This window comes from Lissotriton helveticus, chromosome 5_1 (assembly GCF_964261635.1).
Source record: "Lissotriton helveticus chromosome 5_1, aLisHel1.1, whole genome shotgun sequence".
Lineage (NCBI taxonomy): Eukaryota > Metazoa > Chordata > Amphibia > Caudata > Salamandridae > Lissotriton > Lissotriton helveticus.
The window spans coordinates 1,571,790,893-1,571,935,071 of NC_136065.1; the positions used below are offsets into that span (position 1 = coordinate 1,571,790,893).

At 44.8% G+C, this 144,179-nt stretch overlaps 1 protein-coding gene across 1 annotated transcript; it reads left to right on the forward strand.

Annotated features, from left to right (window-relative positions):
- Positions 1–12,161: 12,161 nt before the first annotated feature.
- On the forward strand, positions 12,162–118,421 carry LOC144755594 (chitotriosidase-1-like). Its single transcript, XM_078644702.1, has 11 exons — positions 12,162–12,292; positions 38,070–38,099; positions 52,448–52,652; positions 53,508–53,564; positions 56,398–56,563; positions 60,748–60,872; positions 63,403–63,526; positions 98,501–98,683; positions 99,678–99,794; positions 103,831–103,963; positions 117,232–118,421. Exons 1-11 carry the CDS (start codon positions 12,268–12,270, stop codon positions 117,390–117,392), a joined length of 1,326 nt encoding a protein of 441 aa, XP_078500828.1. The 5' UTR covers positions 12,162–12,267; the 3' UTR covers positions 117,393–118,421.
- The last annotated feature ends 25,758 nt before the right edge of the window (positions 118,422–144,179 follow it).

The window sequence follows — 144,179 nt, forward strand, 5'->3', positions numbered from 1 at the left end:
CGTAAAAAGTGGGGAATTAGGATCCAACCAGGCAGACGCGATGCACAGCCTAAGGACAGCCATAGCAATGAATATTAGGGCTCCTCCATTCTTTCTCTCTATCGAGTCTAATGTGCCCAACATTATAGTGGAGGGTGTTAAAAATAAGTTGTGAAGTAGCACCTGTCCCAGGAAGTGTTGTATTTTATTTATTAACGGTCCTAATTTGGCGCATGTAGCAAACATGTGGATTGAGCCGGCCTTATATTCAGCGCAACAAGGACAATATGTTCCTTTACCGGAACCCCATTTTGCAATCTTACAGGGAGTAAAATATAAAAAAAACAAGTTTTTTAAAACTGTGCCTGAAGGTTGGAGGATATAAATCGCTTTGGGCGGACTTAAATGCAAAACAGAAAACATTATTAGTGATGTTCAGTTTCTGTTGCCACTTGGAGGATATTATAGACAGATCATCGGGCATTAAGCTGTTAAAAAAGTTATAAATAATTCCGATGCGTGGAGGTGTATTTCCGCAAAGCTTCTCGATCCGATCACAATTGGTGAAGCCTGAAGGGCCCCCTGTCTTTCGTGAAAAAAAGGATTTGATAGCTAGATATTTAAAAGATTCCCTGTTATCTAATTTATAGAGAAATTGAAGATCTTTAAAACGCAAGACCTCGTCGGATGAGCAGAGATCTCCTAATTTCTTTATTTTTCTATCTATCCAAGTTTGGAAGTAAGATGTACTAAAAATATCCAGTAAGTTAGGATCATTTAAAGTAGGAGTATAGAAGTTCAATCTGCCGATACCAAGAAATTTACGTATAGCTGTAAAAACTTTATACACACCTAGAAGAGTCTTAAATTTGACTCTTTTGTAGTATCACAGTTACAGCTGTCGCCACAAACATCCCCAAGCATCGGGGCCGAGCAAGAGTTCAAAGGGTAAGGGCAAACCAACAGCGGGCGTTGGGGGGGGAGTATTGTAACACTATAGGGTATGATTGTAAGACAGTAGCCCAGTAATATAGTTTTAGGTTGGGCAAAGCCCATCCCCCTCTTTCCCGGGGTAAAGATAAAAATGTAAATGCCCTTCTAGGTTGGGAAAATGCCCATACAAATTGGGAGAATAACTTTTCAAACCTTGAGAGTGTTGGCTTATTAAACTCTAAGGGTATAGCCCTGAATAGATATAGTATTTTTGGAAAAAAAATAATTTTCAGCATATTGCATCGTCCAATGATAGAAAGGTGTAAATTGCTGAGACAGTTCAAGGCTTTCCTTCTCTCTAGAATAAGAGGGTCCGTGTTCTGATTGACTATAAGGTCGTTATCTGCTAACATATCAATACCCAGGTATTTGGCGTTGATCACTATTCTTCCATCATTCCAGGCAATTTTGCTGTTGATTATAATTTGGGGTTTTCCTTTATTTAATTTATATCCAGATAAGGGGCCGAATAGATGAGCCTCAGCTTCAATTTCTGGAATGGCTTTCTTTGGATCCGGCGTGACCAGGGCCAGATCATCGGCATAGGCCATCATTTTGGATTCTAGGCCACATCTACTCACTGCCGGTATAGCCTGGTTTCCTTCTAGTTTTTTAATGAGCGGGTCAATATAGATGGCAAAAACTAATGGGGAACAGGGACAATCTTGACAGGTCCCCCGAGTGATTTTAATTTGTTCGGTCAACCCCCGTTGTTAGACACCGTGGCCATGGGGGTGATCTATAATGCCTAATGGCCTGAATGTTTTTTGACCCAAAGTTCATTCTCTGCAAGATGCCCCAGAGAAAATTCCAGGAGACCCGTTCAAATGCTTTTTCGGCATCTAAGAATATTGCAGCAATCGGGTCTCCCGAAATTTGTGCGGCGTCAAGCAGAGTAATGAGCCTGCGGATGTGTTCTGTGGTACCCTTAGCAGGGATAAATCCATGCTGCCACCTAGATACTAGACCTTCAATTCTAGCAGAAAGCCGTGAGGCAAAGATTTTAGGATATGCTTTTGAATCACCATTAATAAGGGTGATTGGACGATATGAGCCCATTTCCGTTGGGGGTTTATATTTTTTAGGAAAAACTATAATTTTGGCAGTAGACCATGATTGAGGAGGGGAAACACCCAGGCAGATTTGAGTCACTACAGCATTAAGGATATCTTTGATTTGTGGGAGAAAAACCTTATAAAATTCAACTGGGATGCAGTTGGGCCCGGCAGCTTTCTCATCTGGTAGGCTGTGCAGAGCTCTATCAATTTCTTCCCATGATGGAGCGGTTTCAAGTAGCTCTCGCTCTTCTCTGCTAAGTGTTGCCAGTGTTATTGAATCTAGATAAGTATCTAGATGGTTATTAAAGTCAGAATATAAATCCCAGAAGAATTCACAAAAGGCTGTGCGAATTTCTTCGGGGTCGCTGGTTATAACTTCGGCAGATGATTTAATTTTTTTTATTTCGTTACCCGAAACCTGTAGCCTGGTTCTCTTAGCCAACTGCTGGACGATTTTTTCACTGCATTCATATGTTTTTTCTTGTGCTGCAGCCCATTTGGTGGCGGCTTTATCAGCCAGTACCGAACAGATGTCTGCCCTAGCGGCAGCCACAGCCAGTTGTGCTGTATCAATCTCAATCTTGGACTGATTTACTGAGATAAGGTTTTCCTCAGTTTTTGCTAATTTAGCTTGTAATTCCATCAGCTGAGCTTTCTCTTGTTTATTTTTCTTAAGTGAAAATTGTAAGGTTTCCCCAAGAACACAGGCTTTTTTAACTTGTCCCAGACTACCATAGTTGGGGCTGTGCCTAGGATGTTGTCAAGGAAGGTCTTTATCCATTGTTTCATGTGAGTCTGGTAGCCTTCATCCTGTAGAAGTGCTCTTACAAAGCTCCAGGATGAGATTTCTTACGTGTTATCAACCCCTGAATATTGAGGCTTAAGGGAGTATGGTCAGAGAAAATAAGGGGAAGCAATTACATTTCGCTGTAATGAATTAAAGAAGAAGAAACCATAAACAAATCTAAGCGTGCAAGAGATTTGTGAGGTGCAGGAAAAAATGAATATCCAGGTAAGTTTGGGTATAAATAAGACCAAACATCCACCAACTCATGAGTATATAGAAGATTCTTGAGTGCTCGAAGCACTTTGGGTTTGCGGGTGGTCTGATGGCATTGAGAATTAGACCCCCAATTACATGGTAAATAAATATTGAGATCCCCGCCTAGGATGACAGGCAGGGGCCAGTGCGCCAATTCAGCTGAAACCTGGTCAATCACACTAGGGTTATCCGAGACACTCCGATATATAGAGCACAAGGTAAATGAGAATGCAGGGGTTATGCAATATTCGGTAAGCATTCATCTTCCTTCCTTGTCAGATTTAATTTTAGTAGATTGAGGGAGATAATTATAACGTGCTAAGATAGCAACACCCCTGGTGCGAGTCCCTTGTGTAGTACCCCCAATAACTTTATATTGTAAGCTATTTAAAAGATACAATGGAGAGCCTTCTATGTGTGTCTCTTGGAGACAAACTATGTTGGCCCCTGATAGCTGTAAACTCTGAGCTACCTTTTGCCTTTTTCGAATGTCATTTAGCCCACAAAGGTTCAAAGATAGGATCTTAAGATTTGTTGTATTCATCAGTGTTTTGGAAATGGATTCTCCTCGTAGAGAACATTATAAATGGGTGCACATAAAATATATAAGTTGTGTGTGAAAAGACCCTATTAACTTGTTAGACCCACGAGTCAAAAAGCCTGTGTGAAATATACACATAAAAAAAAAAAGCGCCCACTCAGAATGGACCATTGGGATGCGTATGTCAAACTGTAAGACACTCTATATGTACATTTAGTTTAAGGTTGCAAAGAACAGTTAGGAATTAGGCACATTGAAAGCGTAAAAGCAATTATCTTAAATTCAGCCTTCCACTCCTGAGCAGCACCCCCACCCAGCCCAACCCTTGCCCCAACCCTCCCTACCCAGCCTCTCCCCCCGCCGAACATGAGCAATCAGGAAATTCCTTAATGATAGACCCTGTTGTAACACCCCGCCACCTTTGCCTTGCCAAGAAAAATACTTTCAGATTTAGGTATGCAGCTTGTGTGTACCATCACAGAAAGAAACCTACAAAAATAAGAGAAAAAAAAATATATATATATATATTCTGTCCACGAGGTTGTCCTTGAGGATTCGCCACACAGACAGGGGTTACTGCACTCGACGCCCCAGGAGGAAAAGTATCAGCATACCTCCAAGCCTTTAGACTCTGCCATATGCGTTTCGAGCTGTAAAACGCTCCTGTTCACTGGCTCAAATGAATGACGGAAACAGGTGAGTATGGAACAGCTAATTTATTCAATTTTGAAGTCCCGCCCAAGTGGGCGTTTCGTAAGGCATTCTGGATAATATAGTCCGCTGGTATGCCTAATGACTCTGAACAAGTTCCTTCGTGCAAGTGCGCTGTTTCCGCATACACTGTTTAAATATAAGACCCGGTTGGGTAAAAGGCCTCGGCTGCACCGCTGATAACTTCCCCAAATATACACTGAGGTTCAGGCCCCCTGCTTTCATCAACAGTGCCCATGGATAATGAGCACTCCAGACCCGCAGGTACCGCGGCGGGGCAAATCTGCGACCGGACCGGCCGCTATGTATTCTGTCCACGAGGTTGCCCTTGAGGATTCGCCACACAGACAGGGGTTACTGCACTTGACGCCCCAGGAGGAAAAGTATCAGCATACCTCCAAGCCTTTAGACTCTGCCATACGCGTTTCGAGCTGTAAAAAGCTCTTGTTCACTGGCTCAAATGAATGACGGAAACAGGTGAGTAAGGAACAGCTAATTTATTCAATTTTGAAGTCCCGCCCAAGTGGGCGTTTCGTAAGGCATTCTGGATAATATAGTCCGCTGGTATGCCTAATGACTCTGAACAAGTTCCTTCGTGCAAGTGCGCTGTTTCCGCATACACTGTTTAAATATAAGACCCGGCTGGGTAAAAGGTCTCGGCTGCACCGCTGATAACTTCCCCAAATATACACTGAGGTTGAGGCCCCCTGCTTTCATCAACGGTGCCCATGGATTATGAGCACTCCAGAGCAGCAGGTACCGCGGCGGGGCAAATCCACGACCGGACCGGCCGCTATGTATTCTGTCCACGAGGTTGCCCTTGAGGATTCGCCACACAGACAGGGGTTACTGCACTCGACGCCCCAGGAGGAAAAGTATCAGCATACCTTCAAGCTGTACCACCGCCAGCGGCAAGCTGTGTGTCTAACCCCCCGTGTGTGACCTTCCAAATGGGGCAACCTTGGTTTTGGAATTAATTGCGGCCAAGTCCGGTCGCGGAAGGTCCCGCCGCTTCTTCACAGCGGATTTACATTGCTTCACAGCGAGCAGTGAACAGAACGGGGGGCGCCTGAGCCGCTGGTAAATATTGGTGTGACAGCAGGCTTCAAACCAGCTTTATTCTGCCCACTGGGGCTTGACATCTTGACAACAACACTTGCATTGGCTACCACTGGGGTTTCGCACTCAAGTCCAGCGAGGAACTGCAACAGCCATAATGCTCCCTGGCGACGCCCACATGGGCGGGACTCTATTTTGAATAAATTACGTGCGATTACAACTGCCTGAATTGTTTGTTGTTTCCAACCAGTGATCAAGGGCGGAAGGCACGCCCGAAACGCTTATGGTACAAGGAATGAGGCAAGGTGGGCTGCTGTACCACTGCCAGCGGCAAGCTGTGTGTCTAACCCCCCCGTGTGTGACCTTCCAAATGGGGCAACCTTGGTTTTGGAATTAATTGCGGCCAAGTCCGGTCGCGGAAGGTCCCGCCGTTTCTTTACAGCGGATCTACATTGCTTCACAGCGAGCAGTGAACAGAACGGGGGGGGCTGAGCCGCTGGTAAATATTGGTGTGACAGCAGGCTTCAAACCAGCTTTATTCTGCCCACTGGGGCTTGACATTTTGACAACAAAACTTGCATCGGCTACCACTGGGGTTTTGCACTCAAGTCCAGCAAGGTACTGCAACAACCATAATGCTCCCTGGCGACGCCCACATGGGCGGGACTCTATTTTGAATAAATTACGTGCGATTACAACTGCCTGAATTGTTTGTTGTTTCCAACCAGTGATCAAGGGCGGAAGGCACGCCCGAAACGCTTATGGTACAAGGAATGAGGCAAGGTGGGCTGCTGTACCACCGCCAGCGGCAAGCTATGTGTCTAACCCCCCCTGTGTGTGACCTTCCAAATGGGGCAACCTTGGTTTTGGAATTAATTGCGGCCAAGTCCGGTCGCGGAAGGTCCCGCCGCTTCTTCACAGCGGATCTACATTGCTTCACGGCGAGCAGTGAACAGAACGGGGAGGCCTGAGCCGCTGGTAAATATTGGTGTGACAGCAGGCTTCAAACCAGCTTTATTCTGCCCACTGGGGCTTGACATTTTGACAACAACACTTGCATCGGCTACCACTGGGGTTTTGCACTCAAGTCCAGCAAGGAACTGCAACAACCATAATGCTCCCTGGCGACGCCCACATGGGCGGGACTCTATTTTGAATAAATTACGTGCGATTACAACTGCCTGAATTGTTTGTTGTTTCCAACCAGTGATCAAGGGCGGAAGGCACGCCTGAAACGCGTATGGTACAAGGAATGAGGCAAGGTGGGCTGCTGTACCACCGCCAGCGGCAAGCTGTGTGTCTAACCCCCCAGTGTTTGACCTTCCAAATGGGGCAACCTTGGTTTTGGAATATATATATATATATATATATATTACAGCTCTCGTGTTACTGAACACACCACACTCGCGGGGGTTTCTCAAACAGGCGTTTATTGGCAGCAGCGTGCTTGATAGCTCACAGGTCCATGTGAAAGCCTCAGGAGAATTCAAGAGGCCGAAGGTTCGTCTTTATACTTTCCGACGCGTTTCAAAGGTCCATGCCTTCTTCCTCAGGGATAGACGAACTTGACATATGGTCGCAGGTACGAGTTCAATATTAACAGGATGACACGCCCCTCAATGGGCAGTGCTGATGCCGCAGTGTCTTCTGGAACTGGTATGCTGTCTTTAATAAATTGCATATTGCGTTTCTTCATCCAGGTCCTGTGCCGCTGTTAGTAAACACCCTCTGAGCACCCCCTCGCCTGCCACTGGACATCCTGGATTTCGAAGACAGGAGCGGTATATATCCGACATCCAGTGAATCTGAATGATTCCCTTTCACGGCTCCAAACTCCGGCTGTTGCAGTGGCGGTGCTGAGCGTATGCAGTTTTGCTGCGAGGCTCCTGTTTCCACCAAAACGCTCCTTGCACTCTTCGTGGCGGGTGCGGAAATATATATATATATATATATATAGGGAAATATTCTTGATCACATAATTCTATACTTTAAAATAGACTAAGTGCTTTTTAAAGGTTTAGCTGTAACAATCCTGATGCCTATTTTATTTACTTTGGTGTTTTCTTAGTTTTAAGTTCAGTAAAAATCTTGTGTGCTTTGATTTCTGACGTGAAAATTTGTGATGCACCATTCAAGAAAACCTTCAGTTTGGCAGGGTTCATGAGGGAGACCTGGGCTCCCAGCTGTTGGAATGGGGTTATTAGTTGTCGAAGTTGCCATCTTCGCTCCACAGGGATGTGGCAAAAATCTGGCTTGGTAAAAAAGGATATCCCTTCAAAAGATTTCTGGGAGTACTGTCTGGCTTCATTGAAGATTAGCTGCCTTAATAGGAAATTCCCCCCAAAAAACACAGGAACGCTCGTGGTCTTGTAGAATCATTGGTACTGCCTGACTGTCTTCTAAGCATAAGGGGGAGCGATGAGCTCGCTGGATTGCGTCGTCCCAACACCACTCAGACTGATCGGAAAAGGCCCCCCCTTAGAAGCTTTATGATGTAGCGCCGGGGATCTTCCCCCTCAACTCCTTCGGGAATCCCTAGAAGGCGGAGATTGTTTTGGCATTGCCTGTTTTCTTGTTCTTCCAGCTTCTATACAACATCAGACATATGATCGCTTTGGGAAGCACCTTGTTTTTTGAACAGCACAACGTCCGATTCAAGATTTTCGGAACAACCTTCTACCATCGTTACTCTTTCACAAATGTCAGAGCAAGTTTTGTTAAGTTTTTGTATACTCCCTTGAAGTTTTTTAGCAGCACATTTGGCCTGTTGATTACCTGCCCGGTCCTCCTCCTGAAATTGTTTAATAGAGGCCAAGATAGCAGCTAATGATGGCTCATCAGATTGATCTTGTGAAACTTGTGAGATGCAATTCGTTTTGATAGATTCATCATTATGAGAAAAAGAGAGTTGAGTCCCAGAATAGTCCCATTTAAGATGATCCTTTTTATCTTGTTTCTTTCCTTTACTTTTTGCCCCCTGGCCTCTCTGCTTGCAAACCGTGTTTTTCCCTTTGGAGGCGTTGCTATAATTAGATTCCGAAAGGTCGCTATCGCTTGAAGACAAAGAATTGCTTCAACTGGAGAGTTTGACCCATCTGACACCGATAAAAATGCTCCACCATGAAGTCTGGGGAGCCTGGTTTTCATAACCATTGTGTGCTGGTATTTTTGATGTAATTGGAATCTATGGAAATAGGACCCCAGATATTTTGGTCCTGAGTGGCACTTGCGGTTGGGATCAAGTTGGTGTCAGTCTGTGTAAAAGGGACTAAAACTTCCATATTCAAATTAGGATTAATTTTATCAATTATCATGGTCCCTTGAATTTGAACTGGTTAGTTAGCTTCAAGTTCAAGAATATCATTTGGCGGTAAAGAAGGGATCTGTTATAATTCTGGGAGCTCATTTTGAATAGCCGTGCCTAAATTTGTCAAGTCACTTTCTTTGTGGGGATTGTTTGTTGAATTTATCCTGTTACCGGGGCCCATCCCTGCAATAGAAAACAGTTTAGCGACAGAAGGTTGTGAGGAGCTTCCTTCTTTTGAGGGATCCCTGTGGGTAGATTTATTTAACGCCCGTTTAGTGCCCACTCTCTCTCTTTTATTTTTGGGAGTGGGTTCTACTTCGATAGGAATGGGCACAGGGGGTCAGGGTCGCCAAGGTCAGCAGTATTTATCTCTGGGTCCGGTGGGTTTTGCAGGGGACGACGTCGTGCCACCAAAGAAAACAGCTAAACAAAGAGAAAACAACAGAGGACGCCTGGACCAGACCAGTAGCACCAGCTGTTTTGGCGCTCCAGGAACACTATCAACACAATCCGGGCTTCAGGATTTTCACGTCTCAAGGTTGTCTGTTGCCTTCGTAACCTCGGAGGTATCCGCGTTCGCGGTATTCGCGGTAGTCCGAGTGTTGCGAGGGAAATCCGCAGGAGCGCCGGGAGCGGCAACCAGACTCCAACGCCAAACCTGACCGTTCGTGCAGCACGGTCACAAGGTCAGGCCGCATAGCTGATGCCCGAGAAATCCCGTGGCGCAGGCGGCGGTAAGGCAGAGTATCACACAGGAACCATCTTGCTCCTCCGCCAAGAGTTCTCATTCCTAACAGAGCCTGAGTCAGGTCAGTCGCATTCTCTCTCTTTATTAGAGTTGTCTTTCCTACTCACTTTACTTTGAGTTCTGGAGGAGGTAATTACTAGTTAATCCCCACATAATGGGGAATATTGATAGATAACTTTATTTCCGGTCAACCAGCAGTTAAAACATTATTATACAATCAGTTATCAAACGAAAAATGGCCATCATTATATAATTAGTCACAATTAATCAAAGTGGACCTTCTGCGCCACATGCCGTACAAAAAGCGGGAGACCGAAAACACAATGAGGGGGGGATGTATCATATTTTAAAATTCTAACGGCTTGAGCACAATGTTTTAGTCCCAGATTTCTACATGGTGGTACCAGCCAAGCTCTCCGGATTGCGCTATAAGCAGGGCAAAAGAACAAAACATGGGCAATGTCTTCTTTGCTATTTTTGCAGACAGGGCAGATTCCCTCCTCTTGACCTGCCCATTTGCAGGTCAGTGTCCCAAGTGGCAGGCAACCGTGCCTTAATTGTGTATATAGTTTTCTTGCAGGGGGTGGTTCTATTTGGTCCAGAAATGCCTCCCTTCTGGGCACGAGTTTTACCTGCAACAATTCCGAAGACAACCTGCCCATACTTGGAGAGCAGTGCAGCAAACTTAGGTTGTAGTGCCTCAGAGAGGCCAGCAGCTCAGTTCTCCGCACCACTGGACAACTCTCCGCCGGGGTCTCCCATATTTGGGGCATTCCTATTCGATAGGCAATAGTTTTAATGTGGAGCAACCAGGGTATTTTCTTACTCTTCAACGACCCCCAGACAGCAGCGAACTCAGCTCTGTAGTCCGCAAGCTCAGGTACTGTCCAGAGCCTTCTCCAGTACAGGAGGGGTTGGGCCGCTAATAGTTCAGAGATGGGCTCCACACCTAGGTCAAATCTCAAGGGTATGAGCGGGGTGCTTTGGGGTAGACCAATCAAATTCCTCATAAAGGCCCGTTCAACCCTGAGAAGACTTGCTATGCTCGAATGTCCCCAAAGTTCTGCACCGTAAGTTACAGCAGGTCTAGCTTGAACACTGTAGATTTCAAGCGCTGGGGAGACTGACTTAAATTGCGTTGTCCGCTGGAACTTACCTATGCCCCCTAGTATCTGTGAGAGCTTTAGGGTAGATTTGGCTAACTGAGGGCCCCAACCAAAGTCCTCAGTCAAAGTGACCCCCAGGTATACAAAGGTTCTCACCCTTTCAAGCGGGGTGCCGTTTAATGTAGGGCTAGGGCGGGTGCGTTTCGGGGGACCGAAGATCATAAATTTCGTTTTCTCTAAATTAATCTCGAGTCCCCGCGAGGCGCAGAATGAAACAAAACCGTTCAGAACCCGCTGGATGCCTGTTGATGTTCGCGACAACAATAAGGGGAATATTCAATTCAATTCAAGAAATCTTAATTCGGTCATATATGGCCATAAAAGACACGCAAAGAAAACACAAGTACATACAAATAAATAGAAAAGGCACACAGAACCATAAAATGCGCTTGCAGACTAAAAAGGCAAGTCTACCAAAGGTAGGCCTAAAACCAAAAATATATGTGATCCGAGCGCTAGGTAAAACAATAATATTAATAAAATTACAAGCATATAAAGATGAGCCACACGCAAATAAACCACTCCTATTGGCCATGGATTTTCTAAGTCTAACAGCCACTTTGAGAAAGGAGCTAATCCTTTGGGAATAACTTCGTATTCCCTTTTCCGGGGAGATTAATGTTTCTACTTAACACCTACTTGGCAGAGGTAAAGCGTGACAGATGGAAGGGGAGCTATATCCTGGCGGGAAGGGGACAGCATTAGATGGTTGAAGATTTCACCTAGTAAGAATGGGCCCTGAACGCTTGCTCAGAACACCGTTCCAGTGAAAGAAGTGCTGCCAGAACCAGAAACCCTCAGGTTGACACTCTAGGCTAGCTGTCTTCATCACAGATGCCACTATTGTCCTCTCTTGGCACACATTATCAATGCTGGAAGAATTAGAGGCTTGGCACCACACCTGGAATAACTTGCATGTTACAGTTCTCTGTATAAAAAGTATTGATAACAAAGCTGTCTTTCCAAGACTAACTTGGGACCTGCAGGTTACCTACACCTATGTATGTGGTGATTGCATTAACCCAGCAAGCTATCTCGTTAATATTCAAATCTGTGACCAAAGATAACAAATATCTCTGCAACATTTGCATAGGCACTCGAGCTATCTTACTGAAACTGTGAACTGCCAGTGAGATTAGGGATCTTTCCAGAAGGCGCTTTAATCCGGAGAGCTGTCTTCTTGAAAAATGAGCCTAGCTCCAGATGTCATTAAGGGACGCCTGCAGCAGGTGGTTTAACAATATTACTTGAAATGGAGCCGATGGTGGTTGTCAGCTGAGATGCCTGTGGCAGGCACACCAGTGAGTGTCTTGCTAGAAGTGGGACCAGTATCTCGTACATTACGCATGCACCACTGTCCGCAGGGAGTACTTGAGAGCAGCATGTATGTCCTCAAATGACCAGATGTTGTTGCATGATCCAGAGGCGGCCACTTCCCTAAATCGAACTTTCGAAGTGTGTATTGACGCAGCAGCTGTGTTATCTCGGTTTGTGGTGAGTAATGGTTGCAGGCAAAGGATGTGACACTGCTGGGTGTGGCCTTGGAAACCCGTCAAAGAGGAAGAAGGCCCAGATTGAAGGCACAACAAGGTGACGCACGACCACTTAAGAGTGTAGCATCATACCGCGGGGCATAGCGCCTTGACTGCAGAGCACCCTTAACATGGGGACCGGATGCGCGTGGACAGGTGAGTGCCATTAGGGAATGTGTGAGTGTTTTAATTGATGTTAGATGGGGCAGAAAGGGGGTTCTGGGAGGCGCTGGAGAAATTCATGGCCATGTCCGAGTACAGGCTCATTCACAATGCAGGCTCCGGGCTGTGGAGAGGGATCTGCCCTCTGTGCCAGGGGGTTTGAGGACGTGTTGACAGCAATACCTTGGCACGTGACACAGCTGTCGCATGGCTGGCACGTCGGAACCTGGTGTCAGGTGCGTGCGCAAGGGCAGATGCAATCTGAATTCTCTGTGCAATGAAGAAAAGAATGAACATTCAAAGAGCAGACACAGGGAGGCGATGCAAGCATCGGCCGCAGTAAGGCAATGGTCACGGGCAGAGGTCAGGGACCTCGCGCTGCCTGATTTGCATGACAGGCCAAGGCCGGTGCCAGGTGGGGTGATGAGGGGATGAAAGGGGTATATGGCAGCATGAAGCCGGTGTGTGCCTCCTTAACCTGGTGGGCGGGGGGTGGGCGGGGCGTGAGATAGGCATTCTCATGGACATTTGGAGGACAAATTGGCTCAGGTTAGGTCACCACAGGAAAGGCCCATGTGCCGCTAACCCCTGGTCCTACCATGACGAGAATCAGGCCATGAAGGGTGGCCTCAGAGGAGGTGAACCGTGAAGGACACTGGAAGAATTAGGGGCCCTGATAGGCCACAGAATGTTCGATCAAGGAAATGCATCGATGGGAGGTATGGGAGCGGGGAGGCTGCTAGCATAGAATAGAAGGGCGCCACAGGGAGAGAGTGGCTCTGTTTTCCCTCGTGAAATGCGGTGCATAGGAGCAGGGCGACCAGACTCCCACCCCCCGCACCCCCCAGTGATATGGAGCAGAAGGAGAGAGGGTGGAGAGGTTACTCCCCACCTCTGAAAGTTCATGACATACACCAAAGATTAGGGTGAGTGAAACGCTTCATGAGAGGACGGGTTAACGGGGAGAGGGCTCGGCATAGGCCGTCACAATACCAGAGGAGTTTGGCAGCCAGGCAGGGGATCAGAGGGCTGCACCAATGACAAGGACAGTGAAGCAGCAGGCTGGAGATGTGACTAGTGATGACGTCACTTTGGAGTCTGTGAAGGTGCTTGCGTAGGAAGAGTTCGAAGGGTACAAGTGGTGGCAGCTCACAGACAGGCAGACTGGCAGGCCCAAGGCAGGGGTGAGAAGTGTAGCGGTGCCCGAGAGGCCACAAGTTAGAGTGTGTGATGACAACTATAGCCAGAGCGGACGGAGCATCTGAACCACACAAACACTCACACCCAGTCAACAGATCTGGGTTTAATCCATCACCGCCATGGCTTGGCAGTTCGGGCTGGACTGTTCCCATGAGGCAGAGGGTCAGACTGATTTGCATATGGCCATGTCTGAACTGGGGTGGCAGAGTGGTCTAAAGAATGGTGATGGATTAAACCCAGATCTGTTGACTGGGTGTGAGTGTTTGATTGGTTCAGATGCTCCGTCCATCACCACCCCCTTTTGTACCGCTTTGTTCGCCATAAGTTGGCAGGGTATGCTCAGACGTGAGTCCCTTGCTCACTTTGCCACTGGATTTAAGCAAGCCTGGCTGAAGGCGCCTGAAATGCCAGAAACCGGTCCTAGGTAGCTTGTTTCCGGTCCAGGGAAGGCATGGCTTGGCAGTTTGGGCTGGCATGTTCCCATGAGGCCCAGGGTCAGACTGTTTTGCATATGGCCATGTCTGAACTGGGGTGGCAGAGTGGGCTAAAGAACGGTGATGGATTAAACCCAGATCTGTTGACTGGGTGTGAGGGTTTGATTGGTTCAGATGCTCCGTCCATCACCACCCCCTTTTGTACCGCTTTGTTCGCCATAAGTTGGCAGGGTATGCTCAGACGTGAGTCCCTTGCTCACTTTGCCACTGGATTCAATCAAGCCTGGCTGAAGACGGCTGAAATGCCAGAAACCGGTCTTAGGAAGCTTGTTTCCGGTCCAGGGAAGGCATGGCTTGGCAGTTCGGGCTGAACTGTTCCCATGAGGCACAGGGTCAGACTGATTTGCATATGGCCATGTCTGAACTGGGGTGGCAGAGTGGGCTAAAGAACGGTGATGGATTAAACCCAGATCTGTTGACTGGGTGTGAGTGTTTGATTGGTTCAGATGCTCCGTCCATCACCACCCCCTTTTGTACTGCTTAGGGAAGAATTTAAACATGGATTCTGGAATCCATACGAGGACCGAGGTTTGCTTATTGGGTGGAGAGAACCTTCACTTGGTTAAGGACAAAATGGACATGGGACAATAGAAACAGATGAAGTAGATGAGAAAGAACAGAATGACAGCCCCCCTTAAATTCATCCCTTGCCAAGGACGTATTTCACTGTTAGGTGTGGAACCAACAAAATCAAAATGGGAATTTAGATTAATACATTGTCTTTTCGTCCCAAAGGCACCCCAGCCAATGATTTTATTGACCAGCTGAATGCTCAGTAACATATTCTAACATTGACATGCAAGTGGGGTTGGTATGAGCATGTGGAACAAGTGCAGAAGTGTCTACAACTGATATTAAAATGACTTTCCGACTCCTGCAGCTTTACTCAGATTTTGGGTATACAGTTTTAGGGACAAGTGAATGGACAAGGCGTTTCCCACAGCCTGTCCTCTGGCTTCTACTGTATTTGAGACTATGATTACATTTTTGAGGGGTGGGAGAAGGAACAAGGGCAGAGGATGTGCTGATTATCTTGGTGATCTTTTGACGAGTGGGATGGAAAGTGATGTCAGTAAATGTTGCCAACTGATGAGTGTTTTGGAGAGGAAGGCACAACTCTTCGGGGAGTTCCAAGCACTAGAAAAGACTGAAGAACCTCCCATAACTATCACATTCTTTAGCAAAGAGCGGGACTTGTGATATTTATTGAGGCAGGTGGTTGGTCAACAGAAGTGGGACTTGAAAACTTTACAATAGGTTCTAGCTCATCTGAACTTTACATTCGTAAAGTGGTGGCACCTGACAGACTTTTTGTAGGTACATTTATTTATTTATTTAAGAAGTTTTAGATAGCGCTGGCCTGACTCGAGGGTATCGGAGTGCTTTACAACAGGTAAATTGCAGAAAATTACAACAAAGCAACAATTAGCAGTGCAGGTCAGTGGTGGGGAGATCTGTTTTGAAGTTTTGGGGACAAGGGGTCGAAGTAGTGCGCTGCATCTGCTTTCTCGCTCCAACTGCTCCTATCGGTTCCCTAGGGAGCGGTCTAGGAACAGGGTTTTGAGCTGGCTTTTGAATTTTACAAAGGAGGGAATGGTTCTGATGAGGGGGGAATAGAGTTCCAGATTTTAGGTTCACTCCCGGCGAAGGATCGTGTCGCAGTTTTTTGTTTTCGAGTTTTCAGCGGGATGAGTAGGAGGGAGTTTGAGCTTCTGAGGTTCCTGGCCTGACTGGATTTTTGACTTTGGCCGCCAAATATTCGGGTTTGCCGGTTTGCAGGGCTTTGTGTGTGAGGCAGGCTGTTCTGAAGCTAACCCGCATTTTGACTGGGGGATACTTTTTATGGACTGAAGGAGAGTCCAGGGAACCTACCAGCGACCTTGCCTTACAGCTCGACCAGACCCGTGGACACAGGGGCTCGCCTCCCGCTGCCGCACACAACATCTCAGGTGCGGCCGCCGAGTGGAGCGCGGGCCTGCTGGACTCCATTTCCCAGCAGCCCTAGTGCCCGGATACCGCGCCAGGGGCGCATAAATTACAGCGTCTGCCCGGCAGAGCGGGGATACTTTTTATGGACTGAAGGAGAGTCCAGGGAACCTACCAGCGACCTTGCCTTACAGCTCGACCAGACCCGTGGACACAGGGGCTCGCCTCCCGCTGCTGCACACAACATCTCAGGTGCGGCCGCTGAGTGGAGCGCGGCCTGCTGGACTCCATTTCCCAGCAGCCCTAGCGCCCGGATACCGTGCCAGGGGCGCATAAATTACAGCGTCTGCCCCGGCAGAGCGGGGATACTTTTTATGGACTGAAGGAGAGTCCAGGGAACCTACCAGCGACCTTGCCTTACAGCTCGACCAGACCCGTGGACACAGGGGCTCGCCTCCCGCTGCCACACACAACATCTCAGGTGCGGCCGCCGAGTGGAGCGCGGGCCTGCTGGACTCCATTTCCCAGCAGCCCTAGCGCCCGGATACCGCGCCTGGGGCGCATAAATTACAGCGTCTGCCCCCGTGACGCGGGACGCGCGCGGGCGGTAGCCGGGCTAAGCCCGGGCAAAGGGCGGGCCCTCTGTGGCCCTCAGAGGCCTGAAGAGACTGGACTGGGCCATAGACTTTAATCCTGGTGGGGAGAATTACATATATTGAAGTGAGATTTTTTCTTACATATGGTGTCGGTGCATTAGCATATTTGCACGATTTGGTATTCTACTCCTATACTCGAAGACACACTAACTGTATCCATAAGATTTTTAGATGTCTCGGCCTAAAAACAATAATATTGTTTCTGGTTTAGGCACTATGGACAATTACCTAATTAAAAAGGTAAATCAGATCAACCATGATAGAAGGGCATCATTAGGTCGAGGGAGTCCTATTATGGCACAAGAAGATACCCCTCTCATAGTGGTGGATAAAGTTACGCCTACTAAACTTGAAACTGGAGTAAGGAAGGTCATGATGATTGTAGCACAAGTGCATACTGAGAGGAATCAAGACCGGCCTGAGATTGTTACTAAAGTTCTTGAGCATACTTCGTCAGCACCTAAATCGGTGAGAAAATATAGAAAAGCACGTGTGAGACGTGGGGGGAAGTACTGTAAGAAAAGAGTAGATGTAGTTGAACCAAAGAGGGGACCTGCTCTTAACTTAATGACTGGAAAACAATCATCCTTGGGGCAAATAGGGACTATGATGTCGCCAAACTCTACAAATCATGCAGGGGGAAAAATTGGGCTGGTGAATTCTGGAGACTTGGAGGGTAGAGTAGAAATGTTTTCTAAATCTAACATTGATGTTCCTCTGTTGTGTTCGCCCACCATTCCCGATTTGTCCATCCTATGCTCATTCAATAGCATTTGATGACGAAGGTCTATCAAATTCCCCCAGATTTTCTACTCCATCTCCATCCCCTTCCAATACCAGTGAGATTACACCACTTAAGGTGAAAACTAGAAAAAGAGGGGGTGGACCCTTAAAAACTAGGGGAGCTAAAATACAAAAGAAGGCGTTAACCTTAACATCGCTGAACGCGGTTGATTTACTGACTCCAAATAAGTCCCCCTTATTTACAACAAATCGCCATTCTGGGGAGGATGGCCTGCTGGAAAAAATTGAAACTCTGATAAAAACACTTATGCACCCCCTGCTAGAAAAGACTAGGATGATTAACACACACCTAGACTTAATCGATAAAAAAGTAGGACGAAATACAAACCTACTGTCAGATTTGATGAAGGGGCTGACAAATGTAAACACTATAGTAAAGCCCGGGAAAACATTGCCACAAGCAGAGCAAGTCCCAGTACACTCTACCCTCCCTACAAAAGCTTGCCCCGGTGGGGAAAAATCATCCAGCGTCCCCCCAAAAAGGTGCAGACTCTCCTTCTACCAAAGGAGAAGTCAGAAATTATAGCCCAACCCACAATCATAGCGAGTGACCAGACGCCGATCGGGGGGAATAATCTGACTACAAAAGATAAGGTAGAACTCCCGCAAAGTAAGGCTATTAAGGATAATGGGGGTAGGAACACGCAGAATACAAATTGGCAAACACGTAGAATAGTAGATTTACCGCCTGAAGCTGCGCCTTATGTGATTGTCATGGCGGGTGTCCCTGAGCTGTCTATAGTCACTAAGGAAGGTCATGGAGCCTTAAGAAATAAAGTTACCTATTGGTTACGTAACAACAGACCCTTGCCTGCCCATATTAATGGGGAAATTTTAAATGTTAGGCGGTCAATCATGGGTGGGCTCTCGACCAAAAGATAGGAAAGGGGATGTAATCATTATAAACTTTAATGACCACAGAGCTGTCAGGCATATTGGGGATTGGTATGAGTCAAGAAGCAGCGATTCTATTTCTACACACTATCTTAGCTACTTCTATCCATACGTTTCAGCCCAATATCCTAAAACTCATGAATCAGAAAGGCAGTTTTCAAAAAGGTTTGGTTTCAATCATTCTGGATATACTCAGAATCTTTCCTTCCAACCTCAGAGATTACCCAAATTCTATCCCAGGCAGCATTATCCACTAACCCCTAACCTTAATTCTAGGAATAATCATTTGTGGGATAACAGAGGCATAGCTCCATGTGTTTATAACATTCCTGTCCACAATCAGTTTGATGTATTCTCGGGTCTTGACTATGTGGATTGACAAAAACAGGGTATTTCTTCCACCAATATATCAGGATTAAGGGAGAATAGTGATGAACTTAAGGAGAATAGAAGACTTCAGGAGGCAAGGGAGGGCGACGAAAATATTATTCAACCTGCCACAGTACCCACTGTGATTCATGGTCACAATGAGGAGGAAGGTTGCATGATATCCAGTAACCTTGACTTAAAAGATGGGGGGAAGTGCAGAACAGCTTGCCACTCAATAGGATGCAGGGATTTGACTAATGCACCAGTGGGTGATTGCCCAGTAAAAGAGAATAAAACATCCTATACATTTTTATTTTGGAATGTGGCAGGATTGAGGCAGAAGATTAGTAACCCAACCTGGGAAAGCGTCATAAATGGATCAGACATCCTGGCTCTACAAGAAACCTGGACCACTGATCCAGTATTCTTAAATGGGTATAGAACCTTTTTTACTCCGGCCACGGGGGGTCAATTCGGGAGAGCAAAGGGCGGTTTAATCACGTTCCTTTCGAATCGGCTTAAGTACGAGCAGGTACATTTTACGTCCAAATCCAGTTATTATCAAGTAATCAGGTTAAATAATAAGGGAATTAACTTGGTCTTGATAAACTTTTATAATAATATCCCTAAAAACGAAATCATCAGCACTTTAAAAATGCTGAGGGAAGATATACAACATGAACTTGATAAAAAGGACAGGGAAGTAACAATCTTATGGGGGGGATTTTAATTGTCCATTCTGTAAAAAGGGCAAACAGGGCATCTGTGGACTAATGCTAGAACAGGATATTAACTTAACGCATTTTGATCACTCTTTCTTAGGGGATAGTTTAAATGAAATACTGTTCATGTATAATATGGGATATGCTAATGAAATTGCCCAAAAACCAACCCCTTTTGCCCCCACATTTATAGGTAGAGGAGCTTTAACTACAATTGATTTTATCATTTCCTCAAATAGCTATAGTTATAATATTAAGGGGCTAAAGATTATGGAGGTACCTTTAAGTGGCCATCTGCCCCAAATAATGGAGGTTGAAAACCCATTTCTGGAGTAGCATGATGAAATGCATCCTTCATATATAATTCCAGATGTAGTTCTCGGGAGACAAAATGGGTATACTCTAAATTGGGGAAAGGTGGTTCCAGAAACGCTCCTAGAAAAATTGTTGAATGCCTGTTCGGATAGCTTTGTAATATGCTTGAATGAGCAGGCTAATAGCGAACAGATTATAAAGCATTTCAACACTATAGCTACCACAATCAGAAACTGCTTGTGGGTGGAGGCAAAAAACAAGGTGAAGGGTAATAAAAGTTGGTTTGATAAAGCATGTACAAGGGCACTAACTGACTTGAAACATGCTGTTCATAGCACACCCCGAGATCCCCTACAAATAAGAGCCCTTAGGAAAATATATAATGAGGCCCTAAAGAAAAGGAAAGATGTTATAAAGAAGGAGGCCCTAGAAGCGTTATGCGTAGCATCACAGTCAAATGATGTATCTGCTTTTTGGAGGGCCGTAAATGCCCCTCTTCTTTATGACAATTGCAAGGCACGAATAGAGATTGCTATTGCTGAGGAGGACAGTGTGAAACATTTTTCTAACCTTTATAGGTGCCTAGATAACAGTCCTATAATAGGCCCAACTAAAATGGATAATATAGTGCCAGGGGTTGAGAAACTGGTGATAACATTGGAGGAAGTCATGTCGGCCCTGAAAGCAACTAAAGGAGGCAAGGCTGCAGGTCCTGACGGGATCCCAGCAGACCAATACAAAGCTAATTGCGAGATCTGGGGCCCCATGCTGGTACAACTCTTTAATGCGGCACTAGCAAGGGGTCTGAACCCGTCTTGGTTTACTTCGGTCATTGTACCGATCTACAAGAAGGGAGATAGGCAAGATTGTGCTTGCTATAGACCAATCTCCCTCTTGGACTCCTCCATAAAAATCCTTGGCAGAGTCAACCTGGCAAGACTCCAAAGCTGGGCTGAAGAGAATGAGATAATGAGTGATCTACAGTTTGGATTTCAGAAGGGCATAGGGACAATAGAACAATGTTTAAATTTAATGATTGTCCAACACAAATATACAAGGGTTAAGGGCGAACGCTTGTATCTTACGTTTGTTCACCTTACGTCAGCATTCGATTGTGTGTCACATGCGAAACTTTGGGAAATTTTAAAAGGTTTGGGTGTGGAACACTCAATCATTTGCTTTTTAAGAGAATTATATGCGGGTGGTACGGCTTCGGTTCGCTATGGAAAGGGGGGCGAATGTATCAGAAATTTTGGTGTTGAACGAGGAGTACGCCAGGGGTGTGTCCTGGCTCCTTTTTTATTTCTGGTCTACATTAATGGACTTGAGCGTAGCCTGCTTCAGGGGTGCAGGGATGTGCCTAGGGTTGGCCAGAGGCCTATCCCTGCACTCTTGTATGCGGATGATGCAGTCCTGATGGCTCGGTCCCCCTTGGCCCTCCAAAAGTTGATAATAGCCTTTGAAAAGTTCATGATGAGTTTGGACTTGAAAATAAATTGTAGTAAAACCTTCTCCATGGACTGTGGTAAAAGAACTGGAAAGCAAATGAGAAGAATGTATATAAAAAATATTCCCTTGGAAAATACCGCTTCTTTCCCTTATCTTGGCATTTTGTTCCATGAATCAGGGGGTTGGACAAGTGCAGTCAAGGCCAGAACACTCTTGTTCTTAAAAACAATAATGACCTTAAAGAATTTTATAAAAAAATTGGGTAAAAAGCCGATAAGAGAAACTTTAACAATATATAATGCCACGTGTAGATCGGTAGCTTAGTATGGCTCTGCCCTATGGGGATATGCGAACATAAACTCAATCCAAAAAGCCGAAAACAAGTTTATGAGGGATGTACTAGCAGTACCACAAAGTGTGGCGACTTAAATCTGCCACACTGAGCTAGGACAACCTCATATATCGGACATAATTAGAACACAACCCATCCTTTTGTGGCACAGGGTGTGGACAACGAATGAGTGTGTTATGAACCGGGCTATGCTCCAGGATATGTTAAAATTGGAAAATGTGGGTAGGTTTGAGTGGCTAGAGTACGTAAAACGTTTCCTCGTTGAAATTGGTTGCCAACAATATTATGACGATCCACTCAATATGGTTCACATATCTAGGAAATTTTTGAGTAAGCAATGCATGGAATACCTAGAGGAGAGGAGAAGGCGAGATGAAATGAAAAAAAAGACTGTTACCTCGCATCCCCTAGTAATAACTGGTGATAAGATACAGCCGTATTTAACGCTACCGATGTCTAACTATGACCGTTTTCTCTTGACCCGTTTTAGACTAAATATTGTTTTTAGACTCTTGTCCTTCCCAGTAATGAATTCATGGTCTCAAAATTTGCCTATGTGTCCATGTGATGATCTGTCGTGCCAATCTGATATTCATATTTTATTTTTTTGTAAATTTTATATTTTACCTCGTAGAAAATTCCTTATCCCAATTCTTAAAGAAATGAATTTAAATAGATGTCGCCTAGCATTTCAAAAACTTCAGAGAATGGACACTGTTTTAACTGTTGATGTAGTTTTAGGTTTTTTAAAATTCGTTTTTAAATTACGGAAAACAATTGATTTTAATGAAATTTAATGATATGGCTCTTTTAAAAAATTTCCCTGTGTAAATTGTAAATCATGTTGTGAACTTTTATGGTTATTATCTTTTAACCGAATAAAGTACTTTTTGACTTTGACTTTGACTGGGAGCCACTTAAGTTCTCTGAGTCCAGGAGAAATATGATCGAAATTCTTTATTCCGGTGACCATTCTGGCTACCCCATTGAGAATTGTTTTGAGGGGAGCTAGATGTGATTTTGCTATTCCTGAGAGGACAGTGTTCCCATAGTCCAGTCTTGACAACACCAATGCTAGGGTGGCCTGTTTGAGATCACTGGGCAGAATGAGTCGGCCAGGGTGAGGTTCCCGTTGAGCACATGGCATTTGAAAGGAAAGTGTTAACTAAACCCCAGCAAAAGATTATTATTATGGATTGGATCAGGCAGGCTTTTTTGCTTTGGATTAGTTTTTGAGAGTCCTACAAAGAGTGGCCCTTTTGTTGCTGTCTGACTCAATGACCAGGTCAGTGGAGATGTTTTCCAGTGTATCAGGTTCAGGTGGTTTTGGCCTAATGCGTAAGGGGCAATGGTGAGTGAAACAGTGGCTGGAGGTCTGAAGAAAATGAGGCAAAGGAGAAGATTTACTAAAAACTCACACAATGCAGCACAGTAACCAAAGTTTCAGTTTTCTGTGAAAGTGAGAGAGGAGGACAGAGCCATGCCTATAAGGTACGGTACCGAGATGACAGGGTCATATTGTTAGAAAATTGATTATTAGTAGGGGCAAACGTAGATCTGCCTCTGGCAATAAGGCCACTACTACAGTATAGGGCTCAGAATAGGTCTTAGAAAATTATTCCTATGCTCAACCCTTGGTAGCTTGGCTGCGAGCAGGCAGGCTTAACTTCAAAGCCAGGTATGTAAAGCATTTAAAAAATCCAATTCAGTAAATAATTAAGACACAACTCATAATTAAAATCCAACACCAATTTTTAAAAATAGGAAATATTTCTATCTTTAAAATTACACCAAAATGACAAAAATCCAATGTAGGGAACCGGAGATATGAAGTTTTAAAGATTTGGGGCCCGATGTAGGTCGGTCGGTAACGGCCGAAAATCGGTATTTTCGGCCGTTACCGACCGGTATTTAGTAAATGGTATGTAGGGCCCAGAATTTTACAGATTCGGTAAATTTACCGATCGGTAAATTTACCGAATCTGTAAAATACCGAATCGGTATTTATACCTATTCGGTATTTTTGATATGTAGGTGGGACTCTTCTGAGTCCCACAAGCCTTACAGAATCGGTATTTTACCATGAAATCCAACTTCATGGTAAAAAACCGATTCCGGTGTGCATGCACATGTGTGCATGCACACCTGTGCCATATGACAGGCAGACCTGCCCTTAGGGCAGGTATGCCTGCCACATGGCCCCCGAATCTTTTTTGGGGGTGCTAGAGGGTGTCAAAGTGACACCCCCTGCACCCTTGTCAAAATCGGTATTTACCGATTCGGTAAATACCGACCGGTAATGCCCCATTCATTCCTATGGGCTTCAAAGCCCATAGGAATGAATGGGGCATTACCGGTCGGTATTTACCGAATCGGTAAATACAGATATTTACCGATTCGGTAAAAGGAACATCTGGATGTTCCTACATATCCACCCCTTAGATTTACCGATTTTTAATTACCGAATCGGTAGGATTCGGTAATTAAAAATCGGTAAATCTATTTTACCTACATCTGGGCCTTAGCACTATATAGCACATAGAAACGTATAGCGCCTTATTGGGCCATCTGGTCGTGATAGACCGGGTCAAAGTCAAAGTTTCAGGCCAACCGCGATGGAGCCCTGGGTGGCTACCCCTCGCAGTGGGTCTCGGTCAAAGTTTTCACCTTATGACTTAGAAACTTTTCTGGAGCTTTTCTTCCCGGGGTCTCTAGAAGCTCTCAGCCAGTCCGGATTCAGTGAGGGTTCGATCGATTGCCTTGCGACGAACTTCCGTTCAAATATATGGAAGTCTGACTTCCGGAGCATTCTAACGGGACAAACCAAAGACTCAAGCCGACACGTGGTTAAAGGCAGGTGGCTTAGTGTTCGCGGTTCCTCCCAGTCACCTTTTTTTCCATTTGGTCCTAGAAACCTTTACAGAGCTTTTTCTCGCACGGTCCTTTGATGCTCTTCACCTTGCTGGATTCTGTGAGGGTCCACCGGCCTCAGATTTCTTCTACTCCCGGTCAAACTCTGGAAGTAGGTCCTACGGAGTTTTTCAGTGGGACAAACCTGGACAACAGGCCGGCTTGCATTTGTAGTCAGGCGGCTTGGCTTACCAGGTTGAGTCGATCCCCTTCTGGAGCTTTTTTCCGAAACTACTCCAAAGTTTTCCAAACTTTTGTGGACCTTTTTTCCTGAAGTTCTCCAAAGGGTTCCAAAGTGTCTCAAACTCACTGGAAGGGTCTGGAAACTTGAGGATGGTCCTTGAAAGTTGAGGATTTCAGTTCCCACAATCCATTTGGACAAAACCCTTACACATCCCCTGGTACTTTTCCAGGTTGAGGATCCTTGGTGGTGATGTTCCAGGTGAGCTCTGTTAACCTGTAGTTTGCAGGGAGTCCACTCTTTAGTCCTTTTACAGCAAAGTAATCTGCAGGCTGTAGTTTCAGATGGTGCAGAAGTTGCTGTTTTCAGAGTGCAGGCCTTTGGAAATGCACATAAAACGTCCAGCATGGCCGTCTTGCTTTCTTAGATTTCAAGCAGCTGATCTGAGGGGCTCTGTCCTTCTCAAATACTTATTCTAACTTCTCTGGGTCAAGCAGTAGGTCACTCCTGTCAAATGGGCTGCAGGGTACCACCCAAAGGTCTGACCACTTCCTGCAGAGTGTGGTTTTATTTTGTCCTAGAGTGAAACAATCTTTCAAAAGTCATAATGGCTCATTTTCCAGCAGGGAGAGAAGAGCCGGCTAAATACACCCCTTGGATGGCTAATCTCCATGGTCTCTCCACCTTGCATCTGCTCATTTCTTCCTTAACCCTAGCAGCTGGCTGGGGGTCAACAGGATAATGTTGTAAATGACACTGGGGTCCTCCCCTTCCCTTGAAGTCTATTGTTTACCACTCCTCCCCCTGCTCTGGCATTCCTGTGCAACCGGACACTGCCCTACGAGCAGAGCTGTCAAACCACAGGGGCTATTTATCACCTTTTCAAAGAAGCCTGGCTAATCCCCTTAACTCCAACCAATCAGGGCAGACCACTGGAAGGCTGAATTTGGACTCATAATCAAGAAAGTCTTATGCCCTCTTGTATGTACATTTTAGGAGAAATTCTACAATATCATATTGTGGGATTTATTAATACCATTCTGGGAAGTCTTTGAATAGTACTTCTAGCCTTTTCCTATCAAGAGTTATAAGTTATTAACTTTCTCCCATGTTAACCTATGTAGCAGGGGGTTTGCAATAAGAAAAATGACTTGGGACATTTTATCAGCACCAAGACTTATAAAACCATATTTTATAAGTACTCTGCCTATATCCACAGGACACCCACCCCTGGTATACCTAGGGGAGACTTTAGGAATTCTGAATATGTAGAAATATTGCAGATCCTCCCTCCGCAGTGCTCCTACCATCATAGTCAATTTGGGCAGCACTTTATCACAATGTGGGGAGTGAAATGTGCAATTTAACTTTCCCCAGGGCATATAAAACTCATTCTGTAAGAGTCCACCTTATATATACCTGCCCCCTCCCACTCCTGGGACAACTCGGGCCACCCTGGGGGTACCTAATATTTGATTTGATTTTGATTTGATTCAGATTTGTAAAGCGCGTAGCTACCCAATGACGTCCCAGCGCTGATACTCGGCCTGCTTGATCCAGAGAGGGGGTAGTTTATGGGAAAAGCCAGGTTTTCAGTAGCCTACGGAATACCAGTAGGTTGGTTTCCCTTCGGATGGGAGCGGAAGGGCATTCCATAGCTTAGGGGCGTTATATGAGAAGAGGCGTCCCCCTGAGCGTGCTTTTCTTATTCTGGGGACAGTGGCCAAGGAGAGGGAGTCTGATCTCAGCTGTCTATTGGATTTATGGGGTTTGATGAGGGGTCTCAGAATGGGGGGCCTCTGCCATGAAGTATTTTGTGTGAGATACAGAGGGTTTTGAAGGTAATCCTTTCTTGAATTGGGAGCCAGTGTAATGATTTGAGGGCAGGTTTGGCGGAGCATCTGGGCTTTGTCCCAGTGAGGAGCCTTGCGGTGGCATTCTGGGCACATTGTAGTCTGTTGATGACCAATATTGGGGCACCCAGGTACAGGGCGTTTCCGTAGTCCAGTCGTGAGATAATGAGGCCCTGCATTAACAGTTTTCTGGACTGGAAGGGAATTAGGGGGAGGATTTTTCTTGCTGTCCGTATCAGGCCGAAACATGTGCCGGCGGTTTTTCTTGCTTGGACTTTAAAGTTGAGGTCTTAGTCCATCCAGATGCCAAGGCTCTTAATTTCCCTTTTGGGGGTGGGGGAAGTCCCCATGCAGGCTGGCCATAAGAGAGAGGGGGGAAGTTTGCGTGGGTCGCCAAGAAGAAGGATCTCTGACTTCTCTCCGTTGAGTTTAAGGCGAGAGTCGCACATCCATTTTGAAATGTTCTGGAGGCAAGTGGTCAGGTTATCCAGACATTTGGTCGACTGGTTTATGGAGACGACCAGTTGGGTGTCGTCAGCGTACATGACTACCTTTATGCCAAAAGGTGTCACGATGTCTTCTTGGGGGGACATGTATACGCTAAAAAGTGTGGGGCTTAAGGAGGAGCCTTGGGGGACACCACACTGAAGGGGGAGAACTCTGGAGTTGACAGACCCGTCGGCCACCTCGAAGGTTCTGTATTCTAAAAAGGAGTTGAGCCAGGTCAGGGCGGTCCCAGAAATTCCTGCCATGTTGAGACGGTGGATAAGGATGGCGTGGTCCACTGTGTCAAAAGCGGCGCTCAGGTCCAGGAGGACCACTGCCACTGATCCTCCTGCATCTAGGATGGTTCTTGCTTCTTCGATCACGGCCAGGAGAGCGGTGTCCATGCCCTGTCCTGGTCTGAACCCTGTCTGGCAATGACGGAGAAGGTTGTGGGATTCAAGGAAGGTGGAGAGTTGGTGATTTACGATCTTTTCGGCCACTTTGCTAATGCCCGGGAGGAGAGAGATTGGTCTGAAGTTAGCCAGATCAGCGGGCGAGGTGAGGTTTTTTGAGTAGCGTGCGAACTGTTGCTTTTTTCCAGTTGGTGGGGCCAATGCCTTGGGTGAGAGAAGCATTGATTAATTTGGTAAGGGTGGGAGACACCGTGGGGGCAACCAGTTTTAACTTGTTCATGGGGGCTGGATCTGTAGGGGCTCCACTCTTCACGGAATTTAGAGTGGCCAGAAACAGCTCCGCGGATACCGGGGAGAAAGCATTAAGGTGAGGGATATCAGGGCAAGTAGAAGGGGGCTGTGAGTCTAAGAGTGTGCTATGGGTGGGGAGTGTTTTTAGGATATTGTTAATTTTGGAAGAGAAGAACTCGGCTAACTGATTACATCTGAAGCCTGACGGATCTACACTGGGCTGTGGTTCCGGGGCTTTAGTCAGCAGGCGGACAATGCGGTATGTTTCGATATGCCCAAACATCATGGGCTAACCATTTGTAAGTGCCCCAAACACAAAAGTCGAGTTTGGGCACAATTTACTTTTTGAAAGCAGCCCTGCAGCGCAGAGATACATTTAAACTGACCTCAGGCTCAGCAGTGCACACATGCAAGTGCAGAAAAGGACTACTGGTCTCCAAACTACCATGCCCTGTTATATACTATGGACTGGGAGGTAGTTTCAATATCCCTGCCCTATTATGTACTAGGGCCCTATGGGGTAGGTCATGCCAATCACAGGGGTACCCCAACCCTTAGTGTACCCTAGTGTATGTAGATGTTTTTACTATATTCTAAGTGTTTTCAGTATAGCACTCGCCCTGGGCCTGGTTAGACAGAGCCCAGGGCATTCAGAGTTAGTTACCACCAGTACCAGTCAGTAAAAAGTTGGGGGTTCCCAGGGCACAGGATGAATTTGCAACACATATATACCACGCTATGGAGCTGTTCTGCTTGCATCGTGTCTAGCATAGGTCTTGTACTTGAACGGGACCCATACAGCCCCACACATGCAAAGTCAGAAAAGTGTGGAGAAATAAAAATAGTGCCCTCTTTTAACGCCTGCTTTAAAGACATGTTATATTTTGGTGTCCTGTCTATGTGTACTATAATAGGGCTTTACATCAACACGTTTTGTGCTGGAAAGTAAATTCCAGCTAAACATTTTTCAACAGGTTGCTTCACTTTTGTGATACAAACCCAGTGCAAAATGTTAGTAAATAGACTATGCAAATAATATTGCTTGTATAGCATACAATAGAAAAATGTTTCCTCTATCCCGCTGTCCCACATATTTTTGTTTTCCCCAGTGAGATCAATAGTAATGGTAAAATCCTGATCCGCTCCCTTTAACAAACACAAAGTGACCTATAAAGATCCAATAGCTACCAGACCCTGGCCACTGTACGTTATCATATAGAGATCACCTCACATGAGTGCATTAAACCATATCTAGCTGGGATCCACAAGCACAGATTTGACTTTACTGGTGGTTTAGGTTGATGTTCACTGGCAGGTGGAGGTCAAGGGGAATGTGGGGTTGTGCTTACCCTGGCGGTAGAGCAGAGCATGACAGCAAACTGGATGTATTTTCTGGCATGGTTCTGATTGCTGAGAAGCAGAAAGAATTAAAGTAGATTTGCAGCAACTCAATAGTGAAATGAGCCAGTGAGCTTGCATGGATATAGAATAAGAGGCTCAAATTTGGTTTAGAAGATACGTTAGAGGTTAATTGGTTCAGAAAGGGGGAATGATATGAGAACAACCACTGCCTGGCATGTATGAGTTGGAAAATTCAAGGCCCAGACATGACAATTATACATGTGGGTGAGAATGATCTTGTGCAAAGCTCAGGGTTGGATCTGATAGAGATGATTAAGCATTAATAATAACAACAAGTATATGCAGCACTTAGTAACACTGTTGACATTGTAATTTCAAATCAAATCAAATCAAAATAAGCTTTATTCGATATTCACAAAGGATATCATAAAAGCAATCATTACATTTTGTTGAAACACAATCATCATAAAAAATATAAAAAGTACAAAACAGCCAAAAAGTTAAAAACACAAGCGTGCATGGACTATCGTAAAAATTTCCTACATTTAAGCAGCAATTTCAAAAACTGTTCCATAGTGCCTATGACATCTTTATCCTCCAATTGTTGCAGCCGAACAAAGGCATCTCTACAAGTCCTCAAGCCCCATTTCTTCAAAAGAGGTCTCAATAAAGCTTTCCTAGGAACTAGGTAATATGTACAAAATAATATAAAATGAATGTTCGATTGAGGAGAGAGGTCATCGCAAGGGCAGGGGCAGAGATTTCGAGACCAATTGTTACAAGAAGGGAATGTTATTAGGCGGTAAAAGGAGCCCAATCTAAATCTAGTAAGAAGCATTCTGGAAAAATGAGAAAAGTCAGTGGAAAGATACAATTGGAGACCCTTATTTAAGGTAATCGCTTGGAAATCCAAAGTTGTTTTGTTTAGTTTCTGGATATCCCACCTCTTGGCTTCCAAATGGTCCATTAAGATCTTTCTCAAGGTTTTCCTAGAAATGTTCTCCAAGGACATAGGGTCAGTATAAAAATCTCGGCGTCCAATTTCACAAAAAACACTTTTTACATATACCAGCCATTTCGTGTGTTTTGCCCCTTCTAGTTTAAGAATGTCCAAGATTACTTCTCGGTTTAATGCAGCCTCCGGGGTGGACCAGATTTTATGCCACAGAAGCAGTGGCTCAACTTTAATTACATCTGAAATGTAAGGTAGGCCTAACTCTATGTGGGTTATATAAACTGATGTTGATTTCGGTATTGCTAAAAGATACCTTAAAAAATGGTTTTCTACTATTTGGATGGATGTTACATTTTCGATCCCCCACAGACCAGCCCCATAAATTGCCGTTGAGACGCATTTGGCTTTATAGATAGGGATGAGCTGTTTTACTGGTCTCCCCCCTATTTTGCTAGCAAAATCTCGGAGCGCCCCAATTGCTCTGGCAAAAGCAAGTTTCCTAGCTTTAACGGCAGAGTGCCATATCACCTTTCTATGGACACAGATCCCCAGATACGGAAAATGATCGACTGTGTCTATTCTTTGACCTTCAATGAATATGGGACATGGAATTTTCTTTGATCCCTTACTACATACCATTGAAAAAGTTTTGCCAATATTCACTTTCAGACCCCTTTCATACATGAAATTAGAAAAAGCGGTAACTGCTCTTTGTAGGCCCAGCCGTGTTTGAGATAGAATAGCTGCATCGTCGGCATACAACAAAATTGGTACAGCATGTCCTCCCACTTTCGGATAATCACATTCGATGTTTTTCAGGTGATCACCAATGGCATTTATATAGAGAGAGAAAAGCAGGGGGGCTAATATGCACCCCTGCCTCACCCCTCTGGTGATAGTAAACCTTGGAGAGCACTCCCCCCTCAGACCAAACCGCACCCTAGCCCCCGCTTCTCTGTACAAATTCTTGATAAAGTCGAGGATAGATGGATTTATCCCCAGCTGCTCAAGAACCTTCCATAACTGATCATGTACCACACAATCAAAAGCGGAGGTTAGATCTATATATGTTACATAAAGGTTACCCCTTTTTACCTCCACATATTTAGACATTAGGAGGTGTAAGTTGAGGGTCTGTTCCACTGTCCCCCTTCCAGTTCGAAAGCCATATTGTAATCCTGAGAGAACATCATCCTCCTCAGACCAGTTCTGTAAACGTTTTAAAATTATACGACCTGCGACCTTCATTAGAGAATCAAGCAAGGAGATGGGCCGATAGCAAGATGGTAAATGTCTATCTCCTTTTTTATAAATAGGTATCACGATTGCCTCTGTCCAAGTTGGTATTTGGCCATACAAATTTGCTGAGTTCAAGGCAGAGGTTAAGAGTGGGGCCCAAAAGTCTGGCTCCGCCTTGAAAACATCCGCTGGAATAGCATCTGGCCCAGGTGCCTTCCCAGAAGGGCTCTCCCTTATTGCAAGTGTGACCTCCTCACACGTAAAAACAATACTAGAAGTGCCCTTTCTTGAAGCCATTTTAGTTGAGGTTGAGGGAGGAATGGAGTCCGAAGAGGAAGTATTGAAAGAAATAGGTGTACTATATAATTTTTGAAAGTAAGCAGCCCAAGTATCTCCGTCAATAGCAAGGTCCAAATTCCTCACAGGCATATTTACCCATGGCAAAGGGGCATTTACGAATTTCCAAAATGCTGACGAATCACGGTTCCCACAGGTTGTCAGCAAAGTCTGCCAGGCTTCCGCCTTCAAAGTTCTTTTCCTATTTTTTATAGCTAGGCGATATTGAAGTCTAGCCTCACGTATCTCCGTAGGTATCTTTGGGCTTGAGTGTAAGGCTTTCTTCAGTGATTTTTGTGCTCTAGTGCAGGCTTTATCGAACCACCCTTTAGGGATAATAGGACCGGGTTTGAACTGGCGGGTGAGTAACTCTTTTAGACTTTCCGGTATTTTCAGGAAGGCTTCAAGGATTACTTGGGGCTGTTCAACCAGGGACAAACATGTGTGTACCTCCTCCCACCTCAACTTTAAAAGATTTTTAAGAAGGCTCAATGGATTGATTTTTTCCCATTTTAGGGTGTAACCATTTAATGCACCTATTTTGATGGGTTGCTCGTATGTTATTAAGGGATGTTTGTGGCGAAATGTTGGAGGTAATACCACAATAGATAGAGTCAAGGGATAGTGGTCCCCATATAGGTGATCAAGGGTATCCCAGGATGATGTAAGGGGAGCATGTGGCCTTGAAAAGAGAACAAAGTCAATAATAGAATTTGCTCCTCGTCCGTGAAAGGAAGGTTTAAAAGGTCGCGGTGGGGAGCATATATCGTTTGCGAAAGCTAAATTAAAAGAAGCCATAAAGTTGTTTAATGCCTCCCCTGTTTTGGTGTGTATGAAGTGATTTGAAGTGTCGACTTCAAACTCATTTTCCTGTATGGGAGAAAAATCACATGGGCCTCTTGGAGTGTTTTGGCAAATATGGCAATTGAAATCACCCATGAAGGCAGTCGCACACTCACCCCCACACCATTCTTTTATCGAAACCACGACATTGGACAAGTCATTTAGTACTTTCTCCAAACCCTCTGAAGACATGTTATTATAAAAGTTAATTATTAATAGAGTCAAGGAAGGACCCATTTCAAATAGAATTATTTGGGAGGAATCCCTAAGGAGGTGTTTCCGAATCCTTAATCCTAAGCCCACATTAACATATATAGTCAAGCCCCCCCTAGGTCTACCTTGCTTGCTCTCTGTCGCTGGAGAGTGAAAAGTCTTATAGCCCAATAAATGTATCGGGGTCTGTGCCCAGGTTTCCTGAAAACACAGAACAGAACAAGAAGTTACCACATCCAGCCATCCTGGTTGAATCATTTTTGAGGAGATGCCAGCCACATTCCAGCTAAGTATCTGTAGGTTAGAAGAAAGTTTCCGGTTTTCCATCTGGATAGAGGAATTAATTGTGATATTTGGCTGTTGGGCGAGAGATAACATGGTTGTTGGAACAGTAGTAATATCATCGCTTACAAGCCTCCTTTCTCCTTGGTTACTGTACCCCAAAGATCCATTTATGAGTGGTACATTAGAGGATGTGCCAGATGAGGAAAGTCATTCATTTTCGTCCAGGCCACCAAGAGTTTCATAGTGATTGTAACAAGGAAGATTCCAAGTGGGGGTTTTGGGCGCAAAATATTGACCATATCCAGCAAGGTTGTGTGTAGAGGGTGGGGGGCGTAAGTTTTCCATCATACCATGCCTGGAAGGATAAGTGTTATAAAGTGATCTTTGGTGCCGTTTGATGGAAAAAAAGTCATGATGCGATTTAGGGCAATTCGACTTACTAGACATTAGTGCCTCAGGATAGAAGTATGATACCTCTTTAGGTGTAATCGGGCCTCTATTTAGGCCTGTAAACCAGTCCCTTATGTGCGCGATGATTCTAGGGTCTTTAAAAGTGATGATTACTACGTCTCCCTCTATATCTTTGGGACGTATACCGACCCAATTGGTTCTTCGCACCATGATAATATCGCCATTTAAATGAGGTGGCAATGGCCTGTTGTTAAAATGACTTTGTTCTTTAGACTGGTATGGTGTTCATACATTCCTGATGGTAAGGGCAAAACCCCCGTTAGAACAATGACATTTTGTGAGGCTGCCGGGGGTAAGTCCACGTGTCTTTCACTGGTATGTCTTTTAGATTTAAGACCGGCCTTATTCTTATCCTGTCTCGGATTTTTAGGACCTGTTCTGGCTGATTCCATCAGCGAATTTATTTGAACAGAATAGGGCTGGCGATTTAGAGGCAATTTTTCTGGGGCGGCTGGAATGTTGTTAACTAAATTCAATTTTACAGAAGAGGGTTGTACAGTGGAGATATTTGGAACAGGTATAGGTCTGGTTTTAACCTCTTTAGGTGGTTTCTCTGCCTCCTTTGTGTGTGAAGAGTTTACTTGCACCTTGCTAGTTGTAATTTTTATATTTGGACCTTTAATGAGAATGTCCAGTTGATCGCCTAATCTCTTTACTCTCTCAACTATTGGGAGTAGTAGAGCTTTCAATAAGTGCTCAATCGCATCCACAAAATCTTTTATGGAGGGTGGGGTATGAGAAGGAAGTGTTTTTTCAGTTGTGTTTGGCGCCCCTTCCGCTATTTGGAGTAGTTCTTTCTAGGTAATTCCTTAGAGGGCATTTTTTTGCTTGCGAAGATGTCTATTTTTCCCAATCCTCTTTTCCTACGTTTTTTCGGGGGCGAGCGAATAGGTTGCTGTTTCTGTTTTCGGGAATATTTTACCGTCGATATCTTCGGGCCCTTTTGTAGCGAGAAAGGATTTTGAGTCTGTGGTAGATGTTCGACATCCAGGGTCATTGATGCTTCTATAGTACTTAATCTAACAGGTTCCGGGGGTATGAAAGTTTTAGGGGTGACAAGGTCGATAAGATCAATAGTTTGATTTATGCCGGAAGTGGATGGTTCAAGTTGACTGGCGGTGGATGTATAATTTTTAGGGGACGAGCTGACCTGAAAAATCAGAGGGATGTTTTCCGTGTTAAACAGGTCAGCATCGGGGTTTTCCCTAGAGGCGTTGTGCGAGTGCGAGTCAGGGATAGCTTTAAGAGAGGAGTCTAATGCAGTATTTTTAAGTTGCTCGATAGAAAGCCTGCGAGCAGCTCTACGCTCTGCCAGGGCCAGATCCCTATCAATTTCGGCTACAGCTCTTGTGAAGAATTTATCCAGGGGCCCCAAAAAAGAGACACCTACCCTGGTTGGAAGATCGTCATCGGCAGGTGTAGACATTTCAGGGACGATGTAGCGGCGTGTGTAATTAAACAGATCCCAAGTATGTGATGCAAAATGTTAAGGGATCGGCCAAGCCGAGCCTTGTATGGCCTTGGAGGGCCGTAGAGGGCCCGCCCTTTGCCCGGGCTTCGCCCCGCACGCGTCCCGCGTCGCGGAGGGCGTGTTGGCAGTTAAATGCGTGTAGGCGGTGGGCGTGGCCGCCGGGGGAAGAGGCACCAGCTGGGCTGACTGTGGAATGCTGGTCCTCGCAGTCCCCCGGTCGGTGCCCTTACCGCTATTACTTTCCTCAATGCCTCAACCCCGTGGACTCCAGCTGGGAGCGATGACAGGTCTTGCCGATTGCAAGACGCGCTCACACCAGCGAGTCCGCTGCAGCGGGGAGGCTTATTCCAACACAGGGTATGCGGGTTAACAGCAGTTCAATCCCTCAGCAAATCTCAGGATACGGAAAGGACACTGTGAGCGGCAACCGCGGAGTGGGTGTCGCGAAAAGTAATGAAGCCGAAAGGCGGTGGGCGTGGCCGCCGGGGGAAGAGGCACCAGCTGGGCTGACTGTGGAATGCTGGTCCTCGCAGTCCCCCGGTCGGTGCCCTTACCGCTATTACTTTCCTCAATGCCTCAACCCCGTGGACTCCAGCTGGGAGCGATGACAGGTCTTGCCGATTGCAAGACGCGCTCACACCAGCGAGTCCGCTGCAGCGGGGAGGCTTATTCCAACACAGGGTATGCGGGTTAACAGCAGTTCAATCCCTCAGCAAATCTCAGGATACGGAAAGGACACTGTGAGCGACATTGTAATTTAACTGTTAACCATCCACGATTTACTGAGCTATTGAATTTGAAGGGATTACACTCTTTACTATAATAATTCGAGCTGGTTGGACAATCAAATATATTATGAATTATTTAAGTGTTTACCGCATCTGAGTTAACATATGCCATAACTAACTTTCAAGAATAATCTTTGACTGTTAGAATCTCTTTACTGTAAAGGTCAAACCCTACAAAAAAAGGCACTTGGAAATTCATTGAGATTACAGTAGTATCTGGCTTCTGTGTTTCCAAGGTCAAGAGCAATGCTTGTTACAGGAATTGCCAAATTGACATTGAGTACCAAATGCCTCGCAGAACTGTCCTGATACAGATTTTGCACTTTTGTTCATGTATTTTTACCACTTGGTCGCTGGGTTTCACAGCCAGCTATTACAAGGTAAACCCCATTGGTAAGTGAACATGCTAACACTAAAGGAATTGTGATTTTTACTCAGTTACAAGTGGGTGCAACTGGTAAAATGAACAAAAAGTGCATTCCTACCCAATTTCCTTGCTGGTACACAGGAGTGAATTCCCCCAACAACCTTTATGCACAATCTTTGCTTGACCTTGCTCCTTTTCTAACGTGTTTGCTCTGATTTCACTCATTTCTCTTTCTTTCATTTTTACCCTTTCTCACTAATTCCAACATAGGGATGTTTTTTGCAACTAAAACTCCTTTGAACCTTCCCAGAATCTCCATTGAATATTTCAAAGCTCTTGGAGGCCCAGTGATTGCATGCACACATCATGCACTCACTGAGCGATAAGTGGGACTCACTGAATCTCTCAACTCTTCCCTATGGATTTAACAGATCCTGTGAGCTCAAACCAAAGACTTCTGCTTCACAAGACAGCTGAAGTCCTGCAAGAGACTTTGGATGTTTGCAACTCCCATGCTTCTTTTATTGCTCTGAACCATCACGTATCAGCAATCACTTTGTTTTTACAAGTTTCCGAGAAACAAATGGGCATTTTCAATTTCATTCTAGTCCTAAGGGTGGTCCATTTGCTAATACGGGTTGCCAATCGAAAACAGTTTAAATTGTTTCTCTGCAAGAAACTGCACTTTTTAGGCGCAACTGGACTTTAAGAGAAAATCTGAGGTTCTCATGAGGGTCCACAGACACAAAAAATGTGAACTGGTATCAGCCATTCACAAGATGAGGACCCAATAAAATTGCTTGCTTCGTGGGGCTTAACTTTGGTGCTAATTCATTCCCAGAATGAGTAGCCCCCCATTTCTAACATTTTAATTTGGAGACCAAATGGAGATGTAACTGGTGGTCTCAAAAGTCTGTAGGGCCCATGTAATGGACCTGATGATTGCAAGGTGTTACTGATTTGTTTTTTTAAATTTTATTTCACATGGGTCGAAATCCTGGTTCGTTTTTTGGATGGAGACTTTATGCTCATTATAAACTAGTGCTTTGTGATCTTTTTTGCCAAATTCTTAACATCCTGGCTCTAACCTACTGAGTTACTTGCTCTGCAAATAGGGCCTATGATAAAAGGCGACACAATATAGCCACATCCTAGGATACAGGATTTATTGTAATGTTGTGCCTGACATTTTTGTTCCACTATAGATGGCCTGTAAATAAAGCCAAAGTATGAGAAATGAGACCAAATATTTCTAACGATAAATACGAGTCTATAAACCTGATTCGTAGCACACCATTTATAGACAGATGCCCATGTGATCCAGACTGGGGTATCTTTCTGCATTACTTGTATAAAGCTGTTTGGAGTCATACCTCAACCCTAGAAGATGACAGAACCTTCTAGACTACTTTCTTTTGGAAAATATCATATGCCCTACATTTCCGTTTTAAAGCAATTTATTCTAATACGTTACAGTCTTTGTGTGAGATCACAGTGTATCTCATTTCTAGAGTATGTCTTAACTGGTCGACCTGTCAATCCTTGGAGAATTAAGTGAACAAGGGAAGTAACCTTGTTATGCAATCCGAGTGCAACACTACTGTAGTAACCTCCACGTGTGAGGAGAGCTTTTTAGAAAGTTAGGATGAGTGTAGTAGGAGCTTTGGCTTTTTGGATTGCACCTTTGGTTATGGTGTTGTATGTTTTTGGTGTCTGTCTTGTTGATTATAAAATGGATAGTGTTGTATTTTATAGTGTGCGGCCATGCATGAAGTTGCTTCCTCTATCTAAAATAAATAGGGTTTGTCTGAGTGGCGTACCTTCCTTCATGAAGAGTCTTTTCCTCTGGTGTACAAGGGACTTAGTAGAAGCGATAAGTTTATAAGACATGTTGCTGCTGGACAGGAAAACAATCTTCTCGCCAAAGTACAGAAGTGTTTACTTTTGGGTGGGCCCATCGGATGCAACACGTTACTTTCACAGAGCATCTTCGAGTGTAAATGAAAGGCCTTATTTTCTATTACCTTATATTGGCTAACTTAAGCAAAGTCCAGTTTTACAAACAGTAAGTCATCACCAGTGCAAATCAATAAGACAGATGTAACTGTTTTTCTTTGCCTCCCCAGGTTTCTTCATCATGATGATTCTTTCATCTTGTAAGTACTTCGGTTTTTCTTATTTTTCAATGCACAGAGTTAGTCTGAAAACTGTTTTTTTTAAAGTCGAAATGTTCATAAGTGCATTGATAATCACTTGTGTTACAGTGGCTCACTGACAGCTAATGAACAATCATATATTTTATGCTATGTTAGTGCATTGTCAATATCTAATCAGTGACACAGTAAGAGCCTCACACTCTACTGGGAAGGCATGGAAGGTCAACTAATGGTCTGGGTGCCTTCCGAAGTTGTATTTGAGGATTGAGACCGGAGAGGGATTCCGCTAGGTTTGATGGTGAGGCCAGTATTGTGTAGAACTCTATTCCTCTGAAAGGTGATCATGTTATTTTCATTGACTTTTGGGATTATGATTGTGACTCCTGGTTGAATGGTGCTAGAGGGCCCTGCCAAGCTGCTTACAAAGCTAGGTGAACATTAACCAACAGATGGGTAAACCTAACTAGCATTTATTTATGACGTGTGAAGCTGGGTATCACAATAGCCAGCTATTGACATTTTCTATGCTTTGTTGGACGAGTCCTGTTGCAAGTTAAAGTGTAATCAAAAAACAATGTCCCAATAGGTAAGAATATACAGTCAATTAAATATGCATGCACATCGCATTGCCCGCAAGGAGAAAGGAGAACACTCATTGATTTAAGACAAGATATTCAATCATCTTATTTTATGATGCAAATTCATGGTCAGTAGTATACAGTTATAGGCAGCACTGCATAAACTCAATTTGGTGACAACCATATAAAACTTGGTGCTCTACAAAAAATGACTGTGGTGGAAGTGGCGAGGCAAGTGAGAAAGTGAACAGCATGGACGGCGCACTGTGAACAAGGTGCAAGTAATCTACAGTGGGTGGCTCAGATCATGTGACAGAGTGATATCACAGATTAAAGATTTCTTTCCATTGTTTGAACCACATTCGAAAAGTACGCCTTTTAATAAGCTGTAAAGTCGACGGCGTTTCGATCCACGTTAGTAAGGATCGTCATCAGGACTTGGTTGTCTGACTTGGGGCTTGCTGGAGTGGAACTTAGTTTGGAGCGATCAAATGCGATCGTCATAAAAATGAATTTCAAGCCTGCACGGGGGCACGGCAAAGAAGCACTGGGCGGCCGTGTGCAGTCCGCCGAAGGCCGGCACGAGTCCTTAAAGGTCTTCGTGCCGCACAGGACTGAATCCTGTAGTCTGGTGAACAAGTTAAAGTGTGGCATGATGTAGTGGCAATTTATACATTTAGCAATAATTCTCAGCTGAAAAAAGAGGAACCATTTCAAAGCAAACTCTAAATTCCTTCAAAATGCGGAGAACCTGCGTTTAACAGACTGACAAAGTGCTATCCAATTTAATGAAAGAATGATTTAAGCCCAGTGGTGTAGCTAGCCCTTTGGCCGCTCATGGCAGTCACTGTGTTTGCCACCAGGTAAGGAGCGTGGGAGGTGCCTACGATTGCCCCCAGGTAAGTTAAGAGTGGGTGGAGGCCCCGCCACTAATACTCGTGCTGCCCAGTGGAGACCCCCCAATACCCACACTTGCTACACCACTGTTTAAGCCCACTTTTGGACTACCCTTGAGGACTGCATGTCTTTAAGCAATCTATCTATAGATTTTCAGACAAAATTCCACCTTGGGTTGCACAGTTGTTTTACAATAATTGTTTAAAGATCCTACACCCATAGCGCTTTCTAAATGGCTTTGGACTTAGGTTGTCTGGTTGGCCTTAACAAGCGTGCAACTTATTGCCAAATCACTACCATGCTTGTGCTTATGATCATCAAAAGACAGAGGAAAATAGAGCAAGATTGAACCATACTTTGTATTATAAATCCTGCATAATATTTAGATATTTATCATGGACATTTATTAGGATTTTTCATGTGTGGCAATTTTGAAAATTGTCCTAATTTTTAGAGAAATTGTGCCTTATTGTGCATTGATATAACTACACCTGCATGATTTTTAAACTTTTGTCATGTAGAATAACTGTTATTATATATGTTACAAATATTGCTTTTAGAGAGTATCTGATGTTTGAAACAGGTTGAATAGTTGTTGGTAATTTAAGAGGAAAACTTGGTAGTCAAACTGAGTCTGCTGTTTTTAAACATTGATTAATGTGAGTATGGACATTGTATTTTCATTTTTTTTAATTTCTTTATTTTCACTTAGAAATATGTATTTATTTGTTGATTGTATTTGGTGGTTTCATGCTTATCTTTCTTTTGTATTGATGTGTGTGCTGTTTTATGATCTTGAGTTTCAAATACATGCTATATTGTAAAACATGTTGCACAAGCAATGCCAAGATATAAGCAAACAACCCAAAGTCATGAATTCCAAATGGTATAATACAACAGAATCTTTATTTGGCACAATGGAAGCATCATCCTGGGCTACCTTTGAATGTCCTGTACTGGGTACTAGGATGCCACAGCAGGTGGCGTCACTCCCGTACTCCTAACCCTGCCTCACCTGAGCTACTTTTGAATGGGCTGTATGTTGCACTAGAATGTCACAGAGGGTGCTGTTACTCACATGCTCCCACATTTAACCCTACCTCACCCATAGCTACCTTTAAATGTACAGTATATTGTACAAGGAGGCCACAGCGAGCAACAGCACTCCCATACTCCTAATCCTAGCTCACCATATGCCAGCCCAGCGGTTCTTAACCTTTTGCCTTTTGGGGACCTCCAATTAATCATTACTGGGACTCGTGGACCCCCAATTTATCATTATTGGAATCTGGGAAGCCCCACCGACTCATTACTGGAAGTCATATAGGAATCAGCAAGGTTAGCCAATTTTGGCATTTTCTTCCATAAAATGTATAATCCCTTCTATTACCCCACTCCCAAAATTACCAGGTCCAATTCCAATTGGTGGTGGTGATGGGGGTTGGGGGGGGGGGTGAGGCAATAACAGGGATTATTTCGGGTCACTCCTAATAAGGAACAAAATGGTAAAGAGAAATGAAAACAAACATGAGTTTTACACCATTATTTTCATTAGCTCTCCCACAATTCATCTTTATATCTAGGCGCTGTGGAATGGTGAAAGGAGGATTTCACCCGTGAAAGAAATCTGTCTTACTGTAGTTTGCACCCCCTTCTGCCTTCACCACACCATGCTAGACTGACTGGAAGTCTGCATGCCGCTTGTTTGCTATTGGAAGGAATTGTGTAATTCTGTATGTTAACTAATTTCTAAAGTGCACATCATAACCTCATTGTTATTAGGTGCTCACAACCATTGTACAGCTTCACAACAAACTCACGTATACGGCTTAGTTGCACAGAATGAAAATGTCTCATAAATAATAATTAATTATTAAACGCAAGTCCAAAAAAACGTAGTATTTTACATTTTAAGTAGTGAAAAAACTTAAAACGAGCATTTTACAGTATTTTATCACACCTATAAAAAATAGTGCAAATTATGCTACGTTCTAGTTTTGGGAGTTAAAGGTTGGCACACCTTTGATGCAAACTGTGTGTCAAGAGATCATCATGAGTACTGTCGGCAGTGCAAATAGATTTGGCGGGTCAAGAACAATGTATAAAATGAATCACAATTTTAGGGAAAATAGGGTGCCAAAACTTAAAAGTTATTAGGACCGAGGCAATGCTGGTTGTGTGACTTTCAAGCAACAGGAAACAGGACAAAACATCAGTCTGGAACAATATCAGTGTTCCCTTAAACAGGTCTAATGACAGCATTAGTCTCAGCAATACATATGATGCCCAGACATGATGCAAAGTTTTCCCCACTTTGTATGCATGCTGCGCAGTGCAGCACATATGCAAAGTCGGAAAAGAAAGGAGAAATGAAAGCATTTCTCCTTCCATGCACCCACATGAAAAGGGCACAGTTTTCACTTGCTAAACCCAATCTACTTTATTTAGTAAATTGGGTTTAGCGCGAGAAACCTTGGGTGGTTGCATGCGAACACCCATGCTCCACCCTTGGTACGCCCCCATGGCGCAAAGTAATGCAAAGCAGCGCTATATGCCCCCTGTATCTGGATGGGCGCTCTGGAGTTGAATACAGCAGTGCAGAGGCTAGATATGGTCTGCCCGGGCTTGAGGGAGGGATTATTAGTTGAGAGAGAGTAACTAATGCCGTGGGATGAAAAGGGTCATATGCCTGCAGAGTGAACCTACGTTTGAAGTACAAAAAAAGAGATTCAGACTGCAGACACCCCCCAGCATCTGGGATAGTGACAATGTAAGGAATGTCAAACTAAAAAGGTGATTGGAGGAATGCTTGCAATAGATCTAACCACTGGCAAAGGATTAGGTTATCGTTCCAACCCATTGTTCTTTTGTCCACCATGTCACCTCAGTTTGGAGCCGTGCACCATAGAGAAATACTAATATTTTAATTTTTGGTACTCCTGGTTTCTCATAGTGTCTAAAGCACTCGGAAAGGGTCTGGATGTGACTAAATGCAATGGCACTTGGAATGGAAAAATGGTAAAGCTAAACCTTTCTTTTGGACTGAAACAAAATGTGATTGACAGTAGCTGAAGCCAATGTTGAAAGTTATCAGAGCAAATGAAGCTAATGGCTGAAGGGAACTGGCCCAAAGGATACCATAAGTTAACCATGAATTGTGTAAAAAAGGCATAGGCACATGCAAAATAAAGGCCCAGTGCAATGACGTGGACCCTCTGGTGGCCGCAGTGTAATGGCCTATATACGTTATCACCATGCATGCACATGTATGTGCCTTTATCGGCAACCATCTTGAGTGCCTTTTTTTCCAAGAATGAGTGGCCCAGCTGTAGAGTGTAGCTTCCGGGGCCTCTTCCAAAATACATTTAGGAAAACATATGATGGGCCGGGAGGGTGGAAAACCAGTGGATCATGCAAAGGGTTTGGGGAATTTAAAACGTAAATGTTGCCGAGCACCGGTAACAAGAGGGAGTTGGGGGGGAAGCAATGAAAGAGTTGGGTGGGGAATAGAGGAGTTAACAATTTTTTTCCAACAAACACACACACACAAACTGAGCAGGATAGGGAGAGATGCTAGTCTGGACCACAGGTTAGTGGTCAGGGCCAGACTGGGAACACAAACTGGCCCGGGCAATTTTTATTTATATTATTTATTTGAAAAGTTTTATATAGCGTTGGCTAGACCCTGAGGTATCAGAGCGCTTTACATGAGGAAGAACACGGTTTCAGAACATAGTTACAAAGTTACATCAGTTGCTGGAGCGTAGTTACATGAGTTACAAAAGCATAGCATAGGTATACGGATAAATAAGGCAGGCAGGGGGAGAGAAATTCATGGGAGAGAGGAAAGGAATAGGGGAGGTAGACAAAGAATGATGAAGGGAAGAGGTGGGGGAGGGGGTAGGAGACACAGTGTGGAGACAAGGAAGTAACAGTGTCTGACGTACGGCTGGGTAGGTGACGGCTCCCAGCGGTAAAGGGATCATTCCCAGTCCTCCATTATGTGTGATTCCCTTGTCGCAGTAGACTCTCTCAAAGGGGTCTCTGAGACTCCAGGGCATAAATTCTGGATCCCTCCCCAACAAGGGGAGAGCAGTGCTTCGGCCATGGGCACACTCTGAAGAATGAAGGAGGGAAGAGGTGGGGGGGAGGGTAGGAAACCCTACGAAAACACAGTGTCCGACGTCCGGCTGGGTAGGAGACGGCTCCCAGTGGTAAGGGGATCTTTCCCAGTCCTCCACTATGTGTGACTCCCTTATCTCCGTGGACTCTCGCAGATGGGTCTCTGTGACTCCAGGGCATAAATGCTGGATCCATCCCCAACAAGGGGAGTAGGAGTGCTTTGGACAAGGGCACACTTATGGAGGCCATTTTAGGGACAGTCGGGATGGTAGAGAAAGACCCTCACTGTAGAAGGAGAAATGTGAGTTGGGTCATGGGTTAAGTATTTCTGCGTTATTGCTGGCAGGGGGAGAGACGGCCGCCATGATAGGATCAGGCGGGGTGCCTCTACCATCCCTCTTGGTTGCTTGTGACGCTAAACGAGGACTTCCTTTGAGGCCTGAGCTGTTGCTGCTATTTCAAACAATTATGAAGCCTTTAGGCTGTAGAGGCTAAAGGGGCCTCTCTAAGGGTGATTGTTTTTGTCTCCTGGCGACGATCTTCTGCAGACGCCATTTTGGGGTAAGGCGCTTTCAATTGCCCTAAGAGTCTAAAGGATGACACAGGGCACTATCCCGCAGTCCGCCACGAGAGAATATGCCGCCCCCCAAAAAAGAAAAAAAATTATAGTCTGGTGGGCCCACAGGGACCGATGATCTTCATCCAAAGAGAAAGTGCACTCTCACTGGCAGTGTGCCACCCATGCAGTGTATTCTGGGCTCTCGATTGCCCTCCAGCACTTTCAGCTCCGCCTCTGCCACTGCCTTGGAACCCTCGTACTTCTCTCTTTTGAGCCCGGGGGAAACCTACTCACCAGGTCCCTGTGTCCATACTTCTCAGTCGTGCGGCAATGTTATTTCCTGGCCAGGCACCCCTTCAGGCTCTATTGCTCAGTCACTAGAGAGGAGCTACGTCACTATAGGGGGATATGACTGTGCTGCTTCAGCCCGTCAGCCTTCTGCAGTTCTCAGGCTATCACCGCTCCAGTCGCTGCTCTACGGTGGTCCAGGTCTCAGAGGGAAGTTTTCAGCACTCCCAGCTCCGATGGACCCATGCTGGTGTGGCCTTGGAGATTGCAACTTGGTGCTCTTTGCCCCTCGAAATATGCCTCCTCTACATCTGCGTGGCTCGCTGGCTCAGGCGTTTCTATGGGGCTCCGTGAGTGTTCGTGAAGGCCGCGCGGATTTCCAGCCGCCGCCCCTAACCCAGGATTCCGCCAGCTCTTTCCGCCGTTGCTGCGTGGCACGCCCTGACCATCACTGAGTCCTCTGGTCCTCAGCCTTTGTCTCATGCACAAGGGTGGTTTTAAGGTGGTGAACCCCCCTGAAGCCTGTCAGAATTCCGCTCCGGCCGATCGAGCTGGAGTCCGGTCCCGCAATTGAGTTAAACCAGCCGCGTGGGGAGGAAGGGACGGGGGTTTGCAGGGAAGACACTGTAGCAGCTTTTGTTACAGGGGGCCGATATGGCAAAACCTGCCCCGGTAACAAAAAAGGCCCCCAGGGCTTCAAAACCGTCCCCACCCTGGTGGTCCACTGTGGAAACACCCGGTGCCCGCTACGGCCAGTCCGCCCCTGTTAGTAGTAACCTGGGGTTAAAAAGTAAACACCCCCGGCAGAAACGAGGAGCGGGTTGAGCAATGGGGAGGTTGGTGGGGAGAGGGGAGGGGGTTGATGAAAAATATCATAAGCCACACAGGATGGGGCCAGTTGTGAAGCATTGGAGGAGCCTGAGAGATGAGCAACACAGAGGGTGGAGCAGAGATGCGAGGGAGAAGCAGCACACATGAGAGCAAGAAAATACATGGACTTTTATTGAGTGTTACAGGAAAAATATAGTTTTGTAATGTGGTGCAGTGAAAGGATACAAGTCACCCAATCAAAAGGATGGTAATGAAGATACGCTTCGCGATAGGACCAAACACGCAAGAATCAGGAAAGCCACTGAGTAACATGCAAGACACTTAGGGCCGGATGTATCAAAGGGTTTTGCCCATTCTGTGACTATGGGGAAATGTGTTGATACATATGGCCCTAAGATTGAAAAGAAAGGCAACCATTAGGAGGTAATCGACTGGCCCAAGCGCATTGTAAGTACTGGTATTGCTTATAAAAGTTACACTACAACAGATAGCTTAAAGCTTTAGTCAAGAACCAAAAAAGATTCACAACAATAAATATAAACAGCAACACTTCAGTTTATTGTATTTTTGATAAGTTTCAGCGTCACCTTTATTTCATTACTCATCTAATTTCTAGCTTTCTCAAGTAGTAGCAGAAGTTATGGTAGACATGGTATGGTACAAGTGGGCTACAAGCTGAGGGCACTATTTTAATATGAGAATTTCTAAACATTTTATTTGTTATGGTCAAACCACTAATAGTCAACCATAACTCTTGCAACTTTCGTTTTTCAAGGAATCACTGAATATATACACGTTGCTCCCTAAATACAAGTCAAACTTATACCTATGAAGCCACTGACACTCTATCCTAAATATGTCCATAAAGTGCACTATCTGAAAATGTTTTATATTGTTTGACAAATTATAAAAGGTTCTGTGTTCTTCTTTTAAAACTATAGAGAGATTTTAAACATCAGAGGTCACACACATTTGCATAAATATTAGCGCAAATATTTATACAAATACCGAAAATTTACGTTTTCACAAACTTGCACTAACACTTCCACACACCATTATATGAACATTCCCATGCTTTCACAAGCACCCGGACAAATAACCAAACATGAAGATGTCTTCACAGATACACACCGTTGCACACACCACACCTACATAAACATGCACACACACATTTTCATTAACAGCTAAAAAATATAAACATTCACAAGTTAATGCATAAACAGAGTAGCAGTATTACATGTGCAGAGATATGATCTAGGGCTAAGCATAATGTGGTGTCAGGTGTAAAACACAATTGTGGCTTGCCTAACTAAAAAACATATATAAAACATCATCACATCTGCCAGACGTCAGTCGGTGGTTTTCTATTAAGTATAAATAAACCTGTACAATTTGCCTATTCGAGAGGCTGTCAGTGATGTTCACAGCATGCATACGACGTCTTAGGATATGGCATACATTTTAGCGGTTTGCATGGTTTTGGGACTATAGTAAACATATCTGTTGCTATATCTGCTATATATCCACCAGAACATTGGACTTGCGAAATTTCAGAATCGGTGTCTACCTGCCAACACCTGCTGGTACCCCTGCTTTCAAGATCACTGTAGATTGAGGAAATGGCTGCCTTACTCCAAAACCAGGTGGCTGTGTCAAGAGATGTATTCATCTTGCCAGTGCTTGTTAAATTCTGAATTTACTCACAGCACCATGTTTCTGCCTGTGTTTTGTGACAGTGAAACCCGCAATATTAACAGGCTTAATATATGTCATGAGGCATCTCCTTAGGATGTTCATGCCTTTGAACTCCGGCACCTCAGAGGGTGTGCTACAACCTCTATACTTGCACCTCTTTGATACATCGATATATCTTTCAAAGTATAGGCGCAAAAACCAATCTCTGTACTTGCACCTCTTTGATAAATCGATATATCTTTCAATGTATAGGCGCATAAAACAAAGTAAAGGAATGAGTGCACCATAAAGATGTATAAGAATGGTGTTTGAGACTTGTTTTACTTAATCTGTCGCAGCCCCAGTACAGGGTCATGTCGATACTGCAGCACTATCGGATTTAGAGCTTGATGCCCAAATGGCATTTCTGGAGATGTACAAACCCTTCAACCTTGCAGTTTAAGGATCACCCTTCTTCTTACAATTTCTGCAACCGAGTTCCTCAAGTGTACACAGCTCAAGGTTTGGACTTGGCCCTTTATGCTGGGTCATCCCTGCACAATTTGCCTTCCTCCTGGTATCTTTTCTGACCTGGTGTTGGTGGTTTTAGGACTCTGGGCACTGTTGCACTGTTGTTTGGCAGATTTAATGTACCTATCAGTCCCTTGTAAAGTGGTATCGCATATACCCTGGGCCAGTAAATTAAATGCTGCTGGTGGGCTTGCAGCACTGCTTGCGTCACCCACCAAAGTAGCCTTCCAAACCTGTCTCAGGCCTCTGTCATTGCAGGGTCTGCGAGCGCAGTTTACTGCAGCTGCGGTGTGGCACATAATGTCGGTGCCAAGTCTGTGACTCTCCTTTTACTACATATCAGCCACCCCTAAGGTAGTCCCTAACTAGCCCTATGGATAGGGCTAACTGTAGGTAAAAGGTAGGACATGTGCCTTAATTGTGTGGCATGCCCTGGTAGTGACAAACAGCCTTTTTGGCTTCTCACTACTGGGAGGCTGCCCTCTCATAGGAATGCATTGGGGATTCCCTGATATGTGTTTCAGTGGTAATTCCTGAGAAGAGAGGAGTGGCGTGATCAAGATTGTTATGTTTGGAATAGTGGTAAAAAATGCTGCATAATGGTGTTCGCAGATTCATTATCACTATTTTAGAAATGCCACTTTTAGAAGTGGGCATTTCTGTGTGCCTTTGTGCCTGTCTGTTGTGTATTGCATGTCTGGCTCTGGATGACAGGAGCTAGGGAGGGGCAGTGGCCCTAGAGAGGCTGGGTGAGCCAGCGCTAAGCTGAATAGGCCGATCTGCATTTGGAGTAGTGGGAGGAGTATCACCTGGATCTGAATAGGACTGTGCCTGCCTCACATTATGCTGTCTCTGCCCCCCTGTGATGTGTTTGGGGCCAGAGCCTACACTGACAGTGGGGAGTGTTGTGCACTTGTTAAGTTCCCCCCAGAACTGGTTTGGACTAGGTCTTGTGCCCTGTGCCAGGCAGAACAAAGAGTTCTACGGATATAAGTATTGGGGCTGTGACCCTATGTAAGGATGCTGTGTGCTTACTTGAAGACAGGACTGGAGGACAGCTGGGTGCCAAGAGAAACTGCCACAAATGACTTCCCCTCTGCTGGAGGTCCCTGTGAGCTGGCCTGCTTGATCCCAGCTCTACCCTATGTGCTGGCCTGCCTGTGCCTGGTTCTCAGGCTCAGGGATTTACTAGGGCTGTGTGGCCGGTCTTGGGGATTGGGACAAACATAGCGTGTGGTGAGTGCTCTGATTCTTTATGGAGAAAGCATAGTGGTGCCTTGTGAATGTTTGAAGAGTGTGAGGAGCGCTGTGTTTTCCCGTCTGGGCTGTCAGTTGGGAGCTCCCTGTGCTTTAGGTTACGGAGCTCCCCTGTGCTTTGATTTCAGTGGGAAGCACCTCTGTGCTCTACTTGCTGGGGAGCTTCCCCCCGTGTCTGTTGGCGAAGACCGGAAGAGAAGGAGGGAAGCCAACATAGACTTCGCTCCATGCCCCGCCTCAGAGAGGTGATGGTGGCGGCCGAACCAGAGGAGCGGCAGAGGACCGTTGTAGAGAGAGCCTGGGTGCAGGCATGGTCAGGGGAGGCAGGAGCCTCTTAACCGCACCAGGGCCGGGCCAAGGAGAAAGGTGCTGCAGAACCCGTCTGCATCTGGTGCTTGTAGCATGGGACTGGGTGTGGCTAGAGGCGCCTTACCTGTGCAGGGGAACTAGGGTTGTCCTCCTGCTGCCGGCATCAAGACGTGTCCGCCCTCCATCCTGGCCTAGACCAGGGGGCACCTGATGTATGAAGATTGTTTGTTTGGCATCTCGGGGTAAACCTCGACAGAGGCCCCTGCTCCTTATCGGGATCTAGGTGAAGTATTGAATGTGTATGTCAGGAGCAGTCATTACGGATTCCCAGTAGTAGCTGGGGAGATGGCCCAGTAACCAATGAAGCCAGGAGCGCCGTATTGCATATAGGAGGAGAGCAGGGCTAAACCTCGTGGTTGCCTGGCCTGACTTTGTGGTGCCCACGCTAAAGGAGGATATATGGGGATTTATTGGTAATTTACCTGATGCCTCAATCTAATGGCCTCACCTCCCTGCCCTGACATCATGATGAGATGCTGCTCACATCTTGCGATGATCAGGCAGGGCCACCTATGTGTTCAGTGAGGGTGTTTATGCCTAATGCTTTTTATGGTATTTGGTAGCGTGTGCACCCTATGAGCCAGGCTTTGAGGCGCTACATGGGTTCTAACAATCGCTTGTTGCAAAGTGATATGTGATGTATGTAATTACAAACTGTCCAGTTGGCACAGGTGTTTAATGTGATTGTGGCCTAAAGTGCTTCACCCAGTACAGAGTGATAATTTGTCCAACTGGTATGTTCATAACAAGCACCTAGTGGTGCAGCGATTGACGTAATGTGGTCTAAATGTGTTTTACATGCTACTCAGTGATTTATGATCAAATGTGTTTTATGGATAATACAAAGGATATTTTTATATAACTTTGTGTGGAGTTTCTTTTGTGGTGTGCCTAGTGTGTCACCTCTGTGTGAGTGTGTTGTGCAAACGCTTTACACATTGCCTCTGAGATAAGCCAGACTGCTCGTGCCAAGCTACCAAGGGGCTGAGCAGGGGTTATCTTCGGTGTGTAACTCCCTTGCCCTGACTAGAATGGTGGTTTCTGCCTGGCTTAGGCGCATCCCCTAGCCAACCAGAAATCCAATTTTTAACATCAAGGCTTCCCAAATCATGGATCTACAACGCTGGATCTAGGCATCAAAATGGCGTGGCTTACTATAATATGTCTGGTTGCTCTGAGACAGTATACCTTCTTTGAGTGCATCAATTTGCCGTCAGAATACATGTTATGCTATCTAAATGATAATATATCTTGTTATGTTGATTTGTAAATATAATATTAACATACCAGGAGGATACCCTTGAGCTGATGGCGCTTAATGGAACTGGTGCTTCTTTGCAAATATTGTTTTCATTTTGGGAACACACAGAATGGAGTCTGCTCCATTCCCCTTCCAGCTCCCCAACATGATTCGCAAAGGAGACACCTTTCCCTTCCTGAATCAGTTACCTCCACGGTGCCAGTAACTTGTCAATGCTTTGTACCACAATTAAACTCATAAATTGTTAATACATATCATTGAGACTCGCTATTAGGAAAGTATGACCCTCTCACGTCCCTAATTGCGATTGGGAATGGATCAGTCATTCTATGAGCTGCAAAGCCTTTTCTGACTCGCAAAATGGTTTACTCCATTGCAAAGAAAAACTCTGTGTCTGCAAACCTTGCGATTTCGCGTATCATGTGGTTTGCAAATGTCCCCATAGACATATCAAAGTACTATGTATGCGCGCACACATGCTCGCACGCAAACAGAAACTATTCAAGCTCAAGGTGAGCCAAGGCTCATTTCGGCTGTTGTTCACATTAGCCTTGCATAGATGTGCTCAAATAAATACTACCCAATTAATTGCAAAGCACATTTTACAAACACTTGTGTACTTAAACGGTACAAATATCGATGTGCCACATTGAAAATGACATTCAGATATTTTTATAGTAAGGGCTATACCATCTTATTAAGTGCTCAAAGGCTTAACTACCATATTTCTGAAATAAGTTCTACTGAGCGCACAAGTACAGAATGTGCTTTCATGTCTACAGATGTTAATACTGACAGCTGATGAATGCAGCAAGACCAATTTAGTCAGAGTATGTGAAAACAAAGGAGCTAGTGTCACTATCACAGGCCAAACGGTGTACATGAGTCAGGCTCTAGGAATGCGAGGACATCAGCAGTAAGAATGAACAAGGAGAAGGCCTAAACACGAACCCCAAAGTTGGTTTATGAAAGATCAAGGTTGTGGAGCTCGCAGTTAGTATGTTCTAAAACTTTGTAAACATCGTTAGTCCACAAATGAAGCCCCAGAACCATTAGCCATTTGAATCATGACATCCTTTATGGAACTGAACGCAGTGTGTCCACCTTTAAAATAGTGAAGTAGCTCATTCCCGCAGTTAACATGTGACTTTTATGCACCCAAAAATCAGGGTTAATGACTGCCTCTTAAGAGGATTTTCTCCCACAGCACCCTTGGATGACTGGAAGTTAATTAGAGAAAAAGCTCTTCCATCATAGCACACATTCTGCAATTCCCACATTATTATCCTATATCAATTAGTTAAATGGCACACAAACTAAAATAATGGAATGCATCATTCCCCTAGACGAGACATCCCTAAAAATCAGTGTGAACATATCACAAAGCAGCAGCTTCAGGGTGGGCATGCAGACTCCTCAAAATGGGGGTGCCGTGGTGTAGGAATATATTCCAGATGAAGTTTAGGTTGTGGGAGTTATACAATCTAGTGCAAGGCTGTGCATCAATGGAAGAGCACTTTTCCGAAAGTGTCTATACAGGGAAATGGGACATCTGTCATAAGGGTAGCACTACCATGAGAAAAGATCATGGTCACCTGTAATTTTAAGGGGAACAATAACACTGTTTCTCCATACCGACCAACCAGTTATTCAAGTACCAATATGTCACTTCTTTTGTGGTGTGGGCTCTACCCAACTGACTGATCAGAATTGTATCTGCCTCTTTAAATGCGGTTAGTCCTGAGGGAACTAAACTCTGAGACCGGCTGGTTACAGTTCGATCACTGCAGCCTGTGCTTAACCCCCCCACCTATCTCACTTACAACCTGAGGTGTATTAGTACTGAAAGTATTGGGTATCTCATTACATTATTTTCTTTGTTGCTATCTCATCTTCTTGATTTGGGAACAATCTCAATACAGCTGTACTACTCCATATGTCTTCCTAGATTTCAGTGTCTACTTCATTTCTGTTTCCACAGGCTCAGCAACCAAACTCATTTGTTACTATACCAACTGGGCTCAGTACCGGCCTGGAGTGGCCAGTTTCACACCTCAAAACATTGACCCCAACCTGTGCACTCACCTCATCTACAGCTTTGCGGGCATCAGCAGCAGCCACAAGCTAAACACCTCTCAGTGGAATGATGAACAACTATTTGAAGATTTTAACAGGCTGAAGACCAAGTAAGGGGCAAAGGTCATGTATATGGCTAGGAATTCTGCACAGGTGCTGAAAACAAGTACAGCGATAGACAAAGTAGGCATATTACATGAGGTTTGGCACCCATCTTTGTTCAAGAGTGTCCCAGATCTATTTTTACTGCTTGTGTATTAAGGCATGAAATAAACAAGTTATGTACCACTCGGTGAAGCGTGCTCTCTACAGGCCCTGTGCCAGTCTTCCCTATGCCTGTGCTGCTTTTGTAGATTCCTAGTGTCTTTCCGAACTATGCTCCAGCTTTAATCCTCCAATGCTTCCATCCTGCTCTTGATCCTCTACAGCCTCCTCTTTGGTTTCCTTCTGGATCTCCCACTTTTTCTGGTTTCTCCAAAGGTCTTTTTAGTTTGCTTCTATTACATGTTTGGTCACTACATTCATGCACTGTGCCGCTATCACCAGCTTCTTCTTGTGCTAGCTTGGATATTGATTGTCAGGCCATTTCTGTGCCAACTGAGCACTTGCGCCATTTCCTTCATCACTTGGGCATTCCCTCCTTTATTTCATGCCTCTCACTCGGCCTTGTTCCTTCATATCTGTAGCATGAAACATTGCTCCACACTGCACAATTTCCTTCTGAAACAAGACTGGGAAATGCATTAACGGCCAATTAGCTTTTGGCCAAAGACTATTTTGAAGCTTTAAATCTAAGACTATAAGAAAAAAGTTATCGCCCCATCATTTTTCAATGCCCTCTTCTAGCGTCAGGGTCAGAGCCACCTTTCCCTCTGTCTGTCCTATGAGTAGTCACTATCCAGACGTCAACAGCGCCTTTACTCTCCAGTGGTGCCACCTTTAATCGCTTCTTCCTTGTGTTATAGAAATCCCGGACTGAAGACGCTCCTGTCTGTTGGCGGATGGCTGTTGGGAACAAAACCGTAAGCGGAATCCTAGGGTGGCATGAGGCAGAGGGCGGGTCAAGTAACATTAAATCCAGGAAGCCCTGGTGCTCTAGTGCTTGTTTAGCAATGGCACATGTGCAAGTTTTGGCTTCTACTCTTTCATGGAGCTCAGCTACTTCTTGATTAGGGCAACCTTCTTCAGCAAGCCAGGCTCCTGTTCCCTGTGGCTCCACATATCTGCTGAGTTGCCTTTATACTACAGGACAACTATACATCATTCAGAATGAAAACTATTTTATTAAAGATTTCTTGATTAACTCTCATTTCACCATAAAGAAATTATATCAATTACAAAGTACAGACTAACGAAATTAAATAATAAAAAACAACATTCCTTTTCTGTACTACTTTAAAAATAAATTTGGCACATGGATTCTACTACCTGCTCTTGAATTAATGAAGGTTTTGTTAATTCTAGATTTAAAAGAATTTACCTCCACACAACATACCTAAAGCCACTTTAAGATTCATGTTATTAAGATTTCACTACAGTGAATATTATAGTATCCATTACCAAAACAAGCCTCACGCGGCAGTAGGCTCTCCCTGAGAGCTAATACTATAATATTCACTGCACTCTAGAATCTCGCCCCATAATTCTTTGCTGGACCTTTGGTTGGTATTGCATTTTTGCCCATAACTTTGCTTGGGGTGATCCTATGAGGATAGGACCACCACCGAATCGTTCTGCATGATATGCTCTTTGTATTCAATGCATCTGCTTGGTCCTCCCCCGAGGTTAAGGGGGGGACCCCAAAATCATCATCTCTCTCATTGCCTGATATTTTTCAAAGCGCACTTTTGTGAATTTGTTATATGCTTTTTAGCATGTAAACGTAAAGTTGTTTTTATCAAAGGGTTGTGGGTGCAGTAGATAACTCCAAAGTATTTGCATGAATTTGTGTTTTTAATCTCCTCAAGTCACTTCTTGAAACTCCCCTCATCTCATCCCATTTAATAAAAGAGAAATCTCATATATCTTTAGTAAAACAACAAGTAACTCTATCTTTACATGCTAAAATGCTAATAGTCATCTCACATGAGTGAAAATGAAAATATAGCAAGCAGTGAGAGAGGTGATGATTTTGGGGTCCACCCTAACCTAGGGAGAGAACCAAGCAGATGCCTTGAACACAGAGCCCATCATGCTGAACGATTCAGTGGTAGTCCCATCCTCCTAGGACCACCACAAGCACAGTTATGGGCAAAATTACAATCCCAACCAAAGGCCCTGCAAAGCACTATGGGATGAGATTCTAGAGTACCGTGAATATTATAGTATCCAATATCAAAACATTCCTCAAGGGGCAGGCTCTTCCAGCTCAGCTGATAACTAATACTGTAATATTCACTGCACTCAAGAATCTCGCCCCATAATGCTTTGCTGGGCCCTTGGTTGGCATTGTATGTTTTGCCCATAACTTTGCTTGGGGTGGTCCTAGGCGGATGGGACCACCACCGAATTGTTCAGCATGTTATGCTCTTTGTGTTCAAGGCATCTGCTTGGTCCTCCCCCTAGGTTAGGGGGGACCCCAAAAATCATCACCTCTTTCATTGCCTGATATTTTTAAAGTTCACTTTTGTGAATTGGTTATATGCTTTTTAGCATGTAAAGGTAAAGTTGTTTTATGGGGTTGTGGGTGCAGTAGCTAACTCTGCTACATAGTTTTTGCATGAATTCTGAGTGGAGTTCATTGCCCACGGTTAACAATAACCGTGGTTTATATGACTGGGTCAACAACATTGAGGCTTGTGAGTGCTTTAGATAATGACTAACTATATAGGCCAACTTAAATAATAGTAATAATTCCCCATCTCCAGCTAAGGATCTACAAAAACAATGTGATTCTAACTGAATTAAAAAAATGTGTGCTAAGTGGAAAAAGCTTACAAATTGCCATGTCTCACCCTAGTGTACTTCACAACCAACATATGTTTGAAACAGACTCTGAAGGCACAAAATGTTTCAATGGTTATTTAGGTAATATCTTCCTTAGAAGCCCAGAAGGGCCACTGGTAGGCATAAGGTACGTTCCTTCTGTAAGGCTTTTTTATCATTTATAAGAGGAATTTCAATCAAGCATCCATGCAATTTTCCAAAGTTTATTATGGGTTTAATTATTTCTGTCGGTACCTATGCTTACCAATTTGGATTTCAAATTCGTATGTCTAAGTTAGGCTATAAAAACTTGCTGCTTATTTGGCTTTAATTACCTAAGACAGATTTCAGTTTCTTTTGCTAGTCCATGTTGCATTCAGTTGTAAATGAATACTTTTTCGTCATGTGCTTGATATGACAAATTTTTTTTAAAAGTAACCAAACCATTGTTTTGTAGTACCCTTTATTGTGACAGAGCTACCAACCACCTCTGAAGCTAATCTCAGAGGAGTAGTAACATTTCACGTCCAAGTATGAATCTAGTGGTTTTTTAGATGATTTTTTGCTACATGAGTTGCTCAATGGCCAAACAGGTTCAGTGGGTGGGAGATTGTGCTTAAGTTCAGCTCCCGCCAGCATAGGGTAAAGCCAGTAAGCAGTATTTCAAAACTGCTTGCTGAACCCATGCAGTGTCTGACACCTTCATATTATCCTAGCATTTCTAGCAAACAACACTTTTTGTTAATTTTATATCCCAGTGTGCACAAAGCAAACATTGGCTGATTTTACTACACATAACATGGAACCACTGGCCACTAATGTCCTGCAGGGCAGGCAATGGAAAATGAGTGCAACCCATTTTACAAAGTCTAGCACATTTTCTCAATTTCAATATTAAGGATATATGGTGTCCCATCCTTCCACCTCCAGATTCACGGATATGGTTTCGACTGACATCAATCGTAAGGCATTCGTTGACTCAGTACCCTTGTTCCTGCGGAATCATGACTTTGACGGACTGGAGTTAAATTGGCAGTTCCCAGGCTCTAGAGGGAGCCCTCCAGAGGACAAAACCCGTTTCACAGTACTCATTCAGGTATCTGAAATTCAATGAAGGCAACTTATGCAAGATCAGTTCTTCGGGTCTATAGAGCTTAAAAGCAACTGGACAATCATGTGGCAAGGGTATTCCGGTTGGTCTATTAGATAATTGTTTTTTTGGTAAAATGGTGCAGGAATCTGGCTCGCAAATTCCGATATTTTTTAAAAACATCAAAATTGCAGATTAAGTCCAGATATAAGACAGTACAAGACTTTTCCTCCAGATTGCAATCCTTTTTTAAACAAGGTGGTTCTTCTGGATTTCTCTATTTAAAGTTAGTAGAATGTAAACTCTTGGTCTCTAAATACAATTTAGTCAGCTGAAAAGATGGAAGGATTGTGGTCTGAAGGAATTGGGGCACTTTGTTATCAACAATAAAGTAATTTCCTGGCAAGAGGTCCAAAATAGATATGGTGGTCATAATAAACTCGGTTTTTTGGAGTATCTGCAGATCGTAAATGTTATCAATAGATATAATCTATCAGTAAACGGTGCTCCAACAAAGCAGGTTAGCGCACTGTACAGAGCCAAATTAAGGAGGGGTTGGAAACTGGTATTCGCAGTTGAGAAAATGTAACAAGCCCCCCTTGGTTGAAGAATTCTTGGTAAAAGTAACACGGGAAACTAACTGCTCTTTCTCTCACCAAGAGTGGCAGTCCATAGCTCAGTTAGGAAGTAAGGCATTAAGAGCAGCCAATGTTAAAATGATGGCTTTTCTATCTCAGTGGCTGGCATACTGCACCCCTAAAACTATTAGTAAAAGACATCCAGAAGTGGATAATAAATGTTTTCGATGTCAAGCAGAAGGGGCTTGGCTTCATACATTCGTCACATGCCCAAAACTGGAGGTATTTTGGGTTGAGATACTCTCTGCTATAAGCCAGGCAATTCAGAAGAGGCTCGATCCAGAGGCTGAGGTAGCACTATTTGGCATTTCTAGAGCAAGGACTGATTTGACAAAAGCAGAAGAGACCTTTACGGTGATTTGTTCCCTTGTTGTTCGGTCTCTAATTCTTCAGAATTGGAGGTCTGAAGATGTACCTTCCTATTTTAATTGGCTTAACAAGATGAAACAAACCTTGAAGTTTGAAGAAGCATATGCTAGGAGAGTAGGTGCAACCAGAAAATGTACTGCTGTCTGGAAGTTCTTTGAAAATTTCGAAAACTATGGTGAGAATATAAAATTTATAGATATTGCACTTTAGTACCGGGGTGCATTATAGCACATAGCACTTTTTCTGACACACATGAAATGTATTAAAAAAAAATTTTTTTTAAAAAGAGGCACAACAGCACTTTTACACTGCAGTATTTCTGCAGGTATAATTTTTGCACATTTGTGAATGGTTAAGCTTCTGTTTTAAGTAGTGGTCCAAAATAAAGGATACAGGCGAAATGTAGGTGGATTAGAAGTGTTACTATTCTTGCTTTTATGATGATTTTATCTAATTGTATAGGGTCACAAATAATTTCGGTGTGCTTATCTCTTGTCAATATAATAGTCCAGCACTTTAGAATATAAATTAGTTAGTTTACGTACAATTAATGTTAGTTACAGCCAGATTACTGTTGCCATTGTCTTTCAGTTAATTTCTTGGTATTTAATACATGTTGGTTCCATTTGAATATTGAATAAGATGTATTGATCGGAAAATGCCAGTTATAACTCCTGTTGAATATCGTGATTCCTATGTATTTTACACCCCTTTGCTCTGCTCAATAGGATTTTTGGGAAAAATAAGGCTCTCCGGTTGGTGCTTCCTGAAACCATAGAGGTCAGGTACTACTGCAATCTTAGTGAATTGTGTAGTACCTTGAGTTTCAGCAAGGTACCAATGTCCAACAGACAAGGCTTACAAGGTTGTTGAAGAGTAAAGTGTTAACTTCATGTAGCACGTCATGGTCAATGAATATACTGGTCTGGGTGATTCTTGCAACTTTGTGTAAAGAACTAAGAATGTATTTACTAAGGAACTGAACTTGAAACAAATAGAGTTTAAGTAGCATCATATTGTTCTTTAGTTTAAGTTCCACTATGAAGGATAGGAGTACTCTCAAATATCTCTCTGTTTTCTCAGTCTAAATGCACCAAAAGAATTTTGGTAACAACAGCGTTGATGCGGGAAGATACACATGTGTGCAGTTCAGGCATGAGCATTCACAAAGTAGTTTGACTTAGTTCAGTTGTATTCAAATTGCACAGACAGGCAAAAGGTAGGGGCCCCCACCCTCCAGCGCTTCAGTCCTGTGCGGGGGCAGACAATAAGACTTTCAGTACAGTGGGTACATCTGCAGCTACCAGGAACAGTCTGAGAGTCTCTGCCCTTTCTCAGGACTAGGTACACATGGAAAGCAGGGACCACATGAACAAGCACAGTCAGAAACTCTTTCCTCTCAAGCTAACTGCAGTGGAGTCAGATGTGCCATGTGTTACATAAAAGTGGGAGCACTCAATGAACCGTTAGGGCAACAAGTTTCTAGGGCAACTACCAGGGCTAGGCTGCATGCTTGTGAACACTAGGTTGGTTCAAACATTTTACGGCTTACCACACTTAGTGCGCCTATGGTGCATTCCTTGCCCCCTTGTGATCTACATGTTTTTAATTATGTTTGTCCACCTGTTCTCTCTTGGCAGCACGCGATAGAACTAGAGTCCAAAAGAGTGAAGTGGCAGCATTTGAGTGCAGCCCTGATGAAACTGCTTTAACGCAATACAGCAGTGAAACATGTCGGCACTGGCAGCAGGTTATGGTAGGCATGATTAGCTACCAGCCTTTTTATTAATTACAGCACACAATCACCGCCCTATGAATAAAATTGGTTACGGGTTTGGTGTGTGTGTTTTTATGCACTCTGTTAGTATTATTTGTGTGTGTGTTTGTCACTAGCAGATTATTCTGCAATTCACTATATGTCACTTTACATGTTGTTTGTTTTGGACACTACTTTCCTTTCTGCTTATTTTTCTTTGAGAAGCAAGTGACCACCGATGATGAGACAGGGGCCTGTCTGGAAATTGTATACCAGTTACCCCGTTGGTGGTGTTTCCGTGAGGGGTCATTTGCTTCTCTCACAATTTTTGCTCTATTAAGAGCGGTGTCAAATGTTGGGTGTGGACGAATGTGTGACCAATTATAGTCTGGTGCACTATTACTGGGTTTCTTGTGTGTTGCCCGGGAGAACAGGTTCTTAACTTTGGCGGAGGACAGTGCGGTTTTCTTCTTATAAAGTGGATAAGAGATTTGTGGGGAGTTAGAGTTTCTTGTACCCCCTTGTAGTCACTGATTCAGACGTTCGCCAGTGGATTGGGTCTTATTTTGTATTGTTGGTTCAAACAGACACCTGGTCAGAGGAGGGGGAGCTCAGCAATCCATGTCTGCAGAAGCAGTTCTCTCCAAGCTCTTCTTAAGTCGTCACTCATCCTTATCTGCCCTCAGACGTCTTACAACACTTAAGGAATTGCAAAGAGGTGAACAGTGGCTGCAGTTCTCTGATATTATCACACATTGCAAAGCTGAGTTCCTCTGAGCATAACATGGAGTAGATGGCCTGAAATTCTTGGCTTTGAATAAGGAAAGTTCTGAGCACCTGTAGCATGCAGGAAAATAGGAGGTAGCAGCTCATGTTATGGCTACTATTAAACCCATGGAACAACATGCGGTATCTAGGGCTAGGCACACACAGGTGTCCAGAAGATTGGAACAACCCACCCTTCACGTGTCCAAGCACAAGCTTGCATGTAGCTCTTACAGTCAAGGAGGAATAAATGGAGTCCAGTCACAACAAACTGCACAGATTTAAACAGGGAAAGCCAGTAGACAATATCTCCTGATTGGTACAATGGTGACTGTGCCTTTGAATTCTGCACCCACAAGGAATCGGCTCATTCTGCTGTGACCCAGCACCTTGTTGAAGGGCACAGGTCTTGGGATTAGGACACACACAAAAAGGGAGGATATTAAAACATGGGATCAAGCAAAAGTCTAGGAGATGGGCACCTACCTACATTTTAGTTCATGCTGTTATGTCGGAGTCCATATGACAGCATGTATCTACAGCTTTATTTGTATTTTATGTAATGGCTGGAGGTTCACATGTCGAGTGAACATGAGCTATAGAAGTGCGACGACATATTAGAAGTGCAATTACAAATGTTCTTTAAATCTGACTGATTTCAGGAATTGTCAAAAGAATTTCATGAAGAAGCTGTGCGGAGTGGGAGAGACCGGCTGCTGCTCAGCGCAGCTGTGGCTTCAGAGAGAGGAACCGTCATCTCAGGTTATGAGATCAGTGCTATCTCCAGGTGAGCTCCATCAGCATGGCCAAGATTTGGTTTGACAAAGCAGAAAGGCCTTACACCTTCAAAATCAAGGTTGAGTTTATTCTGAGCTGAGTATATTCTGCCCAAATCGAATAACGGGTGGTGTGAGTTGGGGAAAGGGTGTCAGATAAAGAGTGAGAAAAAGATTTGGATTTAGGTCATTCACCCATCCAGTGACATTGTAGCATGAAAATGTCCTTCAGCTGCAGTGCACAAATGACCAAATAGCCAATATAACCCACTATTTTAGAGTCTTCCCAGTATCCATGCCCGGATCTTGAGACTAATCAGTGCCAGGAAGATGGAAACCCATGTGTGGTTCTCCCAACTCTTGGCATTTTGGGGAGTTTGTTGCAATTCTCAAGCCATTTAGACACAGTAAATGTGTGAAACTGTGACCATAAAACAGAATTAAAATGCATGAGTGCTCTACTCTATGTTACACCATATGTGAATTCAAAGGGAAACGCAGAACAGTTTTCATCCAACTATTGCACCTCATTTCAAGCAAGCTGGTAAGGATTCAAAAAGAAAGACACATTCAGTAACCTGACAATTAGATGTTTGAAGCCTACCAGCCATGTCCAGGAAAAAACGGGATCTGATGGTCAGAATTTGTTTGAAAATTGCAGAATTTTTTGCCAGGGAGTCTTGCAGAAACACTTCTTCTGCTTGCCATCCTCAAAATGCAGTTAAAGTTAAAAAGGTATACTGCAAAGTGGCTGGCAGTGAGTATAGTTAACATTGGACACGCTATTTCTGGCATAATTTCCAGAATTGTAGGTATGATTCATGGTCTACGTAGTGCTCGGCCAAAGGGTGGCAATTCAATTAATTTCAATACTACTCCTAATCTTCTTCCAATACTCAAATTTCTCATCAGATATCATGATTTTAGTGACCTTTTTTTCAAACTTTTCTGTTAAGAACTTATGAGACGCAACGTTGTGCACCTCTGTAATAATGTATCCTGCCTGGACTTACCTGCATGCACTACTGCTGAAGAGAGGCTTCTCCCTACCTTAAAGATTAGCTGTCTCTCATAGAAGTTAAAGCCCATTTAAATATACACTGCTGGAATATTGGTTTAGAAAAAGGAGATCCTAGAACAGCGAAGTCAAGCCATCCATTGCCAGCCTTTCTTTCAAAGATCAGATGCTGCAGGCCATGCTCTGTACCAGTCTCCTCCATTAGTGGATATTGCTTCAACTGAAGGAATGTGTCTTCAGATGAAAAGCAGAAGCGCTCAACTGATTATCTCACTTGAAACCGTGCAGCTCTCAACCCTGTGTCTCACTAACCTGATAATGGTCTGCCCTAATCCTGTACCTTTCTGTGGGTCAGTACTGATATCCAGCCACTGGCTCGATGGCTCACTTAAGTTAAACTCTCATCCCTTAACACCTTGATATGCCCCTTCCTGAACTTTGTTCTTACGCAAACTCTCTTTACTTGATATTCCTCCATTGATTTCTCTAGATCCTAGGCAATAACTTTTGTACTGTGTTCTGCCTCTCATTAAATCAATTTCTAACTCTGTTTCTGTATGTACTTCTTAGGATGATTTGCTTTGCTTGTACTTTTCTCTACAGCCTTTGCCTTCTTTACCATCCTTGCAATAATGAATCCTAGCTGTCCTTTTTGCTGGTTTGAACATTGCTCTGATGATCCCTTTGAGAAAGTCTAATCTAAAAGTTATAAAACCCGATAAATAATTAAAGTAAGGCTCTGTAATAATGTGGTGTTTATTTGTTCATTTATTCGAGGAGTTTTTTATTGCGCTAGCCTGACCCGAGGGTATTGGAGCACTTCACAGCAGTTTTTGAGCAGGATTCATACAATAAAGTCACATTCTACATATATGTTCGGAAAGTCCGCGTGTGCTGAGCCGCATTGAGGTAGTACGTGAGTCCTGAGATAACCTCATACAATGCACGTTATCTTGGGATGGATACAGTAAAGCCGTATTATACATATAGGTTTGTATATGTAAAATACAGCGTAATGGTGTTACGGCCGGAGCTGTCGGCTGTGGAACGAGGCCAGAGTATCGGCGTTGGCTCAACATCCTGTGATTCTGGGCATATCAATTATTCTCCCCATGCCTAAAAAGCAAAGAAAATTAACGTGTCATTGTGTAATCTAACTGGTGCTCAAGTAAAGCGCCCCATAAATACTGCTTAGGAGTGACACCATCATGTATACATCAATGCTGTGGACCCAAAGCATTACAGTGAGCAGTGACAAAGAGAAAGTCTACAGTAAGGCAAACAAACAGATGAATGTAATGCAGGTATGCGTAACCCTCGACACATTACATTGAACAGGGTGAAGTGCAGATATTTTAGTTGATCCTGACCGTCGTATGTTATCTTGCTGGCACTCAAGTGATTCAAACAGCCAATCACATAACAGCAGTATCACATATCTATTCTTAATTTGTGGATGTGTTTTTACCATGTGTTTCAGTGGATGCAAGAATATCAGACATCCCTCTTTTATATCTCAACAGAGACTTAGACTTCATCAATGTCCAGACCTTTGACTTCCATGGTTATTGGCAAAACAGGACTGGCCATGTCAGTCCTCTGTACAGGGATCGGCAAAGAACAGCATCCTTGCCACACAGCAGTGTGGTGAGTATCGGAATTTTGTATATGGTTACTTAATGTGAAGGAGCCAAGAATGAGGGCGCCAATCTAGAGCAAATGTGTTAACCTCTCATTTTGAGGAAAATGAGGAATTATTCTGATAATTATTAAGGGCAATAGATACTGACAGGTCTGTATTGATTTCAGCCAACTAGCTGTGGGTGGCCATTTTCTTTAGTGCATCATGCTTTGTATATAAAACTATGGCCTCGGTTGTCACCATAGCTCCACTCTGCCTATCCTTGGAAAGCTTTGTCCACCAGGCTAGCAAGGACAACCACCATGACATTGCAATTACTTAAGTCGCTAGAAGTCTCCCGACAAATCAACTAGAATCTTAGTACTTGTGTCATAGAGTTAAAAAAAAAAGGTGTCAGTTCTCCATTCTGGTGAAAAATCTGCATTTCTTTCAGTCTTTTTTCTGCACGTGCAAGAATCCCACTTGGAATATTATTGCACTAGGATCATCTCCACCATATATTCTTATTCTGAATCAATCAACACTATAACAGGAGACTTGTTGGAATGGTGTATAGAAGATCAGAAGACCATCAATGTTAATGCAAACAGAGGGATGGAGGTATGCTGCTTCTTCCAGGTCGCCATCCTTGTGTTTGCCGACAATCACTTGGGCCTGCAAATAGTGACCTGCCTAATTAATATTCATTAGGCATGTTGTCCTGCGACCCTTTGCGAATGGAAACATTGCAATGAGATCTATTAGTATTTAGGTCACATTGTATAATTAAAGATGAGTCACAAAAAGTTGGTGTCCAATTTGCTATCACTTTTTACAACCGGTCTGTTTGTAGATACACGCCAGCACAATTGCCATGGCTTAAGGTAAATCAAAACAACCATTCCATTGCAATCACTTGGCAATAGTGCTCACATTGTTAGACAAGCATGAACGCATGTGTGGAACATCCTTAACACTGCATTCCTAGAACGACATAATTCCCTTAAAAACCTAGATAATACTTCACGTGTGAAAATCAAAGTACTTTAGTCATGCTATGTTCTTACTGAGGCATTTTAACACTGCATCTAATCACCGGAAAGTGTGTTAGCTCTCAGATGTAAGGAACGTTTTAACACATAATTAGCTCCCAGTCTGTTTTACTTAAAGTAGGTGAAAGCAGTAACTCTACCGGAAACATGAACCATACCAGAACCCGGCATTGTGCCTAAATCACTTATAACTCAAGTGGTGCACTTTGTGTAGCAATAATTCTAAATATTCCTAGAGTGAATGACCTCAAGCTAGTATATAAGTGTACACACACAGAAGATCCGAAATAGTCATACATAACCTCTCCATTTGAGCCATTCGTGCATATTGTACCATACTAGGATCACTTCACACATTGTAAAAATTGCCCTGCTACTTAAAGCACAACTTTGAAAAATGCACATGATGGTGTAAGCACCTGTTTACTGCTGATTAATGCTCAAATATACAAGCAAATGTCTGGGCACCTAATGTACAATCTGACAGGACCACACACGTGGACAGGCTGACATCACAATGTGAGGGCGAGAGATAAACTGGAGAAGACCCATGTTCTGTACCCTTCCACTCATACACCTGCTAAGCAACTGCCCTACCTCTCTGCTAAAGACGTACCTGTCATTAACCTGAACTCTGTTCTACAAACCCTGTCAGGCTGCTGCTCGAGGGCAGTCTAATCACTAGACAGATAAACAGACATGCCAGTGTGGGGCCTTCTCAAGCACAAAGCCTTATGAGCTTCAGCAAAATGAAATCTGGGAATATGGTTTGCTTTAACAGGCTTGTTAGACCTGGCATCATTGGCTTGGGTTTCCCCTGTATTTTTGCCTTGCCTCCTGTGTGTTCCAGGCAGGTCGCTGCCCACGGCACACATCACCACCTGTGTGTCCGTTTCCCTGAGCCCGCTGCTGCCGCTTCTGCTGGAAGTTCGAGGCCCTCCTCCACTCGCAGGCTACCACCTGTGCCTCACCCTGGTGGCCAGTGGTAGGCAGTAGGTACTGTGCGCTCGCTCCGCCCCTTTTCTCCCTGTCTGCCTTGCTGCGATTGTGCATTCTGCTCTTGTATTGTAATTGGTTTTATTCCTCCTTATTCCTTTTTTGTACTGTTATTGTGCCCTTTTTGCCTTCTGTATCCTCCGCTCGTTCTAACCTCCCGTTGTTCCCACCGCTGCGTTCCCTGCGGCCCCGCTCGCCTATTCGTCACGCTCCCACCTCCCAGCTGCTCCTCCCTCCCACCTCCCCTTCTTATGGCGGCTGCACCACTGGCACGCCGAAGGCACACCTAAGGCAAGCCCACCTGTGCCCGTCTTCATTTGGACCGCGGCCAGCACCAGAACCCATGGCCCCCACTAACGCCCCAAAGCCGCTACTACACCGGCATCCTCCACGCACTCAACACCGGCGGATCACAAACGTGCACCCGGGCCACCCCGAAGAGGACCCATGGACCCTTCTCCTGCCGGAACTGTAGCTACACCAGCCCCTAAACCACCAACATGCCCACCAGGGTAGGTCGCAACAGACTCCGATGCCTTCTACTCAACACCCGCTCCACCCGCAAACACGCCATCGAACTCAGGGACCTACAGGACTCCACCTCCCCAGACCTCGCCTTCCTGACGGAGACCTGGATGAACCCCTCCTCAGCACCCGACATTGCCATAGCCATCCCTGATGGTTACAAGATCACCCGTAGGGACCGCACCAACGGACCAGGAGGAGGGATCACCATCATCCACAGAAACACCCTCAGAATCTTGACCAGCACCGACGACACGCTTATCACCACCGAACACCTGCACTTCCAGATCCACACCAACCCCAACACCACCCTAAGAGGAACCCTCATCTACAGACCCCCCCCCAGGCCCCAGTTCAGCGACTCCATCACCGACTTCGATAGTATGCACGCCCTTGCGTCCACAGACTACATCCTCCACGGAGACCTGAACTTCCACCTCGAGAACACCAACGACAGCAACTCCACCACCCTGCTTGACAACCACGACAACCTCGGACTCAAACAGCTCGTTACGACTCCCACCCACTCGGCCGGACACACGCTCGACCCCATCTTCGAACTCCACTGGACTGGCCAACGCTGTGTCCACTTCACCTTCAAGAAGCCAACCACGCACCTTAGCACACAACGGGCCCCCCATCGCAGCTGGAGCAAAGTCACCGAAAGACCAGCTAGTCACCACTAACCCTGGGCGTAGTGGAGCATACGTAGTTTGTACTAATTCGCACATAGCACAGTAAAAAAACTGTGCTTAATCGCGTAGCGTAGCAGCTATATCAACACCATCCTCAGATGCTTTGATAAATCCATTTTACATGCTAAAAAGCATATAACCAATTCACAAAAGTGAACTTTTTGAATGAAAATATTAGGTAATGAGAGAGGTGATGATTTTGGGGTCCCCTCTAACCTAGGAGGAGGACCAAGCAGATGCCTTGAACACAAAGAGCATAAACAAAAAGCACATCTTGTTGTACTTCGGTGGTTGTCCCATTCACTTAGGACCACCCCAAGCACAGTTATTGGCAAAAACACAATCCCAACCAAATTCTCTGCAAAGCAAAATGACCCGAGATTAGCAGTGGACAGTGAATATTATAGTATCCAATATCAAAATAATTCTACAAAGAGCTGCAGTTCAACTAGTTGTTACTAGATGTCCGTCACGAGTCAAAAGCAAAAGCATTGAAAACCCTTTCATGAAGCTTTCTCATAAAAATCCAACAATAAGGGCAATTAGGGAATGGCAATGGATCTTTATGACAGACCAAGGCGTCCAGAAATGCCCTAACAATTAAAATGTAATTGGGTCAGCAAATAAATACATTAAAGAACACACATTGGCTCTAGTCTAACAAAAGGATATCTTCACACCTATCACCAAAAACCAATAAGACAAAAGGGACAATATGATGGACAGTACACCCAAGCAATGGCTAACCCTAAAAGCACACGAAAAGATTTAAAAGGGGTGACCAAAATCACACCCCTCTCCGTACGTCCTATTGTACTTTGTTTTAAAATTAGTGACATAAGGGCTTATTTGCAAGCCCCTTACGTCACAAGTACGTCACTTTTTCCCGATATTAAAAGTGACGTACTGGCTGGGCAAGTGGCTTGTAAATAAGACCCATGATGTTTTCCATAGAAGTAAATGTGTCTATATTGTCCATCAGTTCCTCTCTGCTATTACATTCCTTCAGTAGTTGTTTTCGCTTCATCACCAGCATAAGGAAGATAGCCGCCCATACCAGCTTAGTTAGTTATGCGCACTAAACTGTTGTTATCTTTAGAAGATTCAACAAGTCATGATTACATTTTCAAAAAGTAAGTAGATATGTAATCGATCCACCAAGTGCTCCATCAGGAACATTGATTCTGACGTTTATTCTGCTTAACAGTGGTACCTTGGAAACTCTCTGGGGGAGGATTCCTGTACATTGAACTGTACTACTCCAGCCAGGGCAGTTGTACTGGACCTAGATAACTATGGGGTAACTGAGCAATCGTTGTAATATGTACTGCCTGTTGCTCATGGAACCTCGGGAAATGAATACTACTGCAAGCTCACTCTTGGCCTCCTTACAAAGTCTCGGTACTAGGGCTGCTATTTCAGACCCCTACATTTACCAGCCAGTCCAGTAACACCAGGGTCCTGTGAAACCTCACCATTATAAGTTAGACCCTGACTTCCATTAAAAAATGAGAGATAACCGGGAATGAGACTTACTAGATCTGACTTCCCGTGGTTATTCCCCCTTCATGGATGCTTTTTTACCTGGACATTTCTGCTGCTTTTAGGTGTGGAAAATGTGCAGACCTGCAGTTTCACCATTACTTGTAATCATGATGGGCCTGGTAACTCCTGCTATGAGGGCCTTGGGGGATTACGAGTAATGTAGGAACTGATTCTCAAGCAGTAGTGAAAATGAGTGCTTATGTTTTATTCCTAGAGGTTGGAGTAGGGGACATGCTCAAATTGTTAACACTTGAATGGGGCTCGATAAACTGGAATGTCAAGGCAGTGTCAACAATATTTTATGTATTTATTTTCTTTGGAAATGTATGGCTTTTATTCACTTACAAAAGTTCAATAGCGTAGTAAACAGAGGCTACATAACAGGGAACCATATAATATGGTCATTATGTAAAATGGAGGGGTTCTGGTGACATCAGAAACCTCAATCCCAAATACCAAGTTATTTGTAAATGTGACAGGAACCCAAAGACGACAATTTAAGACCGTATTGCACTTGTTAGCCAACAGTATTATTATATTACCAGTTTATTTTAACGTAATTAGCTTGAAAAAGTTTTTTTTTCAAACTGCAACTAAAAATGGAGACTGACTAGAATGTTCCGTTTTTTTACCTTTTATGATTACATTTCTGATAAAATAGAGGACAATGGTGGAAGTCAGGGTATTTAGGAGAATATTGGCAGGAATATCTTTTGCATAATTATGGACTTACCAAATATGATAAAGTGCATATTTCAGGAAAAATCGCATTTCAAGCTAAAAATGAAAATAACACTTTTTGTAGAATGTTTTTGGAGCTGTCTTTGGGATGTTAAATTAATATTTCATAGAAACTGTTTTATTATTAAGATTTGTAGAAGGCACTATCACCCGGGTGGGTATTCTGATGCTGAGCCTGTGTGAGTTTAGTCAAACCTCTGGCTAGTGGGACTATTCAAAAGGCCAGGTCTTCATCTTCCTGCTGATTTCAAGAAGTGAGGAGGAGGCTCTTAAGTGTAGCAGCAGGTTGTTCCATGCTTTAGGAAAGATGTAGGAGAAGGCTCGACCAACAGATCTGGTTTTCCGTATGGTGGGATGTGTGCCAGTAGAAGTCCAGATGAGTGGAGGTGTCTGGGAGGTTTGCAAACACAGATTTGCTTGTTGTGGTATGCTGGGCTATTGATAGGGTGTGCCTTGAAAGTGTGGGTGAGGAGTTTTAATTCTGCTAGTTTGAGTATGGGAAGCCCGTGGAGCTCCTTCAGGTGTGGTGTGATTCGAGTGTGACGCGGGAGGTTGACAGTAATACTGGCCATTGAGTTCTAAATGGTCTGCAGCCTTTGGTGAGCTTTTTAATTGATTCAGGCATAGAGGATGTTCCCATAATCTAGCATGCTTGTGACCAGGGCGTGCATGACGATTTTCTAGGTGCTGATTGGAAGCCACTTGAAAATCTTCCTTACCATCTTCACGATACAGAAGCATTAGTTGGCGAGGCATTGATTTGGGAGGTCATATTGAATTTGCGGTTGATAACAATCCCAAGATTCTTGGCATTGGTGGGGGGCTTGGGGTGTTGGTCCTAGATCTGGTGGTCACCAGATGGAGTCCCATGGTGAAGTGCCCTTCCTGGATATCACAATTTTGGTCTTGTTGGTGTTTAGGTTCAGACAGTTGGTATTCATCCAGTGGGTGATATCAGTCATGCAGGCATTGAACTTGATCAGGGCACTTAGTGTCTTGTCTGTGAGGGACAAATTGAGCAGTAAGTAGTTGGTGTAAGAGAGGATATTGATGTCATGAGCAGGGCTGGTTTAGGGTGATGTGACAAGTGGCACTGCAACTGGCGCCAAGAGGGGGGCGCCAAAAAAACCCTACACCATAAACACTTTTGTCCGTCTTTTATTTCCACAATGTTAGCCCTTGAGGAAAACAGTGTTCACACCATTGCGGATGATGAAGCCTTAATGCCAGCCTGTGCACCGCACTATTGTGCCTTTATATAATCACAGAATACCTACTCAATTGAGTCGTCTGGGAGGTGTTATGTTGGAGAAAGTGGTTTAGTACATCTCCACTTCATGGGTGTTTGATATGCAACCCCTCCAGATCAGAGCCCTGATTGTCATGACCTGTGACATAGGGACCCAAGTGATAAATAAAGGAACTCTGAAGCGTGACCTTAGTATGAAACCAACTATTGTGGGTGAGGCGTATTTCTTCTATACTACTGCGACACCAGAATTATTGCCCGTCTGTGCAGTGCAACATGCAACACGCACCAACTGGCGATGAAGTTGGGATGTAACCAGCCTCATACTTCGTCAGCTTTCCTGAGTCGGAAGTTGCCCATGCAGGAGGTCTGCCACGGCACGTCTCTTGGCCCGGTCTCGGCTGTAGGTTTCCATGATGAAGGCAACATGGCACCAAAGGGCTGAAGGTCTCCTGCTTCTGGGACCTGCTGCTGTGTCGCACGCACTCAATACAGTGCGTAGTGCTGCTGCTCTTCGGCTGGTGAACAGATGCAAATTCAACCACTGTTGTTTTCGATGGGCTGCGCCCTGCGCGTCCCCGCTGGCTTGTTTACCCCACCCATCCTGGAGGTCAGCCTGCTGCTCCCGGCTGTTTCACCTCATCCTGCCTGCCTGACTGCAGGGGCCCTATACAGTCCTAGTCCAGCCTCCAGTTGCAAATAAGGGAAGGGTCTGAAGTTTTCCCTGCATGGTGGAACTGGTTGACTTTCTCCTCCCTGCTCAGAGGCCGTTTTCTGTGGCATGTTCTTCCTTTTCACTCCAAAGGTGTTCCCCCGCAGCCCCCAGCTTTGTGAAATCTGCGTATATCTGTTAATACACACACAGGAACGCCTGGCTGCACATGTGAGACCTCCTGGTTGACACCTTGGGCTAGTTTTCTTTGCGCACTGTGAGTTAGAAAAGACAATACCTCCAATAACCCTTCATCTAGCAATGGGAATAAGTGAATAGAGCTATTCATTCTCACACTCCAGTCTGCCTCTACTTGTATGACCACCATGACAGCTATACCCCCAGTGGAGCCGTTTCTGATCGATGCCTCCCCCCATCTGCGCAGGCAGCTAAATGGAAGGATTGGGTGGAGCGTCTAGAGACCTATTTTGCGGACATCGATCTAGACAATGACAGACGCCGTCCTATGCTTCTGCACCTGGCAGGGCCAGCCATATACAAATTGGGAAAATCAGTTGCAGAAGGCGGTCCCCCTTGCAGGTATGGCACACAAAAGCGGGCCCTAACAGCCTATTTCGAACCCCTGGCAAATCCTGACTATGAACGCTTTCTGTTGCGTAAGGCCAGGCAATTGCCTGCGGAATCAGTGGACACTTTCTACGCCAGCCTGAGAGAGCTAGCAAGCACCTGTACCCTGCCTGGTGAAAATGACGAGATTAGAGTTCGGTTCATTCAGGGTTGTCCCTCGTCACAACTGAAGGAGAGCATTCTCCAAGTCCCGGAAATGTCGGACATGTTGACCATGGGTAGATCAAAAGAGCTATCCAAAGTACGAGCTGCACACAAGGAGGCTGCACTACAGCAACAGGTCAAGACAGAACCAGTCAATGCTATTATTGTGAAAACCCTGGACAAAAAGAAGACATGCGATAAGACTAAGTCCGGACCAAAAATGTGCTACAGATGTGGAGGTTCTTACCCTCACCAGGGACCATGCCCCGCACAGGGTAAGCAATTCTTGGCATGTACCAATCTGAACCACTTCACAGAAGATTGTCATGTCTCAACACCTTCAAGACGTCAGAGGCCCAAGCCAGCCAATACCCTTGTTGCATCAGACATTTCAATACAAAAAGGAGACATGGATGTTATGTTATGAGGTTTTATATAGCGCACAGTTGCCCCAGCAAAGAGGCCTCCCAGCGCAGAAGCAGAAAACTACAGAACAATAGACAACAGAAGCAGCCTACAGTGGAGGAAAGAGGTGCATTTTGATAGCCTTACGGAATGCCAGGTAGTTTTTCATGCTGCAAATGGCAATGGGGAGCACATTCCAAAGTTTGGCTGCCAGTACACAGAAGGAGCGTCCACCAGCACGAGCCCATCTCGCCCAGATGCTGGCCCATGGACCTGAGTTGGCAGGAGGAAGTGTAAAGTGTAAGCAGATTGGCCATTTAAAATTTTGAAAGACATGCAAAGGATCTTGAACTCTATGTGTTTAGCCACAGGCAACCAATGTAGCCGACGGATAGCACTGGAAGTAGGGCATGTCCTGGTCAGACCCAATAGGGTTCTAGCTGCAGCATTGAGGACCTTTTGCAGTCTTGTAATTTCCACCTTGTTGGCTACCAAATAGAGGGAAATGGCATAATCCAGTCTAGACAGAATGGAACTAGACAGAATGGAAGCCAGGACAACCACCTGCCTCATAGACAGGCCGAAAAACCCTAGCACAGGTTTGAGCCCCCGTAAAATGCCAAAGCATGTTCCTGCTACTTTCTTTGTTTGTGTCTAAAAGCTAAGGGCGGAGTCTACCCACACACCCAGATTTTTGACCACCTGTTTGGGGACAGGTGCACAGCCCAGCTTGGCAGGCCACCAGTGCTCACTCCACAGCTCGGTGTCTCTCCCGACCAGCAGTACCTCGGACTTGTTGGCATTGAGCTGAAGACACTTGGCAGCCATCCACTCAGAGATGATCTCCAGATCCCTTTGAAACTTGCATGTATACTGCCCAGAGTTATCAGAGAGTGCCACTACCAACTGTGTGTTGTCCGCATAAGACACTGCTGTGAGCCCTCTGCTTTTTGCCACTACTGCCAACGGTTGAACGTATAGATTGAACAATGTTGGGCTCAAAGCTGAGCCCTGCTGTACTCCATATTTTATGGTATGGATCTTGGAAGCAAAAGGGGGAACTGCAACCTGGAAGGCCCTGTCCGCCAAAAAGGAGACAAACCACTCCAGGGCAGAGTCCACAATGCCCACCTCCTTCAATCTCTGCAACAGGATATGGTGGGAGACGGTGTGAAACGTGGCACTGAGATCTAACAAAATCAGTGCAGATGTGCAACCCTCATCTAGAGCCACTCTCAGATGTTCAGTCACAGCTAGGAGGGCTGACTCCGTACTGTGACCATTCTGAGTGGGGTCCAGTAAGTTGTTCTCCTTCAGATAGCCTGTAAGTATGGAATTAATAAAGGCCTAAAAAATCTTGGAGACCCAGGGCAGGAGAGAGGGTTGAAAGTTCTCTGATTTTGCAGTATCAAACTTGGGCTTTTTTTAGCAAAGGGACCACCCTGGCTTGCTTCCAAGATCTAGGGACAGCAGATGTAGACATGGACAGATTAATCAAATGGCTCAAAGACGGTAGAAACATGGATAGAGATTTCAAAAATTGGTCCGGCTTAAGGTGGTCAGCAGGAGAGGATGATGATGTTGAGGATGCCTTCCCTGTAATATATTCCTTACAACCGGAAAGATACCCTAGAAAGCTCCTTGTCCTTCCATTGATTTTTGTTAATAGTCATCCAGGCCAGCACTTTCAGGCACCCGAATTCTGTTTTACCAAAGCTGCCAAAAAGACAACAATCTGGGTATTGTCATTGTCTAAGAAGAGAGTCAGACCACAGTCTTTACAATATCAGCCAGAGGGTGTACATATACATTGAACATAGTTGGGCTGTGGGTGGAGCCCTGTGGTACCCACAAGATCAGTCAGTCAATCAGTATTTTTGTAGAGCGCAGCAACTGTCACACCTAGAGGTATCTGGACGCCGGGGTGCGAGGTCCCTGTCGAAGAGCCAGGTCTTGAGTCTATTTTTGGAGTCTGCCAGGGAGGGGGCTGTATGAAGATGGAGGGGCAGGTTGTTCAAGGTGTTGGTGGTGATGGAGGAGAAAGAGCGACCACCGCTGCAGCTGTGACGGATGTGGGGTGTATGATCAAGGGCAAGTGAGGAGGAACGCAGGTGTCTTGTGGGAAGATGGAATTACAGTCAGTGGTTGACGTAGGCTCACATGACATCTGGATCGGGAGCCAGTGGAGGTTTTTGAGGTGAGAGGTTAGGGCAGGTCCAGAATGAGTCTTGTTGCAGGTTTCTGTATGGTCTGAAGGCTTCTGGGGAACTAGGAGGTGATGTCAGCGTAGAGTGCATTGCCATAGTTGATGTGGCTGGTGACGAGGGCCGGAGGGACCTTCATTCCATCTGAAGATTCTGCAGAGCATGCGGAGAATGTGGAAGCAGGAGGGGGGCTACATGTTGAACTGCCATTTAATGGCCAGTTCGTTGTCAAGGATGATGCCAAGGTTGCATGCATGGTCTGTGCATGTGGGTCCAAGCTCTGCTGGCCACCAGCTATGGTCCCATATGGATGTGTTTTTACTGAAGTTCAATACTTTTGTCTTGTTGGATTGAGTTTAATGCAGTTGTCTCTCATCTAGTTGGCTACGTTGGTCATGGCATCATGGACGTTTTTTCTGGTGGTGAGGGAGTCCTCAGTGAGCAAGAGGATGATTTGAGCGTCTGCTGCGTAGGAAATTATGTTGAGGCCGTGGGATTTGACAATGTCGATGAGGGGGGGTCATGTCGGTGTTGAACAAAGTGGGGCTGAGGGATGATCCTTGAGGTTCGCCGCATAAGATGTCCTAGGGTTTGGAGGTGAAGGGAGACCGTAGGATGCTCTGTGTGCATCCTGTAAGGAAGGAGGCGATCCACTTTAGGGCTCTTTGCTGTATGCTGATGCTGTGGAGTCTGTCGATGAGGGTGTGGTGGGATACAGTGTTGAATACAGCAGGGAGGTTGAGGAGGATCAGACGAGATAGTAGGTAGAACTGTGAACAATGCTGTTTTGTATGTAATTGTTAAGAGCAATCTTTCAGAAAAGAGTTAAACCATTGCAAACCTGTGCCACATACACCTATTTCTTCTAGTCTTTGCAACAAGAGATTATGACTAACCATGTCAAAGGTGGCACTGAGGATCAATAAAATCAGATCAGCATTGCTGCCTTTGTCTAACTAAGCCTTGCGATTTTCTGTAATGCAAAGTAAGACGACCTCTGTACTATGACCGGCTCTAAAGCCTGATTGGGACTGATGGAGAAGATCATTAGAGTCAATAATAATATATTCATATGTTGTTCAAGGATCTTGGTCAGTACTGGGAGAAGAGAGATAGGTCTGTAGTTTGCCAAGTTCGAGATGCCAAGGTTGTTTTTTTTAGCAATTGCTGGACCCTGGCGTGCGTCCAAGCCTTGGGAACATAACTTTCTCATAGAGGAGTGTTCAGATGCTGTGCTAGATGTTCTACCAATTGTGGGTCCAGTTTACCCAGTAACAAAAGAGGCAATGGATCTACAGGGGAGACTAATTTAATGTCATTTAAAAACTCTGTAAACGTCTCAAGTTCAAGAGGTTCAAAGTGGTTCAACCAGTCGGGCAGGACAGGACTAGTGGGATAGTCTTCCTGCATCTGATGGTGTTCTGATATATTGTGGGTAGTACTTTCTCTTGAACCATCTGCAAGGCTGCCTTGGATGGCTGGAGGAGAAAAAGGAGTCAAAGTGTCTGCTATATTTTCCACCTTCCTAGAGCTATCTGAAATGTCAGCCGGAGTAAAGGAGGCTTAAATATCAGCCACTTCTTTCACAAAAAAGCGGGCTAAATCTTCGCATCGGGGTTGCAACAGCAGGACACAGGGCTAGGATCATATAAGCTTTTAAACACTTGAAAAAGGGGTTTAAGGCTGTTGTGAGCTCTAGTGAGTTATTCTGAGAATAAGGAAGCTCTGGAAGTACGACAGTTTTTATGATAGTCTTTCAGGGCTTGTTTATTGTAAATTCTTTCCAGGTTTTTGAATTTCTCTCTGTTTTGACGCGGCACCTTATTAAATCATGGTGTAGGATCGAGTGTTCGGTGGTGCGCGCCTCGGATCAAAGGTAGATTAGCATCAATTGATGCCCAGAGCCAGTTATCAATAGTGGAAGAGTTCGCCTCCTCATTGCCGGGCAACTAATCACCATCCTGGAGTTCAAGAAAGCCACATCAAGTTCAGACTGGTTCCTCGATATTGAGGATGTATCATGCTCCTGATTACTGGGTGTGGATGAGATATCAAAGGAGACGGGTACTGCAAAGTGCCCTTCAGATTTATAAACAGGGGGTTGAGGAGATGTTCTGCCATAAGGCTTCAAGATCCTCTATCATAGTTGAGGTTATTTTAAATTCCTTGATATTAAAGTGAATTGATCATGCTAAAAGCTGTGAGTAGAGCGGGATTGCAATTATATCTGGCGCTGTGGCTTTGTTAAGCCATGTTTCAGTTAGAAAGAGTGCATCCAGATTGCGATCAACTAAAAGTTGAACGTTTCCATTTGGTACTACACTAAGGAGAGATAGTTAATACTAAAGAATTGATTATTAACTATTTTTGGCTTCTGTGTATTTACATTTGAGCTAGGGCCTGCTAGTGACTCGGTCAACTTACAGTGGTGCTTACGAGTTGTGTAGATGTTGGCAGCATAAAATCACAAAGGGCACAACTATCATTGTAAGCACCCAACTCAATTGAGGAGAGGCAAGCAGCTGGCGTAATGGAATGGAGAGCGAGCAAACGCAGCACTGAGTACACTAACCTGCCTGGTGCCAATAGGCTAGAATTCCTGGCCCTATTTGGTCGCAGACAGGCTTGCCTTTGGAGCACCAGACCGCGGCAATGCTTTAATGAGCCCGTCCAGGAGGCGGGGCATGTGACAAGAGCACCAGAAAACTAGAGAGCTGACCGCTCTGCATAGACAGCCATAACAAGATGGTTGCCCGATTGCAGTGCAGTAAAGCTTTTAAGCTTTGCGATTAGGTCTTCTCTGTTTCCCCCAACAGATTCAAATACGGTCAGCAGTTAAAATACACAAAAGGATAAAATATCCTTGAAAGGTATTTAGCAGCGGATTAGGTAAAGTGCATAAAGACTTCTTTTATAGCCAACTTGTCCACGCCACATCCATGTTTAAATGAGCCCTGGCCGGGAGCATGTGACAAGAGCCCAAGAAAATCAGAGCAATACCCACCATGACACAAGACTATTGTCATCCAAGGACTGCATGACATTTTCCTTTTCACTGCTGGCATCAGTACCTATTGGCTTTCAGGCTATAATGAAAGCATCGACTCAGGCGTGGGAGTATACATTAGGAGAAAAAAATTCAGATTAAACTCATGATTGGAATTTGCTGGTGGTGATATGCATAAGAAAACATCTTAAGGATGGTCGGATCACAACATGAGTGTTGCAGTCTTAATTAGGGGAGCGGTTTGTTCATTCACAAATGGAGAACTTTTCAAATTATGTGGCAGATGGTGTAAATTAATTATTAAGGGGTTAACGCTGCAGGCACAAAATCACATAAATCCACTAGTTCTCACAATTTTCCAGTTTTGTCAACAATTTGTCCAAGAAGGATAAACAAAACCTCAACATTTTAATTCCGATCAGTCTTTATTGTGAGCTGCAGCGTTTTCAAGCGAATTACCCCAATTTACAAGAAAAACATTAACAAATTATGCAAAAAGGACCCTTGAAATCTGAGCCTAACTGCAATGAGACAACAATCCTCTTGTATCTAGACCATCACTTGGAAAATGGTATCCCTTTGTCACAGTCAATTAGTGCTGTTGGCAAAATTCAGGAATTCGATGACTAGCTAGGTATTTAGAACAAATCCTGATGACCTAGTTTCTTCAACGAAACACATTTCGGTAGGAAGATGTCTCAGTCTAATCACCTAATGGATATGCGTGTAGTGGCAAAATATTTCTCTTTCTAATGGATAGTGAACGCTGCTTTGACAGTTATGATTACGTTTCTTTTATACAAATACAGCTAAGATATCTTCAAATCATTACAAGTACAACTAGGATTAGACTGGATTACCCTCCATTAAACCTTGGACCAGACATTAATATGAGATTTTGTGCTAAATTTATGGTTTTAATGAATATGTGTGTATGGGAGTCTGGAACCATTCACACAGAGTATACGCTCTGTGCATCATTGGGCATAGGGCTACCCAACCAGCTATTTCATTGTGTCTCAGAAAGATAATGAAATGCTTCTATGTGCACCAGAGAAAAGAAGCGTCAGTTAATCAATCAACATCAAGTATATGACAGACTTAAGTAAAATAATGTCTACTTGCAGAGGCTAATGTGTTTTAAGACAAGCATATACAGCTACATATTGTCTGCTGAACATGCAGAGAGGAGAATCTACCAGTCTACATGAGGAGCTTAACTGCGCATGCCAGGAGGAAGTGACTTTTCCCAGGAAAGAGAGCGGAAACTGAAAATGACATAAATCTAAGATAGAAATTTGCTGCAAAGGGGGGCGCTAGAGAGCCAGGCAGCAAGATGGCTGCTGCCTAGCAAGGCTCTGCCAGCCGATGCCACAATCCGGCATTAATCAGCAGACATCGGGCCCGATCATGAACTTATTCACCCAGGATGCCTGCATGAAGTGACTACGACGCAGCCTGGGCCACGGTTCGCGGTCGTCTGTGACTGAGGACACAGAAAAACTGACTGACAGCATCGCGGCCTACGCTGCCTCCGCGCTCGTGGCCCTCCACTCAGGGATTCTGCGGGATTGCTCCCTGTGGGCTGGGGAGATGGAGTGGCAGTGGAGGGGCCGGAGGGTGAGCCTCCCACCTGCAACACAAACACATTTACCAATTTCTGGCGGCCCATGATAGCCCAGAGTGTCCGAGAGGCTTGTTGGATGGAGATGACAAGGTGAGGCAGGTTCCCGGGGGAAGAAATGAGCCACACGATGCAGCCTGACAGCCGTTACTGCGGCCGGAGAGATTGGCGCCTGACAGTCACACTTTGTGCGGGGAGCTATTGGAGGGCAGCTGGACGCCTGCTAGTGCTGTTGGCACTCTGCGGGGCCAACCTGGGAGAGGCGGAGACCCATGCCTGCCCTGCACTGCTACCACAGTCAAATGAAGGTGCCTTTTGCCGAGAGCCCTGGGATACGAGGTGCAGCGCCTGGCTGAACGATAAGTGCCCTGGTGGGACTATGAGCAGCCGGGCACTGGGACAGGCTGTTCGACTTTTTAACAGCCCTTAGTGTGCATAGTGGTTCAGCCGCCGTACATTGGGCTCCCTGAGTAACATGGCTGTGCTGGGCCAACGCCTCTAGGATCATGAGGAGGGATGATTCCGTGCCAGGCCGAGTAAAGGACTTGGACTGCAGGCCGCGCCTCATACTCGACCCCCCTTCGAACCCAAACTGTGGACCCACAAGATACTGGCCTGCTCGTGTTAGTTGATGGGGGTGGTCAATGGGGTGTGGCGGGCCTAGAATATATACTGCATGCTAGTACCTCTGCTCACCCTGATGGTTCCTCCTGAAACCTCTCGCTGCACCACTTTGCGGAGCCTGGCGCCGTTCGCCTGAGACGGATGGCCACCGGCCCTGGAGCTACACCTATTTGCCCCCCTCTTTCATACAGGCATGTTTGTGCTCCCCTTTGGCACACTTGTCAGATGTGGTGTGGTGGGGGCTACTGGCTATCCCTTGTGGTGGTTGCACATCGCTGTTCTTTGCCTGGTGGGTGGGCCTGAGCAGCCTGTTCCGATCACTGTGATTTTGCAATCCCCTTGAAGTGGATCTAGATGGCTGTATGCAATCCGGTGGAGTGGGGCAGGCCTGGTGGGGTGCCACATATTGAAGACTGCCTGCACTGCGAACCAATAAGCCATAGGAAAACTGGAGGCACACCTGTCAAAGCAGGCTATTGTAGGAAAGTCAAAGGCACAAAAAAACCGAACTGGACAAATTTGCTAAGGACCCCCCGGAGTGTCCCAGAGATGCCACTCTGCATGACCCGGACCTCAGAGAAATTCTGCTCGACATCAGTATGCACACCATCGATGCCAAGATTGATCACCTCATTAGCTGCCTTAGCTGGAAGAAAGATCGCATAGACAAGCATGAAGACTGACTGGACCACCTTGAAGCATGCATCTCAGTTGCTGACATCACCCAAACGGTGGCTGGTGAACTTCTGCTATGCATCAAAAAGGTTCTGGAGATCATCAAAATGAAGAATGAGGATTTAGAAGCACACTCATGGTGCAATAACCTCAGTATAATTGGTGTCTTGGAATCATCGGCAATCAACAGAATGGAGGACTCTGTCGAAACAACCCTGAGATCCCTATTTGCTGATGATCTTTCAGCGGTCTTAATAGTGGAGAGTGCTCACAGATCACTCTGGGAAAGACCCCAGGCCTGGCATGCTGCCACAACCTATAATCACCAGACTCCTCAATTTCCGCAACAAAATTCTTCGGTGAGCTTGTGAGTGGTGCTCCATCCAAAACCAGGAAAACAAAGTCTCTTTTTATGCCAACTTCACACTAGCGGTGCAGGCGTCCACCATGCTTTCCTCCTGTCCAAAAGACGGCTCCCGAAAGCAAACACCGCACATCCCCTGCTTAACCCACTAAAACTCTGTATCTTTCATGATGGGAAGTCTCACTATTTCACAGATGCCAAAGCCACCCTGAAATTCTCGCATCAAGTTCTGCCTCGCATAGCCTCTTGCCGGCCGTCATCATCACAGGCCGATGACGGCCACCTCAGCGACAACAAATACAGTTTCCTGGACAGGCGACTCTGTTCCTGGTCCTGGGGACTGCGTGCTCATTTCACTGCTTCACCCTGGCCGCAGACACTTTTCTGAACCGTTTCCATCTTGGGCACCAACCAAAATCCTAAAATTGGCCCATGCCCACTTCTACTGGTGTGTTCACACCCCACATTGGTCACCCACTTCTCCCCTCACTATGCAGTAAGCCTGGCTCTCTGATGCCTCCAGGGATCATTACCGTTGTGTCACACTGTTGTTGGGTTGTGTGGAAGAGTGTTGGGTGGGTAGGATATGTTTAACCATGTTACTGGGTTGAAGTGGTTGGGGGTGGTTGGATTATATTGGCTGTTTGTTATGTTTTTTTCCTCACCTGATTTTCCCTTGACACACGATACACTGCATGCTCGACAAAGACCCTGCATGTGACTATACCATGAGCATGATAGGAAGGGTAAGGCTAGCACCCAACACTGCAGGTTACCCACTCCCCCACCAGTTTGCTAACCAAGACTAAAAGTCTGACCTGGAACGTTCATGAATTGAGTGACCAGTGGAAGGCCAGACTGTACTAAGAAGCACTATAAAACATATGTGTCCTTCAAGAACTCCACTTCATCCAGTCAACGGCTTCCAGGCTTTTGAGCCAAGAATCTCTCTACTCAAATTATGAGGGAGGCACTGCCATACTCCTGCACAAGGGGCTACCCTGGCACCTAACGCAAGCTCTTTGCAATCCCTGACACCCTGACACCATGTTGTCAGGGTTGGTACACTCTACAGACACAGAGTCATTCTCGCTTCCATCTGCTTAACAAAACAGGCCTCCAGCACTGCTGTTTTTGTTACTGGAGGTCAATATTGCAGCATCACTGCAAAACCGACCCCCACCACTGCAAAACCGGCCCCCATCCTTTCAGCCTCCCAGGCATATGCCCGATAGGGCCAGTGTGGCCCTGTCCTGCACTTAAGGCCGATGCGAGATGTGTCTCATTGTCAAGAACAACTTTCCACAGTTTAGGGATCTGATGCTTCCCAAGTCTCGCCTGAAAGGCATATGGGACCCACTACTGGCTTACCTCAGACAAAAACACACTACCCCTCCCCCTCACTTACACTGGGTAGTGGCTCATCTGCTGTACACCCACATGCTGACCCTGTTAGTGAATCAGGCAAACCAGATGACCTTACCCCTGGCCCCATGAATGTCTGAATATCTAAGTTTGAGTACAACCTGTGAATGATGCAGTCTCTCTATGTATGTCGCCTGCTTGATGGGGCTGGACTGTACATCTTTATGTAATGTGCTTCACCTCCTGTAGTCCAGGTTCAGCATAGATGAGTTGAAAAGGATAATGCCATATTGCTGTTGTAGGACACTGGCTCTGTATATACTATACCAAAGTGAGGTATAGTGTGCAGAGTCCAGTGAATCCCCAAAGGTAGGCAGAGGTAAAGTTAGATAGCTCCTCACCTCCTATGTGTTTAGTGTGCTCGGGCAGTAAGGCAGTATCAGAGGACAGTGTTAAGCATTTGTTGTACACACTCAGTCAGCATATGAATTCACACACTCAAAGACTGAATTTCAGACCATTGTTTTTGTATAAAAATATTCTTTTAGTTTCTTTATTTCCTAGAACCAAGCAAACCTGGCACAGGCAAGTTGATAAATACTTTGCAGTACATATACAGTTTAAAATGCAATTGTAAATGTTGTACATATACTTTGTATCGACCTTGCAATGAAGATTACAGGTAAGTTACTTTTATGTTACTTTTGAGATTACTTTTTAGATTACTTTTTCTACTCAGTGTGATATGCCTAGATATCACACTGGGACATTTCTCAGAGAAAAGGAAAGTAAAATCTGTTTTGCACAATTGGTATTTTTCACGTTTCCATACAAATCAACTCCACACTTAGAACATTTTTCAGAGAAAAACAGTCAATAGGTTCCTACGGAGAGAAATGAAGTTAACGCTTACCAGGTAAGTAATTGGTCTTTGGAGTTGAGCTTCTGGGGTTAGAACCAGGGTTCCCCCAGGGTCAAGGATGCACTCTTGTTACACCCTCAGCGGCACTAGGGCGGCCGGGTGCAGAGTGCTGAGGCCCAATGTTATCCAATGGGGGAATAGGGGGCCTCCAGGTGTGGCTGCTGGCCAGCAGGCCACTGGGTTGTGGGAGCAAAGCTCCTGGACTTTAGCTCAGGGCAAATCAGGAAACAAAGTAGCACCAAAGGTGCACCCTCAGCGGAACTAGACGACCGGGTGCAGGGTGCTGTTTCGACATCGGGCGCCCTGTTGGTTTCAATGGGGAACCTCCGGTTTGCAAAGGCACTGCAGGCTCGGGGATGAAGGTCTTCTGGGTGCGACCACCACTTTGAGAGGTAAGTTGAGAAGTTAGGGATTTGTTAGGCCTCGTTAGTTTGGGCACACAAGGCCATGGGGCGTCAGGTGCAGTGGCGCCTTTTGGGGTCGTATCTTCTGACCAGCTTGGGTCACCTTTAGAGGGGCCTTCTGGATTTAGGCTGCAGGCGTCGGCTGGAGGCTTGAGGCAGGTCAGGGGTTGCCGGATCTTGGGTCAGGATCACTGGGGTGACCTCCTTGTGGTGTTTGCCCACTCAAGCTTGGGCCATGGATGGCGTGTGCAGAGTGGGGCGGATTCGCAGTGTCCGGCTGGAGCCAGAGGTTGTAGATGAAAAAATCTGGTGGTCACGGGAGACAAAGTCTTTGTGCTTGAAGGCAGGCAGGTCCTCCAGGGTTTTCAAGGCTGCTGGCTGCATCACACACCGGGATTTTGCAGGAGCAGGTTCGAGGGGGAGACAGGCCGGTAGGGCTGGGGGCAAGTCAGTGGGCATCTTCCTCTTGTTAGCTGCTACACGGCTGTCCGGTCCTTCTTCTTCTTCTTCTTCTTCTTGCAGGTTCTTGTCTGAGGAAGCAAGGTTCAGGCGTTCCCATAAATACTAGATTTAGGGGTGTTACAGGTAGGTAAAAAGGAGGGACAAATGGGTCCCTTATTGGGGTGGGTACACCCCCTATTATGTCACCCTCCAGTGGGAGGGGGGCATGAGCCTGTCCCCGGTTGGCTGAGTGCCCCATCCTCAAGATGGCATGGACTGAGAGTTGTGCTTCGATTCGCCTCCCCCACCTGAGGGGTGGAGTTGGCAGAGGTGGGCACAACTCTCTTCCTCACTTGTTTTTCCTGCCAGTTCTCCCACCCAAAGTGGGGGGTCAGAACCAGTGGGGACCAGTTGCTGAAAGCAGCAAGTGGCCTGGAGAAGCTCACAAAGGCGGCAAGCCTTTGAAGCTTCCACTTCGCGAACCCTGCCCATCCTGGGGGAGGAGGCTTGGCACCTCGTCCCAGGATGTGCATTGTTTCAGGTCCCAGAGAGCAGCAGGCTCTCAACCCATGGGTCCAGGAACATGTCTGGTGGTGGCAACTGAAAGCAGTCGCTCAGCCTGAACACAAGTGGTAGGTTAGTTTTCAGGGGGCATCTCTAAAATGCACTCTGTGTACATTTTTCATTAAATCCCACACTGGCATCAGTGTGGGTTTAATGTACTGAGAAGTTTGAGACCAAACTTCTCAATTTTCAGTGTAGCCATTATGGGGCTGTGGAGTTCGTAATGACAAACTCGCAGCACCGTATACTCTTAATGGCAGCAATGCACTTACAATGTCTAAGAACGACCTTAGACACTGTAGGGGTACAGGACTCATGCACCTGTACCTTCACCACTGGTATAGTGCACCCAGCTAGAGGGCTGACTGATCTATGCCAGGACAGTGGGTTGTAGGCATGGCACACAGAGATGTGTGCCATGTCAGCTCTTCACTTTGTTCTGCACCAAAACACACAGCCTGCAAAGACAGTGTGTGAGTGTAAGGGAACAGGACCTCTAAGGGTGGCACAAAAGGTGCTGCAGCCCTTAAAGGCCTTCGCTGGCCACAATGCCCTGGGTACCTGTGGTACCATTTACCAGGGGCTGACCTCTGGCCAGAGATGCCAATTGGGTTAGTTTTGGGGTAAGAACACAGACCATAGGAACCTGATTGACAGGGACCCAGGGCACATCAAGTGGAAGTGAATCCGTAGTCTGGCAAAAAGTGGGGAGTGTTACTGCAACAGAAAACCACTTTCCTACAGCTGTCATAATGTATAGCTTCATTATTGTGTCCTTGCCCCTTGTCAGTGGCGTCACTAGAGGGGTGCGGGGGGGTGCGGACCGCACCAGGTGACACCCTCCATGGGGTGACACCATCTGATTACGCTGTGTATGTAACACAGCTCTGCAGCCTCGCCTCTGCTGTGTGCATGTTTACACTTACGTGCGCACGATTTCAAAGCACATTTCATGTGTTTATTTGACTCTCTCATACACGCATAATTCACAACACAATATAGTCTTGCTTGTGAACTCTAATTATATAAACCGACAAGAAGGAAGAGTGTGCGGCGGCGGCCGTTTCCGGTGATATGGATGGAAGAAGTCACTTTTTCAAATGAAGGCCAGTAAGAGTCAGCCTTTTGTTTTTCTTAGATCGGTAAGTTATGTAACCTGTCATTAAGAATTACAGCACTTGGAAACGGTAGAAAAAGTTTCTTTATTTTGCGAAAAAAGAGATGGTATATGCCATATACTGTGAAGAAAGCATCATATCATAATAGTGTCTAACCGTACTGTTATGCTCACTAATGAAGTTGAACATTGCAGAGAAGTTTTGCTTTTCTTCGTTTTTAATTTTATTTTCAGGAAGAACCGAAATACATTAAGGCGACTTTATTTCAGTCACTTTGAGAAAAGCCGAGAACTGTGAGGGAGAAACCATGGGGGGGGGTGAAGGCGATGAGGAAAGGGGTAAAAGAGCAGCAGGCGGGGGAGGGAGTGCAGGCGGAGGGGGAGGGATGGTGCAGGCAGAGATGGAGAGGGTGCAGGTGGAGGGGAGATGGTGCAGGCAGAGGGGAGATGGTGCAGGCGGAGGGGAGATGGTGCAGGCGGAGGGGAAATGGTGCAGTCGGAGGGGAGATGGTGCAGGCGGAGGGGAGATGGTGCAGGCGGAGGGGAGATGGTGCAGGCAGAGATGGAGATGGTGCAGGCAGAGATGGAGATGGTGCAGGCGGAGGGGAGATGGTGCAGGCGGAGGGGAGATGGTGCAGGCAGAGGGAGAGATGGTGCAAGCAGAGGGGAGATGGTGCAGGCGGAGAGGGAGATGGTGCAGGCGGAGGGGAGATGCTGCAGGCAGAGGGGAGATGGTGCAGGCAGAGGGAGAGATGGTGCAGGCAGAGGGAGAGATGGTGCAGGCAGAGGGGAGATGGTGCAGGCAGAGGGGAGATGGTGCAGGCGGAGGGGAGATGGTGTAGGCGGAGGGGAGATGGTGCAGGCGGCGGGGAGATGGTGCAGGCGGAGGGGAGATGGTGCAGGCAGAGATGGAGATGTTGCAGGCAGAGATGCAGATGGTGCAGGTAGAGGGGAGATGGTGCAGGCAGAGGGGAGATGGTGCAGGCGGAGGGGAGATGGTGCAGGCAGAGGGGAGATGGTGCAGGCAGAGGTGAGATGGTGAAGGCAGAGGGGAGATGGTGCAGGCAGAGGGAGAGATGGTGCAGGCAGAGGGAGAGATGGTGCAGGCAGAGGGAGAGATGGTGCAGGCAGAGGGGAGATGGTGCAGGCAGAGGGGAGATGGTACAGGCAGAGGGGAGATGGTGCAGGCAGAGGGAGAGATGGTGCAGGCGGAGGGGAGATGGTGCAGGCGGAGGGGAGATGGTGCAGGCAGAGGGAGAGATGGTGCAGGCGGAGGGGAGATGGTGCAGGCAGAGGGGAGATGGTAGAGGCAGAGGGGAGATGGTGCAGGCAGAGGGGAGATGGTGCAGGCAGAGGGAGAGATGGTGCAGGCGGAGGGGAGATGGTGCAGGCAGAGGGGAGATGGTACAGGCAGAGGGAGAGATGGTGCAGGCAGAGGGAGAGATGGTGCAGGCAGAGGGAGAGATGGTGCAGGCAGAGGGGGAGTTGGTGCAGGCAGAGGGGAGATGGTGCAGGCAGAGGGGAGATGGTGCAGGCAGAGGAAGAGATGGTAGAGGGAGAGATGGTGCAGGCAGAGGGAGAGATGGTGCAGGAAGAGGAAGAGATGGTAGAGGGAGAGATGGTGTAGGCAGAGGGAGAGATGGTGCAGGGAGAGATGGTGCAGGCCTAGGGGAGATGGTGCAGGCGTAGGGGAGATGGTGCAGGCAGAGGGAGAGATGGTGCAGGCAGAGGAGAGATGGTGCAGGCGGAGGGGAGATGGTGCAGGCCGAGGGAGAGATGGTGCAGGCCGAGGGAGAGATGGTGCAGGCAGAGGGGAGATGGTACAGGCAGAGGGTGAGCTAGTGTCGGCTGAGGGAAAGATGGTGCAGGCAGGGGGTGAAATGGTGCAGGCAGAGGGGACATGGTGCAGGAAGAGGATGAGTTGGTCCATCCGGTAAATTGTGAGGGGGTGACACCATGAGTTACCCGCACCGGGTGACACCATCCCTAGTGACGCCACTGCCCCTTGTCCTTAGCCCCCCTTTCCTTCCATCCCCTCCCTGTGTGTCATGGAGACCTTCGCCTCACTGTTGTACTTATTAAGAAATACTAATAAAAAAAGTTTTTAAAAAAAGTATACTTGGCTGGTCTCTCCACTGCCTTTTGCGTTTCTCTAAGAATGAGTAGAGCTTTGAGGAGTCGTGCTGTTTCCCCAGTGAGTGCTTATTTTCCAGCCAGATATATGTAAAGTAATATAGAGGTAGTTTCTGTAAGGCTTTAAGTCTAGATCACACTGCTGGTAGATCCTGGCATCTCTGGATTTCTATTTTGGTCTTTGCAAGGACATTTCTAATCATTAAAGTCCTTATTTAAAGGTGATGGTATAAATAATTTGTATCAGTACTGCTGCACAGTATACAATTACACTGTTGTTTTAGAGTAAGCACAGAAACTCGCAAAGGTTACACCCAGCACAAAGCTGGAGGAACTCAGGTATCCATGAATTTGGAAAACATATGGTTGAATGCTATACATAATTTATGGCCAAGAAACTACCTACATTTAGGATATAAATGTCCACTTATTGACAGCATGCCGCTAAAGTGAATTAGGAAACGATTAGTGTTTAGACCGCCCGGACTCGTTCCAGACCGGTTGCTCCCACCCTCGCTCCTCTCCCATTACTGCTGCCTGCTGTTGGTGATTGCACCCCTAACTGGACACAACAGTATCGCCTGCGCTCTGCAGTATTTACCTAAGTGATATTTTAATGCTGTTTGACTTTAAGCAGACTCTGCTTTGTAACTGACCTGGAATTATAGCGCATTGATTCGGAGCGCCGCCCGCCCTGCTTTGTGCATTGTACACGCGACTTTGGCTTTATTTTCATCAGCCTGCAAGTAGTAAGATAGCACTCTCGGTGCCACAGTCGATTTGCTGCCCCTGCCTCGCCTCCCCTCTGACCTCCATTTTGTTGTGTGTTGTTCTTCCCAGGCACGCCCCTCCTCCCCGCTACCGCCTCCCTGCTGCTGACCCTCCCACCCACGTTCAGAGAGCCTGCCACCTCCTCTAACCCCTTGTGACCGCCCGGACTCGTTCCAGACCGGTTGCTCCCACCCTCGCTCCTCTCCCATTACTGCTGCCTGCTGTTGGTGATTGCACCCCTAACTGGACACAACGGTATCGCCTGCGCTCGGCAGTATTTACCTAAGTGATATTTTAATGCTGTTTGACTTTAAGCAGACTCTGCTTTGTAACTGACCTGGAATTATAGCGCATTGATTCGGAGCGCCGCCCGCCCTGCTTTGTGCATTGTACACGCGACTTTGGCTTTATTTTCATCAGCCTGCAAGTAGTAAGATAGCACTCTCGGTGCCACAGTCGATTTGCTGCCCCTGCCTCGCCTCCCCTCTGACCTCCATTTTGTTGTGTGTTGTTCTTCCCAGGCACGCCCCTCCTCCCCGCTACCGCCTCCCTGCTGCTGACCCTCCCACGCTCCGCCCCCTCCTCTGTCCATCAATGTCAGATGGTCCCACGCGCAGCGTCCACGCGCTACGGACACGCCGAAGGTGCGCCAAAGGTAAGCCCGTCTACGCCCGTCCGCGCCTGGCCCGCGCCCAGCGCCTGTCCCCCTGCCCCTCGCTCTGCCCAGCCCTCCCGCATTACCTACGATGCCGCCACCCTCCTAGCCCTTAACCCCGGTCGCGCCCCCAACTGCGTCCAAGCCGCTCCTGGACACACCCATGGACCTTTCTCCTGCTACTCCTGCAAATTCAGCGGCACCGACAACATCTCCGCTACGACCACTCCACAGACTCCCGACCCCAACCACCTACAATGCATCCTTCTCAACACCCGCTCGATCCACAGACACGCCATTGACCTATGGAATCTACTAGACACCATCTCTCCGGACGTCGCCTTCCTAACAGAAACATGGATGAACGCTTCCTCCGCCCCAGACATCACCATTGCCATCCCTGAAGACTATAAGATCACACGCAAGGACCGCACCGACCACACAGGAGGAGGCATCGCTATCGTCCATAAGAAATCAATCCGCATCTCAACCAGCTCTGACGCCAACCTCGCCAACTCCGAACACCTTCACTTCCAGATCCACATCGACCCCAAGACCACACTCAGAGGCACCCTCTTCTACAGACCACCAGGACCCCGCGCAAAATTTAGTGAAGACATCACGGACTTCATCACTCCTCACGCGCTCCCCTCCAAAGACTACATCCTTCTGGGAGACCTCAACTTTCACCTTGAAAAGATCAACGACCGCAACACCACCACCCTCTTGGACAACCTCGCCAACCTCGGACTTAAACAACTGGTCACTTCCCCCACCCACATCGCAGGTCACACACTCGACCCCATCTTCACCTCCAGCAATCATGTCTCCTTCAGCCACACTACGGATCTCCTCTGGACTGACCACAGCTGCGTTCACTTCACCTACAACAAGCCAAAACCCATCAACCACCTCCAACCAACTCTGCAAAGAAACTGGAACAAAATCACCACCGACCAGATCTCCTCATCGCTCCTTCTAAACACCCCAGCCCACTCTTCTAACCCAGACCAAGCCGCCGCCAACTTCACCCAATGCTTATCCAACACCGCCAACACCTTAGCACCACTGAAAAAACGTCAAAGCAAACCTGGCAACAAGAAGGCCTCATGGTTCAACAATGATCTTAAGAAGTCCAAGAAGCTCTGCCGCTCCCTTGAAAAGGCCTGGAAAAAAGACCCAACCACTAGCACCAAGGACGCCTTCAAAAACGCCACCCGCACTCACCACCAACTTATCCGAAAGGCCAAGACAACAGCATTCAAGGATCGACTTGACAACAACGCCCACAACAGCAAGGAACTTTTCAACATCGTCAAGGAATTTTCCAATCCCTCGGCCAACTCCAACGACATCACCCCCTCTCAAGCCCTCTGCGACTCCCTAGCCTCATTCTTCCACAACAAGATTGCAGACATCCACAACAGCTTCGACAACCAACCCGGAGACCAACCCAACCAACCATTTGCTGAACACTCTCCCCCCGAGAACACCCTTAATGACTGGAACCCAATCTCCACTGAGGACACCATCCGCCTGATGAACTCCATCCACTCAGGATCCCCCACAGACCCATGTCCTCACCACATCTTCAACAAAGCAGACTCCGTCATAGCACCGCACCTCCGGGACGTCATCAACTGCTCCTTCAACTCCGCCACCTTCCCGGAAAACTGGAAACACGCTGAACTCACCGCCCTTCTGAAAAAACCCACAGCGGACCCCACCGAACTCAAAAATTACCGCCCCATTTCGCTCCTTCCATTCCCGGCCAAAGTCATCGAGAAAGCTGTCAACAACCAACTCGCCGCTTTCCTCGAAGCCAACAAATCCCTCGACTCCTCACAATCTGGCTTCCGAGCAAAACACAGCACTGAGACCGCCCTCATCGCAGCAACAGACGACATTCGAACTCTACTGGACAATGGAGACACAGTCGCCCTCATCCTCCTCGACCTCTCTGCAGCATTCGACACAGTCTGCCACAGCACCCTTTTACAACGCCTCAGTAACATCGGAATACAAGGAAAAGCACTTGAATGGATCACCTCGTTCCTCACCGGAAGAACCCAGAGAGTCCGCCTTCCACCATTCAAGTCCGAGGCCACTGAAGTCATCTGTGGCGTACCCCAAGGGTCCTCACTCAGCCCCACCCTCTTCAATGTATACATGAGCCCCCTCGCGGCCATCGCCCGCCAACACAACCTCAACATCATCTCTTACGCGGATGACACTCAACTAATCCTTTCTCTCACCAATGACCCCAGCACCGCCAAAACTAACCTACACGAAGGAATGAAAGAAGTTGCCGAATGGATGAAACACAGCCGTCTGAAACTGAACTCAGATAAAACAGAAGTCCTCATCTTAGGCACATCCCCCTCTGCATTGGGATGACTCTTGGTGGCCGGAAGCCCTTGGAAAAGCACCCATCCCGACAGACCACGCACGGAACCTAGGCGTCATCCTGGATTCTTCTCTCTCAATGAACAGACAAGTCAGCGCCGTATCCTCATCCTGCTTCAACATTCTTCGCATGCTCAAAAAAACATTTCGCTGGATCCCCACCGAAACCAGGAAAACTGTCACCCACGCTCTGGTCACGAGCCGACTGGACTACGGAAACACCCTCTACGCAGGTACCACCGCTAAACTCCAGAAGAAACTCCAACGAATCCAAAACGCCTCAGCCAGGATCATATTAGACATCCCACGCAACGAACACATCTCTGGTCACCTGAAAGACCTCCACTGGCTACCCGTCAATAAGAGAATCACTTTCCGACTGCTAACCCACGCACACAAATCACTCTACGACATCGGACCAGAATGCCTCAACTCTCGACTGTCCTTCTACACCCCCTCCCGCCAACTGCGTTCTTCCAGCCAAGCCCTCGCCACTGTACCTCGCATCAACAAGACCACCATGGGAGGCAGATCCTTCTCATACCTGGCTGCTAGAACATGGAACTCACTCCCCACTTACCTTCGCCTTACCCAAAACCACCTAGCATTCAGAAAGCAACTTAAAACATGGATATTTGACAAGTAATCCTCCTCCCCTTCCTAAGCGCCTTGAGACCCTCTGGGTATGTAGTGCGCTATATAAATTCTTTGACTTGACTTGACTTGACTAGTCCAGCCACTGTGGAGGCTGGAATGTCCCCCTTCAGCCCTGCTGAATCACCAGAGAGAAAATGTTCACTAATATAAAACTCTTTACTCAGCCTAAGGCAAGTAGCATAATGGTGCAGCCCTCGCCGGAACTGCACTCTTCTCTCTGTCCACTTCACTGACAGGAATATTGAGTCCAATTTTAATCCTGAACCTTTACTTCCTTTCATCAATCTCAAATCAGCCCCCTATAATAGCACCTTGCAAACCGATTTGATCTTACTAGGGTTATACCTTATAAAAGAAAATCCTATTAAGGCTGTGTCATCCCTTAACTCATGACTATGACTTTTTCTTTGCACTGGGTGCTAATTATCTTGGACCAGTATTGTTCTCTCTCTCTAATCAATATCTGCCCTCAACTGTTGTGCCTCATACTTGGAAGCAGGCAGAAGCCCTGCACCTTCTCAAAATATCATTGGCAGATACCAGACTCATGTCCAAATACCGCCTATTTCCTCCTTACCATTATAATTCTTGAGAAGTTGATCAACTCTCAAATTACCATGAATCTAGATTAGAATTTGACACCCTTCCCATTCCATCTCAGTCTGGTGGTAGGACTGCCAGTAAAACTGAAAAATGTCTCGTGGCTGCTCCTTATGTGTCTCATCTTATTCTGGATCAGGACAGCTTTGCATTCGGATTTTCCTGGATCTTTGATTGTGCGCTTAATTGGCTTCACCCTTTTCTCACTCGCAGAATCATCTAAACTGTTACCTCCCTCCAGTCTCTAGCCTCCCAGCTTGACCGTGAGGTACCTCAGGGCTCTCCATTGAGTCCAGCATTATCATTTACATTTTATCCTTAGCTGAACATTAAAATCTTTTGGATTAAACAAATTCCATATGCTGGCAATACGCAAATCAACTCATGCACTTGCGTGAGTCTAACACCAACAAGATGGAGTTCATCCTTCTTGGCTATCTGGTGGGGAGGGGCGGTGGCTTCACGGGCCAAGACGGCGGTCGCTCTTTGTTAGAGCTCTGTGTCACAAGCCCTATAATCCATACAAACCAAATGCAGTTAATACAGCTGCTTACTGCATCCTTAAAGGTGGAGCGCCCTCGTCCCCTCCCCAGTACTGTCGGAGAAACCCTTCCAGGTCGACGGGGTGAGCACATCGGTGGCAAGCATTTGGGATTCTGGGTCAAGTGAGGCCTGGTCACAGACTACTTAACCCACACATGGACTGGATCCTCAAAAGGATGAGGTGAGCAGAGGAGCCAGAGTTTGGCGGACCCCATTTACTACTTTCTCCCGAGCCGGTGACACGAATATAGCACATTACAACGTGTGCTTTTACTATGCGGCATGTACCAACGCAATGCCATTACTACGCAAGTCATTACATCGACTTGCAGTAGATGGCGCCGTAACATTAGGATTGTATCATTTACTATTCCAAGTCCAGCCTACGCAACAGTAGGGAAGGTGTTAGAATAGTAAATTATACTATTCCTTATGTTAGAGCGCCATCTACTGCAAGTCGATGTAATGAATTGCATAGTAATGGCATCGCGTTGTAACAACGTGGTCGATGTAATGACCGCGTTGTAAAGGCATCGCGCTCTAATGACTGTGATGTAAAGGTTGGACTTTGACTCACACTTGAAGGCAGGCTGGCGGTGATGGTAAGTGATGAAGAGCGTCTGCACGGAGGTCGCGGACCATTATGGACTCTCTCGGCAGGTATCCTGTCCCATCCGTTCCATTCATTCCCCTGGCAGACTTTATTAAAATAGATTATCAAGGTGCATTTTCTGCCTGGACTATATGCAGAGGCATTGCTATTGGTGCTTAGGACAATTCGGTAAACTGGGTGGGGCCCTTGCCCACTCTTATTAACCAATCTGAAGCAGCCACAGAGGGCACATCAGACTGCTGGGGGACGGCAGACTCAACGGCTACAGTGAGACTCTGGGAGCCTGTTCGGACAAGCAAGCTGGTGCTTGAGTCTCTCTCTAAGCCTACTACCCTGGAGCTTGTGCACCAGGATAGGGGTGGTGGGCCATGTGGGCACCTACACCTAAACCTGTACAGTAATTGGTACGCTTAGCAGACAGCAGCCCTTCGAGGCCCTGTTTGACTGGGGTGGAGATCCCTGCTCCAGTGAACCAGCTCTGAAGGATCATGCAGTACTGGGGCCACCTCGCACTAGGGCTACCCTTGCTGTGAGACCTGGGGCGGTGGAGTCAGATGGTAGTCCCAACGATGAGTGGCCCAGGCGTCGGTGTATCCCCATCATCTGATTCCCACAGGTGGTCCTCGCTCTGCATTGTTGCAATTCTCACAATAGGCTGCCTGAGATCAGCCGCACCTACACAGGCACCCCTGGCAATTAATCCACCAACTGTAGCGCCAGAGACACCTATGCTTGATGACTCTCTGTGCTCCCCAGCACTTACTGATGGCAAGTTAAACAAAGTCCTTGCAGCTATTGAAAACTCATGAATCTCCAAGGAGAACAAGATAGGCTCTCTAATGGCAGAGCTATGTTTTCTCTGAGATGACCACCATAAAATATCAGAAAGAGTCACACAGAGGGAAAGAACGTTGGCCACGCTATAGCCACAAACCACAGCCAATCAACGGAATATTAGATACCTCCAGGACCAAGAGCTTGATGTCGAGGAGAGGACTAAGGATGCTGAGGGACTACCATTTGCATCCTGGGCCTGCCAGAGGGGATTGAGGGCTGCGACCCACTGACTTTCCTGGAGAACAGGTTGAACTCTTGTCTCTGCATCCAACTTTACATTATTCTTCTTGCTGGAAAGAGCCCACAGGATGCTGGTGCAGCTGCCTGTCCCCAGAGTGCGATCATGCCCACTACTAGCCAAGCTCCTCTACTTTAAAACCGAGCCACCAGCTGCCAGATTAACCAGACCTCTGAAACTTGAGAACAGTATGATTGTGTTATTTTCAGACTACACTCAAACAGTCCAGCACTGGCGAGCTTCCTTCTTGCAAGTAAAGAAAAAGGTTTGAGAACTAAGCATCCAATACTTTTTGTTGTTCCTGGCTTGCCTCAAAATTCTTGTGGATAGTAAATCCCTCTTCTTCACACATTACAGGGATGAATGGGACTTGGGTGACAGACACTTCAGCGAGGTGCCTTCAATCCTTGAGCAATTTAAAAATGTATAAAATATGTTACACTGAACCATTTGTGTTGGTGGCTCCTTGCCCTCTGACATTAGCCAACCCTCTATATTGCGATTGTGCATTTTATTTCAAAAATAAGTTATATCATTCCACAGGAACCATTGTCTTTCCTATATAACTATTACCCTGGTTCCTTAGTGAGTAGGGTTCCCCTGTTCCTTTCTTGCAGCCTTGAGTGGCTCACCCCTCCTCTCGGCAAAAGGACAGAGGAGACAAAATCGGGGCTAGATGGGTCCATTCCCTGTTGTCCCTGGTGGCCAAGTCTCCTGCACTGGAACAAGTTATTGAGGATTGCTGTTGGGCAGAGGAGTCTCTGGGGGACTCTGTCAGCCCCTCAGAAGGGAAGAAGGGTCCACACATCTCATCAGATGATGACTCCACAATGATAGACAGCTCCAGCCAAGGTTCTCAAACCCAAACGTTGCTAACCCTGCAGGCAGCAAATGGCTGCCTGCAGGGTCAGCTGGACCACCAATGGACAGTAGCAGGATGCAGCCGAGTTTGGCTCTGAACATGGAATGTTGTGTACCACCACTGTGGCTGCACACTATCCAAGGGCCATGGTAACATGAGCCTCAGCACACAGATGTCAGGGTGCCCCCAACTTCTCTACAGCTGAACTCCGTTCAGATCAGATGCTGAAATACAGGGCTTAAACCTACTTACTCACTGTTCTATAATTGTAAGTCACACCCCATCTTACCTAATAGTTTGACGTTCTAGTCAGTTTGGGCATGCAGCCATTAAGCCACATGTGTTGTTTTGTTTGTTCCCATGTTAACCCAGTTCACTACCAAGCATTTTTGCCAGGTATGCGTGCATCACTCAATTTGAAGAGGGTGGGTAGGTGCATCAGTACAGCTGAGAAGCTCCTCAGGATGTATTTATTTATAGAATTTGTAAAGCGCGCAAATACCGGTGGGTGTCTCGGCGCTGTGGACAGCGAGCAAGAACCAGAGACTATAGATTATTGACTGAATAGCCATGTTTTTGTCATTTTCCTAAAGGCAAGTAGGGTCGGGCTAGACTTGATGTGGATTGGAAAAAAATTCCACAGCTTGGCCGAGGTGACAGTAAATTGTCTGTCATCCCATGATGCTGTCTTGGTGCGGGGTACCCTTAGCAAGTTTGCTGCGGATGACCGTAGAGCTCTGTTAGGGATGTAAGCATCCAGTGTATCCTTCAGGAATAGAGGTCCAGTGTTGCATGATGCTTTATAAGCGATGCAGAGGGCCTTGAATTTAATGTGTTTTTTTATCGGAAGCCAGTGATACTGTCGGATCACTTTTGAGACGGATTTGTACTTGGGGGTTCCTAATAAGATTCTAGCCGCTGACTTCTGGACCAGCTGGAGTTTATTGAGGATTTTGCTCTGTGCATTTATGAAGAGACCATTACAGTAGTCAATATTTGACATAACTCAGGTACTCACTAGGGTCTTTCCAGCCCTGAGTGGGAGGAATGGTAAGAGTTTTTTATCATTCTCAGTTTGTGGAATGATGATGACACAACAGAGTTAACATGGGGTATGAAGGACAGCTTGTCGTCAAATATGACGCCCACGTTTCTGACCTTTGATACCAGGAGTGGAGGGGGTCCCAATTTAGACGGCCACCATGAGGTGGACCAGCCTGGGAATAATTTGTCAACAAGAATGCACCAGTGTCCCGATAAGGCTCATACAATCACCCACTCTATGGCCCCTTCGGCTAAGACTAGTTCCAAACACTGAATGTGTGCAATATACTTACGGCAAGAAAGTGCTACTCTGTCTACTCATACATTAAACGTCAAAATGCACAAATCATATTCTTTCAAGAAACTCACACCATGGTTGGGGAACAGCAGAGCTTACAAAATTACTGGAGAGGGTCTGTTTTTGCCACCACTTACTCTGCATACACCCATAGATCATTTGTCTGCAGCCCCTCTTGAGGTGGGACTCTGAGGGACCCTACTGAACTGGAAAGATGACGCAGTTCCTTATCTTGGAGTTCTCCTCTACCACTCCTCCGCCAATTTATATGAAGGTACCCTAAGGAGAGCCCTTTCCCCACTGTTTGAATCTTACTACTTAGCAGCACAATTACAGTGGGTTTCACGGTGGTTAGAGGGCCGTGAGAGAGACATGTCACAGATCCGGCCCCCTTACACCATACACACTTCGAAACTTCCTATTTCATAGAGTTACACTTCAGACCACATGGTCACTGCAAGTTAGAATTGCCTGTAACTGTCTCATAAGCGTTTCCCACCTCACACACCACATTCCACCCTATGCCCCAGCATAACCCCCTGCAGGCCTGCTACGAATTCAAGGATCCTATTCAGCCAGTGACCTGAGGAACTGGCATGAGCGTTCCCTGATCACAATAGGAGACCTCTTTGTGGATTCCCTCCTCCTTAGCTTCGACCAACTTGTCTCTGACCGTGCCATTCCACGGGGCGGTGTCTCACGTACAGACAGCTGCACAATACATGCTGCGCCCTGTGGTCTTCTTGCACTGCCTTACCCACATACATGCCCTTAACACTTGAAAGGTGTGGCACATTGGGAGGCGATAAAGTCCAGAGCAGATATGCTTTAAGGGTGAATACCTTTATTACTGTGCTGTCCCCAACTCATTCCCAGCCCTGGCACATCCCTCTGAGCTTCCCAGAGACCCAGCTCAGGCTGCTGGGAGTTCAGAGGGATGCAGGCTGTTCTCCCCCACACCAATGCCACTGAGAGTATAACAAGAAACCACTCACCCTTGCGGGAGCTTGGGACATCACTGCCAGTGGGTTTAGAGCAACCTGAACTTGTTGAATAGGCCACACAATATTTATTCTTCATAAAGATGATTTCAAATTCTTCATATTTAGCTGAACAGCAAGTGTGCTAATAACCATAAACGAAGCCAGATGCCAGTAAGCCTCCTCCAAAAAACATTAAAACAGGTGCATAACCACACAACAGGCTTGCATGTTTGTGATGAGCTGCAGCAGACGTCCAAGTTTTCAGATTTTATGCTCACGTCGAGGTCTGCTCAGGTAGCAGGTAACTTCGAAGCACTTTCCAAATGTTGATACATGAAATTAGAGGAGAATGTACCTAAAACAGACTAATTGTGGCGTAAATCATTTATTCCAACAGGACTCTGCTATGAGATACTGGAGGGACAATGGGGCCCCAGCAGAAAAGCTCATTCTTGGGGTCCCATTCTATGGACAAACCTTCAAGCTGTCCTCGTCAGACACCGGAGTCGGGGCCCCCATCTCAGGGCATGGAGCTGTCAGCCCTTACATAACAGAAGGCAGCATGTGGCCCTATTATGAGGTAAGTCCGTGCTGTGTGACACACCCACATGCAATGCGAGATCCCACGGTGCCCTTGGTACCATGAGAGGGGAGGGTTGTGTCAAGTCTTTTAACTCCTGGTGGTAGTTAGCATCACTACTGGTGGCAGTGACAAAAGGGCTTCATCACACACACCCGACAATGTTTACCAAGCAATCCCCACCAGCCAAACATGCACATGGCAACTCTTCACTTGTGAAACTTAGATTGCACTTGGCTCATTCTGGGTCCCTGCATCAGTTGCGCGAAAGGGAAAGGGCAAGATAAACAGCATCTTGTGCCTCAAACTTCAATATGCATCTGGTTCCCACTCGTGCCCTTCTGCTGCTCCATTGTGTTCCCAGCTCAGCACTAAACTTCACTTGACTGCCTTCTTTGGATGAAAGCCTTTCTTAGTTCTCGTCAGAATATCATTCTGTCCCTATTTTCTCATTTTGTTAAGAGCCAATGTAGCTATTTTGTTTTTTAGATATTTTCATTGTTTCACCTATAATTACAGACTGAGCTTTGGATAACCTTCCATTCACCACAGCCATATACTCAAATATTTGTTCAGAAGCCTTGGCCCAAAATACATGTTCCTCCTGGGCACTTTCGCGGTTTTAAAATCTTTGCTGACAGATTAGCCCGGCCTGATCCACACATATTGATGGAATTGCACTGAAAAAATATGGGAAAATCAGCCTTGGTCACACTAAAGACATTAACGGCCACTGTTATAGTCCATACATAGCTGGATATCAATTCCTCAATGGGGACTAATTGAAAGGACCATAAATGCAAGTTGGGTAAAATATATAGTCCCCCATTTATTCCTATGGATCTTGGGATTCATGTATAAAGGCACATTGTACAGCCAACATTTAGATAAGAAGCTATTGCCGGGTGAGTTCAATGTGAGTTTTGTTTTAGCCTCATTGGGGTACTTTATTTTGACACGTCATGTTCCTCATTGCCGCTCTCTTCTTCACCAGATCTGCAAATTTCGAAACGAGGCTACAACAGTTTGGATCGAAGAGCAGAAAGTGCCTTATTCCTTTAAAGGGGCTGAGTGGGTCGGATATGACAACACTGAGAGCATAAAATTAAAGGTAAGACCCTCACCGATGTCTGACTCACAAAATGTTGCCAAAGGTAGGGGCTGGGCTTTCTCATCTGTCTCTTTTGTTCTAGTCACTAATGTAAAGATCAAGGGAAATATCAGAGCAAAGAAAAGTCCATATGTTTGCAGCAATAACTTTAAGAAATTGGCTTATTGTTTGGGCTGGGTGACTGCCCACTCCAAGGAATAATAAAAAAAGTCTTGTGAAGGTATTTTTTTTTGTTTTTTTTTTGAAAATTTCTTTATTAGCAGGATATATGAAGTTATAGTAAGCAGTGCATAACAGGTCGGTACATGAGTCACATATTTGCATCATATGGTCGCACTGACAGGATATACACATTTTTCATTTGTCATTATGTTATCACAACACCCAAGCTAAACTCCCCCCACCCTCGCCCTCCCCCCCTCCAGGCACTTCCTATTCACATTTATACCAGCCCGTGGTGTCGGACATTCTTACACATATATACAGCGTGTGTTGCAGTATACCTGCTGTATGCGTACTAGGGGTATGTGGGGTTAGACACTGTTGTGTTAGCGCCGTCTGTAGCTGTGCACCTGTAGTTCGTGCGATGGGTCCTACCTATCGGTGATCGCCGCATAAGTGTCAGTCTATGAGGTGGGACTACCCCCATTCCTGGTGACCCAAGTCTACAGTGTGTTCTGACTCTGAATCGTTCCCCGACTCAAAGGACCCCAGCAAGGCATTCCAGTCTAGGGAAATGGGGTGTCTCCTAAGCCCTCTGCGTTCTTCGCGCTGCAACGTCGTGCTTTCAGCCTTCCCCCACCTCACTAGCTCCGCCCTCCACATCTCAGGGTCTGGTGGCTTGGGGGACTTCCACCTCATGGTGATCGCACGCTTCGCTAATATCATGGCTAAGTCTGTAAACCGTGTGCCTACACTCTTCCTCCGCTCCACAGGGTCCAGTCCCAGGAGGGTATATTCCAATTTGTTGTATGGCTTGGAAGGGACTAGTCTAGCCAGGTCAGATTGTACTGCGGTCCAGTAGTACCCCAGCTTAGGGCAAGCCCACAGCATGTGAACCAGTCGGGCATCCTCCCCCCCACACCTCGGGCATGTATCAGGAGTATCTGGGAACATAGTGTGCAGGCGGTGAGGCGTCAGATATGCTCGGTGGAGGAGCATGAGCTGTATGAATTTAAACTTCTGGTTCCTCGATACCTTTTTGGGGTACTTCAAGATCCTGTCCCACTCCTTATCTCTGAGTGTTCTCCCAATGTCATGTTCCCACTTATCTCATAATGGTTGTAGCAAGATGGCCCTGCCCTCTCTTATACCATGCGTTATCCACCTGGTCAGGTGACTGCCAGCCCCCATTAGATATTGCGTCGTGATTAGTGGGTTCGTGGGTGGCTCCGTCCCGTCAGGGGCCCATGCCTGTGCTATGTAACATTTCACCCCTGCGTGTAGCAAGAACGACCTCCCAGGTGAGTGGTGTGTAAACTCTTGTGAAGGTAAACCCTGAAAGTCACTAAATTAACCTGAGGACAATGTGCACAGCATTAATGCAGTACCAAAAAATAATAAAGTAAAAACAGCAAGCAATAAAAATCCCAAACCAAATTAGAAAATTGGAGTAAAATTGAATATGCAAAATGACACAAAAATAAAAAACAATGCAATAGGGTAACAAGAGATCTGAATTTTTACATTTCTATGTAAACATAGTTCCAAAAAGCACAAAGCGGCAAAGATAATGAGTGGTTGCAGTAGACCAGGACCTATATGCAAGTTGAGGCCAACCACGATAGAGCATGACTATGGTAAACCAATCAGGATCGTTCTGTTTGAAGAAGACTTTACATCCTGGCTTAGTCTTTTAATTTCCAACCAACCACAAGAGTACACTTTTAAGGACCTAGGACTGCAGGGAGACACTTCAAGACTTACAGGTTGACAGGCAGAAGCCAACAGCAGGGTCTATTCTAGATCCAGTTGCCACTGGTCAGCTAAGTACCTCCAGAAAAAGGCATCTTGCAGCTTGTTGCCTAGCTGCAGGCCTACAAAAGGTCAGGCAACTGACTCTTGGAGTCCACTTCCTTGTCTTGTTTGTAAGAGGGAGTAGGTCCAGTCCTTCAGGGATCCTCTTTGGTCACAGGCGACAGGTCCTGTTCTCTTCTGGTCTTCTGCAGATCCAGAAAGTGTTCTGAGGAGGGTACCTTTAAGTGCCACATTTGTGCTTTGTGCCAGTTATTGGGGGAGACGTTGCACATGCCCTAGCCAATGAAGTAAAATATTCTGGGGCGAACCTTACCCACCTTTTCAGTTGTTCATGTTTGCTTTCCTGCACACAGGCTCAAAATGCCATGTTTCAGGGCACTTTCACGATGGCCAAAGCCTTCAGCCACACTAAACTTGGGCTGTGAGGACTGGAGATGTGTGAGGGGAGTGTCGTCCCACATCTAGTACTAAATTCCAGTTTGCGGCAGGCACTGCATACCCACAACAAACCTATAAATAGAAGTCTGGTTGGATAAAGGCATGGTTCTTCAGCAACCAGAGAGTGGATACACAAAAATTGTCCTGACATTCTATTCTCTATCTTCCTTGTGTGCCCCAATTGTTATACATGGCTCAATAGACATGTCAATCTGGATTTCAAAGAATAGTTTTAGAGGATGCCTACAGCCCCCACTCTAATATTCGATTTTGCTTAACCACATTAGTGCTAAGGCAATTCCTCCTCTGCGCTGCATGACCTACATTCCCATTGTTCATGACGAGCTCAGGTCGTCATGAGCACAGGAGATGAGCTGAGCTCGTCATGAACATGGAAGGGGTTAAAGGAGTCATTTCTCCACATTCTGATCAGCCTAATGTTTGCTCATGTGAGACATTTGACACCTTATTTGCTCCAATTCAAGGCTGAGCAGAGGATGAGGAAAGCTTCAGAGCTAATGAAAATTAGCCTGCAGGACTTTTGGGCAGGTAAAAGGTGCCGTTTTAAAAGTTATGTTTCATCAATATTTACTAAAAATGCAACCTCACCATTGATTTGGATATTTAATCATTATTAAAAATAATTGTTTTTCTAGCTGGTCCCATTCCTGGGAAACTTACAATACTTTTAAACTGTGCTCTGGTTTTCATTTTAGGACTGCTAGTCCTGCCACAGTTAAAATAGCATTTTGAGCCTTGTCATTGTAGGAACATAATAATATTTATTTTCTAAATGGCCCACTTTTAAATACCAGGTACCCTACTTTGTCACCTACAAGCGTTACCTGGGGGTGACTTATTAATATTTAAAAGGGAGGTTTACCTGTTAAAAGAGGTTATTTTGACAGGAGGCAATGCAGGGTTTACACTGCAGCAGATAGTAGGCCTATAGCCACATTTACACTGCCACCATAGTGGATTGCACAATAGGTGCTGTACTCCATTAGAGAGTATTAAGTTCAGGCCCTGAGTACACTTTCTGCACTATTTACTAGGGACATACAGGCATATTAAATATACCAATCAGGACTCAGCCACTTTAACCATGTTTGAAAGGGTGAGAACAGGTACTTAATTAGTGGTTACTGGGTGAAAGTGCACAGAGTTGTACAACCAGCAAAAATAGGGCCCAGCAACATCTGATGTGACTACACAGAAAAGGTGGATTTCCTTAAATAATCATTCTACCCAAACAATCAAATAAAATAAACATAAATATATAACAATACACCAAGAGGATATTCTTCATTTACATAAACAGAGAAAGGATGTCTGTGACCAGTACTGACCTGACTAACATGATGGCTGTTCAGATCTTGGCTTTCCTTTTACAGACCATGAGTATCTAGTGATTGAAGGGCGTCGAGTAAGTCACTCCTAGAACATATTTTTGTAAAAGGAAAGCCTAGGATCGACACATGGAGTCATCTAAGAACCCAACTCTGTGAGCTCATCGGAGCTCAGTGCCAAAATAATATTTTCTCACATGACTTGAAAGTGTGTTATCCACAGCAGAGCGGGCAATGCCACGTGCCACTAATGTTCCTTTTGTCTTCGGTAGGTAGAGTATCTGAAGGCAAAAGGCTTTGGGGGGGCCATGGTGTGGGCCTTGGACATGGATGACTTCACGGGGACCTTCTGCGACAAGGGAAAGTACCCACTTCTGCAGGCCCTCCATGCTGAGCTGAACCCTGGTAATGACAGATGTATTTCTACTTTGATAACTTAAATCTGTGAGAAAAAACTGCCTACTTGGTGTGTGTATTTATGTATTATTTTGACATCTGAACCAGTTTAATGCAATAGGGCAACATTTTGTGTTTTAGAGCTAGCTTAATTCCTAAATTTGTGACCAGCACAGTCATTCATTTACTACCATACAGATGGAGTCCCCTAACTGACATGCAAAAGACTGAGCTGGGTCTGTTGGCTTTTTTCTGTTCAGTGGCTTGTTGAGGATTCTGATTTTCTACAGGACAGATTGCCTCTGCTTCTATTTCTCGTCAGCCAACAAGATATTGCCCCCGGAACAGGAACTTGTACTCCATATACCACCCAGGTGACTGGTACACTGGATAAAGTTCCACATGTAATACCATTTGTAATAGCGATTACTTAATTGTGATTTTCAGGGAATCACAATTAGGTAATCCCAAATACAAATGTATGAAACTCAAAGATTCCTAGGGGGTCGCAAATCGACCTACCTCATTAGTATTAATGAGGTAGGTCGCAATTTGAGACCCCCTAGGAATCTCTAAAATCATGGGGATGGTGGCCGGCTTGGGTCAGCAGACAACCATGTCTGTGATTGGTTTTAAATAAAGCATTTTTTTTTGTAAAGGAGTCCGTTTTCCTTAAAGGAAAACAGGTTACTTTACAAAATGAAAAATTAAAAGTTTAACTGTCATTTTTTTAGAACAGGCAGTGGTCTGTGGGACCACTGCCCGCTCTTAAAAACAGTTTTTGCATACATTCACCAAGGAGAAAGGGCCCCTTGGGGGCCCCTTCCCATTTGTGAATGGGTTACCACCAACTTGAAGTTGGTGGTAAATTGCAACTGTTTTGCAACTGCATTCACGGTCACAAAACATTCATATATACCGTTACGATTCAGTATTTGGAAGGGGCTCCCTAAACATGCCCCTTCCAAATAAAGAATCGCAAACCCATTTTGTGATTCAGTAACAGGTTACTGAATCACCAAAAAGTGTTTAATACATGTAAAAGCCTTTTTTGGGTTCGCAAACGGGTAGAACGCAAAATTGGTAGATACATGTGGCCCATAATGTTAGTTGTGCAGGCATGACATAACTCAGACACCACATCACTGTCACCAGGAATTTTGTGCTGTGCGGCCATTTTGAGGTAACTCTGAGGCGGACATCATTTCAAAGAAACATCTTATACTTATACTCTCCTTTCACACGCAATCTTCTAGATGCCTGCTTGATGTTTTAATACTATCATGTGGCATATTGGAACCAAAAGGTGAGAGAATCAGAGGACCGGCTTCCCCACCTGACTACATTGTATGGTTTGGGTTAGATGATATGCCCCAGTAGTATTCCAAGTCAACAACAGGAGTATTTATAAAAAGGCCGAATGTCTGTATTTAGCGCCAATCAAACCATGTACATTCAGTTGATTCAGATCTCGTCCCCATAGCAAGAGTTGTGCAAGATCTATTTTCACACCACACACGTTATCTTGTGGTCACCAGCACTTCTCATTGAGAAATATCCTGTTAGATGAGGAGAATGCTTAAAAATTACTTAATAGAGCGCAAACTGGAGGAGAGAGAGACCTCAAACAAACAGGAGCTCACAGTGGAGAGCAGAACACATTAGACTTTGAATAACATTATTCTAGAATATTCTTTAATGAAACAAGACATAGATATTATGACAAAGATAGACATGTAAGGGAAAAAACTAACTAGATATAGTAAGAACAGGTTCAGAATAGCCTTGAAAACTGGCTTCATGTATGGATTATATTACTTCTGATTTCAAGGTGTCTTTCCTTTGAAAGTGTGATTACTTTCCAGTGTCTGGCAGGGACTTTTTCGAATGTTATTCTACTCTTGGATACAACACATTTCCCCTCCTTTGTTGAGCTCATAACTCGGCAGCCCACACCAACAAATCACTCTAACAGGAAACAGTTGGATGTGCTCAGTTTCTTTATTGCACCAATTACTCCGACCAACCATGCATGCTGGTAATATGAGCGTGTAAACAGACATCACGTGTCTTGCAGGAATGTAGTGCTGTTGACAGCCATCTTGCAGTGCTGGCATGTAGGAAGGTGGAATCTGACTACATGGTTGCCCTCACTTTTTTTGATGTTTTGATGGTTTTTGAATTAGTTTGGCTGGGATCCTGCTATTCAGGGCCCCAGCCTATCTGCTTCCTCTCTAAATTGATTGCATATACTTTAGGTACACTCTAGATTGGGTACTGGGTTACCTTTGTGAGTCCCTAGTATATGGTACCTTAGGTACTAGGGGCATAGGTACCCAAAGGCCTACCTGGGGCTGAAGCAAGTATTATGCCACCCATGGAAAGCTTCCAAAATAACACCACAGGTCTGCTACTGCAGCCTGGGTAAGGTGGTGCTTCCACCCCTTACTAAGATATAGGTTACCTATATCTACCTTTAATCACTGACACAGATAAACCTTTAGGTCACTCCTATGGCAGGCCTTATCAATCCTGAAGGCAGAGTGCTTGGTTTTGTGTGAGTGAGTGCCCAAGCATGAAATGAGCATCTCTGCAGCTTTTAGAATCTATTCTCTGATGCTGTTCTGTGATGCAGCCAGACCATATACTCTTATGCATTATAAGATCACGGTAAATGCTAACTTTGGAATGGCTGCATGGAAGCATGTTATGTTTAGTGTCCAACACTTTGGAATTCCACCCTTCTAGAGGGAGAAGACATGTACACACTTACCTGACCGGTCTGTGGCTGGATTCTGCAGCCACAGACACAAGTCTGACCTCCTGCTGCTGGACGAAACTCCAGCAGGAGAGGCCTGAACAATAGGTTTCCTGTCACAGGGAGGTGTAACCACCCCCCAGACAGGCTTTAGTGTATTGGGGCTGGGTGGGTGCATTAATAGAATGCTTTTCAGACAGTGCTGGGGGTACACTTGGTGTCCCTGTGCATACCCCAGTTCAAACAGGTTGCAGGGGCACTCAGCCCCTGCTCTGGCACGAAACTGGACAAAGGGAAAGGGGTGTAACCACACCCTCCCATAGGTGGGACCCTAGAGTAAGTCCAACCCCTAAATTTAGTATAAGTATGGGAACCCAGTCCTTAGGACTTTGGATTATACCTGGACGAAACTCTGAAACATATATCCTGGAACTTCAACATTCTATTTCGACTAGAAGACGGAAGAATCTCCCTTGGGGTCAAGGAGTGACTCCCCTGTTTAAACAGACACCAAAGAAGCATCTTGCAGGTATGCATTTCCAAGGCTCCCGCCGGATCATGATGGATTTGCGACACAAGACCCAGACTTCCGTACTTCTCCAAGGCCGACACGAGATCCCAGCAAAGCTGAGACTCGTAGCCCTCACGAATGACGTGGAACCGGAACCCCTGGACACCGTGCACATTTGCAAGTGCATCAACTTTCAGAGCTTTCCCAAAGTTGTGCATTGGGCTATTTGTAGTCCAAGCCTGGAGAACCATCTGCACTGAAGATTGTGGGCCTACACTCCACGAGTGTTCCGTGAGCCCGCTTCTAGCACTTCTGCTTGAGTCCCCTTTGCGATCCCTGGTCCGTCAACTGGTGGGTACCCACGTAGGTAACTCTTTTGTTCCTTGAGCTTCCCTGGTTACTCCAGAGGAGCCCTGACTCCCCTCCAAAGGGTGAGTCCCTCAGATCTTGCTGGTCTTCACCAAAGCCAATCTTTGCTTTCTGCATGGTTTGCTGTTGCCAAGGCTTGTTGGGTACAATCTAGGTACCGACAATGCAGCATTGGACATCCTTCGTGGGACAGCTCGAATCCAGCTACTTGTTGTGGTCGACGCCTCCTGGTCCTTGTGGCTGAAGAGTCAAGCTTCACCTTCTGCACCTGAAATCAACCGACATTGGTGGGCATCTGCTCATTGCCTTCCTGGTCACTGGCTAGTGACCCAGACTCTGTCCCCTCTGCTTCCAGATTCTTCAGATCTCCGATCCACCCTTGGATCCATCCGGACACTTTCCACTTGGTCGCCAGCAACACTGTTACGCAGCTTGCCATAGAAACCGACGTCGAAACCCGACCCGACACGAAAAGACACCTATGCACCCGGCTTCCCTGGGTGAGGTAACTCGAGTACTACGGTGCTCCTATGGGTATTGACTCTAGAACTGCCTAGTTCTAAAGCGGTTTGCTCCAAGTCCACTTCTAAGTGTCCCTAATCTTTAAAATTCTAACCGCAACTTTCTCCATACAAGTCAATGGTGATTTGCGGCTGTGTTTAGACACTGCACGTGTCCCCCGTGGGTCTCCTGTGTCACTACTTTGGGTGGTTCCTGGTTGCCTGAGTATTTCTACAGACACTAGGCCTTGTCTCTATGTCTATTGTCGTTCCTACACCACTTTCTTAGTATATGGTTTGTGATGCCCCTAGGGCTAATCATATATTTTGCTAAGTAAGTGTGTGCTAAATAGGTTTACAGAATGTTCTTTTGCTTCTAGCCTCATAAGGAGACTAGAGGGATGTGTTTAGAATAAATACATAAACGTTATATATATACCTGGTGTGGTTCTCCTTTCATTTGGTCATTCATGAGATTATAGACTGGTAAAACAAGCTGCTTTACATTCCTTCAAGACTTAGCCTGAAGGCTGCTCTCCACAGCTACCACTTTGAAAGCTTTCTATATAGGTTGTCTTTAAACCTACCATTAATAAGGGTCGCTTGGACTGGTGCAAGGTGCTCACTAGAATAGTGGACAGCATATACCAGGCCAACTTTTCATATGGCATGTTCCACATATCAATATTGTGAGGGCACACTTGTCTATTATCCCAGGTTTTTGGTCTGCCAAGTTGTCTGATAGCATGTTCAAGATGTCTCAGAGTCAGACGTCCCGGCATTGTAGCTCAGGCATTCCTCATTACGCTTTTTGTACTACTGCATTTGTAACAGGAAACGTAAAAAGACGAGCCCCAGGGCCAGAATGTAAGGTGGGTGGATTTAAAAAGCGAGAACCCCATGAAACTGAACTGCTTCCATTTATACCAAATCGCAGCCACAGTTTGCTGGTACAATAGATCGTACAGGTGCTCAGGGCGCCGTGAACAGCTCTATCGTTACAACCTGATAAGGCAGTGTGTCCTTTTCCGAGAGACACTGAAGAAGGACATTTACAGGAGTCCCTGAGCCTGCCCGCCCAAAGGATGAGGCGGGTTCAGAAGTCAAGTACACCCTGGGCGCTCATCAGAATGTATTTTTAATCTGCAACCTTCTTAACATGTACAATTTTGCAGCTGACATAAGTAAATCCAAGGGCATAATTAATGCTCGAATTCTCATTTTGTCAATATAAAATTAAATGTCCAGCACGAGCCGCTCAAATGCCTTACAGGTGTATTACGGTCTTCTGACATAAACACTAGGTGAAGGTCCATCAGGTTCCTCTCGGTCTTAGTCATAAAGCCTGCTTCTGCCCCTCTCTCCCAAAAACTGGGGTTCAAGAACGTTTTGGCGACCCGTGAGCATGTGAGCCCACTTACATCACAATGTTGGCCCTTCAAATAAAGCAGACTGAGAGGCACAAGACCATGGGATCCAGAGGGAGAGGTAGGCGGTCTGTTAAGCGAGTACACTTCTGAAGTGACATGCTTGCTCACGTGTGAAGACATGTCTGTGGGAAGAGAGATCTGTACCCGCAATCATCCAACATTATGAAGCATCTTGTGCGTAGGCACAACTGCTGCAAGCACCTACCGGCTAATAGGTCTCTTAATCTTCCATTTTGGCACATGCCGTGCACTGCCAGACAGAAGCCCATTGGCAAGGAAAGGCAGCAGATAGAGTGGCAGTTGATCCTGAGGTCTGAATTTGGTGTGCAGGCTCACACATAACCACACAAGAGGTATGTGCTTGTAACTATGGCCCTTTGTAGAAAGCCAAGGAGAAACCAAATAGTCACAAGTGCTGTGCAAGAAACATTCAATATGTACATATATAGTTAGGAGCTGTTAAAAATATATTTGGGCGAGGCACTGAAGGCCAGAGAATATTTGAATATCTAATGCATTTGGAAGGAAGTTGAAATTTGGATGCATACGAGATTGCTGTCAGAATCCAAAACATAATGCCCTGAAAGAAAGGAAGACATTTTATGTGTGAAAGCAGCTATACAAAGAAAACCTTGAGAAATGGGTACCTAAATTAAGAGAATTGGCATCCTTTGGTGAATTTTAAATCCTAGGAGCTTAAGCTATGAAGACCAGGTATCAACAGATTAAAGTTATGAATGTGTACAACAGAGTCAAAAGGTGCGACTTAGGTTACTGTAACTTTGAACCCTATCATAAAACAGGCAATATATATTTGTCAGTCAAAGGCAGTCTGTGGTGGAAGAAATGAATGAAGTCCGGTCACACACATATCCATGGAAAAATAAGTGAGAGTACCAATTCACATTGACAATGAACAGTGATGTCATGTAGAGTGATGTCATTTACTTGTCAGACCCTTTATTCTAATGGAAAAGGGGCTATTTTAGCAATAAATGGAATATACGATGGAGGCTGGGCAAAAACAGTGCTCACTGTGAAATAACTAATCATTGGACTTGTTAATTAGAGATTAGAATTCTAGGCCATATGTGACGCTGCGACCTATGAGGTGAGAGGTCAAGGCAGCAAGATACGTTTCAGCCGCAGCTGCTGCAGGTAAGAGTGGTGGGGCCGGCTGGGGCGGGGGGGGGGGGGGGGATATCGAAAGACGACCACAAGGGAAAATTAAATAAATAATTAATTGGACGCTTTACATCAATATAACTCACTTTTGGGAGCACAGGCTACTGGTGATATTCGGAAGCCATGCTCTATGGAAAAAAGTGCTGCAAATTGGGTGTTACAATAAAACGTTTATAGAGCGCTACTTATTAGCACAGTTTTGTGAAATGTTTGTGATCTTTTAGTTCACTGATTCATCTTTGTCTCAATCGAAATAGGGAGTGCTGCAATAAAACAAAGTGTCCCAGCACAAGTAAGGAAGGAAGTAAAAGAAATACTTGCAGTTTTCTTTGCAAATGGAATAACTTGAAAGATGAAATCTAGTGGTGGAAATCTATTTAGTCATTTCCACGAAAGAGTGGGACATAAGAATGTGCACTGCCTTAAGATATTTAGATCAGATGCTTGGTGAGGCTGCCAACCTATTGTGAACTGGAATGTTCAACCATGGAACAGAAGAGGGTAGTGTTTTCCTGTGAGTTCCCACAAACAAGCAGCAGGGTTAATCTCACAGCAAATGCAAGTTCATCTATGGCTAACAATTAGGAAAATCAAATAGTCAGCAAAATAAATAACTGATAAGGTCCAAATCTAGTTAATTAAAATAAAAAATGACAAGAAAACTTCACAAAAATGAAAAATGAGACCAGTAGATCAAAAGTAAAGGAATGGGGAAAATGCCCGGCAGATAAGCATTTGAAAAAGTTGTTCAATTGAAAAAAAGTTGAAATATTCCAAAATAAACCTTTTCAAATTGAAAAAAAAAAATCACCCTTCTGGCCTGTTCACCCCCACCATTTGTGTGCTGACCGGTACTGATGGTAGCCGACTGACTGGGCCCTGAGCCATGGTAGTCAGGCCCGGATCCAGTGCTATGTTAAACACACGCACATGCATTGATGGACACTTATAATTGGCATGACCTACCCTATAAGTCCATAGTATATAATAGGACCTGGCAGTTTAGAGGCCAAAAGCCTTTTTTGCACTTGCATGCTTGTAGTGCTGAGAATCTGAGGCCATTTTAAAAGCATCTCTGAGTTGCAGCACTGCTTTTAAAAAGTAAATTCACTAGAAATCCGACTTTGGTGGCAGGTACACTCCAAAAGTTATAATCTACATTTCTGTTTCATAGCAGGTACCCTCAATGTCTCCCCTAGGTGTTCCAGGGATAGGGGTTCAGGTAACTATAACCAGGGTCCCTATAAAAGAGGTTTTATACACCCTGGTGAGGGAAAACTGCCCCTTTGATTTGTCCCCAGTGTAGGAAATTCCCTGCAAAATCGACTGTGGTGCAGTGGGCACTGTGAAGTCTTAATCTACATCATTTTTACTTACTAGGTAGCCCCAGGGCTCCACCTAGGTGTCCCAGGGATGGGGGGGTCCTGTCATTGTGAGCAGGGTCCTTATAAAAGATTATTTTTAACCCCTTCGTGTTTTGGACGGCTCCTGGCCGTCCTACATCACGGTGGGCTTTTGCGGAGGATGGCCGGGGGCCGTCCAAACCCCACCCGCTCATTTATTCTCCCGTACAGTGGGCGAATTATCGCAGCGTGCAAGAGGTTAAGCCCTGGTGGGGGAGGAAATGCACATTTCACTTTCCCCATTGTAGATACTTGGCCTCATAGGCTAACATTGAAATATTTTATGAATGCAATACTATTGCTAGGAAAGTATAGAGAATATAATTAAAAGACTTAACAGAATGGTATTGATAAATCCAACAGATTGCGCTTGTTGAATTTATCTTAATGTATACTGAAAATAATTTATAACACTTTGTCTGTAAGGCAAAATCCAGTCTTTCTGCAGCCTTCCCTGATTGGTCAGTGCTGCTAGGCTAACCAAAGCTGCCTTGATTAGGTGATATGTGGCTATCTAGGGGGAAGGTTATCTGCTGTAGAGAGCTCTGGGACTCGTCATGAATGCCAGGACAGGGAAGAGGGGTCATAAAGCATGAGGCTTCAAAGGAGGATAGGATAAGCATGGAATGCCAGGCCTATGAACCCCCTAGTCTCTGTGCCCCAGCCAGCTAACAGGCTTAAGGAAGGAATTTGATAGATGTTAGGGGAGGAGAGCTATAGAAATCAGCCACTCTGAGAGTTGGTTTAGTTAGTTCTTACTGCTCTGCTGAGATTTCAGCCATGGTGCATTTTGGAGAAATTTTATTTTTTGGGGGACAAGAAGATGCCACTCTTTTGAGGAAATGGTCATGTGCCTGGGTGGCACCCTGCATCCCATTGCCCAGGGGTGCCACCCCCTTTGATGCCCAGAGGCTGTGATTAAATATGTGAGAGGTGCAAAGCCTCTCAGTTCTCTTCCCTGAAGCTACAAGAAGGAGGATTATTGCCCTGCTGGAATCCTGATCTGCACCAATGGCCTACCTGATGAAGACTGTGCCTGCAGCATTACCTGGGACTGCAGCTCTGAGGACTTTGCCTTGCTTCAAGAAGAAGTAAGGAGTGGATCCCCTACAGCTACAGGTTAACAGAGCTTAACTGACCTTTCACCAGCCAGAGTCCTCCTTCTGAAGTGCGTCCAGTGGAGTATTAAGGGTTTGACCAAGTGCATTGTGGGAAGTGAAGTCTAGGCCTGCCAAGGAACATCTAGGAGATGTCAGACCCTTGGATTTGTGTTTTGGACACTTGGAACCCACCAGGAGACCTTCTTGAAGGACCTCCATAAGTTTGGGAAGCTTTTTTGAAAAAGCTTCATAAGGTGACTGACCCGACCGCGAGAGCCGAGCCGGCCTCCTTCAACTTCGACCCAGCCCGCAATCCAGGTTCGCCCCGCTGAAGAGCCCTGAAGGTCCAACATCCAGAGTTTGACGGGGAGCTCCCTGAAACTCAAGCCGTTGAACCCTCACCAAATGTTGACTAACGGAGAGCATAGAAGGCCGTCGGCGGAAAAAGCTCCAGAATTTTTTTCTCGTGCAAATGTCAATTTCGACCGAAGCCTCCTGCGTGGGTATATGACCATGGCTCCATCGCGGTCATCCTCAAACTTTGATTTTGTCCCAGTCAGGTGCAGCCAAATGTCCGGAAGTGGGTCTATTGGTTCTTAAGCACTAGAAAGTGTTTATTCTTGAAAAATTCAGGCCATTCTGATATCATTTTAAAGATAAAAATATATCCCATTTATATAAATTGGTGTGGGATTATTATTGTGTGTTGTGCCTTACTTGTTTACCGTATTGGTGTTTTTAAATGTTTTACATGCCTGTCTCCCAAGTTAAGCTTCATTGCTTGGTGTCATTAGCAAAGAACTCATTTATAAAGACCCTATTCAGGACCTCGTACCATGTCGGTGGTCTTGTTTCTGATTTTAGGTGCCAACCTACCACTACCAATAAACAACCTTCAAACAACCACAAACCAATTGATTAAGAGGGCTGGTTGAAAGCCTGATAAAGTTACCAAAATCAAAAGGTCTTGACTAATGCTGGATTTAAAACTGTTTTTCAATGGTGCGCTTTGGTATGGAAACAGTGCTAGGTTGATGTTCCCTATGAATTTTCTCAGCATTATCTGCATTACCCATGGCACAAAGGTTTTCAGGGGTAGTGACAGACTATGAACAAAGGTTGGCCTTAGGTTTGAAAATGACCCAGTATTACATCAGTGATTCTTTTTTGCACTTTTATTTGCAAGGAGAGGATAATTTATGATAATGGGGTCCAGTTTGCTCCAATGCACATGGATAAATGACAAAGAACTAGATAATGCACATGTCTGCTGTTTGTATTTTCCATGCTTTAAAAGCCATGTAGAACTTTCATTGAGTACCACATGAATGCCTGTAACTGCCTTACATTGTGGGTTGAGCATGGAGAACACTGTTCTGGATTTAGTTTGTGCAAGAAAGCCTGTGTTTTATTTCCTAAAAAGACAACTCTCCTCCCAGAAATGTGAAACATATTTTCTTCAACACTATGTGCATTCCTGTAAACGGTGATCAATATTTTCTATTTTTGTTTTTCAACTTGCTCACAGTTTGTGGAGGAAATAAGTGAAAACCGAAATTTTTTAAATTTCCGAAAACAATAGCAAATTGTAAATTCAGCAAAGTGCTATCAATAAAGGATGGTTATAAAGGAAAGTGATGCATTTTTGGTATAAGTTGTTATCCTACAATCTTCTGTTCCCACACTTCTCCCACACAGTGTTCTCCAAGCTTCAAGTGTGGGTCAGCTTCTTGAATGGGACAGGAAAGGCACTAAACAGCAACCATGCACAAGGGTTGCGAGAGTAGAATAATGCTGGGACTTTTGCAATGACGGATTGCTACAGTATTTGGGCCTGTGGGTGGCTGTTTTTATTTAAACAATTTACCAGACATTTTTTAAAACCAGAGACCGTGGGAAAATGCAGGCGTGTGTGTTTCAGTGGATTCCACCCTCCTTTCGTACCCAGAATGCCCTGGAAACATCAAAGTATGTGTATAGAAAAAGTCAAACTTTACAAGATGTAAAACACTGGCATTTGTGGCCAATGGCAAATGTCCCACCATCCAGCAAAAACTGAGGAAGATGATAGACTTAACCAGTAAAATGTACATCTGTACAAGGGTGGTGTAAGGGCAAAACAGTAAGAATGTGATCCAGTAGAAGCATGTGTAAATATTTTGTGTGCTCAGACATGAGCTACTTACCACACATCATAATCTCAACTCCTCAGCAACACTATTCACAATTACACAGAGTTTGGCCATTAGAAACGCTACAATAAATCACAACCATAAGGTCCTCCGATAGATCTTCGTAAGAGCTAATAAGGACTCAGATAATTAGAGACGGAAAGTCACTCCTTCATGAGGACCTAGAATAAAGAAGTGCCAAGCTAATAATAATACTTTCACAATGTCAATAATATCATCAATAAGAAAAAGAAACACATGGAATAGTCAACAGATACCTTTATCTAAACTTCAATATGAATGGTCAAAGCACAAAAATACATTAGAATCATTTAATATCAGTAATTCTTTGTAATACAGGTACATCACAATAAATCACAGCTTAGAGCAAATACATAATCAAATAACATCTGATGTGAAGGGAGAGAGAGAAAAAGAGATAATAAAATTGCAAAATACAAATGCGATTAAGAATCATACAAACCAGGAATCGGTTGTAGATTTTCAGAATCAGGTCACAAGGTGAGCTCATTAAAATGCTAGAGTACAGTGTACAATATCTGGAATTTCGACTTAACCAGCCGGTAAAGTGCTAAGGTAATCAGGAGAGTTCAGTTCAAGGGAAATCAGAGTTCGAACCGACAGCATGTCAGGCTCAGGATTTGCAAGGAAAATACCCACTGCACTCGTCCTTTTCCCATGAGTAATTTTTTCACAGTTTGCATAGTTTCCATAGTTCAAAATCTGTGGTGCCACTGTCGTGTGATAATTTACTAACCCAAATCATCCGGAACCCCTATGTAATGTCTTTGTTCAGTGTTCACTGTTTTCTAAGAATATACAATAATACTTCCCTTCAAAAATTGGAAATACATTTACAACTTATCATGATCGCTCAATATGCTCTCCTCTGAACTTGCAACAAGGTTGATAGTTACAAAGAAAATGTCCATTATTCAAACTGTAGGAAAGAAACTGCAGCGATAAGACTCATAGCTACAATGCAATCAGGTCAGCATTTCTAGTTCATCCGAAGGAAATAATAAGAACTCAATACATTTGCAATTTCGAGGCCTACATGGAAAACAACTGAATCATCATTTGCCAATGAATAAGCATGCTAATATTGAAAACATTTAGAGAAATAAAGATGCATAAGAAATAATATAAGAATGCATCATTTTATTAAATGTATAAGCATTGTCTGATTACGATTCATTAAAATATAAGCAAACACTCTCTTAGATTTACGTGTAAAAGAAACTTTAAACAGGAATCATTTTACTTAAACGTTTTTATTAGCATATTTTGCTAAACAACAATTTGCATTATTACTTTTCACATTATTATCACAGCACATTAGTAGGTTTCTCTCTCTGTCATGAATTACTCAATCTCACGTTTGTGACACTTCTGCATGTTTTTACGATGCAATTTAAAACTTTTACGAATTTGTGACACTTCTGCATGCTTTTAAGATGCAGTTTTAAACTTTCACGTATTTTACGAGACACTCTGTTAGTCATGTTTCTTTAGTAGATTTTAGTATCACACCCAATGAGAAGGATTTGATCGAGCAAAACATTCCTAAAAATCACACTCCATCAAATGCAACATTTGCAGTTAATGTGGGGGAGGTGAGTTTGAAATGAGAAAAAGAAGGACTGCATCCAGAAGGTCTGTTCTTATGACAGCTGCATTGATTGGCAAAAGTAATATTTGAGATATCTGCTGAATGGATAAACATTTAGCTCATAGGTTTTGCAGATTTAAGTATTTTTGTTTACTACCTTTTATGTGCCCCTACTTGATGCACCTAACCTCCTGATATTCCCTTGTTCTCGTTTCAGGCTGGTGCTCCAACAAGGCTGATGACCTCTATGAAGATCCTCAGAATCCCGCTAAATTCTATATCTGTACTACCCAAAAGGGCCAAAGCTTCTTCTGCCCGCAAGGGATGCTCTTCTTCAAAGCCTGCAAATGTTGCAACTGGCCTGTTCAGGGTGAATAAGGCCAGCACCTCCTGGACTTGTGAGCAGTCAGTTGTACATTTCTGTAACCCCCGAAGGGAAATATCAGACAACCTCACTCAAAACAAACAATTATAACATGCTCAATGATGAACCTCATGTTCTCACACCTTTTAAAGGTATGTTTTTTCATTCACACAGTATGGGACAGCCAGTCATGTATCTTAAATTAATTTTTGCTGTGGTCATTGAGAGATTGACCTATGTGCAGAGCCTGCTGGAGCAGAGTCTGACATGTCAGACTCTGCCTTGTCTATACTAGAATTTCAGTAACCCCATTGCACAGGTCCATCCGTATCCTGTCACCGACTCTTGTTCGTTTGAACCTCTGTTGCCCCCAACTGTTACCAAATCTGCATTACAATTATGCCTCATGAATACATTTGCATTGGCCCTCCAATTACGCATTAGGCATCATCTATTAAGTCCAATATGAGGTGATTTATCTCTTTTCAAACATTAGGGCACGTTCACAGTATATGATACAACGTGGATTTTTTTTAAAAATGTGAACAATGCCATGATTAACCAATAAAAAAATGTTACTAATATAGGAGCAAAAGGTTAAAACACACAAAAATATCAGTTTTTTGATTCTGAAATACCTAATGTACTTAATGTAGGCAAACAAATCTCTACCAATTATGATGTGAGAAATGAAATTAACTTGTTTAATACATTTTATAAATAGGAGCTCTTGTTACTAAAGGTACTGCTGCACTCTGAATTTGTTAATTGCTAAATGCATAATCTATATAATTATACCTAGTATCGGAGGTAAAACTGCTTCCCATTACTTGAAGTCATGTTACACACTGTAAACCAATGACATGCAGTGAAACTGGACTGCACGTTCCTGGCAGTGACTTGCTAATGGCCGATTGTGCACAACAAAAGTGTCACTATTAGGAGATTAGTTATTAAAGATGCTATTTAATACATTAACGTGCCCTTCAGAAGATAAAATAAAGGATAAAACTATAATAAAAAAAGAAATAAGACATAATTAACATGACTTTAACTGGTGTTTTTTGTTCTGTTTTTGCAAACAATGATCAAGGACTACGGTGCTTGTTTCCAAAATTGTTATAAAGGTTACTGTCACAGGACCTTGACTTCAAGGACTTTCTGATAAAACATTCATCAAGGATGTGATGGTGGAGTTATTCATCCCAGGGATCGGGCGAACAGCTCACACGCAAACATTCATGATGAAAAGAACTCAAGCCCAAAACTCTGCACTTTGTGGCAAAGAGCTGTCTTCATGTTCAAACAAAAGCTAATACGTTTTCTCAGTTTTAGTACCTATAATTTTTTCTAAAGGGCTTTTACAAGTAAAAAATGGGGACTAGGAAAAGTAGGTCTAAAAAAATGAAAAGGATGAAGAAAGTGCGCACTGTCAGGGACATGCAAACCACATGCACAAATCAGTGGATGTGGTGAGCCATGAGTGACGGGTGGTTGAGGCATGAGTGACAGGTGGATGAGGAATGAGTGATGGGTGGATGAGGCATGAGTGACAGATGAATGGGCAGGGTTGTGTCGAAGGGTAAGAGTGGTGGATATACAAAAGCGTGACACCAGTATTTCATCTTTTGAAACATTTCTGCTTACCTTATCACCACATTACACATTCTTAAACAGTGTCTATTATTGTGATTGACTGCTTAAATTCCTTTCCATACATAGATCAAAAAGGGTGTCTGGACAAGATTTACATGGTGGAACGTTTTTGACAAAGCAATGGAGAATGTTACAGAGGAGAGGATGGAAGGGAGAAGGTGGAGTAGGGGGGTGAAGGATTGACATGCAGGACTGATATCAGAAAGATTGTATTAAGATTAAGGTGGGTCTTGGACCTTTACCTGAAGAGCAGGTGTGAGGGAATCTGGCTCTTCATCAATCGTGCATCAGCGTGAGGTTGCTCTTTAGTGATGCCACATGTTATTCTGGGATGTCAATGCGCCTGGTACTGCCTCCACCATGGACCAGGATTCCACCTTTATGTGACATGGGTTTTAATGAGTTGAGTGATGGAGAAGCAGTTGAAGTAAACTGACTTCAGTCTGTCACTAGGTGGTACTGTGGGAGAGAGGGCTCGGACCTCTGTGCTGTCTAATGTTTTTGACATTGTTGATGGCATTGAATTTCTTCTTCAAATGCTTGGCTGGAGAGTTTGAGGTGTGATTCACACCACTATTCCCCTGCCTACTTGTTCCAAATTTGCTGTCCCTGCGTGTTGAAAATTACAGATGACTTGCTTAGGTTTTTACCATGACATGGATGTCTGATAGGTGTGCCTTTGCCTCATTGTTATGCCCACCATCCTTAATTTTTTGTTAATTTCCAGTTGATTATGTCCAAGTTTTGAAATGCTTTGCTTATTGATAGTTTGAGCTTCCACCAGAAACGTGCTGCTGGGAAACAGTCTCCCAAAAGGAAAAGAATCATCACTTAAGAGTCCCTAAGGCCAACACCCTTATGGTTTCTCTCAATGTCTCCTTATGCCATTACAGAAACTGAAGCTACGCTGAATGTTCTCATAGTGTAACTCAATTTTATTTGCATATATCTGCTGCCACACACCACTTTACCGCTGGACATAAACTTAGCGCTGGGTAGAATACAGACTTTTTGGAGTTTAACCTTTTGAAAGATCACAGTAACAGCTAGGCTTTTTTCTGTAGTTCATACTTTCATTTTTAGTGAATATCTTTTTACATTCCTTAACTCACCCTTAAAGTATATATTATTGAACAAATCATAACAGTTGTATTGACCGCCAAATTGTCTCATGTCAGACACACCTGTAAAAGAAACCCAACATGATTCATGTGAGCTATAGCAATCGTCTCTAAACCAAAGATAACAATAATACCTAGGCAGCTTTCTTCATGTCAGTTGCCCTAGCATTTACTACCTTCTGTGCATCCATTTGACATACAAAAAATAAACTAAATCTTGAACTTTCATACCGAAAATCAGAACATCAGTGGCTCTCTGCTACCTCAATGTCAATGCACCCAAAACAGAAAACTTTTATTACCCATGTTCCTCACATTTTCCCTAGTCACATCATCCCCCATAGCTTTTCCTCTGACACCTTAACAATCTTCTCCTCATCCAGGAATGACTTTGGAGAAAATGTTGACTCTCATCGGCATCTCAACTCTATGTCAGCTCCACTTCTTCAGCATGTAAGGTTCTATTTTACAAGGTTCTAGTTTTCTAGCATCACTCAACATCCCCCTCTCAGGATCATCAAGCTTCTGCTCAATAAACTGGTCATAAATAAACTGGAGTAATCTAATAGCTTACTGGTCGGACTCTCAAATGCTTTTCCCCCAGTATGCAAAAGCATCATCAATGGTGCCTACTCAACACTATTTAATGAACACAGGCACTTACCATCCACCCTACACTAGCACTGTTCCATGGAAAACTGTCAAATTACAAACTGCTGATATTGGATACTAATTATAAGAAATCCATCTATTTTGCATGTTCTTTCCAGATTTCTTTTAGAAGTTTTAGACATACATTGCTTGCATTTTAGACATTTGGGAACTGAGCAATTGGTAACAAGCAGAAACCTGAAAGATACTAACAGGCCTTACTGGCTTTCATGTAAGTCCAATATACAATTAACTTAAGACTGCACACCTGGCATGAAAAAGATTGAGGTCTACCTCACTTAAACTGAAAATACACTATTTTAAGCCCTTAAACGAGGTGAAGCTTTTGATTTGTTCTATGTACCTCTAATTTCTTCTCAATAAGGACGTATGAATATTCAGCAAAGATTACATATTCACAAAACTGCACTGCTCTAGGCCACTAATGGCAATGTGACTCCACAAACCCAGTTTGCCCGCCAATTACTTGCGACTATGATGTGGCGATGTTGCTGTATAATGTGTGATATAGGTGTGTTCTATACCTCTCCTTGACAGTTATGGTCTGTGCCCCTTTTGTACCAGATGTATCGTTTGCCTATCTATAATAAATACTGACTGCAGCCTCAAGAAGCAAGGAAACTCATCTTTGCAAGGTTGGTGATGAGGAGAACTAGGGTTACAAAATGGAAAGTTTTGTGAGTACTGCTTAGTGAGATTATTACAGCATTAGACTGATTCTGGGGGAAAACCTAAACAAACAAGCATTAGGAATGCATTAGGGCTCGGTTTGTTTGAGTTTGAGATAATGGCATTGTGTATGGTAATGTGCACTGACAGCTGCTGATGATTGTGCCAATTGAAAGAGTGCCTGGTGTACTGTCAGCTGTTGGTGTGTGTGTGTGTTTAGTGAAAATTGCACTGACATTGTTTGTTGTGTGCGTGGGTGTTTAGCGGCACGGATGCATGGTGGAGTTTTTTTTTGGTGAAAGCGTACATTGGTGGTTGTTGGTGTTTGTGCATGGTGAAAGCATTCATTGACGGCTGGGGGTGTGGTGTTGTGTGTGTTTTTTTCTGTGTACTGGTGAGTGTGTGGTGGTGAGTCTGTGGGGGTGAGCCTGGGGAGAAAGTGTGGTGGTGAGTGTGTTGTGGTGAGTGGTGACGAGTGTGTGGTGTTGAGAGAGTGAGGTGTGTGGTTTGTGTGTGTGCTATGTGTGTGTGGTGTATGTGTGTGTGGTGTGTGTATGGTATGTGTGTGTGGTGTATGTGTGTGTAGTGTTTTCTGCACACTCACACACTGCCCCTACACATTCACACACTGCTCACCCACACACTCCCAATGTCACCCTGCATAGTCACACACTGTTTATACTGCACACTCGTTCTGCACACTCACACAATGTGCACCCCGCACCCTTACACACGGTCTCTGCAGTCACTCTGCACTCACTGTCACTCTACACGCACTCTGCACTCATTCACTCTGAATCTGCACCCTGCACTCTGAATTCTGCACTCACTGCACTCTGAAACTGCACTCTGAATCTGCACTCTGAATCTGCACTCTGAATCTGCACTCTGAAACTGCACTCTGAAACTGCACTCTGAATCTGCACTCTGAATTCTCAATCTGCGCTCTGCACTCACAATCTGCACTCTGAAACTGCATTCTGAATCTGCACTCTGAATCTGCACTCTGATTCTGCACTCTGAATCTGCACTCTGCATTCTCAATCTGCACTCTGCACTCTGAATCTGCACTCTGCATTCTCAATCTGCACTCTGCACTCTCAATCTGCACTCTGCACTCTCAATCTGCACTCTGCACTCTCAATCTGCACTCTGCACTCGCACTCTGCACTCTGAATCTGCACTCTGAATCTTCACTCTCCACTCTGCACTCTGCATCTGCACTCACAATCTGCACTCTGCCATCACAATCTGCACTCTGCACTCTGCACTCTGCACTCTGCACTCTGAATCTGCACTCTCCACTCTGCATCTGCACTCTGAATCTGCACTCTGCATTCTCAATCTGCACTCTGCACTCTCAATCTGCACTCTGCACTCTGAATCTGCACTCTCCACTCTAAATCTGCACTCTCCACTCTGAATCTGCACTCACAATCTGCACTCTGCACTCACAATCTGCACTCTGAATCTGCACTCTGCATTCTCAATCTGCAATCAGCACTCTGAATCTCCACTCTGAATCTCCACTCTGAATCTGCACTCTGAATCTGCACTCTGAATCTGCACTCTGCATTCTCAATCTGCACTCTGCATTCTCAATCTGCACTCTGCATTCTCAATCTGCACTCTCAATCTGCACTCTGAATCTGCACTCTCAATCTGCACTCTGCACTCTGAATCTGCACTCTCCACTCTGAATCTGCACTCACAATCTCCACTCTGCACTCACAATCTGCACTCTGAATCTCCACTCTGAATCTGCACTCTGAATCTGCACTCTGAATCTGCACTCTGCATTCTCAATCTGCACTCTGCATTCTCAATCTGCACTCTGCACTCTCAATCTGCATTCTGCACTCACAATCTGCATTCTCAATCTGCACTCTGCATTCTCAATCTGCACTCTGCACTCACAATCTGCACTCTGCATCTGCACTCTGAATCTGCACTCTGAATCTGCACTCTGAATCTGCACTCTGAATCTGCACTCTGAAACTGCACTCTGAATCTGCACTCTGAATCTGCACTCTGAATCTGCACTCTGCATTCTCAATCTGCACTCTGCACTCGCACTCTGCACTCTGAATCTGCACTCTGAATCTGCACTCTGAATCTGCACTCTGAAACTGCACTCTGAAACTGCACTCTGAATCTGCACTCTGAATTCTCAATCTGCACTCTGCACTCACAATCTGCACTCTGAAACTGCATTCTGAATCTGCACTCTGAATCTGCACTCTGATTCTGCACTCTGAATCTGCACTCTGCACTCTGAATCTGCACTCTGAATCTGCACTCTGCATTCTCAATCTGCACTCTGCACTCTAAATCTGCACTCTGCACTCGCACTCTGCACTCTGAATCTGCACTCTGAATCTGCACTCTGAATCTGCACTCTGAAACTGCACTCTGAAACTGCACTCTGAATCTGCACTCTGAATTCTCAATCTGCACTCTGCACTCATAATCTGCATTCTGAATCTGCACTCTGAATCTGCACTCTGATTCTGCACTCTGAATCTGCACTCTGCGTTCTCAATCTGCACTCTGCACTCTGAATCTGCACTCTGAATCTGCACTCTGCATTCTCAATCTGCACTCTGCACTCTCAATCTGCACTCTGCACTCTCAATCTGCACTCTGCACTCGCACTCTGCACTCTGAATCTGCACTCTGAATCTTCACTCTCCACTCTGCACTCTGCATCTGCACTCACAATCTGCACTCTGCCCTCACAACCTGCACTCTGAATCTGCACTCTGCACTCTGAATCTGCACTCTGCACTCTGAATCTGCACTCTGCACTCTGCATCTGCACTCTGCACTCTGCAGTCTGCACTCTGAATCTGCACTCTCCACTCTGCATCTGCACTCTGAATCTGCACTCTGCATTCTCAATCTGCACTCTGCACTCTCAATCTGCACTCTGCACTCTGAATCTGCACTCTCCACTCTAAATCTGCATTCTCCACTCTGAATCTGCACTCACAATCTGCACTCTGCACTCACAATCTGCACTCTGAATCTGCACTCTGCAGTCTCAATCTGCAATCAGCACTCTGAATCTCCACTCTGAATCTCCACTCTGAATCTGCACTCTGAATCTGCACTCTGAATCTGCACTCTGCATTCTCAATCTGCACTCTGCATTCTCAATCTGCACTCTGCATTCTCAATCTGCACTCTGCATTCTCAAACTGCACTCTGCACTCACAATCTGCACTCTGAATCTGCACTCTGAATCTGCACTCTCCACTCTGCACTCTGCATCTGCACTCACAATCTGCACTCTGAATCTGCACTCTGAATCTGCACTCTGCACTCTGAATCTGCACTCTCCACTCTGCACTCTGAATCTGCACTCTGAATCTGCACTCTGCATTCTCAATCTGCACTCTGCACTCTCAATCTGCACTCTGAATCTGCACTCTGAATCTGCACTCTGCACTCTGAATCTGCACTCTCCACTCTGAATCTGCACTCACAATCTGCACTCTGCACTCACAATCTGCACTCTGAATCTGCACTCTGCATTCTCAATCTGCAATCAGCACTCTGAATCTCCACTCTGAATCTCCACTCTGAATCTGCACTCTGAATCTGCACTCTGCATTCTCAATCTGCACTCTGCATTCTCAATCTGCACTCTGCACTCTCAATCTGCACTTACAATCTGCATTCTCAATCTGCACTCTGCATTCTCAATCTGCACTCTGCATTCTCAATCTGCACTCTGCACTCACAATCTGCACTCTGCATCTGCACTCTGAATCTGCACTCTGAATCTGCACTCTGAAACTGCACTCTGAATCTGCACTCTGAATCTGCACTCTGCATTCTCAATCTGCAATCAGCACTCTGAATCTCCACTCTGAATCTCCACTCTGAATCTGCACTCTGAATCTGCACTCTGCATTCTCAATCTGCACTCTGCATTCTCAATCTGCACTCTGCATTCTCAATCTGCACTCTGCATTCTCAATCTGCACTCTGCACTCACAATCTGCACTCTGAATCTGCACTCTGAATCTGCACTCTGAATCTGCACTCTCCACTCTGCACTCTGCATCTGCACTCACAATCTGCACTCTGAATCTGCACTCTGAATCTGCACTCTGCACTCTGAATCTGCACTCTCCACTCTGCACTCTGAATCTGCACTCTGCATTCTCAATCTGCACTCTGCACTCTCAATCTGCACTCTGAATCTGCACTCTGAATCTGCACTCTGCACTCTGAATCTGCACTCTCCACTCTGAATCTGCACTCACAATCTGCACTCTGCACTCACAATCTGCACTCTGAATCTGCACTCTGCATTCTCAATCTGCAATCAGCACTCTGAATCTCCACTCTGAATCTCCACTCTGAATCTGCACTCTGCATTCTCAATCTGCACTCTGCATTCTCAATCTGCACTCTGCACTCTCAATCTGCATTCTGCACTCACAATCTGCATTCTCAATCTGCACTCTGCATTCTCAATCTGCACTCACAATCTGCACTCTGCATCTGCACTCTGAATCTGCACACTGAATCTGCACTCTGAATCTGCACTCTGAAACTGCACTCTGAATCTGCACTCTGAATCTGCACTCTGCACTCTGCACTCTGCACTCTGAATCTGCACTCTGCATTCTCAATCTGCACTCTGCACTCTGAATCTGCACTCTCCACTCTGCACTCTGCATCTGCACTCACAATCTGCACTCTGCACTCACAATCTGCATTCTGAATCTGCACTCTGAATCTGCACTCTGCACTCTGCACTCTGAATCTGCACTCTGCACTCTGAATCTGCACTCTGCACTCTTCACTCTGAATCTGCACTCTCCGCTCTGCACTCTCCGCTCTGCACTCTGAATCTGCACTCTGAATCTGCACTCTGCATTCTCAATCTGCACTCTGCACTCTCAATCTGCACTCTGCACTCGCACTCTGCACTCTGAATCTGCACTCTGAATCTGCACTCTCCACTCTGAATCTGCACTCACAATCTGCACTCTGCACTCACAATCTGCACTCTGAATCTGCACTCTGCATTCTCAATCTGCAATCAGCACTCTGAATCTCCACTCTGAATCTCCACTCTGAATCTGCACTCTGACTCTGCATTCTCAATCTGCACTCTGCATTCTCAATCTGCAATCTGCACTCACAATCTGCACTCTGCACTCACAATCTGCACACTGAATCTGCACTCTGCACTCACAATCTGCACTTTGAATCTGCACTCTGCACTCTGAATCTGCACTCTCCGCTCTGCACTCTGAATCTGCACTCTGAATCTGCACTCTGCATTCTCAATCTGCACTCTGCATTCGCAATCTGCACTCTGCATTCTCAATCTGCACTCTGCACTCTGAATCTGCACTCTGAATCTGCACTCTCCACTCTGCACTCTGCACTCACAATCTGCACTCTGAATCTGCACTCTGCACTCTGCACTCACAATCTGCACTCTGCACTCACAATCTGCACTCTGCACTCGCACTCTGCACTCTGAATCTGCACTCTCCACTCTGCACTCTGCACTCACAATCTGCACTCTGCACTCACAATCTGCACTCTGAATCTGCACTCTGCACTCTGCACTCTGCACTCTGAATCTGCACTCTCCACTCTGCACTCTGAAACTGCACTCACAATCTGCACTCTGAATCTGCACTCTGCATTCTCAATCTGCACTCTGCACTCTTGGGCACTGCTGGAGCTTTATGAGCCTACCCTTCTCCCACCAGAACAAAATGCCATCAGTTTAATTAAGCCAATCACACGGTGCCACCCAGAAGGAAAAGGCTACAGGAAAGCAATTTGAAGATGTAGCATAACGGGCAGAGCTGCCGCCATTAAAAATGCTCCATTTTCGGTAGCGGCTTAACAGCATATGCTTCTAAGCATCAATTAAACTCCCTGTACCTAATAAAATGTAGCTTTGCTTGATTTAATATCATCCACTACCTTTGAGTCAAGTTCACGCTACATACTACTGCAAACACCGAATATAGTCAGAAAAAAGTGATTCTAACACTGAGACAGGCTACGGACGCACCTATTCTTCCCCCTTCGGGTCGAGTTCACGCTACATACAACATATGTAGCGAAGAAAAAAAAAACTGAACCCGCTACCACCATGAAAACTCAAAAAACACTGCACCAAGCAACCTGTCCAAGATATCATGCACAGTATTCACCGGATCAAACCTGTTCTTGCATTGCAGTCAGTTTATGAGAAGCCTGTTACAAAAAAGACACTTGTGGCCGACTGAAATGCGTTCGTGTGAGCAAATGCATAACACAAAACGCTGTCCGTTAACTGAAAACAGGTGATACTGATATTACAGCACCTCAATGCGCCTGAAAAGAATACGCTCTTAGGAACTGCTGGAGCTTTAGGACCCTATCCCTCTCCCACATTACCAAATGCCATCAGTTTAATTAAGCCAATCACACGATGCCACCCAATAGAAAAGAGCAACAGCAAAGCAATTAAAAAATGTAGCATAACAGACAGAACTGTCGCCATTAAAAATGCTCGATTTACGGTAGCATCTTACCAGCATATGCTTCTAAGCATCAATTAAACTCCCCGTGCCTAATAAATGTAGCTTGGTTTAATTTAATATCATCTACTACCTTCAGATCGACTTCACGCTACATAAAACTGCAAACACCAAATATAGTCGGAAAAAAGTGATTTTGACACTAAGACAGACTACGCACGCACCTACCCTTCCCTGCTTCACAAATGACCTGGTTGTGCAATGACTACAAAAACTGACACACCAAACCGGAAGCTGTGAAAACCACTCGCACTCTGCACTCGGCACGGAGCAAGGAACGTTCCCGTCTTAAGAATCTTCTTGTCTGCATCCGGCTGTGATGCACACCAGACAAATGTTGGCTTTGCATGGCACGCGCCCACCAAACGCACTGCAGAATGGTGAACGCGCCCACAGCATCTGGATTCCATTACAGCACCTCCCTGACAGCTCCTAATTGATATTTATGGACGGCCGTGCGCATAACCGCACAGATTATGGCGGAAGTGGCCAACATGAATTACATATGCCCTATTGCGTGAAGGCTACTAAAAAGACACGAACGCGAACACCAATCAACATCCAGCTGCCAAATAAAACTACTGATAAAGCTCGCGCACTGAGGAATTTATCAGGCACAAAACAGAATCCCCTTAACAATACGGCTCGCAGCTCCGCCCCACTTCTGACGAAGTGGTGACGTCGCCGAGCCCTAAAAAACGCTTTTCTGGGGCACAGAAATGCACTTTTTTTATAGCAATTTTACGAGTCAAGGTAATTTTTTATAGTAGTTTGAACACCTGGCAGTTAAGATGGCTTCTATGATTCATTTCATTTTGAATGTGTTCTGATTAGCGGGTGCCCTCAGCAGAGATCAAGAACAAAGATCATTTAGGAACGCATTTGCTTGACATTTTAGGACATACTCCTTTCAGCAGAGAACATGTACTTTTAAATGCATTAGAAAAGCGGTTGCATGTTCAACCAACAATATAAAGAAACAGGAATTAACAAGTAACAAGGAAAAAAGTGTACTCACATTTTTGAACTCTCTTAAGACTCCCTCTATGACTAGCTCCAGGAAAAAAATCAACAATCTTAACTACGTAGTCAGTGATTTGCAACTTTGGTGCAGGTCATTATTGCAGCTACTTGCACGCTTTGTAAAGTAAAATCACATGCACAAAAAGACTATAATTTGCATGTTTATTTTTATTAGCAGATATACAGTGATTGAGGGGAAGTTACAATTACTGCGATTTGCATACCTGGAAAGAAACATTTCTTCACTTTTTGCTTGATTTGGAATACCAATCTTACAGCATGCAGAATGTATCACCTTCTTCACTACTTCTTGAGGACTCTGGTGATCAACCCCCAGAATGAAAATAATAACTGAGCTTTCTCAAAGTGTATTTAAGAGCCACTGATAAGTAAAGGTTCAGACTTAAAAGAAAAAAAGAGTTTGAAGTATTATTACTTAGGACTAGGAGGTCAAAACTGTTTTCATCACTTACCTGCATACGAACCCAAGAGGGCAAAGATCCAGATGAGTTTGAGGTAGCTGCCGCACAGCTGGAGAAATATTTTACCAAAAGAAAAACACTGCGCTGCAAAGGTATAAATTGTTTACTAGGTTGCAAAAACCCAACAAAAGTATGGATACATTGAATATAGCCTTGTAAGTATTAGCTGTGAAATGTAATTTAGAGAATTTCACTTCACAATTAATCAGAGATCAACTAATTGCTAGGTGTCATCCTAAAAAGATTCAAGAAGGATTATTAACTAACAAAGATCCTTTGTTGGATAAGGCTATTGACATTGCGAAAAGCATAACGTGCTCTTGTGAGGATGCACAACTCTTGGAAGCATCAATATTCAATAATACAATATCAGGGGCAGTAGGTAACAAAATGACTTCAACTCAAAATAATGACAGCAAGAAACAGGGTTTCACCAGTGGTGGCAAACCTATTGTCCAAGTCAAATGTACTCAAATGATCAGTAGTTTTAGGTGTGGATCTCCTTCACATGTATCTTCATTTATGAAGTGTCCAGTTGTGAAACAACAATGTTGAACTTGTGGAAAGATGGCACACTTCTTTAGAGTGTGCATTGGGGCAAAAATAAATAGTATTTGATGTGGGTTACATGAAAATGAAGACAATAAGTATGACATGGAGAATGGTAACAGAAAGTATGTAGTAGTAGTCAGAGACGCAACGTTACAGTAAAATAAAATGATTGTGGATTCTGATACTAAAGCCTTAATTGATGATGTAGAGATCAAACTTTTAGTAGATGTGTATGTCAAGACGAATTCAATTCATTGTGGAATAATAAGCTACTGCATCCTCCACATGTATTTATAATAGCTTTTGAAGGAAGTAGAATAGATCTTGTTGAGTAGTTTTGGGCTTCCACTTGAGTTTTGGGTGATGTCATTCAAAGAAAGGTTTATGTGGCTAAAAAAGGAATAATTGATGTCCTCGGATGGTTACACCAAGCTGAATTCAAATTAACCATTAAACATAGATGGGACAACCCTGTTTTTATTCATAGGAAAGAGGTAAATTTACTTAGGAACAATGTCAACTTCAAGGAAGATTGGAAAGAGAAATGCAAAAAGGCTTTTCAAGGCCATCTAGGGAAAATCATGGATTGTAGCCACACCACAAACGTAATGAATAGTGCAGTGCCTGTAAAGCATAAATTAAATAATGTACAACTGAATATCAGGAAAGAATTATCAAAGTGTTAAAAGATTTATGTGAACAAGGCATCATTTAAAAGGTTGTTGCAACTCCAATAATTTTAGCAAGGAAAAACCAGGATATTTAAGGCTGTGTGTTGATTTGAGGAGCTTGAACGAAGCAATTTGTGTACATAATTTTCTATTGCCAAGGATTGAAGATTTGATAACAAAAATTGGGTACTCCAGCTGGTTCACCAAATTGGATTTGAAAGCACCTATCACCAAGTAGAAGCAGATATTCAGTCTCGCCATCTAACAACAATTGTCACTCCTGATGGAGTATTTCAATTTTGAAGGTTGTTTTTTGATTTGGCCTCGGCAGCAGCTGTTTTTCAGAGGCTGGTGTTAGAAATGTTACAGGACAACCCTCAGGTAGTGGTATTCTAGGATGACATACTTCTTTTTTTCTAGTAGTGACGTGGACCATGATAATATATTGGTTGAAGTTTTGAGCATTTTAGAGAAGAGGGGTGAGACATTAAGAAAGGACAAATGTGTTTTCAAAAGCAAAGACATTATTGTAACACAGCAAGGAGTTAAACCTAAACTGAGTCTGGTTAAAAGCATAGTGGAACCTCCTGCTCCAGGAACAAAGTAGAATTGTTGTCTTTCTTAGCTATGTGTGAATTTTATTCAAAATTTTGAAAAGATTTGCCAAGAACACTGAATGTTGCAGACCACTTTTAAAAAAGGGAGCTACATTCATTTGTTCTAATTAATGTGAGGACATATTTCAAAAGAAAAAAAGTGATTATCAGAGCACTAGCAGCCATTTATGGAAGGGAGGAAAGCTAGTGTAACGGTAGACACATGTGAGTATAGATTAGCAGCTGTTTTATCACAAAGCAAGGTACACATGAAAGGTTAAATGAAGTGGAAATATTCGGGAATTGAGAAAGAGCTTCTTGCGAGTGTGTTGAGTGTAGAGAATTTTAAACAATACTTATGGGGTAGGCCATTAGTTTTAAAGACTGATCATCACACTTTGATAGACTTTTGTCAAGTAAGAAAGGGAAACATTTAACGGCCCAACATTTGGAGTTTACATTCACCATTGAGTACATTCCGGGAGGGAAGAACTGTAGAGCAGACTTTTTCTCTAGACTACCCATTGAGGATGCTGAAGAACAAGATCGGGAAACAGAGATTGAGGAGTGTTTTGTGGCTTGCACAAATAATATTAATAATTGTATGAAAAAGAAGGAATGGGTGGATCCACTAACTAAAGATTAGATTTTGAGTGAAGTGATAACTTTGTTTAAATGGGATGGCTTAAGGAAAAACAATTGTCAGCTGATTTGCAAATGTTCTGAAAAGTATCAGCTGAATGTTCCATTGAGGGCAAAATGGTAGTGTGAGGGAACAAATTGGTACCACCTGAATGTCTTAGGCAGAGAATAATTTCAACAGATCATACTGGTCATTTGGAATCAAACATTACAAAAAGGAAAATACAAAACAATTTTTGGTGGCAGAGAATGGATGGGAAAATTGATGACTAGGTCAAGATGTGTGTGAGATGCAATAAGAGTGGCAAAGTGGTGGTAACTGAAGTTACGGTGGAATATTTTGTTCCTTCACCAAACAGAGCATGGCAGAGATTAGGAATTGATTTCTTAGGACTTTTTCATATCTTACCACATAGCAAGAAGAATGTCATTGTTATAATTGACCATTTGTCTAGATGGGTTGTAGTTGAATGAGTTAGTTTCCCAACTACCAGAAGTGTAATTACATGTCTAAAGAAAATTATTTTATCAGAAAAGGTTTCCAAGAAGAAATTTTAACTGCCAATGGAGTGCAATTTGTTTCAACCGAAATGCATCAATTTTTAAATAAATGTGGGATTAAGCACATCAGGACTCCATTGTATCACCCACAAAATAATGGCAAAGTTGAGCCTTTTAATATGGTGTTAGTGGAGTGTATCCAAGCAGCACACTGGAGCAACATATGTGTTGATCAAGCAGTTAAGGATTTGGTGTGTTCTTATTGCACTACACCACATGTAGCTACTAATAAGAGACCATGCAAACTTATGAGCAGAAGGAAAGCATCAGCAGAGTTATGTACATTTTGGATGGTAAAGTTGTTTTTATGACGGGTATATAATGAAGGATGTGTGAGAAACAGCTAAAAATATTTCCAAAGAGATAAATAAGAAGAAAGTCAATAACAAATCTACTAACCAAGTATGCAACTGGCAGTTGGTGATTGGGTACGGGTAAAAATCTGGTTTTGATGTCGAAGGGGTTGTAAAAATGTAAAGAACCTCAGCAAATATTTGAGTTAAGCAGGAATGGGCTAAAATTACAGGTAGGTATTGGTGGAGTATGTTCCATGTAGCTTTAGATCCCAGTATAATATTAAGATATTTCACCAGAATTTAGCCCGTTAAGAATTTTAAGAAATATATTATTGAACATAACAGCTACAATATGATGGCAGACAGGAAAAGTACAACATTTCACTCTAAGCCAAACAAATTACAGGATTACATTATTTCATGGAAATAAATGCATTGTTTTAGTTACTGCACATGACATCACATGCAATTAGTATGTTTGTTCAATTTTTTTTTTTTTCTCTCTGTAAAAAGGGGAGTAGTATGACAGCTCGTTTTTTAATATCTTAATTACTTATAGATTCAGTATTTTGAATATTTGTATCTTGTAAGATTTTAACATTTGTTTAAAGGGGGGAGAAGTGTGATGATGTCGCTGGAGGAGTATGGAACACATTCTCGTCTGTAGAATGTGATGTTGGTGTCTTCCATTCCTCTCCTTGACAGTTATTTTCAATGCCCCTTTTGTACCAGATGTGTCATTTGCCCATCTCTAGTAAAGACTAATTCCAGCACCAAGAAGAATGGCAACTCATCTTTACACACTACCTGAGCTAGGAGTTTTAATGGAGTCACTTAACCTAAGTACTCATGAGACGCATGTGTACATGTCTATGCTTAGCCACCTGAGATGGAATTATGAGTGAGTCTAAATACTGATGAGGCTTTTAAAGCAAACACTTTGACTTTGTTCTGTACGAGGACTATTGAACAATTAAAGGACCTAAAAGAGAAGAAGTTCCACATAGTGGGATAAATGGGGAAATATATATCAACCCCACTTTTCGTTGTATAAACAGGCACTCACCAAAGTGGTGTGTACCTAAACAGTTCTTCAAGGATTTTAATTGTGAACACAATCTCCTCAAGAGAACTCTGACCTATTGTATCTCCTAGAGCAGATTAAATTTACACTAACCCTTCCACCTCTCTTCCCGCAGTGGGCTGCCAGAGTTGCACCATCAACTCACACTGCAGTTACCTCACACACACCATCCCAGTGTACGATCATCCTCTCTTAACTTGATACATGTCCCAACTTCCCTCCCTAAACAGCGAATTCAGAAAGGCATCTGCTACTCCCTGAACTGCATGCTTCACAACTGTCGGTCTGCAGTCAAACACTATCCAGAGATATCGGATGCGACCATGTCCCATAATCTCGATATCCTGATCCTCATGGAAATGTGAATTAATGACTTGTCTAACCACGCTCTAGACCTTCTACTTCCTCCAATTACTCCATTTTGCATTGAGACCAGGAAGATAGACAAGTGGAGGTCTCACACTCATTCAAAGAAACTCCATGAGATGGATTTTCAAGGTTTTGAATTTATGTTGGTGGAAATGTCTGCATCCACCACCTCCAAAATCAGATTGAATGTGATTTACCATACATTGACTCAAAACACCTTCATCGAGGAATGCATGGATCTCTCCACTTCTCAACATATCTGCTCAGAAACACTACCTTCCTAGGGGACTTCAACATCTACTGGAGAGACAAGGGTAACAGTTATGTGGACACTTTTACCTCCTTTCCTGCCGTGAAAGGCTGCCCTGCTATTGTCCAGAGTGCTTGATCACTTGGTATCAAACTTGATAATCATCTCAAACCTCACAGCCCCATCGCAACCATGGCCAAAAGTGCACAGCACCAACATAGGCAGCTTTGGGACATCAGACTTTTGATCCTGGAACAAGACCTAAAAACAGTAATGCAGCCTCTCCTTCTCTCCAGACTAGATTATGGAACAGCTCTTCTCCCAGGCATTCCCAAAGTTCACTTAGGCACATTGAGAGCAACACTACATGCAGCAGTGCACTTTTTTAGGTATCATGAAATTTGTCAGCATTTCTCTAGCCTCGCTAACCTTCTAATGGCTTCACATTTAAGCAGGGACCAAATTCAAAATCACCTGCATTACCCATAGGACACTGCACTCCTCTTTACCCTCCTATCTAAACGAGAACCTGAAAATCTTTGGAGAAAACAGGGGTTCTGAAAATGCTCAAGTCCAGCTCCATTAACCCCCCACATTCAGGAGAGCACGATACCTGAGCCAGTCATTCTCTGGTAGTGCCACAAGAATCTGCAATGCTGCCTCCCTCCCTCCATCTAACAGCCTTCTAGTCACCTTTACAAAGGACCTTAAGCTCCTCCTATTTGACAGACACCTTGTCTAATCACCCTCATCCATACTTAAGTACTCTCTCCACTAAACATATGACAGAACATGTGTATTTGTAAAGCGCACGTTCACCCAGAAGGGTATCTTGGTGCTTAATAACAGATGTTTATTGTTACCCAACGCAATGGTATTCATTTTATCCACCTCAGCAGGGTGAAAGGCTGAGTAGACCTGCCAGGATTTGAACCTGTGACCATGAAGTCAAACACAGACTCCCACAGTGGACGCATTAGTCCACTAAGCCACCAGACCCAGATCTGAACTACCTTCATTATGTGACCCCACTGTAAAAATCAATGCTTTAACTGTGTACGACATTTCACCAATTGCTACATTTCTCTCTTGTGGTAAATCCTGCATGCATCCACCGATGTAAATGTCTCAATTTAATTACAGGAACTCACTGTAACACATGTATCCTGCTACTGTTGTAAAGAGCTATGATGCCTTCTGGCTATTTCCACTCTATATAAAATTGCAAAAAAAAATAAACAGGGACGGAGGGACTTTAGGAAGTAATATGTGGAGATTAAGTGACTAACACATGAGCTGGAATCATTTGGGAGGAGTAGAATGCAGATGCATATTTCCGGGTAAATATATGCCTGATACGTCCAAGGTATGTCTAACATGTCAGGCTCGCCTACCTGCGATCCTATGGACACCTATTAAGGATCTAAGTAGCCCCTACCAGATAAATAACGTTAGAGAAGAAAACACAATTAATTGCCTTCTCATTAATGCCAGATCACTGGTTAAACACAGTTCTGAATGTGCTGATCTGATCTTAGAAAGAAATGCTAAAATCGTATTCATCACTGAGACCTGGACTGATGCGGCCTCAGGGCCAGACTTAGTTATTGCCACTCCAACGGGTTACTGCTGTCGGGTCCAGGATAGACCCGGTCAAAGGGGAGGTGGGATAGCCATTATCTACCACGCCTCGATCCAAGGCACCTTTCAGACATTGACCTGCCAGTCAACGGAGGTATTAGGATTTAAACTCACCATCTCTAACCATAATACTTTCCACGGTTGCCTCGTATACAGACCTCCCGGTCCCAAAGCCCTATTTCTCGAAGAAATAGGTACTTACTTGGAAGAAGCCCTTTGCGCCAAATCATTCACTATGCTTGGTGATTTTAACTTTCACTTAGAGGAAAATTCAGACCCTCAGACGGCAATTTTGGTAGACACCATGCTGACGGCAGGACTAACTCAGATGGTAAGGGGTACCACACATGTAAAGGGACATACGCTAGATGGGATTTTCACAAATAACCCTGACCTTCATTTCAGCCACGCGGAGCCTTTAGCGTGGACAGATCACTCAGTGGTCCTTTTTAAAATTCAACCGTCTAAGTCAGTTAGAGCAAGGAAGGATAGGAAACCTGCCAAGCTCTATATGCCATGGAAGGAATTGGATGGTAATGCATTGGAGGACTGTCTTGTAGCCTCTACCTTTACCCCATCGGTTGATATAAACGAGGCTACTGAAAGATACACTACTTGGATAAAAGATGCATGCACATCTCTAGTCAAGCCCAAATTATCTCGCCCGACACGCACAATACCATCAGCTCCTTGGTTCACCTTGGAATTAAGAGATTACAAGGTATCTTGCAAAAAACTCGAACGCCAATGGCGCACTGAATATTCACAGGCAGATAAACAAAAACTCAAAACAAGCCAAAAGATATATAAAGAAATGATCAAAAAAGCAAAAAGTGTATATTTCTCTGCTAGAATTGAGGGAGCTAAGAACTCCTCCAAAGAACTTTTTCAGACTGTGACCACTCTGTCCACTCCAAATTCTGTCACTATCCCTCCCAGTCTGGAGCTCTGCGAGATCCTCGCCAAGTTCTTTCTAAATAAAGTGGAGCAAATCTTCACAGCCCTTGAACCTCATGTGGGGCTCACTCTTGCCGAGGGATCACATATGACCACGCAAACAAATCCACATAATTTGGAACTCAGGGAGTTCCGGCCAGTAACAACAGAAGTAGTAAAAAAGCTACTACTGAGAACCAAATCTGGCTCCCCCCGGGATCCCTGCCCAGTCTCAGTGGCTCATCTGGCAGCCGCCCCTATATCCGCCTTGCTAGCAGATCTGTTCAATAAAATGTTCAAAGAGGGAGCATATCGACTATGTTGGAAACAAGTCTCAATAGCTCCTCTGCTCAAAAAATCTAATCTAGACATCTCTGACCCTAGTAGCTATCGACCCATATCTAGACTCCCACTACCGGCTAAGCTTATTGAAAGGATCATGAATGCTCAGCTTTGTGACTTCCTCCGATCCTCTGGTGGTCTGGACCCTGCTCAACATGGGTTCAGGGAAGGTCACAGCACCGAGACAGCCCTCATTAAATCCACTGAGGAAATCAGGAAAGTAATGGATGCTGGAGGACGGGCAGTCCTGGTGCTCCTGGACCTATCCGCGGCCTTCGATACGGTCCACCATAACATTCTGTTGGACCATCTTGAGGGCTGCGGAATCCAAGGAGTCGCATTGACCATGCTGAAATCCTTTCTATCAGACAGGATCCAGGTGGTGGCCATGGGAGATTTTGAATCTAGCCCTTTTTCCCTCCCAGGAGGGGTTCCACAGGGCTCCTCCCTAAGTCCTACCTTATTTAATGTTTATGTTACCTCCCTCGCCCCGGTGATTCGTTCTTTTGGCTTCGAATTAACATCGTATGCAGATGATACTCAAATTGTGGTATCTCTGCTCCCGGGGCGAGAGGAAGGAATTGCGGCCAGATTCCAGGACTGCATGACTGCAGTAAGTTCATGGATGGCTAGGAACTGCCTTAAATTGAACTCCTCAAAAACGGAGGTTCTTCTCTTTGGAAATGTGACCAATCTCTGGACCCCTAACTGGTGGCCTCATGAAATGGGAGCCCCACCCATTCCAGCCACTACAGTAAAAAACCTGGGGGTGATTATTGACTCCCAACCTTCTTTCAAATCACAGGCTAATGCCTTATCATCCTCCATCCACTGGATAATAAAAACCATTAGGAAAATCCTTCCCTTCCTTTCCAGTGATAGCAGGAAAACGGTGGTGACAGCACTTGTGCTGTCCCGCCTTGACTACTGCAATAGCATGTATCTGGAGGCCCAGCAGGGAGTTCTGAACAAAATGCAAACGCTACAAAATGCTGCTGCCCGACTGATTACTGGTCTACCTAAGTTTGCATCGGTCACTCAGGAACTAAAAAATCTACATTGGCTTCCAATACGGAAACGTATCATGTTTAAAGCTCTTTGTATAGTATTCAAGGCAGTAAATGGAATAGGTCCTTCCTTCCTTCAAGAACACCTCCAACTGTACAAACCAGGGCGACAACTAAGATCTGCTAATAAAAGCCTGGTTATGACTAACCGTATTAGGAAAGCCCGATGGGGAGGACGCAGTTTCTTCCACGGAGCATCCAGCATCTGGAATGAAATGCCCCTCGCCCTAAAACAAAGTAATGACCTCATGACCTTCAGGAAAAATATCAAAACATGGCTCTTTAACCTCTAGTAATTTTCTTTGCCTCTCGGAGATAATGTATCGTTTCAGCGCCAGGACACCGCCCGGTAACAGTGCGCTTAACAAATGGTAAAAATAAATAAATAAACACATATTTCAAAGTGATAGGAAGAGAAGAATGAAAGTTGTAACTCATGTATCTGATATTGAATATAAATCAGGACTAAGAAGCATTGGTAAAACCAATATGTTGTTTTAGGTGTATGTGCTCATCATTGTCTAATGTATTTGGATGCACTAATAGAAAGCACAAAGTACCCAAGTATTGGGCACATGGCATGCTGTGTCAAGGACAGGATTATGGGTTGCGTGTTTTAGGCCACATCCATCATTAGATTTGCCAGATCTCTAGTAAGGAGTGCTACTAATACATCTTTGGCCACACCCCTTTTAGAGAATCCTCATCTTCATCCCACCAAAAGCAGAGCCTGCACCTGTATCATTAAAGCCAATGAATCCTGTTACCACCATCCTGCTTTGAATTCACCTTAGGTCAAACCAAATGTTAGGTACCTCAAGTGGCCCACACAGCAGTGTGAGGTTCACAAGATGGAGGATGAGGATCCTTGCACTTGCCTTTCTCACTCATGCGCAATTCTTTTCACAGCTCTAAAGCTCTTGCCCATAGCAGAGTCTCTGCTTGCAGTATGTACCAGAAAATAGCAGATTGACTTCTTACTTGCGGTATGTGAATTGTTATGTGTTGCACAGTACAATTACCCCACTAGTAATAATATAATGAATTGGTTCTTATACAGTATTTATTGTGGTGTTTATAGTTTGCATATCAACTAGGTTATTAAGATAAACATAGAAAATAAGTGCCAAGTCATAGTGTACTGTGTAATGCACTTTGATTACATTCTCTAAGTGCCAGCTGGGCCCTATCTACCTGCAAAGTAAGAGACTTGGCACAGCCCAGGTAGTGGCACTGTGTGCACCAGAAGTAAGACAAACATAGCACTTGTTGGAAAGAACTGCATTTTGTCTAGTCACAGTTTTGACTGATCATAAAGTAGGGTATAGGGTTAATGTACCTGCTGCAAAGCACAACGTGCAACATGCAGTTCACATATTTGAAATTTATGTACTGTGTTACTGCTTTTGTCACAGAGATCCTTTTGTTACTTGCAAGTCATAAATTACAATCCTAGTAGAGCATGTTGAGCTATGTTGCCAGATCAAGGAGCTGCATGCAAGGTATAGTTTTAGAGCCTTATGTTTTTTCTCGTCTTTCATTATTCCAAGGTTGCTAAAAAGTGCTTTTTTGGTAGTAATAAAATCTAATTTGTACAGACAATCCGACCACTGTAGTATGTTTTAAATCCTGACAGGGACAGGGGCTGGGCAAGGTCAAACACCCCTGCCTCCAAATCATAGTTTCTCCTATGCACTTGTGAAGTGATAACAATCTAGGTGCCTTTTATTTCACTCAATTGTATTAGTGTGTGGTTTTTAGGCTCCAGATTGCTCGCACCCAGGAATCGGATAAGGCTAACAAACGTCTGGTTGATGGCCCTATAAGGGATGCTTTTCTGTTGGACTCAGCTGGGATTGCCAAAAACAAATCCCCTTGCTCCATGCATATTGCTGCTCTGAACAGAAACCAACGTTAGTGGGTAACCATGCAAAAAGGGACACTTTCCTACTTACAATATCTGATTTCTGTTAAGTAAAGTATGCAAAAAGTGATGGATGGAATGCTTGAATTAAACTCAAACACTGGTAATAACTCAGGGCTGCGTCCCAATCCATTGTTATTTTGCACACCATGCACCGTCAGTTTGGATCCAGCCCTATGCAAATCAGTCTTGGTCTTGCTGCAATGGAAACAGTCCAGCCAGAACTACAAAGTTAAAATAATGATGGACAGGAATGCTGCCCCGAGTAATTACAGTGGCTGAGATTAATTCAAGCATTCCATCCACCACTTTTTGTATACTTAACTGAATGGAAATCAGATCATGTGTGTAGGAAAGTGCCCCTTTTTGCATGGTTACCCCCTAACTTTTTGCCAGATACCTGATGCCAACTTGACCGAGTGTGTGCTAGGACCCAGCTAACCAAGCACCAGTCCCAGTGTTATTTCCTAAAACTGTACTTTTGTCTCCACTTTTTGTACGCCTCTGGGCCACCTGTAGATCCCTTGTAAAAGGGCCCTGTGACCAGAGAGGGCCTCTAAAGGGCTGCTGCATGCATTATGCCACCCTCAGAGACCCCTCACCTTAACACCCACACACTGCCATTGTTGCCTGCATGTTTTGGTGCAGACCAAACTGAAGAGTTGACATGACCCACATCCCTCTGTAACATGCCCAACTAACACTGCCTGTGACATGGGTAAGTCACCCCTCTAGCAGGCCTTACAGCCCTAAGGCAAGGTGCCCTGTACCACAGTCGAGGGCATAGCTGCATGAACAATAGGGCCCTCAGTATCTGTGCCATTCACTGGCATTACAAGTGCAGCAGAACCTTTTTGAGTATGTGGGCTGGGAATCTGTCATTACGAACCATGATGGCTTTGCTGAAAACTGTGAAGTTTGGAATCAAACTTCTTGGCATAATAAATCCACACTGATGCCAGTGTCGGACTAATTATAAAATGACCTTAAAGGGCATCTTAGAGATGCCCCCTGAAAAATGACTGACTTCTACTGTATTGGCTCACTGGTCCCCGCCTGCCAGCCACTACCAGACAAGTTTCTGACCTCATGGGGTGAGAGCCTTTGTACTCTCGGAGGTCAGGAACAAAGCCTGCCCTGGGTGGAGGGGCTTCACCCCTCCATCCCCGGCAAAACCAGCCACACTTGGCACTGAGCCTCTAAGGCTCTCGCCTTGTGATGCGCTAATTTGGGCAGTTCCAACTAGTAGAGATGCCCAGCCCCCTCTCCACGCTCCACCTTTGGTGGCAGGACAGGTGGGAAAATTAGTAAACAGAGTAGGAGTGTCCACCTCAGCGTGGCACACCCCTAGGGTTGCCAGGAGCTGAGGTGAACCCCTCTCTTGGAAATTCTATGGGGAATAGAAGAGCTGACTAAACCTACTGGCTTTCTGGCACTTTGAGTGACAGCATTTTGCTTGTGCACATTGGACTTAAAAGAAGTGCATTTCAGTTTTAATTCTTGTCATTTTTGTTTTTCATCTTGCTGTCCTTGTGAGTTTGAGTTACTGTAACCTTAATACATAATTTAAAGCTAATAGTGATTTTTCTTTGCATTAATAAGAATCAAAATGTTCTGCGGCGTGCATTACAACAAAAAAGGAATTCCGTAATGGGTATGGTCACTAAGAAGCAACCATACTGTTCTATTAAAACGATATGTGATGAGGTTTTTTAATTTTTTTAAATTTTATTTCAAGAACCAAGTTTAGTTGGTTGAATGACATGGTTTCTTTCTTGCTTCTTTTAATTTTTGTGGCACATGCTTGCAATAAAAAAAAATGAAAAAAGAACCATTGCACTAGCTTGCCTACGCAAGACCTATAGGCTTTGCAAAGTTTGTAAATTGTAGTTATGAATGGTGTGACTCATATGCAGTAAGGAGACCAGAAGATATAATTGTATCCTCCGCGTACCCTTTTTCAACTTCTCTTAATTACATAATGCTATAACTAATTCCACTTATACATCATCAAATCTCCAATAAAACTAAAACACAAATGAATCGAATAAAGTTCAACTCGTAATAAAGCAACGTTTCAGTAGCAATGCCCGGTCACAGTCAGAAGCTTGCTGCTAAATGTTTTACCAGTTCCAGATAAAAGCATCTACAATAATGGTAACTGAGGCAGGCTCCGGCCTTGCACACAGGGGACTAGGTCACCATGGCAGGTATGTTTCCCCCCACCATGCACATCATCCATCACCAGGACAGGTGGCCCGTGTCCTCACCTTCCAGCCCACATCTGTAATCAAAGGCAGGACCAGCCCACCTTCAGGAGACCCAGGCCACCTACATTATACACCCTTCTCCAAACTTGTGGTATGACCTGGGGCAAGACCTTCGCCTTCATGCACATTACCGAAGCCCACCCACCATTACCTCATATCAGCCCCTGTTCCCATGTGGTACATCCTACGTCTATATTTGTGTCATATCCACTCTCCAAATAAGTAAAATGTATTCTATAGCCTGTTATGGGATCAACCACCATGAAACCGTTCGTCTCTTGCTGCAAATATTTGATCGCTATAGATTTCCATAGGTTCGACCTCCCAAAACAATTTCACCTCAAACTCCTTAGGAACTTAACGTTGATGTATGCCATCCGATGCGTGAGCAGGAGACACGTGTTGCAGCTCCCTTGCCTTGTACATCACTCGTGGCAGTAGCCCCAGCCACCCTTCCCCCAGCAGATGTCACTCATCCGTTGGCTCTACTGTCCGGGACAGCCTTCAGCCTTCAGCATTCCCAGGGACCCCCGCCATCATCATAAGCAGATATACCCCTCACACACCTCTGCTTACATTTCTTTATGTCAAATCTATAACACTGAATAACACTGAATAATAAAGTAGGGTTTTCATGTTTTTATAAGTTTAAAGATGTTGCCAGAAGAAATAACTAGTTTATTTTGTGAAAGATGATAACCTGCAATCTTTGTTTCTTAGTGGGGTAATCTAACCACAAATATACTGCAAGGTCATCAGCTAGGTGGGGCCAATGATAGATGCGTAAGTCTTTCTTTTGCAAATATTTGATAAAGCGGGCATTTAGTGTTCAATCACTTTCTATTTGTAATTTCTCTAGTTTCAAACTTCTTCTTTTTTTTTAAATGTTCCAAGCAATCAAGAGATGTTCTCTTTGGCATGTTATAGCACTTCTTTTTCAGTTTAAGAAAGTTTTATTTTATTTTAAGAGAAATTACATCTCAATAATAGTATACAAAAAGTCAGAACCAATTTAAAAAGACAATACGAAGGCATTAAAAAGGAAAGTTGGTTCGGAGAATATGAGAGAAGGAAGAGAGGAAAATAAGATAATAGGATGAGAGAAGAAAAGAAAGAGAAAGAAAAATAAAGAAAGAAAAAGAAGGAAAGATTAGGAAGAGGAGTGGGAAGATAGGAAGGTAGAAAAAGGAAGCCAGGTAAGGTCAGATTTAATTTTTAAAGACACAGAGGAAGAAGAAGCAATTGCAATTCTATGCTCATCACATATGAAATTCCACCATGTATGAACAGACAGTTTAGTATTATCCTTCCAACACGACAAAATAACTTTAAAAGCAGTTGCAATGAAAAGATCAAATAATTTAGCATTATATGAATGTAAATCTAAAATCTCAGATTGGGAGCCTAAAAA

Coding starts and splice junctions, on each gene's coding strand:
- LOC144755594 (XM_078644702.1), top strand. CDS start 12,268: ATGGGGACCGGATGCGCGTGGACAG. Junction 53,565..56,397: donor TGGCTGTTGGGAACAAAACC/GTAAGCGGAATC, acceptor TTCCACCTCCAG/ATTCACGGATATGGTTTCGA. Junction 98,684..99,677: donor GCATGTGGCCCTATTATGAG/GTAAGTCCGTGC, acceptor CTTCTTCACCAG/ATCTGCAAATTTCGAAACGA.